Genomic DNA, 110,174 nt, shown 5'->3' with positions numbered 1-110,174 from the left:
GAGTTATAGTGCTCACTGTCTGCTGTTTCGCAGGAATATTCATTTAGTAAAAATATTCACACAAGTACCCAATAATCTTGCGAATAGTTATTCGGTTTTAGCTATTCGGCACTGAAGCTAAACTGTTCATATTTGTTTCGGTTTCGAAAAAGTACTGTTCGCACAACCCTGGTCCCAGTTTTTCTCGTAGTCACTTTGTCTCAGTATGCATTTGTCTGAATGGAGACATTCAACTGTAAAATTGCATCAGCTTTCACTTTCCTCCAACCCAGTTTACAAGCTAGGTGAAAAGGTTGATTAATTGGATTGCCTGGCAAATACAAATTTATCTATTCTTCGTAAAGATAGGCTTTTGCCAGTTAATTCTGAAATTGAATTAATTTCATCAACACACACTTATTTTCTTTATACAGCATTAGTACTGTACTTTTTTGTATGTTGGGAATCCAACACAGCTGTGCAGGTCTGTATTTCAAATGCCGAGAAAAATTGCGTGAAGCAGCAGGACATCATTCCTCTACTTTGTAGGTAACTATCAAAGCTAGGTCAGTATATGAGGATATTTTAAAGCACGTTTGAGAGTTCTGCGATTCGAAAAAATTTATCCTTTTCTCTTTCAGTTAGCTCTGAAATGTAGTGCAAAAAAATTAATAAGAAGCAGGCACTTTTAATTTATCTGACTGCACTATAATGCGGATAGCTAGTATAACTGGATTAAAAGGAATTTTGATGCAAAATAATGCAATTTCACAGCTAAGATAGTGTGTAGTTTTACACCGAAACTTGTGTAACGCACAAGTTTTGCATACCAGCGCTTGCATCCTGGTCATGCAGAATGCAAATCTTTGCTAAATTGTTTTGCCACAAAGCACTAAATATGCACCCAACACATAGGGTCATTCATACATTTTTGGAATCTCATGACAGCCTCCTTTCTTCTAGAGTGCTGGTGCTGGGCAATTGCCATGTTCTGTGGCTAAAAACAGCGCTAACATGAGACGAAGGAGAGAGGGGGGACACGACGCTAACTAACAACCAGATTTTTATTGCACGTTCATCAGTTATATACCTCTCGTTTGTACAAAAAAAGAAAAAGAAGGAAAAGGGAAGATAGACAAACACAAAAAGATGCAAATAAAAATGTGGCAAAAGATTATGCATTCATGCACAGATAATCAATTTCACTGTCGCGAAGTACAGAAGGTATGCTGATGCATACTTAGCCCTTTTGCCGAATGTTAATGGCTTCTTGAATTTCTCTGGCCCATTGATTTATGTAGGATGATAAGACTTTGGTGTTGCCGAGCTGGGGAACACAGTCATGCTCTTGACAGTGTTTTGCCAGTTAACCGCTGATGGCGCCTTTCAAGGATCGAGGGGCTTTAATCTTTCATACTCTTGGAGCCGTTCATTCAAACAGCACCCTGTTTGACCGATGTGAGTGCGCCCGCATGACAAGGGTATCTGATACACTACATTTTTTGTACATTTTACGCGCATGTTTTTGTGCTTCTTTTGGCATTGCTTTCTTCCCGTTCACTCACTGTTGACCTTGGCACACATGCTTTTTAACTTGTCAGGTGTTGACATCAGCACTTTTATGGCTACTTTTCCGCCTATGTTCATGAGGTTGTGAGAAAAACCATGCATGTACAGAATGACAGCAAATGCCTTCCTTTCTTCTGATGTGGTCTTCATCTTTTTTCTACCTCAGTTCTTGCCGTATTCCTTCTGCGACACTGGATGATAGCAGCGTCGCTAACCTGCTGCTTTCAGCCGACAATTCTGGGTGTCAAAACTAGCTTGTACATCATGGTAGCAGGACCTTGTCAATACGGCTCTCATTGCTGCTTTCATTATTTCCCGCTTGATGATCTTGGAGTGCGCTGAGGTGTACGAGAGCAGTCCTTTTTCACTTCGTGGTCCGTACCGCCAACATACATGACACTTTAAAAAGGTTAGCGTCAAGTCAAGGAATCGCAGAACATTGTTTTCTAAGAGTTCAATCATTATTTCTAGTCCTTTTAGTTTTTTTTTTTGAAAATGTCAATGATCTCGCTAATGTGCTGTTGCTGTCGTGCTGTCTCGTCTTCTTTGTAAAGAATTAGATAGTCGTCCACATAGCAGAACACCTTAATGATGCTTGCCACTTGAATTGCAGTCATAAGACGTCCGTCAATACGCACAAGAAACAAATCACTCAGAATGGGGACGAGCGAAGACTTGATGCATATCCCCTCCCGCTGAATGTGGAAACTCCCCTTATGACTGATGATGGCAGAATGCAAGTAGCTGGTTAGCAATTCTATAAAATTTTCTTTCGACAGGTCACACGAGTTTCGTAATTTCGCCGCGCCGTGTCTGTCAATGCAATCTTCGACTTCTCTGCACACCCCATGTTCTGCGAGAGCGAGTAGTATAGGTCTTTTACATCTGTCAAAAAGCCACTCACGTTGGGCAGACAGGCACTTTGAAGAAAGTCGTCCACACTTTGTGGCTTGCGTATCAGGAACGGGTCGTCCACCATGAGGTCGGTAAGGGCCCGCTGTAGAAAACCTCCCACAATTCCCTGCCAGGTTGTTTTTTCTCACACAATGGCTCTGAAAGGACACTCTTCTTTGCGAGTTTTTGTGTTTGTCTATATCTTCCATCTTCCTTTTTTCTCATTTTTTTTTTGTAAGAACGAGAAGTGTATATAACTGACTAACGTGCAATAAAAATCTGGTTGTTAGCGTCGCGTCTCCCCCCTCTCTCTTTCGGCTCATGTTAGCGCTGTTTTTAGCCGCAGATCATGCACCAACCAGCCCAAATTTCCACTCTGTTAAGTTGCCATGTAGTGGCCATTTACAACAAACATGCATCACTCAACTGCATGCGCATTAATTTGTTCTAAATGCTTCACCTTCACAACATGTCTACATGCACCAATGAGCTGACCATAATGTCAGAATTATTTATTGTGCAAACAAGTCTTTTTGTCCTGTACAATGCATCATGTAATGAGTCCAGCACAAAGGGATAGGGGGTAGCACAACTCCTGAAGAAAGAAAATAAGTATATGAGCAAAGCATTTTCTGTATAAAAATATGCAGTAATTTGGATTAAATAATGTGCCAAACTGCCATCACAATGTACACTCAAACTTTAATGCCAAATGCTCAGAATATGTTAATACCTAAAACAGCTCTAGCATCTCACAATTTTGGCCTTTAAACTGCCTGCTTGCGGCAAACGTGTTTTGATGAAATAGTAACCATAAAATACAAACTATACATACTACAGAAAGTTGCAATTTAAGCTCGTGGTGTATCATAGGAATAAAATTAACATCACGTTCTGTCATGTAAATGTTACTTTCAGTGAAAACTATGGCATGCATTCAGACTGAAATCTGAACTTGTATGGAGAGCAAAAAGCTCACGCTTGGTGAAACTCGCACTGATCCTTGTGGCTAGTGGTCCCTGTACATAAATACATGGGTTGGTAGGCAGATAAGATATTGTTCACAATGTCAGATGTACAGCGGGAATAACAAGTGCAAACTGAATGTTGCTGCACGGCTCACTGCTGGGCAACTCATTTTGCCATTTTCACCAAACAGGGGCACCACGTACTGAAAAATGTGTCTCCCAACTAAGTTACCCCGCACTTGATTCAACAGATAAGTGTGGCTAAGACATGGCACGGTGATCAAAGTCAATGCTCACATGTGTACACCACTCCTGCTCCCAGTGCAGACCACTTTTGCCCCTAGCTGTGCAAACATAACATTAAAGCATCTGTCACTTGGCTATAAACAGCAACTGAAACAGGCTGTCTTGCATTGCTTCTTTAATAACTATAAAACAACATATAGCATCAGCTGAATGGCGAGTGCTTCAACTTAAAACAAGAAGTTATCTGCATATTTAAAAGCAGTCATTACATTCTCTTATGAACATGAAATCTCTAAGGACTGTCATGACATGTAAATGCCATTGTGGCAGAAAAATAAAAAAAATAAAGACCACAAGGACATAAAATTGACACAAGATGCATGATAACTATCATCCTTAAAGCTAATTTATATTTATAGCAAAACAAAACCCTTCATGAATAGTCACATGAATAAAAAAAATAATGGCTTGACTTCTCATTAAGAAGCCTACTAATGCAATGCACAGTTAACCTTCATAATTAAATAGTTTTAAAGCACAAAAACAGACAAGACACATAGGTAGTTGACAGGAGGACCTATGTGTCTTGTCTATTTTTTGCGCCTTAAAACTATTTATTATGAACTGAAACCAACTAGCCCAGCAGCAAGTGCTTTTACACAGTTAACCTCTTGAACATTATGCAGCTGAACCTACACGAAAGCTCTGCCATATTTCTGTTACTGCTCCTGGCAAAAAAATGAAAAGCATGGTAGTCAAAAAGTGTCAAAATAAAGCACAACACTGGAAAACTGATTGAAGTTTATGGTGTTAACGTGCAGATGTAAAATAATATTCTTTCAGTGCTCTTAGACAGACCTGTTAGATTACAGACAAGTGAAGAATCCGGGTAGTAAAAGCTCTGAGCAAGATCTTGCTACAGTACACTTCGATCATGGCCAAATAGGTAGTTTTGCAATTTTACCACCTCTGTCAAAAGTTACAAGGCCAGTGAGCCTATAAATTGAGTAGTTGGTGGTTTTGTGGAAAGCAAGCATGTCAGTCTTCCTTGCTATACAGAGCAATGATATGCTACGAGAGCACTGCTGAGGGGCTGTTAGATAGCCCAATTGCAACTGCAGTCACGTCTATCAAGTGGTCCAGTAACTTATGTGAAAGGCAGTACAATGGAAACTATGATTTCAGTGTGCAGTAATAAAAGTTCTTTCCTATCCATATGTTAGCCACAGATAGCATGAAGGAAAAATGCATCTCGTACAACGCTGTACACTACTGCCCATCCACTTCTGTTCGAAGGCTATGTCCACATATAGCAGCACGCAGCCCACAATCTAGCAGCAGGCTCGCCTTGTCGAATCCACAACTAACTAGTGTCAACTAGCAAGAGAAGTCACCAACATGACATAAAGCTAAGTGTATAAACTTTTTTGTGGACAAGCTCAAATTTAATGCATAAAGTGTTTTTATAACATGCTCACATAATGAAGTGCACAGGTAACGTTACGCTGTTGCTTCTTAGGCAAGAGGGGTCTAAATAATAATAGTTTCTACTGACTCTAGGAAAGAATGAATGAAGGTGTAATAAAATGTTAGCTCTTAATTTTCTGCAAGCCACAAAACCAGAATTAATAATACATGCTAGAGCAAGAACACCTGTCAATGATTCTATGGCCAAAAACAGGAAGCACTTTTATGCAACCTTAAAAGCAAGGTGAGTCTGTAGGATTAGAAAATCTACCAGCATTTGGGTGTTAGAACCCTATAATCTAAAAGAACAAGCTTTGTTGATTCTGTAACTGGGAGCAACACGACTGCAACTAAAGCTATCACACTTGCAACCTGCTGCACGTGAAACACTATCAAAAAGACGTGCAAAGAACAAAAAAATAGACCCTTGCTTCCACACCTCCAATAGCTGTGCTTTTTGTTTTTTTAGTTTCCACACCAACCTTACTGAAGTGCGCCTGCAGACTGGTAGTCCAAATAGCACAATTCCGAGAGGCAGACCTGTCACATCGATAATCTTCTAAGTCTTTAGCTGTACGAATGCACGCAATCGTAACCCCTGCTTTCTTTCACTTCTCAAAAGAGTTTTGGCTTATAAGGTTTCAAGTCCCACAGCAACTTGGGCTATTAGCCTAGGGATGCCACACTGAAGAGCTGCGGATAAATTTGATCCCCTGGAGTTCCTTAATGTGCACAAACACTGCACAGTACATGAGCGCCTTACATTTCACCTCCATAGAAATGCAGCCACCGTGGCCGGGATCGAACCCAGGTTCCTTGGCTCAGTACCATAGCCAGGAAAGGCCAATAGTTAGATAGTAGGTGAGCTTTTAAGGGGAACAATTTAATGGCCTTCCATATAACACTGCTCCGCTTGGATCACTTTCGTGACAATAGCACCAGAGTTTTCAATAACACGCTTACTGATGTTCTCAATCCCCATCAGCTTGACTGATGCCCGCTGCAATCAGTCTTGTGCATATAAAAGGAGCCGTTCACCACCACTCAGAGCAGCTTCTGCAAAGGGTACACAGTGAAAGAGTATAAAAATTTTAATACACTGGCACTTTTGCATTCTGCCTGCATTAAAGGCTGCTGCCACACCTGGGGTCAAATGTGTAAAATCACGATCGGCTGTAGAATGGCATAGCCACTGCAGGAAGTTGCATATTCTTTGCGCCTTAAACACCGCTATTTCATCGCAAAAAGCCCAAAAGGAGAACAGAAATAGCTAAAAGACAACCAAGCCATGGCCACTGCTATAACCGGTAGGTGAAATGCATTCAACCCTCGTGGGGTAGGCAGATGGCTGCCTCTAATCTCGCACAAAAGCAGCGAGATACATGTACACACACCGATTTCCAATGTACAATTTTGCAACATTGTATTTTCAGCTCGACTCGTTACTCCTAGTGCCTGCATTTTACTGCACTAAGAAAATCGGGTGCTAAAGCACACGTAAGGAAAATGTGGTTGCTTTCAGACATTCAGAAAATTTACTATCAGAGTTCGTAGCCAGAACGGCCAATACTGCAATGCAACAGACTGCATTTGATCTGCAGACTATAGCTTCGACATCACATTACTTTCACATTACTTGCATCCAAGTGCAGGCAGTAGCAGCTAGCCATGATGTGCAACGGGGCTGCAGTAGCAGATTTTTAACTTATGGCGGTGAATTTTTATGGTGCAAGGACCACTTTGGCCAGAGCTTCACGACACAAACCATTTTTGTCTACACGAGGTAGGGTCACGAACAAATTTTGCGAGAAAAGCTGAACACTGGGCCAGCAGAAAGCAAATTCCCATTGGACTGGTGAGGCCCAGAGGTACTACGGATTCAAACATGTATTTTCAGACACTAAAGAAGCTTGCATGCACAGTAAAAGCTCATTAATATGAGGTTGTAAAAACAGGAAAACATTTAGAGATGAATGAGTTTCAAGATATGAAAGTATCCAAATTTTCAGTGTATCCTGATCATTATATGAAACAATTTAAATGCTCTGTTGAGCTCCACTTTTCAATGCAAACTCCATAATGCAAACCAAGCACAGAGTGTTGTGTAGTGGCACAGCAGCACACCAACCTCGGCCAGCAAAGAAGGTGAGCTTTGAGTGGGTGACTACGTTGATAATATGATGGTTGCTATGATGCGTAATGGCTCAGATAATGCTGCCAACAATTGTGAAAGGGAGGCTACATTGAGAGGTGCGCACTTTTTACCTGCCCCTTTCTTGGTCTGCCTGGTTTTTCTGCTCCAAATTTCGAGGCCAGCAGAGGAGGTAGCACATGCAGCGTCAGCTGCTGGTAGCAAAATTGCGCAAAGTACAAATTGGCACAGAGCACGAGCATGATGTTACTGGCAGGGTGCCAACTCCTGACTGAAGCCATTTCCACCTGCCAGGCTTCAAGGTAACTGTATTAAATTACAAAAACCTTTCGAGATAAGCAGTGAAAAAGACAGTGCTTACTGCATGACTTCGACAGTTTCAAGATATGAATGTTTGAGCGAATGAGAGTGCGCTATAGTTCTGCTCTATTTGTGCCCAATATTCAAATTCAAGTGCTGAACAACACATCATATGCTGATACCATCAAACTTCTAAAAAGAAAGCACTTCACCTTCCCTTTAATGAGCTTTCAGAGAATTTCTCACTAGATGATCCGAGAAACATATTGCAATGTAAACAGTCCTTGCAATTTTAACACTTCTTTTTCAGCAGTGATAAATATTATTGGTGTATCCAGTCTTGTATAGATCTGCATGTCTATGAAATTAATATAAACAAACACATAACAGTGGACAATAGCTCCAATTATGCTAACTTTAATGAGGACTTGTTATATTCACTTCAACACAGTTGGTTAAACTGACAATTTCACATTAATCCTTCTGTCCAACTTGCCTGCCCGTGGTCCTACAGTCAACCGCTCGAAAAAACCTAGCACTCTGTTCACACTTGCATCATTTACGAGTATGGCAAGGACACCATTCTTCACATGAAATCTGTTAAAACCATTATAGCACGCAGCAAACTAACATAAAAGCATAAGATTCTATAAACACAAATTGCAACACTGCTATTAAGATTTCATGCAGGAAACAAACATCCACCAAACAAGCTTGATGTGTTTGCACGACCAATACAAGATGATACAAACACAATGGTTCGCCACTAAAAACTGGTGTGGGAGAAGCTATTAACACAGGCAAGAAACTGAAAAGCAGTGGTGCATTTGAACATTCCGAAATGTGTTCACATGCCTAGACATAGCAATTTTCTGCAATGATAGCAGAGAGTGATGAAATTGTGTAATGAGAGAAATAAAGGTAAACGAGAAAGGGGCTTCTCTTTTAAGCAAGTTTCAGCTAATTTCACCTTGCTCGTAATATTGGCAAAATATTTAATTCCATTGACTCCCCTTCATGCATCCTTGAATATGGAGCCGAATTGCGTACGTGTGAATTGCAAAGTGCACCAATAAACCTCGATCATTACACTTTGATTTAAAGAGAGAGAAAATTTTATTTAGAGTGGGTGAGAACTCTTTGCCCTAAGTGGGCAGTCTCCTCAGTCCAGGAACCCACAAACCCAAGCCATCTCCAGAGAATTAAATTTTTTTGGCACGGTACCCTTCTACTTATTTCCGTTGGCATCTGTAATATTTTTTTCATTGCAAGAAAAATGGGCTGCAGCATGGCTAACTCGGTGCCACACAGAATGTAGTCTTGAGCAATATGAACACTGCTAGTAAAGCACAAAGCCAGAGCAATGACAAAAGATATAAAGATAAATATACAACAGCATGACTTTGGGAAACATGAAAAATAAGCACACTTAGACAACCTCATGCTCATGCAGTCCAATTACAGTAACCTGTTTTATCTGCGCCATGGAATATAAGTCAGGTTCAGGTCAGCAAAGAACCTTGTAAGAACGATCAAAGCGTTCCCAATCCAACAGTTAAAATAAATATAAATGCCACAACATATAAAAAGCTAAAAAAAAAATGCATAACCATGTATCAAATTGCAAAACTTTTTGTGTTCACCAGCATTACTTCTTTTCAACAAGTAACTTGCCACTTCAAAAATTGAATTGAAAATTGATAAAAATTGAAAGGCTCATGTTTTTCGTTGCAAGTCAATCAATATTATGCATGCACATGCATATACATTTTAGGCAATGGTTTGTCAATACTGGTCCTAATATCCACAATGCACATTGTTCAGCCAAGCAAACAAACAATGTACACTTTTGTTTTGCTCCACCTAGAGATACAAAATGCTTTGTTTGAAGGAAATTTAAGCCCGAGAAGGTGAAAATCATCCGGGATAACAAGCCCGCTCATGTGCCCAAAGGTCCATGTGGAGCTGCTTCAGAGAGTTTTCGGAGAAATGTTTGACTGGTGCTTTTGCACCTGAGGTATCCACTAATTACAGAGGTTACATCTAACAGACCATTCAGAATAGCTGCAACACACAACTTTACAGCCAATAGAAATTGGACATTCAATAGACCACAGAGAATAGCCACAACACAAACTCTACAGCTTATAAAAAACAGAAAGAAAGGAAAAAAAGAAAACTCCATACCACAAAGCAATGGCAATAACAGAAGTTTTTTCTCTGTCACAGTTTGATGCACACGCTGAACAACATGTGAAGCCACATTCATGCACATAAAAACACGCAATACCCATACACCCACACGCATGTGTGCACACTATGTGCTGCAGTGAATATTCTTTTACCACCCCAAAGATAAAGACACATCTGAAGATTCTGGTACAGTTCTTTGTTGCTGTGAACTTCAGAAGCCCAATCCACATGTCCGCAGCTTTTGCTGCTCTACTGGCCATTGTCACTGACACATGCACAGCACACTCGTAGGTTTGCATCACTAATCAGCGTGCTTGAAACTGGAGCAGATGGGAACGCAGACTGCAGCGTGAGGCTCCTCCAACTGTACTGGACACACGCGGGGGGTTTAGAATGTCATCAAAGGACTGCGAAGTTGTAGGCATATCCCGCAGAGGCAGCAGTGAATGGCTGGTCCTTTCTTGGCTACCGGGGAGGTTCTCTGATGAGCTGAACTGCTGCAAAGGACTGGTGGAGTTACGGTATGGCACAGATGCTACACCGGTAGGTGGAATCAGGCTCTGCACAGAGAAAAAGCGGCCAATATTGTCAGCAGAAATTCAACCTGCATTTCTATAACTTGAGCCCAATACTAGATAAGAGATGAGCACACTAGTTGGACACAACTAACAAATATTCTGCTGCCAAACACTACTATAACTCTAATTCTTAACTATTTTGAAAAAAAAAAAAAAAAAAAAGAAAAAAACCTGCATTTACACATACTAATTATAATAATGAATGCCTTAAAAAAGAAGTCTTTTCAGAAAGTAAGGAACACTGTACTGCGTAGTATCTTATTGTACTAAGGTGCTGCTGCAGTGACAGTGGTCTAAGGGGAGGACTGCAGAAATAACCTTTTGCCATAGCAAAATTCGTTACCATTTTGAAGGTGATACTGTGAAATCTTGTTAATTCAACCCCAGTTAATTTGAAAATTTGGATAATTTGAACTGGGTCCACGCAAGTCTATAGCATTGAAAGCTCCCTCCAGACATGGGCATGCTTCAGAACTGCATAGAACAGTGGTGCCCGCACACCTCAGGCGTGTGCGCCATGACAGGCGCGAAGGTGATCAGAAGTCTGACCATTCTAGAAATTATACCTCAGCGACATAGTTTCAGTTTTGCCTCTCTTTAAATTCATGCCACCCATGCCATTGGAGTTTCATTTTAGGATGACATCATGCCGTTCTAATGCCTATGCATATTTCTGTGCTTCCTGCCGAGTAAAGTGAACATCGTCAGGTTTTGAGGATGCTTCACAGCAGGGTTTGTGTGGTGAAGCATCCTCAAAATGTGGCGAGGCCATTTATGAAGAGACACCACTGCTACTGCGTAGCGCTGCGAAAAGGGCCACAAAAGCACCTTTTATTTTTTTAGCAATTCTTCAGCAGTGTGTGTGAAGCAAAGCGCTTGATGAATCCGTGAAATATGACCGCTGCAGCTTAGCTTTCACCTCAGATGAAGAGATAACCACACGTTCCAGGTGTTCGTTAAATAAAACTACTGCAATTCAAACAACTTTCGGTAGGTTTTTAGGGTCGTTCAATTATTCAAACATTATTCCTGGCCGAAGCAATGCGATTTTACTGTAGTTTTTTTAAACAGAACATATGTTCATCAAAAGAATTGCTTTTACAATACCCAAATAATGAGACAATGAGTGTTGCTAAATACAGCTGTTTCTCCGGCATATAACTACAGTCAAATCTCGAACACCATATTAACAATTGTTTTTTTTTTTTTAAATTAACGAGTTTTTAAAAGATCCCCACCACATTTCCTATGTTTTCAATGTAAAAATACTTAAGAATTACTAATTTCAATATAGCGTATATTCCAGAATAATGTGCGTATTTTTTTTCGATAATCTAGAAACATCAGTATTACGAATTCGGCTAAGATTAACAGTGCCGCAGCTCGCAACTCTAGCGTGAAACAGAAACCGCTGTTTCTGAGTGTATAGTCCATGGGCTGTAAATATAGTCATCAGCATATATAGTGCCGGCTCCTAGCGCCACCACAAAGCTATGGTTTAATATGCAGTAGCCAGCAGGCCTAGCCGCCTGCCTTTTTTTTCTGTGTTGTGCATCATTTGCCGGTCTTTCGTTCGTACTATTCGCGCATGCGGGAAGTATTTTTTCGTCGCAAATTATCTTATTGCGCAGCTTGTGCGAGATCTGACAATGACTGCAGCCAGCGAAGGTGTCAAGAAGATAAAAAAGCAGCTTATGCTGCAAGAAATCGACACAGCAAAAAAGCGAATCGGCCTCTGCACACAGCTAGCATTGCCCACATCAGAAACCACGATGATCTTGAAAGACCGAGACAAGATTTTCAAACTTCGGGGAATACCTAAGATGAGGTGATATCAAGTTTTTGCGCATGAACAAAGTCTGTACTTGTCATATCTTTGTGCAATCATGTACCCGATGAGGCGTTGTACAAAGCGGAAGGTGTATGTGTTTTAGCAGTAAACATGTAATGTGTGTGGTCGTGTGTGCTGCACACGGCAGAAGACTATAACTGATTTTTTTCCAATAAATCAATTCTATAGTTAGTGCAACATTTGAGATTTCGCTTATCTGCATACGTGCCTACAGCCAAGGTATATTATTTTCATATCCACTGCCGTATAACCGCAGATTTTTCCTTACAACAATATTTCAAAATAACGAACAATTTTTTGCGGTCCGCATGATTAAATATATCAAGATTGGCCTGTACAATGGCTCAAGAACTGAAAAAAGGAATAAAAACTTAAAATACGAAAATCAAGCAGGATAAAATTGCAGAAAGGTGATTAACAATTTTTGTTGTTGTCACAGGGTGCACCCAAGCAATATATGAAATCCAGACACTGACCACGACCGTTTTTTAAAAGCAAGCCATTCTATTCCAAGACAATCACAGTTCAACCCCGCAATAACGAAAACCGTAAGTACGAATTTCTCGACGGAACAAAATATTTTAGTGGCCCCGGCCAACATTCATAAGATTCAATGAATTTCATCTCTGTCAACAACGAAATGCTTTCTAACTTCAATCCCACAACAACGAAGGTTTCTGAAGTAGCAGTCCACACATTTTTTTCATGCGTAAGCCACAGCAGGAAATTAAATCACTGGAACGCGTTTTAGTACAACAGTTTTAAGATGTTTGGCGCTTCCACGCTACCAATAAGCACATTTACGGATGCGGCCATGTTTGTTTACAAGTTGCTGATGATGACGACTGCGCGCCTGTCGTTTGAAAAAAAAAAAAAAAAAAAAAAAAAAAAAAAAAAAAAAAAAAAAGAAAACTTTTTGGCGGGCTGTGATTTGTTGGCAACCAGTTCAAATGGGCACGGCCGTGATGAGTTCTTTTTTTTTTGACAAAATTTGCCTGGAGAGTGCAATGACGGGCAATGATTTATTTTATTTTTAATTTTTTTATTCTCTTATCTAACTTTTGGCTCCGCGGCGCCTGATGGCAGCGGCGACCCGATACAAAGGGCATGATCATCACTATCATTGTACTGGAAAAAAATAAATAAATAAATAAATAAATAAAAAAAAAGAAGCCTCAGCACCAATCCAATCCAATTTTGGTTGGGGCCCAGCAGGCCACAGGTTCATTGTTTTTTTTTTTTGTCCGGCGAGTCAACGTGCAGCGAAGATGCCTCCTCCGACCAAAAAGCGGAAGTTTTTGACGCTGCAGGAGAAGACGGAACTCATCGCACAAGCTGCAAAAGGAAGGAAGATGGATATTGCGGAAGAGTCTGAAATTCCGTGCAGTTCGCTGTCAACGATACTTAAGTGCAAAGACAGCATCTTGGCTGCCCTGAAGAACGGAGCACGTGCACAGCACAAGACTGTGACAACGGCGACTTTTCAGGATGTAGCTAAGGCTGTGTATGCCTGGTGTTTAGAAGAGAGAGCCAACAAGGTGCCACTGTCCAGGGCCTTAATGCAGCAAAAAGCCTTCGGCTTCGCGTGCCTACTAGGGCATGACAATTTTAAGGGAAGTGCCGGTTGGCTGAGCTGTTAAAAGGCAAGGCATAATATTGTTGCTAAAGTAGTTTCCCGTGAATCGGCAAGCGTCGATGCGAAATCGGCATTAACTTGGATGCGAAAAACTTATGAAGAAATCAAGCCGAATACAAGCCCTGCGACATCTACAACGCCGATGAAACTGGCTTGTTCTATGAGATGCTGCCATCAAAAATGCTGGAACTGAAAGAGAGATGAAGCGCTGGAGATGAAGCGCCCGTTACAAGTGGATTTGTTCATGGCCCTGGAAACGGTGGCCGCGACGTGGATAGCAACAAGACAAACTATTATTCAGAACTTGTTCCAGCATGCGGGGTTCGCTACTGAGCAGCTCGCAACGGCCGCATCGCCAGGGTCCCAGCTGCCAAAAGAAAGGGCCGCACTGGTTAGCGCATGGCAAGAGCTGCGCGCCGTCGACGATACTGTGCCGGAGGTGTTGAACCCTCTTTGTAGATGAAGACGTAATTGTCCATGAGGAATTGACAAATGACACCATCATCAAGAATGTGTGCAGCATAACTGAGGAGAGCGACGACGAAGGCAGCGACGACCAGCTAGGGGAAAAGGAGGCAAGTCTGCGAGATGTGCTCGATGCTCTCGACACCATACGTTCGTTCATTGGTGCTCACGATGACGGTATTGCAATGGAAAGCCTGCTCAGTTGCGAGAGCAGGATTTTGACGCTGCTGCAAAGCAAAAAGAGACAAACGTCTATTACAGACTTTTTCAAATAAAGTTGCGCTTCCGCAGGCTCAGGTTCGTACTTATTTATCTGTACAGTCCCGTTTCTCGTGATAACGAAATTCTCGCGAAAACGAAAAATTTTTTCGCCCCCGGCAATTTCGTTATTGCGGGGTTCAACTGTATTATCTTATCCAGTGCAGAATGCTGACACTGTCAACCTGGAATCTACACTTACACTGCCATATACAACAGGCAAGTTATTCTCCAATGACATACTCCGATGATTGTAGTGCAGACAACACTTACACTGCCATATACAACAGGCAAGTTATTCTCCAATGACATACTCCGATGATTGTAGTGCAGACAACTTATCACAGTTATCTTTCCAGGGTGTAAATTAAGGAGGGGTGAGTGGCTATTTTAACATTCAAAATTTCGAATATGAACTGAATATGAATTCACATTCGTATTTGGAAAACTGATATTCACAAATATCCGAAAATTACTGAACACAACGCAAATTTCCAAAATCACCAAATTTGCAGTGCAGTGAAGGACCTTCTCGACTGTGCATGCAAAGCAAAGCACTTGATGACACTGGGTAACATGGCAATATCTTATATGCCGCCTCAGTGCCACTTCCCAAGAAAAAAAGACATATATAAAAAAAAGGAACTGCATTTAATATATAACTTCTAGATATGGATACAATAAGAGATGCATTGCAGCATGCAGGAGCCGAGGGGAAAAAAAAAAATAAAAAAACCTGTGTTATACACACAATGTGTTTAAATACAGTACACAAAAGTAGCTCAAAAATTTAGGGGACACTTAATTACATTATGCGCTGGGATTGTGACAGAGTTAACGGCCGAAGTCCACTCAGCTTGTTTCTCCTCCTTAGTCATTGCTGCTCGCCGTGTAAGGCCGAGGCTGCGCAGCCGCCAATACTCCATCCTCAGTAACATAATTCCATGGCTGCGCTCCTTACATTTGTGGGGATATTGCACTACTTGAGACAAACGGAGGCATTGATTCTAGCTTCATTCCAACCTGACAAGCGGAGCTCACACAGCCAAATGCAGCTGTCAACTGCTGCCAAGGCAGCCATCGCACTCAGCAATGTCACGTGACCAGTACACCTGCCATCTCTACCATACTGCATAACCTCATAAGGTCACATACCCACCAACCAATAAGCGCTCAGACCCTTCACAAGCCAGGTGACATCATCCCCACTGAAACTAATCATGCCATGTTTTCTTTCTGCAATGAAGTTAATGCTATCACATTGGCACAAAAAGAATGTTACCTGGGGTGGGGCTGAAGGCACAGCTTGCAGTCGCCTGGAACGATGGTGCGCTTCAGCAATGGCCAGTGTTGCCTGGTGAACTTTGCAGTAGATCTTCTCTCCCTCAAGGGTATGGAACACAAACATGCCTTCTCCAGTGGCACAATGCCTACAAGATGACAGAGCACATCATGCCACAGGTAATTAATTACAAGTGCCTAGGTTCATAAATGAAGCAGCTATAAAACTTGATGTAGACTGACTAAAGGCCCTGATTTTGTTATTAAAAATTAAGCTGAAATATGACAACCACCTTTCTAGATTAAATAAAGAAGCAGGGGAAGGAGAGAAATGGCCACAAAAATGAGACAGAGAGAGAGAGACTTTTATTTAGAGCAGGCAAGAAATATTTGCCCAATGAGTAAAAGCAGAAACAATACAAAAGCACAGCATTTCAGTACAGATATGAGCGTTACTACACTGTGTAGCTGTATTTCTGATATGTGCTGATTCATCAAAGTCCTGCTTTGGAAAAGAGCTCTGGCAACTCATCTGCCCCTCCTATTGTCCATGCCCAATCTAAAACACCTGCAAGCTGAACAGCCTGACTTGAGTTGGGACAAGGCCGCCTTCATCCCAAAGACAACACCAATCTTGCTGCATCACGGAACACTGCAAATCCCTAAACAATGAGTGCCACAACCAATTTTGGTCAGGACAGCTGATGGCACAGACCAGACCTACAGTATGTTACCAGCACCATGCTTTCAGATGCCTAGAGGCCACTGGCACCCAGAGACTAGAGGCAGTGCCCCGTAATGCTGTGTTCGTGCAGTCTTTATATGAAAATGGTTAAGCACAGTTCACATATTTGAGGAACTATTTTTTAGCGAAAGCCATTATTAGTCCTGCATTTTATCTCACAATTTAATGCATTAATTGCAAGGCTTCAATTCCATTGTGAATTAAGCAATGTGAAATACAACTGCAATTTAATCAGATATGAACCACCTGCCAAGTGGAGAGGAGGGAAACGCCTAAAGATAGCTGCCACAGAAAAAACCCAGAAGGCAGCTACCATGGACAGATGAGGTTCTGAAGCAGGCGGAGGAATGCACAACACGAGTGAGGTTGTCTCAAGAATCACCTGGTCGGGTGGCTACTAAAGAAAGTTGACATGCTTCATGTTGACGATAAGGAAAAAGGTGTGGCGAGGAAGGAGCGATGAAGTGAGCAACGTGATTTTGACCCACTCTGGTGATCATAAAGGTCTCGAATAACCAGCCAAAGTTAATACGGGATGGGGCGCCACCGGCTGGTCTAATGTAAAACGAAACAACCATAATGATTGCCTTCATACATTTCAAAGCCCCTGAGACTACTTCTTGATATGATGTGCATAAATATTCGAGAGAAAGGTACACTTGAGGAAAGTGTGTATCAACATATACTGCCACCTTTCTCGGAGGAACAAACAGATTAACTTGAGATTATAATTATGTTAGTTCATCAATTTGGAGTGTCTTACGTTCTATTAGTGCACACTGGTGCGGCATATTAATAACATCATTGTAAGCAATGCGTAAGGTAAATGGCTAATCCAAAGCTAAACTTCTCTTGCTGATCAATACACTAAGCTGGCCACCTCCGCTCAAAAATTTTTTGTAACCCTGCAGCCCTGATTGAATGAGACGGCAGTAGATTCAACAGTGCTGCAGACAAGGTGTGAAGTAGAGTAGAGAGCTGCGATGCTAATTAGGCTATTTATAGCCAATATCTTGAGCCTAAAGAAAGGTAGTATTGGGACCCCATTCATAGCACGAGCATTAGGCATGGCACTTAATACTACCACAGCCATCTTAAACGACGCCAAGACGCACTGCACAACCTTCCAAGAAATGCACTACAAGCTCAACTATGCAGCTCTGACTGTTATGTTCACCAATCTATGACCCAACACAGTGACCCATATTTAAGATGCATGGGTGCCCATACTAAAGCTTGATACCACAGTGTAGTCCTTTTCTCAAGATTTGAGGAAGATAAGCCAGCAAGCAAACATGCACGGGCCTACCTGCCAGCCTCAAAGGTGAACTTCGCTGGGTCGCTGCCGTAGCGTCGCAGTGCAGTAAGCGGCCATGCGGCAAGCTTGGTTCTGGGGCTCAGCAGATCCCAAAGGTATATGTGCTCATGGGTTACCTGCAGCAGGCACTCTCCAAACACATCCAGCTTTGGGCTTGGCACTAAGTACACGTGAAATTGTTCTGCAAAAAAAAAAAATAAGCACGATGTAGGCTACACAACTGCCCCACTCAAATATGATTGACATATTTTCATTCTGCTGAAAATCAACACAAAAACAATAAGCCGACTATATATATACATAATCCACCTATGTATAAATTCAACACAAAAACAATGTGCAGACTATACACCGACATAACGCATCTACGTATAAATTCTTTCTCGACCTGCGGGCTAGCTGCGGCACGTTTTGCATATGCCGCAGTTTAACCTTCAGCCGTGTGACTAGCCAACTTCTTTTTCGCCTTCTGTCGCCGCTTCGCTTCTTCTTCTACATCGCACACCTGCTGCTGCTGCTTCACACACCTGGCAAACTTGACTCGTGCGGGTACGTATCTCCACAAGTATACAACACCACAAGTATACAACATAGCCTGACACAATGCCACACAGCCTTCCAGTCTCCTGGCTGCCCTTTCCCTCCACCACCACCGCCGCCCATCTGGCTAGCCTCCTAGAACCTCCCCCGTCAAAATGCTCTCGACACCTTCATGTCCCTCGCCGTGTCGTCAGCTGTGGTGTCCTTGAGGTCCGCAGACATCTATGAAGGAGTCTCCCGCTTCTGCTTTGTCTATTTAGGTTTAGCCGCGCTAAACGTTTCCTTAACATTTTTTTTGATAGACTTTAACCAATTTTTTTTCCTTGTTAGTAATGCTTCCAAGCTTAAGTGCAGAAAATTTCAAAATTATATCTGAAGAAAATTTTTTCTAGAGATTTCTTCTCTTCTACACTTCTTGGAAGAACTGGAGACTAGACAAAAATGTAGCAGAAAACTGGCTCTACCCTTCCTACACTTCTGAATGCATGCTAGTACTAAATGTCATGGCACAATTTTTTTTCCCTTCAAAACAAAAATCTTTCGTTGCCACTTTTCTGATGTAGTTGTCACAGACGTGTAAGCTGGAAACAAAATATCATACCAAGAACTCTCAACACAACAAGCTCGAAAAACAATTTCCATTGCATCTGATACGGTTTAAGGAGTCTAGCAAAGCGAATGGAGTCAAAATGGATTTAAAAGTACTGGAGGGATCAGCTCCACAATAACAGCCCAGATAAGCAGTTTTGCGAAAAAGAGTTCAAAGTTCAGCATATTTACTTCTCCACAATGTACCGCAGTTGTAACCTTGGGCAGTTTTGAATGCAGCACTAATTGGCTATCTGGCCTTTTACCCGGTACACTTATGATGGCCCTTTTCTTCACATGGCATACATTTCAGCTCCTCATAGTACATCACTGAATGGTAGCAACAATGCTCAGAGAGCTCGCTTGTGCTTACATGACATCCACAGCATCCTATGCAGATCAAGACACTTTTCTCAGATGCACTATCAAGCACCACCACAGCTGATAAAAGAAATTTGAGCATTCTTTTCAACAGACTTCAGCAAATTAACTTAGAACAGAAAATAAATCATATCAGCAGATACTTAGAACACAGAATATTTCAGTTTTTTGCTTTTGAAAGTCATCTCCCCTATTCCCTGCTGCACTAGTATGATCACCCAATGCTTCAAAAATACCTTTCTCCAAACCTACAAATGTTTGATTAGCACAATACCTTGATCTGACAATCTATATGCATTATATAAATTTCTTGCCTATAAAATGCTTCTCCCTGGTAAATCACAATGTTCTAGTGCAGGGACTATCAAATATCTTGGCCTCTGGGAATCCAATCCCACCAGCTTTTAGAAAGTACTACGGGAGCCAATGCATCTCTGCTCTTGCCCTTCCCTGCTGGACAAGCTTGCAAACAAGCTTGCAAAAAAAAGAAAGAAAGAAAGAATATATAGATGCACGAGTCCTCAAAAAGTGTGCACATTCTATCAATAATGACTGGCTCTAGCAATGAAACAATGTGCTGTGAAATGATATAGCATGGTCAGTTTCCAGAATAAATTCGTGAAAGAAACTCTGAGGAAGGGGCATGCTTGGCTTAAGGTGTTCAAGAATCTAGAAAATGCAATCCAAACAACCCCAGTATTCCTTCACTGTCTTTTCTCGGATTTCTTTGAACTGGGTTAGGGAATCCCAACTTCTAATGAACCAAAAGCTTAAATAATTAAATGAAAAAAGGAATATCGCTGGGCCAGTTGGTTCATAATTAGCATCGAAACGGCATGAAAAATGATACAGGGAAAAAAAAAAAAAAAAAAAAAACAAGCACAGCACTGACTTTTTTCTTTTTTTTTTTCAGTTGACAGAAGAATAAGGCAGAAAGCCCTTTCACGATCACGGAGAACAAGTGCAACCAAGGTCCTCCATGAAAAGCCGTATATCCAAGTGCTAAAATTTGTTCGTTCCATCAGGAGTTTTCTTGATGATGTCAATATCATCCAAGATGTCTGAAGAACAGGCTGTACAAGCAGTCAACATCACTAGAAAAGCCGCAGCCTGAATTCCTAAAAATTAAGCCATAATCTTTGAACCGAAGAACTCACTCAGAATTTTCTTGCAGAGCCTTGTTCAGAACTGTCAGCATGTGCTAGTATGAGGTCACTTAGCAAGGTTGCAATACAGGATCCAATGCACACTCCTTTATGTTGGAAGCACTAGTGCCCCAAAATGGAACGGAGCACACGAACGAAGGAGAGCACTCTTTCCAAAGACAAGTGCTCACTTTTATTTTGGGGGCACTAGAACGACAACCTCTCCCTTAATTCAATGAAGGTAGGGTGCAGATAGAAGGACAGCAACTCAAGAAAGCTTTCAGTGTCTGCGACAATTCTGAAGACAGACGGCTCCTTTTTCGCCAATGCATTCTCTGATGGCACCACACGGGGCATCGCATGGCAAAGAATAATACGTCCTTTGGGTCAATCAAAAAAGGACTCGCCCACCTCAGACACTTGCTTGTCTTCCTGTCCCATTTTTTTGTGCCGTTTCTTTGCTTAACAATAAACTGACTAAAACAATGAAAACCGTGCACAAAACTTCACTTCCTATTGTTGTATACAGCCTTTCCTGTTTGCCAATGAGAAATGATTAAAAAATCTGGGTATCATAGTAAAAGGTACATTGCAAGTGCATTTTGGCCAAAGAAACTTTCCATTATGAATAAGAAACAAAATATAGTGGTAGTGTACATATTTAGTTACAATGATAGACAATGACATTAATGTAATCCATGCAGTGTTCATTAATTCTACTATTAGAAATGCACTGTTTCACAAACAGCTGTGCACAACTATATCGAAAGTACTGCCATCAGTGGAAGAAACACTACTCCCAGCAGGTGGCCTAGAATCTCACATGATGTAGCAAACGGTCTGGCAGCAGGACCGAGCCAGAACAAAATGCAGGCAAGCAGATGGGATAAAAGGCGAGCATTAATTCAGCGGCTCTGCTTTCATAGCCAAATGAAAGGAAGAGGAGAAAAAGAAAGAAGGTTACCGCTAAGGCAGGCATGGCTTTCAGCGTTAATGAGTGAGACAGAGCACACAACAAATCTGAACAGTTCCGAAGTTCGTAACACATGGCAAATGTGCTAGCAGACTTCATTAAAAGTGGCACCTGGCTATGATGAGCATTGCCAGAGGCCATTTTTAAATAAATGCTGCAAACTACAACCGGCTGCTCACGGTGCTAAAAGCAAAGTCCTGGCATGTGTTATCAGAAGCACAATCGAAGCAGTGGACAAAGACCGTCTTGTTGAGGACATTCAGGTGGCTAACCACAGCACCCACAAAAGCAGCACTCAATTATGTTGGAAAGCGTCAAGTATGGATGAACTAGGCTCGTCAAAAACAATGAGGGGGTTATATTGCATACTGAGTGACTGGACCTACTTGCAATACAAAGTCATTCAACGTTACAAATCAGACACAAGATATTATTCAGACCATTCAAAGAAGCTGCTTTTCTGAAAAACAAAGAATGCACACCTTGAAGCTCCTTCTGGATCCCCGGACTCAAGATGTCGGGCTCCCCAGCAGAAAGCCCAGACTGTGGCTCAAGGCACTCCTGCACCATCAACTTCACCCACGTGTCTGCCTCCAGGTCTGCAACAAGACTCACTATGTCTCAAAAAGTACAAATGAAGAACAGCTGATGCAGCTGTCTTGTCCTTAAAAACCCATCTGGGCCCCTCTGAAAGCACTTCAAAATGTTAAATGATGAAGTACACATGTGCACAAAAGTGGAGAGACCACGCGAATCGCTACGATTGCATTTTTTTTTATGTGCCAGACGAAATTGTTTGGGCAAAATGGTAAGTATATTTAGGAGGGTGCCCTATGGACATCTCAGAAATAATCGCTTCGCTGTACCAAACGCGAGGTCTCTCCACTTTTGCTCATGAGGGTACATGCCAGCAGAGCCCAAAGCACTCCTACGATTACAGTAGTGCCGCAGCTTTTGTCATATCGGGTCGTGATTAAGCTGCCTCAGCAGCTTCTTATTTCTTTCCTTTTTCCAGAGAAAGTGCTGAAGTGTTTCCAAGGCAACGAAGCCACCTGTGTGACATTCAATCACAGCCAAACATGCATGGGCACCTCAAAATACACTCACTACTATGACATCAGTGACACTGTGACATAAAAAGTGCAAAGATAACCACAATGCTCTTTTAGGGGCTGGCTGCAAACAAAGCTGCAATCAGCATCCATGAGACACTTACCAGAATCGCAAGCCACCGACTTCACTGATCCATCCTGGAAGCAGATGGAGAAGGCATGCTTTCGGACACTAGACGGTAAACGAGTGATGCTAGTGGCTGGCGTCAGAAGAACCACCTTCTGGCCTGTGTGAGCACGGGCATGCTTTTCCTCAAGGTATTTTTCCAGACGACAAGCTGTTGTGCTGGTTGCCTTGCGGAGCACAAGCCAACGGCGTTGCCACACCTGCAGGCATAGACATGTGAAAAACCACCCAGTTTAGCATCTTTCACAACCTGCATGCTACCTATTAGTGCCACTTTGCAAGACCGGGAACACAGAAATAATTCTTTACCATTAAATACCAGCAGTATATAAAAAAAAGAAGGAAAAACTTTTCACAGCAGAAGAAAACAAGATGCCGTATTTGCTCGCATACTGGTCGTATGAATAAATACGAAAATCCTGCATGCGCGGAACAATGTGCATGTAATGTGTGTGCATTAGCAACTAAATGCTGTGAAGGAAATTTCGAACATGCCGATGTCTATAGGTACCATTCAATTTAAAGAAGACAAGTTATCCGAAATTCTAGCTAGCTTAAAAACAACACTCATATTACAAATATACAGGAACCTGAAACTGCACTACCATTACATTCGATGCACTGAGGTGCCACCTTGGCCAGCATGTCAAAATTAAGCTCGTTCTAAAAGGCAATACCAACCCAGCAATGATACTAATAGTATAAGATCTATGCTGCCCCTTATGAATGTCTGTCTGCCTGAACTAGCCACTGAAAAACAGTGCTTGGGTGTTTAAAAGCAAGTGACTGGCTAACACACATTCATGCCAAGCATCATGCTACATGAATGGTTGAAGTGTGAAGCATTATCCCATTTGCAGTGGTTCAGCTAGCTTCTAACATAATGTACTGTCTGGAGGACAGCACACTTTGAGGCATAGACAATGAAAAGAATAGCCAAAGAATGAGGGAATGACACAAAAGAAGAAATGAATGTGAATGTTGTTTCAGGCTGTAGCACAAATTCCACTTTTTCCATTTTTACAAATGCAAGTATCAGAATCAAGGACGCATTGAAACCAGGTAATTATGAGAAATTCTGAATCTCCTCGACACATTTCATATCTCTATATGATGCTTTTCTGATCATGCTCAGTTAGTAAACCCAAGCTGCTTTATGCAGAGTCCTAAAGATATGTGTTGGAGCCACTGTTTGACCTTCAAACCTAGAACCTAATTAGCTTGAAAACAACTTTTAATATTTATTTTTAGGCTAATTGCTCTGTTTGTACAAAAGCTATGATCAAGCAATCCAATCCACCACAGTGGCTCTGTGGGTAAGGCATTTGGTTACTAAGGCCAAAACTATAGCATGAAATCCTGACTGTAGCAGCCACATTTCAATGCAGGTGAAGTGCACAAGATGCCCGTGTGGTATGTGATTTCAGTCGAAGTTAAGCTCTCCAGGAGGTCGAAATTAATCTGGAGCCCTCCACTATGGCACTTCTCTCTCCTTTCATCCCTTCCCACCTGATGTCGGCTGAGGTATCCACTGCGAGTGGCACAGCTACTTTGCCTTTGTTGTCCTAATTACAAATTACTATTCAGACAAACTTGTTGTCTTCAGAAAGATGGTCTAATCATTAGACTAGTAATCAAATCTTTATGACAAAGCTCTGACAGTGACATCTCATACCATTTTAATGCATGAAAGGTTCCGCTCTAGCTTTAGCACTTGGGGACTTCTTAGACCAAAATGGATCACTGTATTTTCCTCTGCATTAACAAGGATCAAAGCAAAATGTGAAAACATGAATATTAACAAAAAGATTTCCCAAACATTTGGTTTGGTTTTGTGGGGTTTAACGTCCCAAAGCGACTAAGGCTATGAGAGACGCCGTAGTGGAGGATTCCAGAAATTTCGACCACCTGGGGTTCTTTAACGTGCACTGACATCGCACAGCACACGGACGCCACTCCGTTTCGCCTCCACTGAAACGCAACCGCCGAGGTCGGGTTCAAACCCAGGTACTCCGGCACAGTTGCCTGGCGTCTTACCACTGCACCACCCCGGCGGGGCCCATTGACTGGATGGCAATAATTTATGGAGAGTAATGAACCATATTCTGCCAGTATGGCTTCTAAACCATTAATCCTTATTTGGTTCAATTTTATAAAAATTCCTTAACTTGAATCTGAGGAACTAGGCTCTAGTTCAAGACCACAGCACAGAACAGTTTATGAAACATAACACAGTAGATATGCATTGACATTAGATTGCATTCAAATACTAACCACACATTTTTGACCATGTAACATCAAAACCACAATTTGCAACAAGTACAGGGAAATTTGAAACTCATACAGGATGCCAAACAGGAATCATGCACATAACTTTTGTGTCAGTTCCCATTTCACTTCCTTTACTAATACAACAAATATTTCAATCAACATCCCTCAACCTGCACAGATGAAACCACTCTAATGTAAAATGTGGTTTCAACACCAGTGAAAAACATGGCAAATTTTTGACAGGTGAATACGGCGTCAAAGAGAGGTAAAACATGCTCTTTCTTAGTGCGCAGCTACAGGAACTTGAAAACGGCACGGAAATTTTGTGCCAGGAGGAACACAAACAGTGAAGTGCGTATCATGCGCGTGTTCTCTACCTAGGATACTGACCATGAAGTTGGAAAGTGCATGACGCAGAAGTTCTTCAAATATGTAGAAACACACACATGCACGCACGCACGCACGTACCGACACTCACAACAAGCAGGTCAGTGCCTACTTACGCCGATGTTACGACTGCGAACACGAACGTAGCCTTGCTTGGCGATGTCACTGGTGTCTGTTGCCATGGCTGCACTGCCCGAGCCCTGCAGAAGTTTATACACAATGTTGCACGATACAACTTCGGACATTTAAATTATCAATGGTTCACGACATGCATAAAAGGCAGCTCATTTCAAATATATGTTACAAACACTCTCATTAGCAGTAGCTTACAGGTGCAGAGACAATCTAATGAGCATCACTTGTTGATCCAGACCTACAGGCAAGAGAAACTGCACACACACACACACACGCTTGCCGTAATCCATGTCAGCTTCAGCTCCAAATTTCAAGCGCTCGATTGCAAGGAGGAGACTCGCAGGTAGTTTACAGTTCACCGTAACGAAGTATACATCATGCTTCTCAAACTAGGCTGCACGAATTACGTATGCTGAGATTACGAGATGCTGAAAAAAAGAAAAAAAAGAAAAGGTGTTAGGCCTAGCAAGTCTGTCTGCTTACCTGAGACCGCGAAAAGGTTTGGCACTTATTCTCCTCGGCAGCCTAGGTCCGTGTGTCCGATTTCGCCTGCGAAGACGCGGGGCGCTTTAGTGCCAAGCTTCGTTCCATGCTTCCCTTATCTCCTGCGGTACAAGTGCTGCTCGGGTTACACTGAGATCTTCGATCACAGCCCGCGTCAAACCCACTCGGCATCCGCCTTCTTTTTCCGTGATCGTCATCAATCAGGTTGGGGCCACTTCCTTCCCAGCTCGCTCGGCGGCTCAGCTCAGCCGGCTCGCTCCTTACGTGGGGCACCGCTGCCCAGCCTCTCTCAGCTTCTCCTGCTCTCTCCACTAACATTGCTCTCCACCACACCTCCGCGTCTTTGCCCTTGCTCTCCCGCTAAACGGCCTTCTCGCTCTTTTACAAACGAAAGAGAGAAGGTGAAGAAGGGTGTATCGGTGTATTATGAAATAAGGTACATAGAACAAGCATATCTGCTAAACTGTTGCTTTATAAATTAAATTTATAATTTTATAAGCTCAACCTTTTGATTTAAAATTTTCTTTACAAACGAAAAATGTATTTCGGAAGGATCTGAAAACAATATTTTTCTACGAAAGTGCGCCCTTGTAATTGCTCATGTTGTTGCTAGCTGAGCCGTGCGATGGCGGTCTGAGGAGGCATTGACTTCTGATGTTTACATGAACGTTCCAGGTAAATGAGTATTGAATTACCTTTCCTGATGTTTCTGAGGGTGTTACACGTTGCATCGTAGAGTTATACTGCGCGCTTGCTGAGTGCGTTTGTGCGATGGTTTGCAAGGCATTGAGTACTGTTCATGTTCATGTCCGTTTGGATGACTCGAGGAAAAAATATTTGCAATTAATCTTTTTTTTTTATTATTTAATGATAAAGCTGAGCTATTTCGAAACACAGAAATTAGATTGGTTTCCTTTGAAGTATGACTGCCCAAATTTGTCGCACATTATCAGATGTCACGTTTAATGTCCACAACTATTGTGAGCGCGGAAGGTAACCCGTACCTGAAACTTGATTCGAGAACGCGGTATCAAGTAGCAAGGTAGCAAGATTGTAGTAGCTGACGCGAACAAAATGCTGATTAGACAAACATTTCTTCAGGTATTCCATCGCATCACATATGTCATCGACTGACAACGATGAAACAGCGTCTTACCACATCATTGGCGTGATTATTCATACCTGTCGTAGCTCTGCGTTAGCTACGACGATTTTGTCGCGGACGTCTCTCAGTATTCCTAGCTTTCACGTCAAGTGATCTGAAGAATCATAAAAGTTGATGTGTGTCTCTGCTGGTTCTTTGCCTTGGGGACGAATTGGGAAGCCTACCGTAAGATCAGCGAACGTAGATAATTTTTAACAGGGCGGCCAAAGCTGGCGTGCTCGGCCGCCAAGTGCTTTTGTTGACCTCCTGTAGGCAAGTTGTGTTTTACTTTCGAACACTTTCAAATGTGCATCATTTAGGAATACTATTTAAGTGGATTTTAGCATCGTCAATTATTTTATTTTTTTTTTGCTTGAAACCGACCGTTTTCATTTCGAACGAACACTGTAAATTTTACTGTACTGGGGGTGTAATTTACATTATTGAAGCTGACTTCTAGATGTCGTTGTGCTTGGCCTAACATGAGTCAAGCACTGTTACACATTTGACATGCAGCAGCACATGTGTTTATGTTGATGTTCATGTATATGTTGAAGATCCTACTACACTGCTCTAGAAGATTCTAGAGCACTGTACTCCTGCTCTGTTAGCTGGCTCGTTTTCATACTTTGCATGGACACTGTTATAAGGTCTGTTGCACAAAGTAATTCACTGACATGAACACTTATGTGGCTCATGAGATTGCCTGTCATTTGTAAGCCTTCCTTAACTGTGCCGATTTTTTATCGCCATTTGTCATGAAAGCAAACCACCCAGAAAGAATAGCAGATGACTCACTTATCTTAAAAAGTAAAATGTTGCTGCTATGTGCTTTCTTAACTTGCCATCTTGAGGGCTTGCCTTGCAGGTAGTGACAGCTTATCATTTTTCTGTATTAATCAGGCAAGGGCCGATGCCAAGTGCATTACTTTAGGAAGCAGACCTTGAAATGCAGTTTGCCAACATAAACATTATAGAAGAAAAAAATAATTGAAGGACATAAAAATGTATAAATACATGGGTTGCTTTTTACTTTTACATCTGCAAAAAGTAATTTGGTCACTTGCCATTTCTGGCAAATATCCAATTGCTGAGGAAGCTTTCCTAGTGAGTGAAGTACTAAAGTGATGTTAAATATTTTCATTTAATAAAGCCCTACATGTTAAACATTGTATGTGCCCCCTCTGTAAAGTTTGAGGGCCTCCGCGCACCCACTTACACCATGGCTGCAATCCTCTCTCGCAACTCTAGAAGGAGTGGCCTTCACGGTGCATGCCATATAAAGCTGTGAAGTTAATTGCTTTAGATGAAAGCTCTTGGCAGTCAAGATTTTAGCTGAGTTATAGCTTGATGAGGAACTAAAGGGCATTTGTTTTCATTCACATTTTTATGCAAACCACTCAACCTTAGAAATTGTGAAACAGTGTCATGAGCAACATAAGATGCTGCTGAACACACTTAGCAGCATTTTAAAGAACTTGTGTACAGTTACAGTATGCTGTTATCTTGCGGCTTTACGCAGAAATTTCTGATCAACTTTCAAATAAACCCTTTGTGCTGGTCCTTCAGTGGCATGGAAAGAGACCAGTGCCATAGGCTGGCATAAGTTCCAGCCTTGAGTATACATGCTGTTTTTGTATGGTAAACTCTACCAAAAATTGGAAGAATGCCACTCATTTGGAAGTTTCCATAGTTTTCCATGAAACTTCAGCTTTGTACCTTTATAAAAACATGCAGAAAAGTTGGGACAAAAGACTTATGGATGTTAAAACCCGAGAGGTGCTTGGAGACATGACATTTTTTTAAAGATCTAGATACTTCTGCATATACTCATTGCAGGTTCCGGGTGTTTATGCTCATTTATACTTCATTCAGTAATTTCCTTTGGTGCGGATGCAAAGGAAAATGGGGTTCTCTCTATGCTTTTACTATTGCTATACCATTAAGAGTCCCCACCTGTTTTAATTTTTTATTAAACTTCATATCAGTAGCTTGGCTCACTATGTACTCAGCATGTGAGCCAGTATAGTATTTTGCTACAATATGCTTCTCAAGCAACCCAAGTGCTTTGTCTATTGCCGCTTTTCTGCTTATTTGTGGCACTCCTTGGAGTTGTTTCATACGGGAACAGCTGGTCACATTGATTGTCCCTCTTTGTGGAAGCACATTCACCTGTCAGTCCTCATCTCCTCCCTCTCCATTTGTTCTGACCTTTTTGGCTTTGTTTAACCCCTCCAAGTTAGATACAGGAGTGTCATTTCGGTGCAAGTCACGAATAGGGAGTCGGCTTGGGAGAACTTCTGCTGAACTGAACAGCCCTGAAGTTCATAGTGTTTTCTTGTATAGACCCCTGGGTTATGGCAGGATGGTTTTCAGCTTTGTCACCCATTTGGGCATTTTGGCTATTGTCACCATGTGCATTTATACCTTGGCATATGTCATTGCTTGCAGGGCATATTGTTACTTGTGTTTGTGGATGTATATTCTGTGGAGTTTTGGAAGGACTGCTTGTGGTCACTTCTGTATCCTCACCAGTGATTGTTGCTGTAAATGAAATTGAAGGGGTGCTTAGGCTCCATCTTTAAGGGTATGATGTAGCAGCATCTGCAGCTTGCCTTGCAGAACCTCATTTCAATACTTGCACTTTGCAACTTGCTTAAACACTAATTCCTTAATTTATGCCTGTTACCTCACACATACTCACTAGCCTAGGAGTCGTAAGCTACCACACTATGTGAAGGACGACTACCTGACATGTGAGGCCCTACTCCAACCAAGCCGTATGAAGGTGCCTGCATAGCCGAGGGGTAGCGTGTCTGACCCATGGTGCAAAGGTCCCACGGGGTTCGATTTACCCTCCCATCTCAAAGGAGCTGCCAGAGTTGGCTACTGATGCTAAATTGACCACGTCACATGATGTCGCCTGCCGACCACCACCTTCCAGAGGAAATCCCGTGATTTTTGTTCGTAATGTTAATGCCAACAACGTCGGTGCAGGATTTCCTGAAGCATGCGGCCCTTAAACGCTGTCATGTCAAAGTTTTGGCACATAGCCTTTGTCTCAAGTATACGCTCTGCACATCCCCTGGCCCCACCTTCCTCATAATATTGCACAGCTAGGACCTGAGGTTGTTCCTAACTGAATGTGAGCACCCTTTATTTGTCCGACACTTGATGGAGTCTTTGCTTCGCATGTCTGGCTCCATTTTCTTGTTTCTGAGCACTGCCATGTTGCTATGGTGGAGTGGCAACCTGAAATGGGGGTACTTTTTGAAATGGGGGTACTGCATTAGCAGACACGGGCAACAGAAGAGGAGGTAGCTATGACATGCATGTCCCGTCTACTCCTTCTTCTGTTGTCCATTTCAGAGATGCAGCATTGCTCTTGGTTGTCCTGAAGTCTGGGGATTAGTGCTGTGTTTGTAGTGCAACTTTTGCTCTTAAGCGGATACTGTGGACAATGCCACCATGCTGTCTTTGTCAGCAAAAATAATTCTGTCACTCTTTCTTGCCACACTAACATTTCTGCAGCAGGAAAAGATGCCTTTATGACTGTGAAAATTAAGTTTAAGGATCTTTGATGTCTGTACCGAAAAAGACAGGTGTCTGTTTTGAAGTCGATGGTATATCGAGTTTATAAAAGCTCCGCTTTCAATGATAGTGATGTTTTTGTCATTACTGCTTGTTACCCTATTAACAGACCAACTTCTGTTTGTTTTCAGTGTCGCTTTAAGTGCATGCATTCCTTTGGCATGAAAGTGCGTGCTTGTTTGCTGTGAAGGCTGACTGAGCCTTTAGCTTTGCTTTGGCCTAGACCTGCATTGTGCGTAACATATGCTGTCATAATCGCTTGCTGGTGGGTGGGTATCTTGCAGTGTATGCAGTTCTCATTTCATTTAACCTGCTTATACTTTGGGACTGAAGACACTTGCCAGTTTTTATTATGACGTGGAGAGTGTAAATTAAAAGTTGGCCCCCATTATGACACTTCTGGAAAAATGTTTATATTTGTTGAACTACTTGTAGTTTAACATAAGTGGATGAGATCTTTTTTTTTCTGCTCTTAGAAGTAATGCATTGTATAAATGTTGGTTTGCTTGAGTTATGACTGCAGTGCCAAGCTCAATTATATAAGACTCATAATCTGGGCTATTGGTTACATATTTTTAAAGGTAGACCAATTAAAAGAAATACTGGCCATTGTTGTGTGCATCTTTTTCTTCTCGTCCTTCATATTTTTTGACTTCATTTATATAAGCTACCGAGTTTTCTTTTGCGTCAATGATAGTCTTGTTGGCTTCTGATAGTCTAACATCTGTGTTAATTCTCTGATGGACAAAATTTTGGAACTTTTATTGTGGCTGGGCTTGGTGTAGATAGAGTGAAATAGCGAGGACAGTAAGGAAGGAATTTAGAAGGCTCTAATGGATAACAGACAGCAGTTTGAGTATCCTTTAAGAGGAAAGCATAAAGCAGTGGTATATTACTGGTACTAATCTACGGGCTGGAATGTGAAGTCTGTCATAAAGTTGAACTTAAATTGAGGACAGTGCAACAAGCTATGGGAGGGAAAATGGTAGGTGTAACAGGAGGAGACGGGAAGGGAGCAGAGTAGGCCAGCGTAAAAGTGCTAGGTAATGAGATGCTACTCGAGATCAAGAAGAGATAGGCATTAATACCAAGACAATGATCGAGTGGGTTCCTAGAGCAGGCAATACACTTGCCTGCTCTAGGAACTCACCCAGGGGATGATAGGAAGTCAGATGGATAGATGAGATTGTGATTGGATTGCAAAAGATTCATTTCATCAGAAAAGACAGATGGTAATGGTCCCTGCTAGGTGGCTGACAGCAACCTGAGTAACCTACTCGATAAACTGAACTTGGGTGCCCAGGTCTGAGCTGGCCAATGCGACCTCCCCTCGCTCAAGGGATGGAACTTGTATTAGAATCGCTGAAGGTGGCTCTTCCCTATACTCCCAGTGGCTAGGTCTCCACAGAATGTGTATTTTGGTTCATAGCCGCTGGGTTGCATGCGTGCTATTAAGTAAGTGTTTATGAAAGAGCAGGTCTGGAGTCTCCAAGTTGTCTCTTATGCCTTATCAACAACTTGTCTGGTGGGGGAAAAGTCCACCTTTCCAATTTGAATTGCTTAGTTATATTATGAAAGGATACCATGCCGTCCTTCAAGAAACTCATGGCAACGGGCATGCTTCTAGCTCGGCTGACGAAAACTCATTTTATTTTGAGCGCCTTGTTTCCTGGGTTTCCCAAATGAGCCGGAACCTACCAGACCTCCTAATCAAAACTCTAAAACTAAAATGATAGGATACTTCGACGCTCCGCACCCTGTATGGGGCTGTATCAGAAGCAGCTCGGAGGCAGCAAAAGTGTACCAGGTGGCTAAAAATCGGGGCTTAATTTTCAGAAATGACCTTCAAGGTTAGGCAGCAGCATTTGCACAGACATCACCCCAGACCTAGCCATGGCTAGATGAGATTTAGTTGAGATAAAGTGGCCACAGCTGGCAAAGAACAGGGACATTGGACAGGCTTTTGTCCTGCAGTGAACTAAGTTAAGCTGATGGCAATAACGGAGACTAAAAAGCTATGGTGCTACCTATTCAAGAAAAACATTGAGATCTCTTGTCAGATCTTCTCGCACATGCAAATCAGAGTTAAGCAAGGAGTCACAGGATTCTTTATGAAACTCTCTTATTTTCTACATGTAGCTTCGGAAGATAATGTTTACCAACTTTCAGAAGGTTTTTATATTTCACCTTCGATAACCTGCCGCGGTGACTCACTCATTGTTTAGGGCACAATCTACTGCTGATATCAAGAAGTGGGCACTGGTTCGATTCCGGCTGTGGTGACCACGTTTCGATGGAAGTGAAATTCAAGGCGCCCATGTACTGTGTGATGTCAGTGTGTGTTAAAAGAACCCCTGGTGGCCAAAATTTCCGGAGGCCTCTGCTGTGGTGTCTTTCAAAGCTGATGTTGCCTTGGTGCATTAAAACCTTTTGTAAACCCAAAGTCAAACCACTTTTACCTTTTACATATTAAGGCTGCTATTGCTGTTATCTTCAGCCACCTTCGGCCCATGAGTGCTAAAAATGCCAGTACCTGGCACTTCATTATAGAGTTGTCATTTTTCCTTCATTATTAGCACCATTTTGTGTCTATGATTATACCTGGCATGGTGGCTTAGTTACTGTGGCGTTCAGCTGCTAAGCTCGAGAACGTGGGATTGAATTCTCACTAGTCTGCATTTTGATGGAGGCGAAATGTAAAGATGTCTGTGTGCTATGTGACGTCAGTGCATGCTAAAGAATCCCAAGTGGCCAAAATTAATCCAGAGTCCCTCATTAACGGCTTCACTTATAGCTGTTTGGCAGCTTTGGGATGCCTTGACACATCATAGCATATCTCATTGATTACATGCTGCACTTTGTCTTCACATACAGCCTTTGTCAAAGACAAATGGAAAATGATAAGTGTAGTGTTGAGAGACAAGAAGCGGGCAGAGTGGGTCAGAGAATAAACACAGAATACTGAAATGCTAGTCAAAGTCAGGTAGAAGAAACAGGCATAGACAGTGCGTGCAATTCGAAGGCAAGATAACTGATGGTAACTAAGGGAATGGATTCCAAGGTAAAGTAAGCATAGCAAAGGGTGGCAGAAAGTTGAGTGGGTGGATGAGAATAGGAAGTTTGTGGGGATTATGTCATCCCAACTGGCACAGGACAGGGTTAATTGGAAGGATATGGAAAAGGCTTTTGTCCATGAGTACGTGTAGCCAGGCTGGTGATGGTAACTACAAGAATCCTACTACGTTCCTGCAACTAGAGTCTGCTTTTAAGCCACGTAGTGGGACTCTAGTAGAAGCCATGGAAGAGACAGAGTTCAGCCCCATGGCAGTGGCTCAGCAGTTAGGCTCAACCCAAGAAAGCAGGTTTGATCCTGGCTGTGGCGGCTACTCTTTGATGTAGGCAAAAAGCAAAAAAACGTCAAAGTTTCTGGAGCGCTCCACTATTTTATTTATTTATTTATTCTGACACCTACAGCGCCCCTAGGGAATTATGCAGGGGGGGTACAGAGGGAGAGGTACGTTTTCTTGCAGCTGACGCACTATTTACGAAGGGAAGAAAAAGTGTAAAATAACAAAAATACAACACAACACGTCTTAGTCTGCAAACAAACGAGTACCAGAAGAGAGTAAAACACAGGAAGGCATGGTACAATAAGGCTGTCATACAGCCAGCTCACTGTAATAAAGCGCAAACATAGTACATGCTACAATGGGATCAAGTATAAAACAGAAATACACAATGTCGCTCGTAAATGCGAACTGAGTTTAGGAATTTGGTAGCAATTTTACAAAAAAAAAAATGCATAGTGGTCACAGAATTATGTCAAACAAAAGACATGCCAAAGCAATTTCAAAAGAAGGTGATGGGGCTGAAATAAATAGCGTCTTTCATAGGCTGACTCTCTTTGGCATGTTGAACCTCATAAACTAAATTAAACTCCTCACACTTAAGAGATTTGAAATGCTGCCGATGCATAACAGGCCACTTTGCATGGTCTAGAAGCAAAATTTTGTGTGTTGTACTTTTGACAAAAACTGGACATACAGCCACAAACATTCTTTGAACATGAGTGTTGTAAAAGAGCTCAATTCCCTCACAGGTAGGGTCTACAGGTTTGAATAGAGAAAGCTGCATTGATGTGGTCACTTATGTGCAGGGTTCACTCAGGCTGTTGAAATACATGAATGCAATTGAGTTTTGAAAAACTGGTTTAGAAGCCCTTGAAGCTCCTTAAATTTTTGATGCACTTCTTAAAGGCCTTTAAAAATTAAAATTGAGCTGGTTTACCTCTAAAAAGCAGAGCTACATGGCAACTAGATGTCCCCTGGTGGAACAATGGAAGACAAAGAGAGCTATAACCCATAGCAACGATGCATCACTTGGCTGGACCAGGATCATCGGTGCTCCACATTGACTCTTTAAAATGAACTGTAAATTCTTCAAGGTGCACTTGGTACTTTTACCCTATTTACCCATATTTCCTTTTTCTTCACTGTATGTTTCCTCGTATCCCTAAGCTGCTGTCCTCTTACGCAAGCAAGCTATTATGAATGAATTGATCAAGAAGTGAGAGCACATCTCATTCTTGAGAATCTTTTGGGAGTTTTTTTTTTTTTTTTTTTTTTTTATTCTCCTCCTGTCCTTCACTGTCCTATTTAAGGAGTGCTTTCTTATTTTCAACACCAACAACAACAAAAAAAAAATGCATGCTTCTTTCACTTCTTGATTGTATCACCTTTATTGCCTTGAAATCCAGGTAGTCTCTTTGAATATCTGGCTAAATAATAAGGGAGCAATTACTCATTTGCCTCCACCCAAGTGCAGCCATACGGCTACAGAGGAAAGGAAAGCTTTGTATGGCTGCACTTGGGTGGATGTTTGAGTAATTACTTCCTTATTAAAAATCCACTCCACCTTGGAGGATTCCCCTAAATATTCAAGCAACACCATTTGGCTAAATGTTCTATATAAGCCCTGCTCACATAGACGCGGGCAGCAGTTGATAATTCCTGTATATGTGCATTGGCTGCTAGTATTTTATAGGCCCTCACCTCCTGAAAACTTCCAGTGCTGCATGCTTGTGGTTACATATTGTCACGTGCTTTGGGGCGTCAGAAAGGAAGAAGCTGGGGAGAAGAAGAAGAAACAAAAGCCACAGTGGTGTGTGCTGGTGTTCCTTGCGGGACGCGCAGCACACACCACTGTGGCTTCTGTTTCTTCTGTTGCTGACCTCTTTTTATTGCCACAATGTGGTCCATCTTGAGCATTTAGTACTAAACGTCTTGCCCCACAGTCCATCTTGCAGTCAGTCCGGTTAAGTTACTTTACTGCATGTAATGTTTAATCAAAATGTCTGGTTTGCCTTCTTCCTATCATTTACAGTCCACTCGCTGTTCTACATTTGTCTGCATTTTACTCAGTTTAGGGTTGACTAAGGCTCGCTCTTGCAGCACAATTGACAATATGTTTGTTTGCATTGTGACTACTTTGCTTTGAAACTTGCGTGGATACACAGTTCTTTTGATGCTTAGGAGGAGAGCATTATTTTGGCTTTGTGTTCTGATTTTTCTGCACACCCTTCTTTTCAATCTGCAGCACTTCCACGAGTTGGCCATGTGATGCCGGGACCTTACTGGCTCACCAGATGGTTTACCTCGCCACCGTTGCTTCGAAACCGCAGCAGGGAGACTTGTCAGCCTCGTGCAGCCATCATCGTTCAAGTGCTCTCTCTATTGTCCTTGTGACATGCAGAGGCCCCACAGCAGCCCACAGTGTGTCTGAGAGAGCTGCTAAAGCAACGGGGGCAACAATGGGGAACCTGCTCTGCTGCGTCTGCAGGGACCACAAGTCAGGTGCAGATGACGGTGCCAGTGTGGGTGGAAGGTATGGCTTCCACCGAAGACAGAGCTCTCGTTCACTTCCTGTGGAGGCTCACGATGGCACCAGTGAGCGGCGCAGATCGAGCTCTGCCTTCAGCTGGCATGGAACGAGGGGCTCTCTGAGTGCCCCAGCAACGAGTTATGTGGAGCACCTCATTCTTGAAACCCTGTCCATCATACGGACCCTGGTCGACAAGTAAGCACCAAGGCATCTTTTAGTTCATGCTGCTAGCTGAATGACTAAAGAAGTATGTGATACAAGCTTTAATTTAAGAAGTTTGCTAAAATCATGCTGCAATTTCTTTTTTGTTTTCTTTTTTAACATTCCATTAACCTTTTCGGACCCTGTGTACACAATTGCTTACATGGAAGAAAATCTCGTGTTTGCGAAATGTGTTCGCTAGATTCCGCAAGATATGTCCGCAAGATGTTGCAATAGGCTCCAACTCTGACATAATTTCCCCTTTCGGGTAGTTAGGCCTGCACTCTCGAATGTCAAAGAGAGGAGTCCTGAGATGCTGGTGTCACCGACAATGAAGACAAAGAAAAGGAAAAGGGAAAGAAATGAAATTATAACGAGTACACAAACGTGCAATATAGAGGTAGAAGAGAAGAGGTAGTGGGAAGGGGCGGAAAAGAAGGAAGAAGACAGGCTTTCGTCATTAAGCTCTCAAGTGAAGCTAAGTAAAAATCCTATAATTTTCTTGTGAGAGAGTGCTGCCTTTAACACTGATTTAATTTTTTCATGGGAATTGAGCATGACTTATTTTACTTACATTAGGTAACTTGGCTAGTAAGTAATATTTTGCAGTATTGCCAGTTTGGCAGCAGTTGCATGACCGTAGCATAGGTGAGGCGCAGATTCTACATGATTCATGTTTGTTTTGTGCAGTTTATTTTCTAATAATTGGCAGGTCTTGCTTCCACGTGGACAGAAAAGCTGATCTTTATTGTTTTATATATGGGCTTCTGTCCTTGTGGCTTCAAAAAATATAAAGGATTGAACATTCATTGGAGCACCTATTATTTGGCAAATCCTGGTGATCAAAAGCAAGCGATGCTTTTTCAACAGCATAAGTTGGGTGTGTTCACAATTGTGTGTAAAGCATAATGGCAGAACTGAAATGTATGCTTAGTGCCAGGCAATAGGTGTATTTGGAAATAAGTAGCTGACATTTTTGTGCAGACAAGGTCATTATTTTGTGAGAAAAAAGTGTCAAGATGTCAAGGGTAATGAAATAATTATGTCCACAGGCCACTACAGATCATTTTGGAGAACATGCCTCATGTAGACTCTGGAGATAAAAGGGGCTTTTTGGAATGTGACTTATTTTGCTACCAACCTGAATGGAGAGTTGAAAAAAAAAAATATATATATATATATATCCTGCAAAGGACTTAGTTGTAGTGACCTGTTTTTTTTTTTTTTGTTCTTGTTTTTTTTCGTGGGAAAAGTTGTCTGTGTTTTTCTTGAGGCACATTACATTAAAAAAAAATGCCTGGCAGCCTTTTGGAGATCAGTGACTGTTACCAGCCGCCAACTAGTTTTTAAAGTGTGTCTCTGGCTATGCTAGGTGCAAAGCCAATATCTCTGACCTCCTTATAATGTATACGGAGTTACTTGTGAGCACGGGCGCATTTGTGACAGTGAATATGTACAAGAGGAATGCACATTTTCTGCTGTCTTTGTCACACGTAACTGTGCGATGTCCTGAAGGGATGCAGGGGCCGCACCAAAAAGGATGGCAATGTTGCATGACTAGGAGCCTCTGCCAGTATATACCTCATTGAGAAAGGAAGTCGTGCATTCTGCATCTTGATGCTGATGCATGTTATAAACACGTTCATGGTTTGAACAGCTTCTTGAAATCCTTGACTATCTTTGATTTTTGAAGAAGTGTTTCAAAGGCCTTCGAAACTCCTTCAGTTTTTATACACTACTGAGCTTCCTTGAAAAGTTAGGGTCAAGCAGGCTCATCTGTAAAAAACAAGGCTGCGTGGCAACTATAGGAGCACCCCTGAGACAGAACAATAGATGACAGGGAAAGGATGGGCAGAACGTGAAGCGACAGTGCATCTGACGGCAGGACAAATTCTTCAAGGTGTGCTTCCAGGTCCCATTCCCCCTTTTCTTCATTACTTTTTTCATAAGTGTATTTAGTTACCTAGACTCTCCTCTTCTTTGCAAACAACCTATTAGTGAATAAATCATCTGGAATGCATGCAAGTATTAGGGGTATGCAGCAGAAAGTCACCAGGCACAACTGAAATGAAGGCATTGGAGCTGGAGCGTGAGAACATTTATGAAAGAAAAAGAAAACTGCAAAGAAATTCTGTGGAAGGGAGGATGCTGATATCGAGAATAACATGACTCTCCTTGTCGGAGCTAAAAGTTTCCACCGAAAGGCCGGGGAAAAGGACGCGGAAATGGTGGCCTTTGAGAAGGTAATTGGAATTTATCAAGAGGAAAAAAACATTCATTGACCTCCTTGATTATTCTCCTTTGTATCCTTGAAATTCTTGAATCAGCCTTAAATTTTGGGCCAAATATTCTGTGTGAACCTTGATCGCAATAATCCTGATAGGACCTTAAAGGGCCACTGTCCAGGCAAGGCCCTTTTAAGCAAAGGAGCCCAGTGTTTCGATCAGGTACCGGAGATAGTCTGTGCAAAATGCTACAATGACCCGCGCGCCGCAAAGCATCAAAAATACAATTCAAAGCTATCTCATGCTCTCCTCCGGAAAGCCAGATTCCCTGTTTCCTGCGCTGGCTCGACGGGCCACGATAATGACGTACGTACCGGGAACGACGTCAATTGGTCCGTCTCGCTGACTGACGGGAGAAGGATGGGTGTCTACCGCTCGCAGCGCGCTTTTCCCTCGCCACGGCCAGGCTGAATCCAGCGGCGCGCGCTCCCTCGACCGTTTCTTTTTTTTTTTTTTTGCGCTCGCGGAGAGCCACGCCCCACCTCCCGCCAAACGCGGAGGAGGAAGGGGAATTTGTATTGCGGAGGCTAGACGACCTCGGGCAGGAGAGTGAAAAACCTTTGCGAGGGAATGGAAGGAGAGAGGCATGACAGAATCGGTGATTGCGGTGGCTGTAACTGCGTTATTAGTTACTCTTTTCAAAAACATTTTGCGGCCTTGCGTTCTAGGGGCGAAGTCTCACAGTCACCGGGGAAGAAAATATTTTCGACCGGAGGGTGGACAGTGGGCCTTTAAGATCAAATTGTAAGTGGCCCATATTGACGGATTGCCTTGGTCAAATGACATAGAGGCTACATTTGCTGAAAATGGAACTTTTATGAAGTAGAAAATGCTATAGGTATTGCCACCACATGGCATTTATCACAAGCAACTGATAATGACCAAGTAATTTTTTTATTTTTATTTTTCCGTATATCTCGGGGTCAACTACGACACCGTGCATTTTCACCCAGCTGTCACAAAGTTCCAGAAGCACTTGACGTCATTTTCATTGTAGGGGATTGAATTGAGTAGTAGGAAAAGAAATTAGGTTTTCAGCTTCAAGCTTCTAAGCAATAAATGCATCTTTTGCTTCCGAATGAGCGTCAACTTTCTGCAGCAACGTTTCACAGTTTGGTTTGGCAACTGCCAAACTTTGTACATAATTATCGATGTACCTGCGGAAAACGACAGTTTTCATTTCTAGTGAAAAGGATTAATTGGCTTTCTGTGTTTAGCCCATACAGTTTAGAATTTTCTTTTTTTTTTTTCTTTTTTTTTTCTTTTTTTTTCAGTAAATGGTGAAACAAACTGTATCTGAAAGCGCTAAGCGTTTCAGTATATCTGGTTTATCACTGTGATATAGACGAGACTGCTGCTGCATGCTGTTTGTAGTTTTGAGAATTGGTGTCATGATGATCTTGGTTTCATCTGACCATTTTGTTTATTGTTTTTCAGGTTTGGCTGTGAACTAGCCTTCTTTGCTACATCCTAAATATTTGTTGTTAAATGCTTTCAGTGAGCAGGAGCCTCCACCTTTCATGATCAAGCTGCACCTAATAGCTGACAAAGAGTATGGCTGGCTCCTAGTTGTCCGGTCTATGGTGAACGCTATCCCCATGGATGACCCCTTGGGCCCTGCTGTCATTACTCTCATCCTTGATGACTGCCCCTTGCCAACTAAGGTATGTAACAGCGGCATATATGGATGTACACCAGTGGCCATTGTTGACCTCAGTCACGGCAAATATTAAAAAAAAAAAAAAAAAAGGTGAATTTTTAAACGTGCCTTTGCTGCAATAGACTGCTTCACAGTCAGTTTGGAGTTCTTATGCTGTGTGTGAGGTGATTTAATTGCGGATAAATTTTCAACTTTATCTTAGAGTAACCGGAAATTTGTTTATGCATCCTGACAGAATTTACCAAAGCACACAGAACTATGTCTGTTGTGTGTTTTAACCTGACGTATCCAAGATGTGAAAGACATCATGGAGGTACACCCTTTGTCAATAGTTTAGAGCCCAGGGAGTCTACTTCTGAGCCATACTATGTGGCTCGTAATGCATTCCCAGGTTTCCAAACTTGCTGAAGGCAAGAAGATTTTTTATCCTACCCTCTCCAATAGCTAGGACTTCCACGATTGTTAACGAACATATAATATATGGCTTAAAAGCAAACCCCATGGACTCTAAACTTTTGACAAGGGCTGTACATTCCGATGTTCGAGATGACAGTGTGGTGCAGTGCCAAGTTTTATACATCTGAATAATGCTGCTCTGAGTACAAGCATGGTGTTTTGCTATTTTACTCTTTTGTCCTCTTTTGTAGACTTAACGGAACGAATTTGGCATTGTGGTCGTCTACTACTTAAGATAAAACAGACTGACTGCACTGACCAGTACTAAAATGGGTGGAAGTGATGCGAGGGGAAGTGTACTGGCAGTGCCAGTGAAATGGCTGGAAAATATTTGTTCACCTTAGCTGATGTTGTTTCTTGATACTAACATGTTATTGAAGTGCATCACATTTCTACTGGTTGCCATGGGCATCTTCCTTGTACCAGGTTGTCAAAATTTCCAGGGCCATCCACTACGGCATCCCTCGTAGGCAATGTCACTTTGGGGCATTAAACCTTTTAAAGCAAACCAAACCACAAAATCTCATTTAAAGTCACACTCATGATGTACTTCCTCTTGAGATGCTAGCTGTGGGGAGTGTGTCTATAAAGTGAGGATTCTGGTAGCATCAAGAGAGGGTATAACTATAAATGCTCCAAGAGATTACTTCTACTTGATTAGGAACTGCACAAACCAGGCACTGGATGCCAACTTTCTCATTTTCGGCCAGTTTGCTTCTTTTTTATTTCCTCAGACCGCTGCGGTGGCCTATTTGATGTCCTGTTGGTTTAAGCATCCGTCTCTCATGCGAGAGGGCAGGGTTCGATCCCCAGTGCCATGGGTACCCACCAGTAGTTACAATGAGTGCAAGCTTCCTCCTGGCCTGGCACTCAGCTTCTCTGATGTGAAATGCTTGGAAAAATGTCTGACGCCACCCTGTGTAGACAAAAAATACCTTGTGCCATTAAAATTCAGCATCGTCGTCATGATTTTCATTTCCTCAAACACCTCTTGGAATACGATGTAAAAGGTGGTGTCATAAAAACTGAAAATAACTGTGTTGTGCATCTGTAATTCCAGAGATAACTGATTATGTTTCCAACTAATAATGATGGGCAGGTGACAAAAGTTTCTTGTCCATGTTGGAAAAAGAAGGCTTCGGATATCACGCTTCAGGTGCATTGGCAAAAAACTTGGAGTGGGTGTTTGTTGTGTTTGAATATGATGGTGACATCATAGTATTAGGCACTCTATTGAGAATTTGAAAAATGTGTGTTATAGGGAGAGTGGTTATTCATTGCATTTTTAGCTGATTGCTATGTTGCACATTTAGTAGATTTAAGCATGTAGGGCCTCTGCTTTCAGGAAACAAAGTTTTTAGTGTTTCTCTAAATGTCTATAGTATGACACAACTAAAAAAAAAAAACGATAGCAACAACAGTCCATGTCCTGCAGTATTCTATATTGCTCTGCTCTGGAATGGTCAAGGCAGAATGGCTTATAGAATTTATTAAATGGGGATTTGAACAAGTTCATGCAGTAGCTTATAGATATGGTGTGGCAAGGTTTTTCTCGTGACATTTATATTTCTGCTATGTCTTTCAGCGTTATACGCACGTCAGCTCAATATACAAGTTCTGCAGCCCAGTTTTACTTGTAAGCTGCTGTTTTTTGTTTTGTTTTTCCTGATTTTAGGAGTCTGTGGGGAAACTGTCACAGATGTTTCAACTGTCAAGAGAGCTGTCCATAAGTGGCAGGAACAACCCAACATGGCACCGGAACATTTGTGTCGTCCTTGGGTGCATTGCAGAGAAACTTGCAGGTGAGAGCCAATGTGTTATCAAAAACCATTTTTGTGGCGATAAGTTTTAATGCATTTGCTTGTGTTTGTTGTCGAATGAATCAAAGAGTTTGTGTAGAGTATAATGAGGGCAGACCGATTCATGATCATGTACAAATGAGCTGTTGTCAGAGAGTTGTTGGATTCACAAATATGGTTAGCTTAAGCTCTCACCTGGCAGAGAGAATTGCTGGGGAATGTGGTACTTTTAACATGTGACAAGCACCGAGTAGCTATGTGAGGAACTGCTCCACGTAATGGTGAGTTCACTGCATGCAGAAATTGGTTTATGAGATGTATTCAAAAAGTTCGCTTTATTAGCATCATCATTTGCAGACATACTTTTGTTTGATTTATTTGCTGGTGATTAAAGGGTGCCGTTTATTGAATCAAGTTTTTCTGATGTTTCACTAAGGCCTTTTCATAAACAGGCCTTGGGGCACCACCATATTGGACACTAGGCTATACTTATAGTGCAGGAAAATACTGAGGATTAATCTCCCCCCACGCTTGCCCTACAGTTCATGAAACAGGTTGCTTGAAGGGTCGTAAAAAGGTCTACATAAATATTCTTAAGAATTGAAACCATATCGCACGTGTGGAATGCTACCTATTTCGCAATGCATGCTTAGGGGCCCCATCACATTGGTTCCCATAGAAATGTTGCTGATCTTAAGAGAACTGTAAAGTGCGGTCCACTGTTAAGGGGAATATGAGGCCGCGTTGCTGCCGCGCTTTGCAAAGCACTCCCAAGAGAGCCAGTGACAAACAATCGTGCAAAGTGCATGCGCAGTAAGCACTGCTGACTGCTCTTCCCGACCATGCACTTGATGCCGTTCATTCTTGCCTGTGGTCAGTGGCAGCGCTTTGCAAAGTGTTTAGGCCACACGATCTCATGTTCCCTTTAACAATGGACCGTACTGTACATCACATGGATCTACCATAGTAGCTTAGTAACAGTGGTGTTCAGCTCTTGTGAGATAGAGAGAGAAACATTTTGGTGAGAAAGGAGAGAATTTAGTCGGCGTTTGAAATCTGCTGACTTCCTACTTTTCGCAGGAGAGTGGAAGGAGGGGAGAAAGAAAGGAAGAGATATTTTGGGAATGGATTAAAAAAAAAATAAACGGAAATAAAAAATTTGAGCCAACGAATATGGAAAGAAGTGCACAAAGGAGTATGCTAGAAAAAATACTTAGATGTGATGTGCAGTGTCCTACAAATAGGCTTACAGTGTCCACTATGTAGAGATTGCTCAATGCTGAGAAATGTGGAGGGTTAAACGATTTTCCAGGAGTCCAATATCTTCTAGATGGGAAAATAAAAAAAGCTCATTGCACATCTGTGTTTCCTTTGGCAAGCTAAGGGATCTCATACACAATCCACTTTTGGAGGCATTTGAGAGAGCGTCTCCATTAGACACTCATAATATGCACATTCGTCAGCATATGCTATATATATGCTACAGGATATATGCTACAAGCAGATCAATTAAGGGGAAATGAGGGTGCTCGTTATAATACATGAAGGAAAGAAGCCAACAGTTGGCGAGGCCAAGGAAAGCATTGGGGATGGTACTTCGTCTTTTTTTTAAATGTTTACTTGGATAATCACAGAAATTAGTAATGTAATCTGTCTAGGGGAAAGATAATTAAACACAAAAAAACGTGCCGATGGTGGGAACCGAACCCACGACCTCCGAATATCGCATCCGGTGCTCTTCCAACTGAGCTACATCGGCCGCTGTCCCCCCTGCTACTTGCTTGGGTATTTATGTTGTCTGTATACGAACCTTGAGAGTGTTCACCAGCGCCACCCTCAACCATAGCGGCGGACGTGGAACGCCCTTTGTTACCGCCAGCGTCACATAGAACGTGATCAAGAGCGAGGGCGAAAGCTGTGCTAGAACCCTCTTACGCTACCTATGGCTTCAAGACTGCCAGAACCGAGACCCCCGTAAGCTACAAGCAGATCAATTAAGGGGAAATGAGGGTGCTCGTTATAATACATGAAGGAAAGAAGCCAACAGTCGGTGAGGCCAAGGAAAGCATTGGGGATGGTACTTCGTCTTTTTCTACGTGACGCTGGCGGTAACAAAGGGCGTTCCACGCCCGCCGCTATGGTTGAGGGTGGCGCTGGTGAACACTCTCAAGGTTATTATACAGACAACATAAATACCCAAGCAAGTAGCAAGGGGGACAGCGGCCGATGTAGCTCAGTTGGAAGAGCACCGGACGCGATATTCGGAGGTCGTGGGTTCGGTTCCCACCATCGGCACATTGTTTTTTCTTCTACTTTGTGTTTAATTATCTTTCCCCTAAACAGATTACATTACTAATTTCTGTGATTATCCAAGTAAACATTTAAAAAAAAAAAAGACTAAGTTTGGTTTGGTTTGGTTTGTGGGGTTTAACGTCCCAAAGCAACTCAGGCTATTAGAGACGCCGTAGTGGAGGACTCCGGAAATTTGGACTACCTGGGGTTCTTTAACGTGCACTGACATCGCACAGCACACGGGAGCCTTGCTTTTCGCCTCCATTGAAAAGCGGCCGCCGAGGCCGGGATTCGATCCCGCTTCCTTGGGAACAGTAGTCAAGCGCCCTAACCACTGCGCCACCCCGGCGGGGTACCATCCCCAATGCTTTCCTTGGCCTCGCCGACTGTTGGCTTCTTTCCTTCAGGATATATGCTACAAACACGAGTGCTGCCAATATTGCGATGTGACAGCTGAGTTTGTATGGCATGGATTTTCTATGGGAGCTACCATGATATTGGCCGGGGAAATGCACATGGGAACGTAACACTGGGGCTTTTATGTAATAATAAAAAAAAAGAAAACGCCCCAGATCTAGGATATTCGTGTTGCGCTGCAAAGGAGTAACATGAATAAATATCTTTTTTTCTTTTTTTTTTAGTTAACATTTATAATCACTGATTGAATTGTGTTTAGATGTTTTTATTTTATGAAACTTCTTGGTGTGTGGTTACAGTATAACGTAAAACCTTCTCCTCCTTAATTTCGACTAGAATGTCAGCAACTTGAGTTATTTCTCTTACCCACTCTGCACGCTTCCGATCTCTTAACGTTACCCCTACCATTTTTCGTTCCATAGCCCTCTGCGTTGTCCTCAACTTAAAGGGGTCATGCCATGGTCGCCCAATATATACTGCAGTCTGGTAGATAATACTGAACATTATTATTTTATTTCTGAAATTTGAGTGCCCTAGACACATTCCTTATTCCAAATAAGTGACTGAAGTTGAGACCACGAAGCTCCTCCTACCGACAGTGATCGCCATGTTGAGACGATTGGTGACGTCGCAGACTGACTCCGTGTCGTCGCTGCTGTGCCGGCGGTGATAAGCTGCCGATACACTACTGTGTTCGCACTTGCTCAAAACCAGCAAGACTCCCAGTGAATGTGCTCAGCATGTTTTTGAAAACAGAACAGAAACTAGTGAAGTGCGATTTAGTTTTTGCCCACACATCCACCTTCAGCGTGACCACCGCCATCGTCCGGGGCAGCACTGCCACCGCAAACACCGCCGTACCGGCCGTGCCCTTCAAGCCTTCCGCAAGCCGTCTGCACCAGCGATACGGCAGATCCCTTGCCCCTGTGTCAGAAAAGCATGCTAAAATTTGTTGTCCTCATAATAATTTTAGGCCCTGGAAAAGGGAATTTAAAAAATTTAATGCTTTTTGAGCAATGTTCACCCATACGATGGGAGCTTTTGCTAACAGCCGCATAGCAGCTTCCACTGATGCGGTGCCAGTGTTCTTGTACACTAGCTCCGCTGCTAAGGCGTCATCAAAAATAATAGTTTCCTTCACTACAAAACAATGGGGTTGATAGGAAGTTTCGTGATCGAGTGGCCCTTTTAATAAAATGCCTCGTTGATCACTTACAAAGTGCTGTCCGCTGTGGCTTCGATGCTAAACAATGTAAACCTAGCAACGATCAGGGACAAACAGACGGCCAGAGCGCCATCATCAACCGCGCTCGTGGGCGGCACCATTGCTGTAAGCTTGCGGCATTCTGTGCTGTAAGCCTCATGAGCTTATCTCCTACTTTCATGATGCGGCTGAGGCCAGACATAGGCCTGACAACGAGCAGTGTAAACGATGCTGCTAAGACGGGACGTGGTATTGGGCGCCTCGATGTAGTGCGCCACACCTTATATAGTATACGCTGCTGTGCTGTCGGATGCTACTCAAAGATTATACAAAAGCACCGTCGAACAACAGACACTCTGTGCACATTTTATGTGTTGCTTTTGAGACATGTTTCAGTGTACAGTGTGTATGTTGCTCAATTGGGCCAGCTCATGCGGCTTTCATACTCGGGCGCCGACGTACTCCTGAATCCCGCCCATAGGCACCGCAGTTAGTGGCTGCTGTTTGGTCAGCCACATTGACTTCACGTGACTATTGTGCCTAGAATAGCGCAACCGCAGTTGACACTGCTCGTGCACAGAACATGCAGCAGACGATGCGGCATCGGTTTATGTCGTCATTGGCAACGCGGTTGCCAGATCAGCAAGTGGTTCACGAAGAAACTAAAATACTAATTTTAAATAATATCTGCAGTTCTGATGGAGCTGAAACTTTGAGGTTTAGTTGCTTGGCACATTGGGAATGAGATGCAATAAACAGCTTATATTCCAAAGTTGGTATCATGGCCCCTTTAAGTAAAACCCTTCACGTTACTATGCTCAGCAAATAGCTTTTTCTTTTCTTTTAATAGCAGTAGCAACAAGTAGTTACTGCATAATGACAAAATATCTTTGGAATGAAAGTTTGTTGGTAAGATTTACTTTTTACTTGAATTATTTTCCATCGTGCAGTGCACCACTTGCAGGTGTACTCTAATTTATTTTCTGACATTTTTCTTGCTTTCTTATCTCTTTAAACAGGACCAAGCAGTGTTGCACTACTGACTGAAGATACACTTGAATACCTCATTGCTAATTTGGTAAGCCTATCAAGCGATATGTTCGTTTTTTTATTGCAGAACATTTTTGCAGAGTATGTGTTAAAAGGGCCAAATAATGCATGCATGGAGGCTTCAGAGTAAAGATATGCCATATGGGCACGCACCTATCTTGGTACAGAATGCTAAACCAACCGATGGTTACAAAGACCACAGCCTAATCATAAATTCTATCTACTCTTCACACCGTGCTTACTGTATCGCTTTCCCCACCAGTTGGTCAGCAGGTACCATCTTCTGTTTTTCTAGTCACTGTTTAAAAAACCTCTGCAAATACAGTAGATTCCTGTTTAGATGACCTAAGTTAAAATGCATTTTCGATGATTAACAGGAGGAAACCATTAGGGGCACTTCTGGTAAGACAAACATATTTCCTAGGTCCATCAATTCGCCATAAGAAGAGTCTACTTCAACTTGTTTTCCTTGCTTAACTGCACAATGGACGAGAATTTTTTTTTTGTCTGCGTCTTAGTCTGTGGCAGCTGCTCTGGGCACAGTATGAGTGTTGCTCGCAGCACAGCTGACCATTGCTCAAAAAGGATGCAGTACCAAGTTTTGCAGTTTCTGTTTATAACACCAGGGGAAAATTTCATCGGGCATTTTCAACTATCCTTTTTCATATATGCAGGCATCTTTAAAGGGCAACTCCGGTGGTTTTTCATCATTCTGTGTTTTTAGCTTAATTACATTCCTTGGCATGGTCCCGACTCCAACACAAAAATCAGTTTTTCAAAATTGCTATTAGAAGTATTTTTAAAAAAGAAAAACAGCAACTCGAAACCGAAACTGCTTTCACGGTCAGAAACGACGTCCCAGTTGACGAAATGGTGACGTCACACTCAGTATTAGAGAAACGCTCGTACGTGCGTTGGATGGTGAAAATAAAGTATGGAAATCATGACGTTCTGCATAAAATGTCTGAGGTAGTTCAATATAAGCCACACAATTTCATTATCATGCGGGAAGTGGACAGTAACGCCAGTATACTGTTTATGACATCAGAAACTCAGCGTTGCCCGCAGAAATACTCTCAACTTAAGCCATAAAAATGGCATATTTTAAAGCCGTGTTGCGCGTGAATGGATTATCGTACCGCGCCCAAATTTTGTAGAATGCGTCAAGACGAAGAGGAGAACCTATGGTAAAATTTTTACTAGAATATTCGAATGTCAAAAAACCTCCGGAGTTGCTCTTTAACCCATATTCTATTTCATATGAATCTAGACCTTCAGAAATACCGATGCTTATGACCAATAGTGATTGCATGCCACAAAAAGCAAAAAAAAAAAAAAAAAGAGCACAACAACTACAAGGACATTTGTTTACTATTAACCATTTCACTTCCTATTTTGGTGAACATTCTCAACACACTTGTATCAGGGGTGGCATTATCTTATGTGTGGGCATGTTCAGATGAAGGCAGCTATAGGAGTTTCACAGTTTTCTGTTTTGTAATTAAATTTTTGTATGTTATAAGGAAATCTGATCATACAAGGGAATGAACTTGAGATTTACAAAATTGTGGCAGGCTTGTGGGGAAAAAATATCTCTCAAGAAAGCACCGCTCCTGTGCTTGTACAAAGTTGTAATGTGCAGCCTTGCCGAACAAAATGGGGGAAAAAAAAGTAATAAATGTTTTCCAGAAAAATGAATCGCAAATATTGATTTAAAAGCTAAGCGTTCCGTAAAAAAAAAGTTCTTTTCAACGTGATTATGAAATGAGATGTGGTAAGACTTCAACACATACTTATTGTCTTTATTCTCCAGTCCTCTCTGTTGCCTTGAATCAAAATTTGTGGTTCAGAGTAGGTTTTTCAGGAGTGCCTTGCAACCTTTTTGCATTCAATTCTTTTTTTCTTCTTTTTAAGTTTGTTTGCATTCGCAAAAATAAGTCTGGAGATTTTCTAGCAGATACTTCCTGGGTGACAATTTCTGAACATACTTCCCTAGTGTTTCTTTCATTAGCTTTATTACATAATACGTCAGAATGTAAAGAAGTTTGCTAATTTGTGTAGTTTCTCCTGGCCAGGCTTACTGCTTTCAGTGTGAAGCTTGTTGAGTGAAAGAACGAAAAAAAAAAAAAAGAAGTAACCTGTAAAATTTCTATCTCTTGCCACTTGAAAGGAAGTTGCAGTTTTTCTTGGTGGAATTATTTGTTGCTTAATAGTTGTTTCACATTTGCCTTTGGAGAAGACAGGAGAGTTTCTTCTGTTCCTTTCACTTTACTTTCACTTGTTGCATGTTATACATTTGCTGAAATATATGCTCAAAGAAAATTGCTTGAATCAAAGGTTAGGTAGTTAGAAAAGCTAAGTAGAGCTGGTATATCATAGAAACAATAAAGTTGATTTTATGTGACAATATCGGAAGAATACAAAAGTTTTGGGCAACTCAAGTTCTTCTGTGGAAAACTACTACTTCATTTTTTTTTTTTCATATTAACTGTAGATGTTAGCCGCGGCCGAGTAAGTGTTGAGTTGCATGAATTTTAATGTGCCGCCTCCAGTGTTTGTTTTGAACGTAATACTGCTAGTCTGCAAGAATTATTTGGTACTGGCTCATTATATCACGTGTAATGGAAGTGTACAGTGCTTGTTTAATGCAAGTTCGGTTTTAAATGTAAAATTTTTGCATTGTAATATTTTTGTTTATCTTTGCGCAGGATCCTGTCACGTGCAACACCCTTGTGATCTTGTTCTCACTTATTGCCTTGGAAAAATTTGCTCAAACAAGTAAATATATCTACAATTGTTTCAAAATTTGTGCAATATTGTGGCATTAAAGTATTGATGAACACAGTTCTCATAAAATGTATCTGTGTGCTGTAGTTAGCTTGAGCGCATTTTGCAAGATACAGGCGTGAGTAGAAGTGGAGAGATCACATAAACTGGCAGGAACTGCATGCTAGCGGTGTGCGACAGCGCTGCACCTGTTGTCAGGATGTGCCAAAGGTGCTGTGCCTGATATGCTTGTCCATGCACTTTCTTCGGGCATTGCTTTTTTGGCAGAAAAACTTCAATTGCCACCATTCTCCTGTTCTCTCCACTTTTTTCCCACGCTTGCGCATTCCTAGTTCTGAAGTCTTATATATATATATATATATTTCCATAACTGAAGTAGATGGCATGTTGAAATTGTCTTGAAAGCTGCAGCCCTTCATTATGTGCACGCTGAGGACAAAAAGAACTTGACCTGTATTTGTATTACCACATTCTAATCACAAAATGTCTACTCATTCGTGAATAGGAGCTGTTATGATATATATATATATATATATATATATATATATATATATAGATATGGATATCAACCAGGTGTTAGAAAAATGCTCGGAATATAACCAGCCCTTATACATAGCATTCATTGATTACGAAAAAGCAATTGACTCAGTAGAAACCTCGGCGGTGATGCAGGCATTGCGAAATCAGGGTGTAGATGAGCCGTATGTGTTGGAAGATATATATAGTGGCTGCACAGCAACCATAGTTCTGCATAAAGAAAATAACGAAATTCCCATAAAGAAAGGCGTTAGGCAAGGAGACACGATCTCCCCAGTACTATTCACAGCTTGCTTAGAGGAAGTATTCAGAGACTTGGAATGAGAGCAGTTAGGGATAAGGGTAAATGAAGAATACCTCAATAATCTGTGATTTGCTGATGACATTGCCTTGCTAAGTAACTCAGGAGATGAACTGCAAAGAATGATTGGTGACCTAGACAGGAAAAGTAGAAAGATAGGCTTGAAAATCAATATGCAGAAGACTAAGGCAATGTTCAACAGCCTCGGAAAGGAACAGCAGTTTACGTTAGGTAGCGAAGCGCTGGAAGTAGTAGGCGAATATGTCTGCTTAGGACGGGTAGTAACCGCAGATCCGTACCATGAAAAGGAAATAACAAGAAGAATAAGATTGGAATTGGGATGGAGCGCATTTGGCAAGCACTCACAGATTATGACTAGCAGCTTACCGGTATTATTAAGAGGAAAGTATACAACAGTTGCATCTTATCTGTACTCACCTATGGGGCTGAAACGTGGAGGCTAACCTAGAGAGTTCTACTTAAGTTGAGGACAACCCAGAGGGCTATGGAACGAAAAATTGTAGGGGTAACATTAAGGGATAGGAAGCGTGCAGAGTGGGTCAGAGAAATAACTCAAGTTACCGACATTCTAGTGGAAATTAAGAAGAAATGGGCATGGGCAGGACATGTGGTGCGAAGAGAGGATAACCGATGGTCGCTTAGGGTAACAAACTGGATTCCAAGAAAAGGAAAGCGTAGCAGGGGGCGGCAGAAAGTTAGGTGGGCGGATGAGGTTAAGAAGTTCGCAGGGGCAAGGGGATGCAGCTAGCTCAGAACCGGGTTAATTGGAGAAATATGGGAGAGGCTTTCGCCCTGCAGTGGGTATAGTCAGGCTGATGGTGATGATGATCTAGATGCAGAGGAGGTCGCAAAAAAGGCCAGAGAAGCTACTCCGACGACCTCCGGCGCTGCATGGTTATACACAAAAACAATACACACACAAGAGAATTAAACCAAGACGTTAACACAGATGATGCGCTCGCTACCAACTACACGGGTGTCGTGTACAAGATCCCCCTGACATGTGGGAAGGCGTATGTAGGGCAAACAGGCCGATGCATCAATGAAAGGCTAAGGGAACACAGAAATTCGTGTGCCACATTGTCTGCTCCAGGAAACCTGGCGACCCATTGTTCCCGTTGTAAAATGGATGACGATCAACAGGACTTGAGGGGCACCCATAGTGTACCAAGGTTCACCAGAACCAAGGTGCTGGCAGGCGCAAAAGACAGTTTTAAAAGAGGGATTATTGAAGCATTCAAGATGATTTTGGGGGAAGAAGGTGAATGCGTGAGTGTTCTGTCGGTGGCGCTCAACAGCAAGGAGGTGATACTTCTCCGTTTGGACAATGTGACAAGAAGTTAGACCTAAATTGTCATTATTTTCGTTTTATTTTCATTTAATTTTTTCATTCTGAATTTCTTCGCATTTTTTCTGAATCTTTTGTTTACTTCTTCATATTGTAACCCCACGTTTTTTGTGAAGCTTTCTTCTTTTTCGTACCACAAAAACAGGCAGTTGGTAGCGAGCGCATCATCTGTGTTAACGTCTTGGTTTAATTCTCTTGTGTGTGTATTGTTTTTGTGTATAACCATGCAGCGCCGGAGGTCGTCTGAGTCGTCCAACTAGCCTGCTCTCAAGTACTACAGAGAAGCGAATTGACTGGCAAAGAAGTAAAAAAAGATTGTCTGGCACTGATGACGTGGCTTGTGATATACAGTTGTTTCAGTGCTTTTTCTTTCTGGCAAAAGAAATGAAGTCAACATTTTTTTGGTTGTTGGTCCTAAATATCCACAAGGGAGGTATTTTGTTTTTGTTACATTTGGCCCTTTGTTACACAAGTGTGAAAAGATAGAAGACTCATGTTTTATTCTTTTTCCCCTGCTTTACCTACACAGTGAATTGCAGATATACTTAACCGTAGAATAGTGCACGCCCACACAATATACCGTAGTCTTATCATACCCTAGGTTCTCTATTACTTAATTAATATTTAACCTTTAGTATACTAACTCATGCTCAGTATGCAGCTAGATATGCTTTTCATTCCAAGAAGGGTGAGCTTTTTCAGTTGGAACTGAATTTGGCGTACTTCTGTTATGCTTTTTGTTGTTTAAACAGGTGAATCCCAACTCCTAGTTGTCAGTGATTCAAAATATACAGGTTTTCTATATCCGGGCTCTGAGAAAATGAACTTCAATTATGCTTCAAAGTGTGTGCATAGAAATATAGCACCAACCCTGTGTCCTTAATTGATTTAATATTGAATAATATAGCACTGCCTTTTATTCTACATTGTTTCAAAATCTGCTTATTTTCACGTGTCTGGGAATTACACAAAGGAGGACAATCAAGTGTGCTCAGCAGGCTTTAATAATTTCATCAGCTGCCATCATCTGGGGCACTAAAAAGATTTGTGTACAATCCAGCTTTTAGCATTAGGCAGCTTTCGTACAAATGAGTAAAGATTCAAATTTATCTGGAAGGTCCTTTTGTAAATGTTTCCAGTTGAGAAAATGAGAACTGCAGCTGTGCGTGCAATGAAATGCAGGCGAGAACAAAGTGACGCTGGAAAAGCGCCTGGCTAGCTTACGGGAGAACCCGCTAGCCAAAATGGAGCCCTGGGTCAACAGTGAGGATTTTGTGGAGCGCCAGGTTGGCTTTTGTGCCCAGTGGTGCCTGGACAACCTCTGTGAGTATTGCACAGTACAAATCTAAGCAAGAGTCATGTTTGTCTGGGGAAAAAAATTTGCACATCTGACAAGACTGTAATGAAACAGCGGTTCGTAATAGTCATACGCGCATTTTAACCAGAAACCACAAAACTTGATAGTACTAGAAATAGGGTCTGAGGTTTTGTGCGAACCAATTATTAGCCTTGTCGAGCTCGTGTAGCACTTTGGATGAGTAGCCGTGTTGACATGAAAGCAACAGTAGCTCATCACATTACATTTTGTGGCGCATCATCTTTAGCTCGATGGTAGCGGCATGTGGTGTAGCATATTGAAAACAATTGTGGCGCTTTTGTCGGGACGGGCGTTTTTTTCTTTTTTTTTTTTTTCATGCTTTCTGGCTGGCTGTTGTCTGCTGTGTGGGAGAGAATAGCGAGGAGAAGTACAGAGGGGAGTAACAGCAAGAAAAGGGGAAGCGCAGTCAAGTGACGGTTTCTTCGTGCGTTGCTCGGCGAGAGCACCCCACTTATGCATGACCGGGTTTACATAACGCGGAGAAAGTCGACTTACTCCTCTCAATCCAACCCTGCCTGGCGCAATAATGTGAGGCACTTTCCTAATGCATTACTCCTGTTTACATAAATGCAATGCGCTAGAAACAGGATACAATGCGATGCACTAGTCGTCGCGTTCATGCAAACACTGCTAGTACGTTGTTCTTTAGTGTTGTGCTGGTCTGACTGAGACACGTACTAGCATGAAAAAAGGAAATGCGAGCAGTGTGGCGTCTATCTGCTCCACTGTTTAAATTTCTTGTCATCATGCTGTCATCATGTTTGTATGGGGGTTGTGACAAAGAGTTGTCCATTATTGTGACACGAATAACTAAAATATTTTTGGTACCACCCAGTTACAAGCATGGCAGCAAGAAATTCAAAGAGAAAACACGGGTGCCGATTTGTTTGCGTTTCTTTTTACCGGCCCATACGTGTTTCCCTCTTGCCAAAAATTAGGTCTGCAAAATCTCATCGCTTTCGCGGAGAATACCACATCAAGCACCTCACTAAAGAAGACAAATTCCAGCATGGGAATATGCGCTATGCTCATGCAAGCTATCTCCCTAAATGGGGCCATGCGGCAGTCAATAGCCACATATGTCCTCACTCTGGATGAAAGAGCACCCTCTGCTACTGTGGCTGAAACATTAGACATCATTAAGTCCATCATCACCTTTCCCACACACCATCGTAATCAAGCACTCATTCAGACATTTAGTCAAAGTGCTTGTCGCTAGTTTTAAGATAGTGATGAACTTCGTCTGCACATGCAGTCACACTTGTCTAGCGACATTTAACAGCTCAACCTGGTATGCACATAAAAATTCCATCGATACCATACCCGCTTTGATGCTCTAGCCATGTTTTAGTACGTCATAGAGAGTAGGAACAGCAGTAAAATCTGTCGTCGTTACTTTGTTGTGTGAGCCAGCTCTGCATGTGAAAAATGTGATATAAATTTTGAATATTAATTGTCATGTGTTTGGGCATGCCCACTATGCATGATATGTATTTGATAGGTAACTTCCCACACTGGGGTCAGGAAGGACGTGTGGGCAGTATGTGTGATCTCTTGTTACGCGTGAATATGTGGGACCGTCCACTACCTGGCCTGAACCTTACAATTCATGCGGGTTGCAAGCAGCTGCACTGCAAAAGAACCAACTAAACGGCTTCAACATTCCTTATTGCCTCCTCTTATTTGGCATATCCGTGGCATATTTGGGGGGAATGGTAGAATGGTAGAAATAGGCATGAACACTCTTTTTAACACTAAACATGTATTTTTAGTTTGTTTGTTTTTTACGTAGCTTGCCCTGTTGACTATAATTTCTATTTTACGTGTGCCAAAAGAAGCATGCTTTTACGTTATAGTGTTATGTGCTAAAATATTAAAATGAGCATAGTCGAAATATCTTACACTTGACACCATCATGTGGCAAAAGACATCGAGTCCAAGGATTCAAATGGCACAGCTGTAGAACTTTTTCAGGAGCTTTGTGCTGGAGGAAAAATTGCCCTTAATTTTTTTTTTTTTTTTTTTAGTTTCAGAGTTTATGAGAAACCTGCATAGCTCTCCTACGTAGTTTAAATGTGTGCATGGATAGAAGCTAGGGAGTAAATAAATTTACTGCCTTAACTCATATCCACTTTGTCTTGAGGGGTTCCTCTAGATGCACTGAACTAGCAGAGTATACATGCAGTTAACAGCAAATCTTTCGATAGTTCTCTACTGAGCAGTGTGTTATGTTGAATGGGAAATAAAGCTGATTGGCTGCTTTTAGCCAGTTCCATGTTGCATTAAGAGTATAAATTCAACAGAATTATTCCTTTTGGTGGATATATGCTTTCAAGTATACCCACTCAGTGAGCTTAGATCTAGCATCGTTGCAAATTTAGAAATAATGTTGCTAAAGATTGCCTGAGCCAAAGAAGGGTGCTGTGTGGATGTGTGTTGGTTGTTGTTATTGTTGTTTAGAGTTGCAGGAACCCTGTGTGCTCACACATCATGCTCAAAATATACTTGGTCGTTTTCATCCCGTGAACACAATACAGTGCACCATTCTGTTCCTCTGGTATTAAATAGCATGTGGAGGGCACAGTGCTTTACAGGGCATATTTAGAATATGTCCCAGTGTATTGGTTTTGCATCTGATTCTGTGAATTGCTTCTAATAATTCACTCATTCTTTCTTCACATGTGATTGATCATGCTGAAAGTCATCCTGGAGGTGAGCCGTCTCTTTCATACGCACTTAAAAATGTGATACACTGTGTGCTCATGTCTTTTTCTCTATTTTTGCCCTAGCATGATTAATTGCTCCAATTAGTCAAGTTATATTTCATATTATGTTTTCTTTTAGCTTGCTAATAGGTTTTGAGGTAATATTTCCAAGTTTTTTTCTTGGTGGGGGAGTGGGGCATAATAGTAGCCGCACTTATCAGGTAGTACTCATTTAAAGCTTAATTTGTGGCGTTTGCATCCTTTCTGAATAAAAACTAAGGAAAATTTTTTACATACTTTCTTCATGCTGTGGGGGATCAATGACTGAAAGTTTTGTTGTCTGCATTTGAAATAGCCTGAGCTTCAATTTGTGACCTGATGAGCCTGTCAATCTTACTCTGATGCCATCCCGTCTTTTGTCATTGGTGTCATTAATTTTACATAAGCCATGAATTCCACTAGAGCAACCGAGTTCTTTTTCTTTTCAATATTTATTTTAGCTCCATGATTGCGGTTTTAATTTTCAGATGGGTGCAGGTTATGAGTATAACTCTTTCGTTACCAGGGGTTTTCATAGGCTTCGACAAACTTTTTTGCTGTAATATATATGCCAGTGACATTCGAAAAACATTAATTTTAACGCAGATACACAGTTTGAATATTGAAAAGAACCTTGAGAAACACAAACTCAGGAAGAAAAAATTTTAAATTTACTAGTAATGACCGTTGAGAAAAATTAGTAAATAAATTCTATATGCGAAATAAGACATGCAAAATGTTTTAATATTTTCTAGAAACTTGCCAGAAAAATCTTAAATTATGACACAAATGTGTCTTGAGGTAGAAATTGTTTCCTCATACTGCCTGACAAAGGCTAATTTCAGCCTTCAATTTGAAATAAGTTTTACTATCTGAAAAAATAATAAAGATACAATTTTTTTACTTAAGTAAAGTTTCAAGTTCTTAACAAAACTTGAAATTGGGCTAGATGGTGCATTGCTTGACTAAAGATAAAGCGCACAGGAAACACACACAAGAGAAGCTGACACAGGACACGTGTGTCCTGTGTCTGCTTCTCTTGTGTGTGTTTTCTGTGCGCTTTATCTTTAGTCATTCAAGTTCTTATTTCTTAGTTTCAACTAAGCTCACTTTTGAGAATGTTGAAACAAATTACAGAAACTAAAAGCATAGCTGTCTTAACATTTGCGACAAACTCTTGATATGAAAATTAGTAACAAAATGTGATGAAACAAAATAAAATATGAAGTCATTATCATTTACCAAAAACCTATTCACAAAGAATTCAGTGGCTGTATTGCCGCCGTCGGCACGTCACAAGTAGGCGCATGTGCTTCGACAATGTGCAGGCATGAAAGCAAACCTGCCCCTGCGGGTTCGCTGAGAATATAAAAAAAAAAATCCTCCTAGTATGAGCCACTGCATAGTGTGTATACTTCACTTCACAGTTCATGAGGTGAAGCATCCTCAAATAGCGGCAGGGCTAATAGTGTCCGAAAAATCATGCAATCAGTCACAAGGCATCCGAAATTTCAGGTGCTCACATACAGTCACAATGCATCCGAAATTTCAGGTGCTCACATACCTAAGTTCTGTTGAGCATATCGCGGTGCCGCAAAAAATAGACTAATCGAACATGTCAGAAAAATCTGGAATCAAAATTTTCGGTTGATGACTGCAAATGATACTTGTTGATGTTCAGGCATATGGCATTTAGAACTACTGTGGTGAAAAACAGTTTGAAAAAGTGTGTGGCCAAAGCAAAATCCTTCTTTGCTATTGTGGAAGGATGTCTCCCTATCTTTTCCTGAGGCCCACTACAGGTAAAAAAATATAAGTCGTGACATATTTGCTTCGAGTTAGCGAGCTCCAGTGAAAAACAAACAAATGAAAGACAGAAACTGAAATCTACGTGCACGCAGCCGCCAACATTCCAGGCTGTTGTTGCTGAGTTTCATTATTGGAAACAAAATTTGAGATGCAACGTCATCTCCTGAGCTGCTGCTGCTGCTGCTGATAGCATCTAACGATTCTGCTCCAGAGGCAACAAATTCACCTGAAACAGCTTTTTTTGCCAGTGAGCCCTGTTGCTGAGGTTGATAGAATGTTGGGAGCATTCCATGCTGCAACCTGATCTTCAAAGGCATTTGAAAAATAACTGCCATGTGGAATAAAATACAAACCGTGCCGAAAACAAAAATATAGCGTCTGAAGTACAAACTAGATGGTGCAGCAAGTCTGTTACGGCGCTGGTGGCGTGAGACATTGTGTTTTTCAATCACTCTTGATCAAATTACAGTGATGTGGTAAGGAAAAAGATAAATATATAGCATCTCTTTTTTTTTTTTTTTATTCTGTAGTGCTGTAGTGCTCATACAAAAAAAAAAATATGAGATATTGGTACGTTGCATATACAGTAAAATCATGATGCAGTTATGGCTGATGCGAACTTTGCAGTATATCGATGGGCAGAATTTTAGATGTTGCAAACATCTTCCCGTGCCACTATAGATGATACTGTCGTCTCAGCTGTGGCTTCATTTGTCAGCACGAAGCACTGCTCTCACATTGCATATGTCACATCTGTCAGTCGTGCAGTTTGCACTGCAAGCAGTAGGTGGTGGAATTCAACCTATACAGTTGCGCACAATAGTTTGCGGGACACAGGTTTACGAAATAAAATTTTCTTCTGCACAGTTGGGCAAGCAGATCAGTGCAGTGCCTGGAAGCATTTTCGAGCATGAGTGCTCCATTCACTGGCGTGAATACCAGCTGTTTAGTTAGGCAACACAGAAATAAATTTTCCCTAGAAATTTGTATTCTGTAAACTTTTGTCCTTGACTTAACATCATTGATGCTGATCAGCAGGGTGCAGTTTATGCATTGAGTCATCATGATCACCAGTCATGCAGTATGTATTATGAACAATGAGTGGTTGTGTGCAGGCCTAAATAAATCCAGTCAGCTGTGAGTGAGTCTGCGTGAATGCATTCCCCATGCTTCTGCATGCAGATTTGCTCGTTTTTGGATGATACGAATATTTTTCATAACTCTTTGAGATGTGTATTGTAGCAATTGTAATACAATCCATTTTAATGCAGGCTGTAATGTGTGGCCTTTATTTTATTTACAGGGGCGTCGTTACACATATGAAGTCACCGATCGAACCAACATTAACGCCATGCTCAATAGCAACGATGTCAGCGAGTATCTTAAAATCTCTTCAAATGGTCTCGTGGTGAGGGAATGCCACTGTTACCCTTTCTTTGTCTTCGATATAAGACTGTTTGATTATTTATGGGAGAACATGATCGAATTCAGGCTTTTAACATATCGGAATTCTCTCTTGTGTTTATTTTATGATATAATAATTCCTTGCTATTGTTTTGTATGAAATTTTCAAATGCACACAATTGAGTTGAAACGACAGTCTTTGTTCATTTGTGTTTAGACCCTGTTATAGTCACAGAAATGTAGTATAAGATTAATATTCCTTATTAGAACTGAGAGCGTGGTCACATTTCATCCTGTAGCCTCTGTGTGCTTATTGAAAAATGTAGAGAACTGATTTGGGAGATAGCCATAAAACAATGTAAATCGTTGCTATAAAACAATTTTTCAGCAGTATAGTGGCGGTAGTATTAGTAGAAATAGTATAGTAGGGATCTTGTAGCACATAATTGCAGTTGGGGCTATTTTTACTGTGACAGCTGTTACTGGAACTGCACAGGATTTCACAGTGATAACCGACAAAGTGATGTAGCAACCTCCTTGAATCTCGCATCATACTGTCAGACCTAATGCATTGCACCTTCGCTCACTGTTCACTCTTCCATGCGTCCCAGTGATCTGATCTTCTTGGTGTATCACATTTAGGACACAAGGCATTTTTAAACACTCAGATAGGTGTCGGCACAAAGGACACCTGGTTTTTAATGCAGGTTATGGCAGCAACAATGCATGTCACATAATCAGTTGACACCGTTGGCTGCCAGGGAGGTCTTAACGGGGCAAAAGCCGCTTTCTTTTTTTTCTTTGAATTTATTGACTGTTTAGTTCTGGCCCGTTTGGGGCACTGGGATGGCGGATTCACATGTACACCCCACTACAACTTCGATGAAAGGGAGTCATGGCATTATTACATCAAAAGTGTTGGGGAAGCCTTTGTGGCTTACACCATTCATAAGAGAGTGAAGAGCTTAAGTGTATCAGCATGACACAATTCGTTCTCATCTGGAAAGAGTTGTTTTATCATGGCCCTTAAGCTCTAGAAAGTGCAGTAAGTGTCTTTACTGTCACTCTCACTTCTAAATGCCTACTGCGGTGTACCAGTACAAGATCACTAAGCGTATGTGTGAAGTAGAAGCCAGTGTACATATTTTCGTCAGTGGCCTTGGTTGACAAGACCTTTGGAGAGTTTCAAGGTGCTATATATAGTGGCTGCAAATAATCCTATTGAGTTTGCAGTCGGTGCTCATGTCGTCAGTTCCTTTGCCCTCAACTGTTGGGCTGCTTTTTCCTTGCCAGTGAACCAGTTGGCCCAGATTGCAACTCTTGCAACATTTGGCAACGATGTAGAGCCCATGTAAGGTAGTGGAGTGATACACTCAAAATGCACAAGAGCACTCTTTCCAAAGGTTCTTTGCCTCACCTTGCCTATGGGTTCCACAGTTTGTTAAATTTCTCCTTTGAGTAGCTACTACTCGATAGCCAGCTAGCTGTGGCATGCATATCAAAGATAGTGGCCATTTTTAGTTGAAACCAAATTTCAATTATTGAACTTTGCCTACTATTACATCGGCTCTTTTGGGTTTAGATTGAGAAGTCCCACCCGCAAGTTAGAGCAGGATCAATAGTAAGCTTGAAGAAAATAACTGTAGTCATGCCATTCTTACACCGGTTAGTTTATGCGAGCAGTCTTACAAAACTCATTGATGTCAAAAAAAATATTGGCTACACTTACGCTGTGCTGCTTAATTCACAAAATTCAATGACAGCTAGCGTAAACACCAAAATTTTTTGTCTTCTGTCGCTGCTTCCTTAATCCCTTCTTTCACGGCACAGCTCAGGTGTCCTCCTGCATGAGACAGCAATGCATCTTTCCTTCCTTGCGCCCACTTGGAATGAATGGATGGATGGAATATAGGAGCGTCCCCTTTGAAACGGGGTTGTAGTATTTGCTATCATGCTCGTGTTTTTTATTATATCTTATTTATTGTTTCAGATCTGTTAACCATATATACTATCATTCTATTCATTGAATTGTTTTTCTACATTAGTAACATTATGTTACTTTTCTAGCTCAGGTGTCGTCCTGCATGAGACAGCAATGCACTTTTCCTTCCTTACAACTACTACTAACTACTTATAACAGGAGTGTGCGTAGGCCCACAATGCATGTCTATGGTGTTCACCTCACTGCATATTTGTTGGATTCTGGCCTCCCGCAAGCATGTAGCATTAGAGAAGTGTTTGAAAGCATCTAACTGCTGCACTTTCCACCTGATGATGTTAGGCTGCGCAAAGTTGCATTCATAATGTGGTCACGTGATAGTGGGCTGAAGCCACACTATGCATGTATCAGTAACAGCACTTGCTGTAAAATATGCCTGTTGTTTGTAATCTGGTGCCTTGTCGAACAGTGATTTACTCATTTGCACCTTATTGGGAGTGGATTATTATCAGGCGCAAAGGTGGCATACGCAGTAATTTGCGATTATCGGGAGAAAAGCATACTTCCTTCAGACAAACTATTTTAGTTGAAATTCTGCTCTGAGCAGGAACCTTTGGGGACCATTGTTTAGCTTCCCACAGACACAGTTCTATAAAACATGCAGATAATGGGCCGCTCAACTTGTTCAAGTGAGCGATGTTGAATGTGAACGCTTGCAGTGCCACTAGGCCTAAATAACAACTGCTTTTTGCATGTAGAAATCCTTGCACGGAACATGCACCTAACTTCTGCTCTATGAACCTTGCTGTTCATACTACTTCATGCGAACGATGATAGATAAGCATGCTGCCTTTACTAGATGTAAATGAAAAAATGACAGGCAACAGTGTGCTTTTTTTAATTCACTTGTGCTTTCCAGCTGTTATGGTTTTTCTTCGTGCTCCCGTGGAAAACCTAACAGAAGGATTGTGCTGTGTTTTCTTTCCTTTTTATTTATTTATTTATTTATTTATTTATTTATTTATTTATTTATTTATATTTTATTTTTTTGAACCTGAGAACTCTATGCCATTTCAGCAAGAATGGGGCAGTCATCATTTCAATGAAAGCTAAAATTTCACTGCAGTTGAATGGTTGAATGGGTGCAATGTGTTGGGTCTCTGGGCTTTTTCTTTGGGATTTATTAATACTATATAGCGAGCTCCATATTTTTGTTTGTGTTATTCCTAGTTCACTAAATGTGCCTCTATGCCGAGGCATCACTGTTCAAGTTAAATTTCTGGTGAGCTGTATGAGTTGAAGCGGTCCCATTTTTCTTCACTGGTGCGTTTACTTGAAAGCATGACAATAACTGCAAAATTGTATGTAACTGTGACTCAACTGTGTTGTCACTAGAAGGGACACTGAGGACATATTGTGAAGTTGGCCGTTACCGATAGACAACAATGTTCTAGTGGCTAAGAGACTATTTGCACTGAAAACGGAGCTTTTCTAAGCTAGAAAAGGCCAAAAAATGAAGTGCAGATATCGCCACCATTGGTCTCTTTTGCAAGCAAGCTGCAGCGACACGAAGACAGTTTTTTTCGCAGATCCTCGAGCCCATGCTGCGGTCCCACTTACTTTGTTGGTAATCATGGATACTCCTTGTCTTGTGTCACTAATTGGCATCAAGTGGCAGGAGAAAAAAATAATTCATATTAATGTCTCATTTTTTTTTTTTTCATCAATGAAGGAGTCTTTTGCTGCTAATCAAACATCATTGCAGCCTGAAAAAGCCAAAGCATTGTTTTTTTTTTTTTTTTTTGTTTGTTTGTTTTCTTTACCAAAAGTGGGAATTAGATGGAGTTGTCCTCAGTGCTTCTCTAATTGTCACTCGGGGCCTGCCATTTAAATGCATGGGTTTCACGTGTCGTTTGGTGAGTCTCGTGTACTTTCATTTAAGCTTTGAATTTGACTCGTTTCTGTTTTCAGATTGGCACACTTGGCAGAATCTTGTTGTAGTCGAATACAGCTCAAGAAAACCCAGTGAATGCTCCATGAAGAGGTCTCTCGGCCAATGGCTTCGGCTGATTTTCATAACAGCTAGGATAATTAATTACCTTAGATACTCTAGCGGGATAGCGCAGGGTGTGTGTGGCAAGTGAAGGGTGGGGTCAGCGTGGCAGATGAACCATGGCATTATGAGAGTCGATCGGCACCACTGGCTGAAGGGCCTCTTTTGAGGGGCATCTGGTGGTTTTTTTCTTGAGTTGTATCCGACTGTGGAGGGTACATTTATGCGAGGCAGCAGTATTGCATTGTAATTCTTTATACTGCTGTCCTCGATTAAAGTTCAGCAGGAAGTCGTGCCTGACACCAAGAGGATAACCTTCATTCACTGTAGCACATGTTATGTCCAGCTAAATAAGCCCTCAAATGGATTGTGATGCCCTTAATCACATTACTGTTTTATTTCATCCCCTATCCCCCCACCTCAAGGCACGATGTGATGCATCGTCTTTCGAGAGTGTACGGTGCACCTTTCAAGTAGACTCTGGCGTGTGGTACTATGAGGCCTTAATTGTCACTTCAGGCGTAATGCAAATTGGCTGGGCCACCCGGGAGAGCAAGTTTCTCAATCATGTAAGCATAGCTTTGGTGTGCATACTTATTTTATCATGTGGAGCATGTGCTTTATATGTATTCTTTAAGACACTCTGTGTGAAACTGCTTCTCAGGAGATGATACCTGCTTTATATTTGTGCTTCCCACAGTAATAACTGATCTGGATTTCTTTAAAACTAAAGGGTCCCTACTGAAGTACTGCAGTGAGAGGAATTTTTTTCTTCTTCTTCAGTCAGCCCAAATTTCACAAAAATAAATGCAGAAAGTGTTGTAGCCTACCTACGGGAGTTGTTCAAGCAAAGCTATGTTGGTTTGTTGGGTTGTGCAGCTCATATACTACACATAACGTTGATCTCTTGCAAAGTTGTACTATTCTGTGGGGTTGTGTGGTGTGATTTTTTAAGGTTCAAAGTAAGAAATGAGCACTCTAAGTTGAAAAATTATTGTGTGAGCTCGTATAAGAGAGTAAGACCATGAACAAACATTTCTCAAAGCTGCAAGGCATTGAAATGCATTGTAGAAAGCATACTGTGAGTGGCATGAATGCATGTGGCAGTCAGTTTGATGGTGTATTTTTTACTCAGACAGCATCCATGCAATCGTTCCTTCCAGTGCCCATGAGCTGTTTAACATGAATGAAGTCCATTTAACTGAGGGATTGATTTAATCAGTTTAATGTGGTCTTAATGCAGGAACAGCATGATGACAAGTGTTGACAATGAGCTAGCTGCCGGTATTTCTCTCTGGTAAATTTGAACGCAAAATTTTCTGCCAGTAGTCACTGCTACCATGAAATTAGGCTGTAGCGTAAGCAAATGCTCGTGTGTAAGTTTCGGCCTCATCACATGGTGGCTATGCCTGCCTTGCTTATCTGAAAAGATTGGCTGTCCTGTGGCATATAGAATGTGCTGCCCTGGACATCACAAGTGTCCTATTTATTGTGAAAGTAGAAACTTAATGTCACAACTTTACTGAAGCATTGTGGTTGAGCTGTCAGCTTTTGTGGAAAGGTAGTCAGGTAAGGAGGTGAGGAACAGGGCTTAAAGCCTCCCTTTATAATGATGGGAGGTCTCTGCAGCCATATGTGAGAGACCAGCAACATGGAAAACGTGTACGGATGCACAGTCAGGAGCATTTATGGAATGCACCAATGTATGCGCATGTGTGCACGTGTTCAGAGCGTTGTGGTCAGAACAAGTTTCTCAGCTGGGGAAATGCAGCTTAAAAATGAGGCGGCGACCACTTGACAAAGAATTTTCTATAAGTGGAGCCGTGTCTTTGCCCTCAGTTTGTCCTTTTGTATATGGCCTGAGGTATTTAGATTCAACCTTTTGGTCACTGGATAGTCAGACTGAGGCATTTTTTTTTTCCAATTCAGTGACAGCAAGTTGGGCAACACGTCCGCTACTTTCTGTATGCAGTGCTCTCTTTAAAATTGATTTGTTCAAATTGCGCATAGTTTGAATTGTCTAGAGCCTGTTTAATACGCTTTGTTTCGTAGGGCTGAAAACGTCAGTTTGAATATGCTAATCGTTCTAGTCTGATGAGTTTCATTTAACGAGAGTCAACTAAATAATATTTAGCTTGCATATATAACCAGTGGAACTCAGGCAGGTTCATTGAGACTTAGGTTAGGGTCTTTGTAAAAGAAAATAAATAAAAACTTCAGAGCCCAGGGATTTTGCTTATGAGAAACACCGTGTGGCCTGTAGTTTATTCCCAATATATTCCAAATCTCTAGGAGGTAAGCAAATTTTCAGTTCTACCTTTTTCAGTGGGTAGGGGTTCCACAATTGCTAAGGGAGCCATACTATACACGGTTTAGAAGCAGACTTCGTGGGCTCTAAACATTTGACAAAGTCTGTACTTTGTTCTTTTTGACTCCTACATGCCAGAGAAATAAAAGGGCTAGCAAAAGTACGAATGAACTTGGTGAATGAGGCCAAGTTTTAGACGCCCAATAATGGTGTAGCTTTGCCCTTGTGCTCATCTACATGCAATAAACAGATACAGTCGAACCCGTATATATCGAACTCGAAGCGGATCGCGAAATAGTTCGATATATCGATAATTAGATATACAGAAATCGGCTTGTGATGGCACTTGCAATGCGAAAAAACGATACCGTATTTGTCACGTAATCAACCCACTCCCATAATGAACCCACTTTCCACTTTTGCACCCGACAATTTGAAAATAAAAAAGCTTTATAGCCAGCTCGCTCACATGCAAGCGATTGAGCGATCTCAGCGACAAGCGGCAGCGACAGAGAGAAAAATTTCCAACTTGTTGGAACTGCGTCCTTCTCGCCGCTCGAGCTACCGGGGCAGCTCAAAATAAGGTTTCTGTGTCGCCACGGCAGAAATTGCGAGCATTTTCGCTTTTATGTCATGGTGCGCGCCACTTCGTTTCGGTCGTCTCATCCACAGCTCATCTCTTGGCAGCGTGTCAAGATGCTGCGCAGCAATAACGTCACGGCGTGTTTATCTATTGATAGCTCCTGCGGTGGCGGGGAGCGAACTTGGTAGAGTGCCCGTGATGGCTAGTTAGATTTATCATGCCGCTCTTGGGGTAGGCGTAGACCACTGCCACAAAATCATTGGAAAGCGTGGTAGCTGAATGCTGTTTGAAGCGAAAAATTTTAAAAGCCAGTGTCACGATCGCAGTTGACCACGTGCTTTCGTTGATTCATACATGCAAGGATAAACGACTGCCGAAAAAAAAAAAAAAGATACTGCCGCTTCTTAACGTACGCAGCCACCATATCTTACACTACGCTGTGCGTACAACACAATGATAAGAATAAACAACTCTCGAAAAAAAAACGACAGAGAGAGAGATCTGCCGCTTCTTAACGTCCACAGGTGCCATAGCCACGTCAGCCGCCGCGCGCAGGGGGTTCGCAACACACGCTGGAGAAAGCGTCTGACGTTTTGTCTGAAAACGAGCTGAGCTGGCTTGGCGCATGCGTAGCGTGTGCTACTGCGAACGAAGGGCAGGAGAGAGGAAGGAGAGAGATAGCTCGGCAAAGAATGGGCACGCCCTTGCGCTTCGCTCTATCGCGTTTTTCCCCTCTCGTTCCCACCGGTTCTCTCTGGTTCGTTCATGCACATGGCTTGCAAACGACATGTGCTGGCGCGCGGGAAACGATAACAGCAGATGTGCGTGCCTTTAGGGAATGGGCACGGCGCTGCCCTAGACCAGCCGTCGCCGAACTGTCTCCTCTCATTCCTTCCGCGTGTGGCTTGAAAACGTCACGCGGCAAACGGCCGAGGGTGATGCGATCGTCTTTGGGGAAGGCATACTTTCCAGTATGTGGTGTGGAATTTGATATATCGAACGACGGGTGAAATTGAGTTCGATATATGACGCGGCTTTGATATACTTTTATATGGGATTTTCAAGGGGATATTCCGTGTGTTCGATATAACCAAAATTTGATGTATCCGGGTTCGACTATCAGAATTCATAATCATTCCACCGCCTACTGACACAGCAGTCCATCCACTGAAATTTGAGGTTGTTTTGCCTAAAGGAATAGTTTCCAAAGTGCAGTGGCAGCCGGCATTTCACTTGGCTTTGATAAGTATATTAAAAGATGCCTTAAGAGTAGAAATTAAACATTAAGGTGTGGCTCCTGAGAAGGTATCTTTTAAATTGTCTTTGCAGGAAGGCTATGGAATTGGGGATGATGAGTTCTCTATAGCCTATGATGGTTGCCGGCAGCTTATCTGGTATAACGCCTTGAGCCAAAGCCATAGCCACCCTTGCTGGAAACCAGGTGAGAACTTTTGTCTTTATTGATATTTTCCTCTTCCTGTCCCTCTTCAGGCATAGTGAGCTTCAGTATTCTCCATATATTACCACGAGAAAGGCTTCATGTGATGGATTTTTTCATGGATGCACTAGGATATTATGATAGCTGGAATAAGTACAATTATTTTTCTTGTGATTAAGTTAGCTTCAGTGGCATAGGCTTTAAATAAAGGTTAAATGTTTCTGTGTAAGCCAGAATTGTGTGTGTGTGTGTGTGTGTGTGTGTGTGTGTGTGTGTGTGTGTGTGCGCGCGCGTCCGTGTGTGTGTGTGTGCGTGCGTGCGTGCGTGTGTGTGTGTGTGTGTGTGTGTGTGTGTGTGTGTGTGTGTGTGTGTGTGTGGCACCACAATCGCAGCACACAAATGCGTTAATCATGTGATATTTCTTGTATTTCGCTGTCTTTATTTTGAGCTTAGAAAAACAATACACGTGAAGTTTGCTTTATTGAAAATAAATGGAATGGGTATTTCAGAAGGTGCTCTCCAACTTTGCAAATCACATTTATTGTCTAAAGGCAATACTTAATAAATTAGAAAAATTATCTTCATTACCAATTAGTTAATTGCAAGATAAAAAATTGCCTGTGGTGCTCCAGGTGGCTGGCAGCTGTATACAAGTGGTTTTTCTGGCCTATCTCAAATATTTCATTTTTTAACCCTTGACTAAAGTTAGCTTGGTCACCCAGTTATATATACACACGCACACCAGGTGTGTCAGGGAAGATGATCGCTTACTTTTTTAAATAGGGTTTTTGAGGTAAAGAGAAGCTTTTTTCTGCATAGTACTATCAGTGTTGGCAGATGTCAAAAAAACGGGTGAATCGTGTTAACTAGACAAGTTTTTAATTGAGTTATGATAGTTAACTTTTTAATGATTGCCGGTAGGCACCTGCTTGCAATTAGTGATTTGTAGCCGGCCGTCAGTAACAACCATATCAGCTTTTAGAACTTTGAAAACTCGATTACCCTCGCTGCTGTGGCTCAACCTTTTGGGGCCATTTCTCGCGGCATTCGAAACCTGCGCGCCAGCGGCAGGGCGAAAAGCGACGTCAATGAAACGCGTCACTCTTTCACATGGTCTGCACTGTTCCACTCAGGCTGAAACACCGTGAAAATGCACGTTTGCTGGCGCTGCACCGACAAAAAGTGATAAGGTGCTCCAACGGCACCTGCAGCGAGCATATGCTTTGTTGATGCATGGCGAAAGTGATAACCTAGAAACACTGACAGCGCATGCAACGTCGCATAAGGCGGCGCAAAGTATTCGAAAATAAAACAAGAATGACAGCAGGAAATGTCAGCTTAGGAAATGTCTTGGAGTGGTCACCTTGTAAGCAGACTGACTTCACGTCAGTTGAGCGCTGACGTGGCCGCATCTGTTGGAGGCCACTTTTTGATCACTGAAATGGTTGACGTTGTTACCGCGTATGTGTGCGCGCAGAGGAGTGCCACTTTAGTGGCGCAGTTGCACAAAGATGCGCATCCTGGTTGCCATGTACCCTCTCGCTGCACTTTCACAAGAGTTTTCAGTCTTTTTGAGAGATCAGGGTTAATGCACCCTCAACGTCAAAGACGTGGCCCAGTTTTGAGCGAAGAGTTTGAAATAGGTGCCTTTGCCTATGTGAAAGTCTACCCACAGGCCAGCACGAGAGAAATCGCCAATGCATTGGGATTCAGTTTTTACTTCTTTTTGGCGAGTTCTCAAAAAGCACTACATGTATCCGTACAAGGTGTGCCTGCATCAAGCAGTGGGAGGGTCTGATTTTCAGCACTGGCTCGATTTCTGTAACTGGTGCCTAATCAAATGCGAAACTTGAAGTTGGGCTAGATGGTGCATTGCAACTTGACTGAAGATAAAGCGCGCAGGAAGACACACACAAGAGAAGAAGACACAGGACACACAGGTTAGCGCATGTCCTGTGTCTTCTTCTCTTTGTGTGTCTTCCTGTGCGCTTTATCTTCAATCAAATGCGAGGAAAGCCGTGAATTTTTAGACGTAATCTGGACCAATGAAGCGCGCTTCAGAGATTCCACAGTAAATCTGCACAACGCCCATAGTATTGGTCGACCACCAACCCACATTGGGTAAAAGGACAAAGATGTCAGGTTCGGTGGTCTACAAATGTATGGTGCAGGATATTTCAAGGATGCATTGTGGGCCCCTTTTATTGACAGTAACCTCGCCGGCAAGAACTACACAGAGTGCATCCTAAATAATGTGGTCATGAACTTCACTTCAGAACTTCTGCTTTACGTGCTAAAGGTGATGTGGTTTCAGCATGACGCGGCTCCACCACACTCATTCTCTCGTGCTGTCGACGTTTTGGACACAAACTTTCCCAGGCAGTGAATTGGGCTCAGTGGGCCGACTGCTTGGCCTCCGAGGTCACCAGAATTCTCACTTAGACTTTTTGCTCTGAGGATACATCAAGAATAATGTTTACACGACTCAGTCCTCCAGCCTTGATGACCTGAAGCTTAGAATTTCTATGACCTTGACAAACATTCCTCAGGGTATGATTGAGTGCTCTGTTCGCGCGATAAAAGATCATTTTTTGCTGTGCATTGCCATGGAAGAACAGCTTTTCGAGCACGTGATGTAGTGCTCTTGTATTGTACAGGGGCGATGGAAAGAAATGGAAATGAAGCAGAGCCTAGGCGCTTTGTTATTCACATTTCTTTTCATCTCTCGTTCATTTTGGTGTTAGCAGAAATACGCTAGATTCATCCGTAATGCAGTCTAGGATGCCTCTAATGTAGTTTTCTTACCGCCCAGGTAAAACCGCGATGAAAAGAAATTTGAACTGCGGAGAGTGTAGGCAAATTTTTTTTCATCCACACACGCAAATTTTTTGCCGTCAGCGTGTCATTTGGTGACTCACGTTTTGTTGAATACAAACGAGTCTCTACCTTATTAATTATGATGCAAGACCAATTAACCCTATTCATGCCCTTACATACTCATGCTATTGTTGTAAATGCCATAGTCGCTATGCAATCGTGGCAGATGCTTTAATATTTTTCAAAGCCTGTGAAAAACTATTAAAGAATACAAAGAATAAACAGGAAAGAAGATCGAAGGCAACGAAGGGCAAGGGCGTGCAAGAAAGACCTTTTGAGCAAATGGTGTTATCAAACCAATTTTCGACCCGGGAGAAAAAGGAGCGTTGTGTGAAATGAAAAAAGTGCTCAGATAATTTCTGCAATTAAAATGGCAACGCAAGGAAAACAACTGTTGAGCATGCATTTCTTGCCTCAAAATTAGGTGCATGGCAAAAATGAAAAAAATAAGAATAGTACGAGCGTAACTTCTTTTTACATCTGCCGGAGCGACAACATTTGGTGACTCACGTTTTGTTGAATACAAACGAGTCTCTACCTTATTAATTATGATGCAAGACCAATTAACCCTATTCATGCCCTTACATACTCATGCTATTGTTGTAAATGCCATAGTCGCTATGCAATCGTGGCAGATGCTTTAATATTTTTCAAAGCCTGTGAAAAACTATTAAAGAATACAAAGAATAAACAGGAAAGAAGATCGAAGGCAACGAAGGGCAAGGGCGTGCAAGAAAGACCTTTTGAGCAAATGGTGTTATCAAACCAATTTTCGACCCGGGAGAAAAAGGAGCGTTGTGTGAAATGAAAAAAGTGCTCAGATAATTTCTGCAATTAAAATGGCAACGCAAGGAAAACAACTGTTGAGCATGCATTTCTTGCCTCAAAATTAGGTGCATGGCAAAAATGAAAAAAATAAGAATAGTACGAGCGTAACTTCTTTTTACATCTGCCGGAGCGACAAGAACTTGACCTGCTGGTGCTTTCCTAGCAAAAAGGTCGATGATGCCAGTTCATGCTCTTGGGATGTTGGAATGGGTAGGATAAAACTCATGCACAGATAAAAAAAAAAATCGCAAGGTGCAAACAGTTCAGCGCTGTAACCAGTGCAAGCCGCAAGCCGTGCATTCAGGCCCAGAAACTCGTTCGCCATGTGCGGCAGCCAGTGACTCAGCTTCGCTCAGATAGTGAGGCAGCAGAAGACGGCTGGGCAGCACGTTTATACCATGTTTATACCTTGAACTAGGGCGGGACACAGGAAACCATGTGGCTGCTTCCTTGAGTGACGCAAGCTTGTGGGTGTGGCTGTATGCCTGCACGGGCCTCGCGGTTTCGATTTCACATGCCGCAATGACCCAGAATTTGATTCCGCGTTGTGACAAGCAGATTCGCATTTTCAAAATTCTAAAAATGGATATGGCTATTACTAACTGCCGGCTAAAAATCGCCAATTGCAAGCGGGCACCTGTCGGGAATAGTTAAAAAGGTAACTATCAAAATTTAAAAACTTTACAGTTATCATGATTCACCTGTTTTTTGATGTCTGCCAGCACTGCTATCACTATGCCGCAAATAGCTTCTCTTTACATCAAAAACCCTATTTTTAAGCATTACTCATCACCTTCCCTGAAACACCCGGTATATATAGGTATATACGTACATCTCGTGTGTGTGTGTGTGTGTGTGTGTGTGTGTGCGTGCATGCGTGCGTGTGTGTGTGGCAAACATTGGCGATATTTATTTTTTTGTTGTTGTTGGTATTGACAAGAATTAGTCTTATGATGATTTTAGGGATAAAGAATATGAAATGCAAAGCGGAAGGAAAAACAACGCGCCGAAGTTTATATATATATATATATTGTAACGGGTATTGCGCCAACGTCCAGGCAATGCCTTGAGCCTAGAAGACTGTCGAAGTTCGAGAGCAATCCGAGCAGCGGTGTGAGCGCGGTTCCAGGCAACCAACTTCGTCGTCTACGCCAACCAGCAACCACTTCATCGTCTACGCCAACTAGCCACTGATTGTCTCTGCTTCGTCGTCGACTATAGCTTGTATCACTGCCCCCCTCCTCTGTAGCATCGACTCGATGCGACGCGGTGCTACTAGGAAGAAGTTAGCGAAAGGGTGCATAAAAGTGTTACAAGGACCCAGCGGCGTTGACGAAAAGTTCAGTCATGCACGATCATGATAGGGCTTCAGCCGAACCACGTGCACGACTTCAGGACGCTGTGGCCTTCGGGATGGAGCTGAAGCTGCGGGAACAACGGCGTAGGTGACGTCACTGATACGGTGAACAATCTCGTAAGGGCCGAAGTATCGGCGTAGTAACTTTTCAGATAGGCCCGCGATGACGAACGGGTGTCCACACCCAGACGAAGTCACCCGGCTCGTAAGTGACGATTCTTCGGCTGAGGTTATACCGAGCAGCGTCATTCGCCTGTTGTCGGTGGATTCTGAGGCGTGCTAGTTGCCGCGCTTCCTCAGCACGCTGAACAAATATGTCGGCGTCAAGTTCGGCGTCAGAGCCGCAAGAAGGACCAACTGGCATCATGGCATCCAACGGCGTGCTCACTTGGCGACCGAAGACAAGTTGGAACGAGGTCAGTCGCGTCGTCTCTTGAGCGGCGGTATTGTACGCGAAAGTTATATAGGGCAAAATCGCATCCCAGGTGCGATGTTCTGCGTCCACATACATAGAAATCATGTCGGTGAGGGTGCGATTGAGGCGCTCCACCAGCCCGTTGGTCTGAGGTTGATATGCCGTCGCGCGTCGATGGCTGGTGTGAGTCAGAGTCATGACCAACCGGATTAGGCGAGCCGTAAAAGCTGTTCCACGGTCAGTGATTACCACGGCGGGGGCGCCATGACGTAGGACAATATTATGGACGAAAAACTGAGCAACTTCGGCTGCAGTACCTTTAACAAGGGACGCGGTCTCTGCGTACCGTGTTAGGTAGTCTGTCGCGACGACCACCCAACGGTTGCCAGACGAGGACTTTGGAAAAGGACCGAGAAGATCCATGCCCACTTGATGGAAAGGGGTCTTCGGCGGAGCAATAGGCTGAAGAAATCCAGCGGATTTCAGTGGCAGAGACTTCCGACGTTGGCAGTCACGACATGAGCGTACATAGGCTCGCACTGATGGGAGTAACCTGGGCCAATAATACTTTTGACGAATTCGTGCAAGTGTGCGGCTCACCCCCAGGTGGCCGGCGGTGGGTTCATCATGACAGGCACTCAATATATCTCGGCGAAACTCGGAGGGCACAACAAGGAGAAACGTCTCTTCACTGTTAGCAAAATTTCGCTTGTAGAGCACGTTACCACGCAGAGTGAACGTTTGAAGCCCACGATGAAAAACACGGGGAATACGGGCGTCAACGCCCTGCAGATAGTCGACGAGTGACGCTAACTCTGGGTCCATTCTCTGCAGCTGCGCCATTTGAGTTGTACTAATAGCCCCCAAAAAGGGAAAATCATCGGCCGTTTCTTCTGGACATATGGCGATGGGCGAGCGCGACAGACAGTCAGCATCCTGATGCTTCCGTCCTGATTTGTATACGACTGTTACGTCATACTCTTGTAATCTAAGGCTCCATCTAGCCAATCGTCCTGAGGGGTCTCTGAGGCTCGCGAGCCAACATAATGAATGGTGGTCGCTTATAACGTGGAAAGGTCGGCCGTAGAGGTATGGTCGGAACTTGGTGAGGGCCACCGCCAGACATTCTTTCTCAGTTGTTAAATAGTTGGTTTCGGAGCGGGTAAGTGTTCGGCTCACGTAAGCGATGACCCGTTCTGCACCGTCTTGCCACTGAATTAGTACTGCACCAACCCCAACGTTGCTGGCATCAGTGTGAACGTCAGTTGCGGCGTTTTCGTCAAAATGGCCTAGTATAGGGGGATTCTGTAGGCGGCTGCGAAGCTCAAGGAAAGCAGCCTCTTGTTCAGTTCCCCACAGGAACGGCGTGTCATCTCGAGTCAGTGTGGTTAGCGGTTCCGCGATGTGCGAAAAGTCTCGTACAAAGCGTCTATAATAGGAGCACAAACCTAAGAACCGTCGAACAGCTTTCTTGTCAGTAGGGTGCGGAAAACCAGAAACGGCTGCTGTCTTTTCAGGGTCCAGGCGAACACCTTTTGCGCTGACCACGTGACCAAGGAAGCGAAGTTCCTCAAAGCCGAAGTGACATTTCTCCGGTTTGATTGTCAGGTTGGCGTCTCGGAGAGCTTTTAACACAAGGCATAACCTTTCTAGGTGTTGGTCGAAGGTGGTCGAAAATATGACGACATCGTCCAGGTAAACCAAACACGACTGCCACTTCAAACCGGACAGAACGGTGTCCATCATGCGTTGGAACGTGGCCGGTGCCGAACATAGGCCGAACGGTAGCACCTTAAACTCATACAAGCCATCGGGTGTCACGAAAGCCGTCTTCTCCCGGTCTCTGTCATCCACTTCTATTTGCCAGTACCCACTTTTTAGGTCTAGCGACGAGAAGTATAGGGCATCTCGCAGTCGATCGAGTGCGTCGTCTATGCGGGGAAGTAGTTAAACATCCTTTTTAGTGACGAGATTAAGCTTTCTGTAATCGACACAGAACTACAGAGTGTTGTCCTTCTTTCTGATGAGAACAACCGGCGAAGTCCACGGGCTTGTAGACGGCTGAATGACATCGTTGGAAAGCATTTCGGTGACCTGTCTCTGAATCGCTGCTCGTTCCTTTGGAGAAACGCGGTATGGGCGTTGGCATACGGGGCGCGTGGTCTCGTCTGTTATTATACAGTGCTTGGCGACTGGAGTTCGGCCCACTTTGGAAGACGTTGCGAAGCAGTCTGCAAAATCTGCCAAGACAGCCGAAAGCAGATCCTTTTGAGCCGGCAATAACTCAGTGTTTATTTCGACAGGTGGCAGAACGTGGCGAGGTCCAGTGTCGTCTTGAAGGGCTTCTTCCACGGTGCACAAATGTGGACACTCCACGACGTCTTGGAGGAAGGAGATCACCGTGCCTTTGACGAGGTGCTGAAATTCGTTCGAAAAGTTGGTGAGCAGAACGGTAGTGCAGCCATCCCGTAGGTGGACGAGACCTCGGGCAACAATGAGACCCCTCTCAAGCAGCAGCGGGATATGACCCTCCGCCATGCCTTCAAAGTCATGAAATAGGTCATTCTGCACGCGCATTACGACACTGCACAGTGGTGGCACCGTGACGTCATCCTCCACAATACGCAGAGCATGGCTATAGGGATCGCGGGTGGCGAAGCGTGCCACTGCCCGTTTAGTCGAGAATGTGACTCGTGCCTCGTGTAGGTCGATCACAGCACCATTTGCCTGCAGAAAGTCGAGCCCCAGTATCAAATCTCTCGAACATTCACGCAAGACAATGAATTCCCCGATGTAGACGAAGCCGCGGATGCCAATTCGGGCTGTGCACCTTCCGGCTGGGCTAATGAGGTGACCTCCAGCCGTGCGAATGCTAGGGCCCAACCATGGCGTCACAACTTCGCTCAATTCCTGGGCGAGGGCGTGGCTCATCACTGAATAGTCTGCACTGGTGTCAAGTAAAGCGATCGTGTCAGTTCCGTCAAGTGTCATGCACAAATCAGAAGTAGCACGTCGGATGCTGTCGCTACCCTGCCCCTGTGAGAAATCAGCGTGTCGGTGTATCGGCGGCGGAAGATCTTCAATTTTTCCGACAGCAGCGGCCCTGCCTCCGGAGACCGCTGGAATTAGATTTCCCGGTGTGGACTGGGAGAACGCCGCTCAGTATTGTTGGCATCTCTGCGAGGGCTTGGGGAACGGTACCGCAGCGGAGATGACGATCCTGGGTCATAGTGCCTGTATCTCCCAGGCCTCTGACGGGCCGACAGATGAGCTTCAATTTTGAGCGGCCGTTCACCGTTCCGTGGGCAGTGCGCATCGGGTTCGAAGCCGCGAAGTCCCACTCGGCGATACGGGCATGCACGGTAAAGGTGACCGGCCTCCCCGCAGTGGTAGCAGATTGGCCTGCGGTCCCGCGTACGCCACACGTCCGACTTGTGAGGGCGTGGAACAGGCACCACAGCTTGAGCCGATGCGTCATACGGACTGATGTGGCTCACCACCGGTGTCGGGTCAATAGGACCACAGGCAGCTGCTTGACGTGCAACGAACGCGTACGTTCGTTTGTCGTCAACCCGTGGAGGCATGGTAGCGACAGGATCGTAGGCAGCTGCCTGACGAGCAACGGATGTTTGCGTGGGCATTTCATCGACGCGCTGCAATACGTTGGTGACCGGGAATTCACGAGCAGCCTGGCGTACTTCATCTCTGACGACTTCGGTCAGTGATGTCACTGGCGCACTCTGAGGCAGACGGAAACGTTGGAGTTTCTCTCGAATAACCAACCGAATGAGGTCACGTAAGGCGACCGCATCGCCTTCATGGCACGACGAAAAAACATTTGGGGCCAGGCTGCTGACATCTCGGTTGTACTGCCGGGCCCGTTGTTGGAGCGTCGTTTCCATGGTCGTTGCCTCCTCGAGGAATTCAGCAACGGTACGCGGTGGACTGCGAACGAGGCCCGCAAACAGCTCCTGCTTAACTCCATGCATGAGGTGGCGAAGCTTCTTCTCCTCTTTCATATTGGGGTCTGCGCGCTGGAAAAGACGGGTCATGTCTTCACAGAACATGCGCACACTTTCATTTGGCCGCTGGTTTCTGGACTGAAGTGCAGCTTCAGCTTTCTCGCGGCGGTCGGCGTTGGGGAAGGTGGTTGGAAGTTCACGGCAAAATGCTTGCCAGGTGGTAAGGGCGCCCTCGTGGTTTTCGAACCACGTACGCGCAGACTCTTCTAGGGCGAAGTAAACATTATTGAGCTTTCGCTCGTCACTCCAGCCGTTGTACCGAGCCACTCGCTCGAAGGTCGCCAGCCAATCCTCAGCGTCTTCGAAGACGTCGTCGTGGAAAGATGGTGGTGTTCGCGGCGGGTGGCAAAGGATCGGGTCTGAGAGCCTGGGATCAGTGGCCATGTCGAGGTGGCTCGAGAGTTGCGGCTGCGTGATCCTCGTAGGGGTGGAAAGGGGCCCAACCTCAGGCGACTGTCCGCGGAGGCGGCGACTGAGTCACTGGTGGACCGGAGTGAGATCCGTCGTGAAGCGTGTAAACGTGGGAAAGCATACCCAGCGCACTCCACCAGACTGTAACGGGTATTGCGCCAACGTCCAGGCAATGCCTTGAGCCTAGAAGACTGTCGAAGTCCGAGAGCGGTCCGAGCAGCGGTGTGAGCGCGGTTCCAGGCAACCAACTTCGTCTACGCCAACCAGCAACCACTTCATCGTCTACACCAACTAGCCACTGATTGTCTCCGCTTCGTCGTCGACTATAGCTTGTATCAATATACATATAAAAACTAGAGGCATGTTGAAACATTCATATCATTAGATGAAGTACTACTTTTTCACATTTTGAGATGCTGCTCCTCAACCTCAGACACACTGTTAGAGACTGGGAGGCTTCACCAAGCATTATCTGCTAGTGTAGGGGTGTATGCTCACATACTGTCATCGTCCTTCTATTTCTGTTGCTTGATAAGTCGGTTCTTTAATGCGAAAGCCTTTCTTGTCCCATGAGTGGCGTCAAACCGAGCGTTTCGGCAGAGCCTTTCATCAGGGCTTATCCGCACAAACTGACTCTTGTGTCCATGCCAGGAATCAAACCACGATTTTTCCATGTCTCAATGAAGCACGCTAACCACTACTCTACGCTGACTTCCTGCGAACGTGTCCGTAATTCTGCTTGTCTAGTGTGAGGACGCTGGGGATTTTTGAGGGAACTAAACAGATAAAAACATATAAAAAAGAACAAATAATAAAAATTAAGAGTGAGATTAAAAATAATTTTAAGAAATAAAATAAAATATGTTTCATTTTTTTTTTTCTTAAATGACGTCACGTAAAGGCTTTCACATTTCTACACCTAAACAGACTGAAGTGCCCCCTGCAATTTTGTATCGCTTGTATTGGCACCGGCAAAGTTTGTAACCATGCTATGTCATTGTCAGTGCACAATTGTGTATGAGCGACGTGAAAGAGTGTCACGTCCTGGCTTTTGTTGCAGTTCAGTAGCAGTTCTGCTGCTATCAGCTCATGAGTGGTGTCGTTCACAGCCCTCTTGCTTTACTTAGAGTGCAAGCAGAACATGGCAACCAAGTTTTAAGATTAAATTCCCTCTTACGATTTTGTCTCATGGTTAGATTGCTTGAAAACTCTGTGCTACTGTGTGGCAGTCATTGAACAGCCATGAAAGCTGAGAGGATTGTCCTTTATTTTTTGGTGTAGAGGTTACAGTGATTGTGTGCACAATGGTAATGCTGCTGAAGTTCTCGGTGCTTTGATGACTTTTTTTTCGCTGTCTTCGCATACTTTTTTATACTGAATCATTGATTTCTTTGATTTGTGTTGTTTTTGTAAGAATTCAGTGCACTTCCCAAAAAGATTGGCTATTGACGGTGACGCTGTGATCGCAGGTGACATTCTAGGCACCTTGCTTGACATGAAGGCATTCCAAATTACCTTTTACCTCAATGGGGAGCCCCTGCCGCCAAACACTCAAGTCTTTCAAAATGCCAAGTAAGCCTTTGTGAATTCAAGTGCTGGTCTCTTCTGCTTTTAACTGGCTTCTGTATTACTGCATTAAAAAAAGCCTAGGTTTACAGATTTCTTTTCTTTTTAATTTTGTTTGCTTCTCTTGTGCATGCACCTTGCCCGTAGCAATTCGAGTTGTCTAGGAGATTTTTCTTTTGGCCGTTCAACTCTGCATTTTGAAACCGGTAAATTGAAACAGAAATTTATTTCTTTATTTATATTACTTTTCTGTGCAAAGTAGTTCTTAGAAAATAATGCTTGCAACTGAGTGTAATCATAGGTGATCAAGTTTGATAAATGTTCGCTCTCTCTCCTCACCTGAATTTGCCAAACTGCCATCATTGGGATATCTTGACTGGCTGCTAGGCGCTGTTCGTCTTTGGTCATGTTTTCATGAGCCAGCACACACTATTCGCTGCCAGGGGTAAAGTTTTCTTAAAAGGAAGCAGCCTAGCCCATTCTTTGATCTTTCATCCCTGTTATTTTCATACTGCATTTCCCTCCTCTTCATCGGGCAAGTTATCTGGTAAACTGAAAGCCATATCCGCTGCCCAGTGTATTGTAGTTGAGGAGACCTGCCAAATTCAGTCATTAGAGAGACCAAACGAAGGTTTTCAGAAATCTTTGCATTTCACATTAGATTGGGGAAAGAAACTATAGTGATCCTTTGAATAGAGCTGACAAAGCTGCCATATATTCAAAATCCTCCTGAATGGTCAGTGCTGTTGCAAATGTTTGTGCTGAGCAAGTACTTTTTTTTTTTTTTTTTTAAGATGGGGTTTCTGGGCTACTTTCACTGTTTACTTTCTCTAGATGTTTTGTGATGCAAATTATGCCAGCACTTGGGCATGTTGATGTTAACATATTTAAAAATTAAGCACAGTATAAATGTTATGTGGGGTGGAGCATACTGAAGCAGCTCAGGCTATGAGGGATGCCATATTGGAGGGCTCTGGAATATTTTTGACCACCTGTAACATATACAGACACTGTACAGTACACGGGTACCTTTTGCATTTTAGCTGCATCAAAATGTGACCACCACGGCTGGATTTCAAATCCAGGTACGCTGGCTCAGTAGCGATGCACTTAGTCACTGCGGCATCCTAGTGGGTTGTATTAAAAACAGTTGAGATGTGCTGTACATTTTTTCTTGCTTTATGACACATTAAGACACTTATATGAACACTCATTTCTGTTAGGTAAGAGAGATTTACATTACCTTGGTTCACACATAACTAGCTTCTTTTTCCCTTCAGTTTATTTCAGCCCTATTTGGTGGTGCAGTGGTTAGGGCACTCGAATACTGTGCCCAAAGATGCAGGATCGAATCCCGGCCATAGTGGCCGCTTTTCGATGGAGGCGAAAAGCCAGGTGCCCGTGTGCTGTGCAATGTCAGTGCACGGTAAAGTTCCCCTGGCAGTCGAAATTTCCGGAGCACTCCACTATGATGTCTCTCATAGCCTAAGTCGCTTTGGGACGTTAAAAACCAAAACAAACCTTCAGTTTATATACATTCATTTTAAAATGTTGGAACATGATGACCATGATTTCTAGTTGTCCCAGCATATTTTATACCACCTGGCATTCCTTTACTTATCTGCCAGATTGACTCAAGTCGACAAGCAATTTCATGTCCATTTTTTGGGAAGAGAAAAGAATTAGTGCTTTGACTGTAATGATGTCATGCTAGATGTCTAGGTTAACGCTGCTGTGGACGAAGTGGCAGCAGTTTCTAGTAAACATTGTGCAAGGGCAATAAAAATAAGTGCACAGTGCCTACGCATTCCACTACTTGAATTTCTTTTAATGAGGCTTGTACCTGGCTGGTAAGAAATAGAGAGTCATCCACGATTGTATCTTGGATGAATTTAGCATTGTTTTTGTTACCACCCAGGTAAACATTTGGCGAAAATAATTTCGAACGGCACAGTGCATAGGCATCATGTAGTTCACATCAATTTTTATCAAAACAGTGCACAGGAGCAATTACTGTATTGCAAAATTAATTGCAGACTGCATTTACAAGTGCAGTGAATACTTTCTCGCTTGGAAAATAGCATTAGGAACCAGACAAGTTTGTAACAGACATTATTCATGACTTCGTCACTTCGGTACATGAAACTGAGATTTAGTGTACCTGACATGCTGTTGTGAAGGATAAGCCTTGTCAGAATACAAATAAATTATTGCTCCTTGCGTCTCTTTGATGGAGACAAAAAACAAGATGCCCACGTACCTTACAATGTCGGTGCACGTAAACCCTTAGGTGGCCGAAAATCTTAGAGCCCTCCACTGCGTCATACCTCATTGCTTGAGTTGCTTTGGGACGTTAAACCCAGTAAGCCAAACCAAACCAATTTCTAATGTGCATTATATTGTCTTGATAGACCACCTGCAGCAGCATAAAATGAAATACTTTACATGGTAGCCAGCTTTCAAGGCTGTCAGCGTCTTTTTGAGTCCAAGAATGGTCAGTTTTCAAGAGTAATCAAATTATGGTCACATTGACAGTTCAGGACCACCAGCTGGTGATCAATTTAAATCTTTGGAATAATTGCCACAGGGAATGTTTAAATTGCAGAATACACTTTATTTGTTTCATACTGAAAACAGTCATAGTGATAAGTCCTTGTGTTTTGTTTATTTGTATGTGTGTGCACATGTATGCACACCTTCAGAATTGCCTGCACACTTGGCATCCCCCACTCCTTAGTGACGGACTAAGTTTTAAGGTGTGCATTTAATAATAGGTTTTATTTTTGTTTCCTGTGTCTTTTATAAGGGACATGCACCCCTTTATGAGGAACATGCACTGGAAGGTAGTTTTTGTCTCTTATATGAGGGTCCCTTATAAGCAGGGTACCGTGTTCACATTTTCTAACCAGATGTTATTTTGGCGTAGGCATCCTACGGCTAAAATATTCAAAAAAGAAGGTTATGTTCTGTTGCAAAATCGTATTATAGCTTTCATTTACATATTGCACTTTCTTGGTGGACCATCTCACACTGACCGCACCTCGCAACTTTCTGACATTTATTTACTGCTGAAATAGTTGTAAATCTCTGTCTGTTTTATGGCTGTATTGATGCTGTTTAACACAGCCTCTTCCAGCTTGAAAATCAGACCAAGAGCTTCATGACCACCGGGCTAAAACTGTATATGCTGGCGAACTGCTTTTGCAGCGATTGCAAAGTGCGATCGCGATGTGGCGTGGTGCCGCAACTAGCAGTTCGCAACTAAGTTATGTGTCTGGTAATGCTACAAGAACTCAAGTCAAAAAAGTGCCAAGAAAGCATAAAAGTAGCGAAGACTATAAACATCACCAGCAGATATCACTCAGAAATTTATGCTTGTTTCACAAAGAATAGCAGCAGCTGTGAGTAACAAGTCTATGAACATCGCTACTCAGGCAAAAAATTAATGAAAAGCAAACGAGGCATTTCTGAGTGGAGTTGAAACTGGTTGAATAGGAAACAGGGCAGTTTATTTGTCCTCGCCAGAGCAGAACCACTTCTGTTCTTATGTCATTTGTTTTGGTCTTGGCTTGGCTATGTCTCTCTTTCCAGGCACAATGGCTTGTTTTGTGTCAGCAGCTCTAGCTAAGTGCTTTCATTGCATTTGCCAGATAGATTTGTCGCTCATACTGAAATGCAACGTAATAGACAATTTCGGCTGTATTCTTCAGACTAGTGGACACCACACCTATGGTGATTCTCAATAGGAAGCTCCACTAATTGGAGAACCCAACGCTCACTCCCGGTAGGCTCATGCAGATGCTCACATGTGCAGTCGTGCCTGTGCTGTTCGTGGCAAGCCTGAAGAACTTTTCTATGTTGCATTCCCACTGCAGGTGCTTCTTTTAGTCACTTCATAGCTGATTGACCTGCTCTTTGTTTGCTGAAGTTATAATTAATAATGACTGCTCTGGGTGTATTTCTTCTTTTGTTTTCACTGTAGCTGCAACTGAACCTGGCGATGGATGGTGCCGCATCTAATTTTGAAATGTCTGTTACAAGCAAGACTGAGTGCCAAACTTTAAGGCTGATTTGTCCTTTATAGCGAACTGTCTTCTATATCCAGTGTCTGTTAAAAAAGAGGTCCAATGAATAGAAGTGATAGGGCAGCCAACCATTTGGGTGAATAATATTTCTTATACCTGATTGTCTGTTACATCCTTGTAACGGGGTTCAGCTGTATATCTAGGTAGTCCCTGATTATGCATTTGTACACTTCACTCTATTATTTATGCATCTATTCTATAGAGTTTGTGAGTTTGAACGTTAATTTGAATTGCAGTATTGTATAGAAGGCAAGTATTTGTTTAGATAATAGAAGTGCTTTTTTTTTTTTCTTCTTTTTTGCAGGTCTGGCTTCTTTGCTGCTGCCAGTTTCATGACATTTCAGCAGTGTGAATTCAACTTTGGCCGTTCACCATTCAAATTCCCACCCAGTGGGGTTCAGTTCTCTTGCTTTAATTCTTTTGCTCACCTTAGTGAGGAGGACAAAGTCATTCTGCCTAGGTGAGGACAATGATTAAATTGTTCATGCATGCAAGCTAGACCAAGGAAATAGCGGTACTTGTCATTAAAAACAGTTTATAGAGAAATTTAGCTTACCGTGATCCGCGATCCGCCACCGTGACCCTATGCCGTGCGTAGGCGGGGCGCACAAGCTAATTGGTCCCGACGCGGCAGGTCTATGTGCCGACATCCAGTATGTGGCGCCATCTATCTGCGTCAAGGGGATCTGGGCATGCGCAGTGGAGCGCGCGGTGGCGGATCACAGTAGCGGATCGCGGATCATGGTAAGCTAAATTTCTCTTGTGACTAAGGATTGAATTTTGTGTTGTGTTGAGGCTGCACCTGTGTGTAGTACCATGAATGAGAGTAGATTGAAGTTGGGTAGAGGTTCATCCTTTTGTCTTGCAGTTCCTTTACTTGAAAAATCTTGGAAAGGAAAGAGGATAGGAGTGGGAAGGAAGTGCGTAGTGTGGGGTATGGAAGAGGTGAAAGAGCGCATTAGGCCAAATTTTCCTTGGGTGGGTCAGCTTTTGCAAACTCATTGATGAAATATGTCAAGTGAGGATACAGCTTTCAGGAAGAATTTTTTTTTTTATTTCTGTTGAATTTGCATGCACCGTTTTGCACAGGTTAGAAATAATTAAAACTACTCTCAGCAAAATTCGTCTTATATCGAGCTTTTTTTTTTTTTTCTGTGTTTGCTTTATTTCCCTCATGTTCCTTGTTAAAAGTCCACAGAGTTTACAAAATGTTGCAAAAGGCTAGTTCAACGTTCATGCTGGGCAGGGCAGTCTTAGAAGGCGAATGCAAATCTTCGGTTCCGAATTTTTGCGATGTAGTTCCTGAAGACGTTTACTTTTTAAGATAATTTTATGCAAGAAAATTATTAATCACAGAAATGAAAAACGATTTTGTTTACCTACTGTATGGTAATGTGAAAGGTAGTCAAAACAGAGAGAACAGTCGCAAAGAAATCAGTCGCACAGTGTGAGCAATGAGCGGGAAAAAAAAAAATTAAAAAAAAAAGAATTTGAAGTTAATCATCACATTCACCTGTGAAGACACAACGGTGCTAGTCCTTCGCGCCCCTTCACATGCAGCCATATATACAAATAGATACTTTGAATTTTAAAAAAACAAATTTTGGTCACTTATTGCGATTTGAAAGCCACACTCCCCTTAAGCTGCTCAAGGCTAAGGTCGTCACTGAGTCCTGTCCAAATGAGCTTGGTCTCTTTGGTACCACAACACTGAAAACACCTGTAGACTGCCCCTGCTATAGCTGGGGCACATTCGTGGACTTGTATTTCAGAACACGTTACTGGTATACTGCGCATTTCGATGAAAAAATTTTGCTGTGAAGGAAATTGATTGGCAGAAGTGTGTAGTAGTAATATTTCATGTGATGCCTGCCCCAGTAGCTGATGTGCACCTGTATTATGAAAAGGAGCAGAACATGTCACTCTCCCCCCCCCCCCAAAAAAAAAAACCTGCATTGCATCTCCTCTCTTGTTTTTAGTATTTTTTTTTATCGCCGGTGTAACCCCCCTCCCCCCCCCCCCCCTCCACACACACACACACACAAAAAAAATATATATATAAGTAGCGCCTTTATGTAAGTTCCACACTTGCGGTTTCATCTTTTCTGCATGGTGAGTGCAAATATTGGCATTAGTTAACTTGCTTGTATAGCTGAACAAATTCAACTAAAGAAGAAAAAAAAAGCTATTTGAACTTCTGAAGTGTGATGCACCTGAAAGAAACATTAGTTGATTTCCTGCATGTTCTGAATGTTCAGTGTAGCCAGATTTCCCCGTATATTGGTCATTATCACGCCATCATTGTATTCACACAACAGCTAGGCAACTATACCTTCATGTGCCCAATTTTCTATGCCAGCACCACTGTGCTGTCGTTGACATGTGCACATGATGGTGCGAGTCCATCTGAGAAAACAGACACGTCATGCCAAGAAGTGCATCACATACCCTGTTCAGAGCACCTAAAGTGAGGAGGGAATGATTGCAAAAAGAAAAGCAGAAATGCCAACATGTCCACAGCAAAAGCACAGTGTGGTGTTGAGCATATGAGCCTAGAAGAAATGTCATTGATTACAAGCATGGTGTCAGCTATCGCAAGTGTCTGCAATGAAGGTGTCAGGACAGAAATTTTTGTTGGTTCCCCCCCCCCCCCAAGTGTTTTTTCCCCACATGTATTTTCAGCAGAGTGAAGTGTTGTTGTTTCTTTACTAGGCACATTCGTATGGAAAAGCTGAGGCACAGTAGTGTTCGTGAAGATTCTTGCACCCTGTGTTTTGACCGCAGTGCTGCTGTCCGATTGGAGCCTTGCCAACACAAGTCAGTGTATTTCACCTGCTCTGCATGTGGCTGTAGCTTAGCACTAAGCCTTGTGACGGAAAAGCTATGCCCGTGTGGTGGCTAAGTTTTTGCATTTACATTGCAGGTTGTTTTGTCAGGGTAGGCAAGCACCGAAGGCAGAGTGTGCGATTATTTCTATGATGCACGTAACGTCCTTGATGCACCTGCTGCTTTTCATATTCCTTTACATGCTACTATCAAATTTTCATTCTTTTCGGCACACGTGTTGGTTGCAGCTGATTCTGGCATTTTTCAATGTATGGTCAAACCTCTTGTTAAGCTTAGTCAGATGCGCTCTTGATCATCCACCTGTTGAAAAAAATCTGTTGCCAGATCGTTCAAAGAGAACTTTTGGGTGTAGCTCCCAGATGCCCCTGTCAGCTGAAAAGTGCTAGGCATCAAGAAGTGTTATGAAAGTAGCCACGAATCAAAGTGTTTAATCTCTACAACAGTGGGCAGAGTGCAACAGGGAAGCCTCAACAGTTGGCCTGCAAGTAGAGTAAAACCTCTATAATTTTTACTGACTTTATTAGAAATTCCGGACAACTCAAAGGATTTCTGCAGTCCAGTAATCTCTAATGACGATTCAAAGTGGCAGCCTACACCAGCCTGGTTAATTCTGAGATCTGAGGTGTTGTGCCGGAACGCCCGATCCAAATTTTACCGCAAACCAACGAAGTGATGGCCCTTTGGAGCCACGAGGTGATGCTGCAGTGCAGTGCCGATGCTTGCTGTGCCGTGGCACCGCAAACCGAAGAACTCCCAGCACGGGTAATTGCGGCAGGTAATATGCGCCCTTTGCCGGTGCCTTTTCTCAGTAGGACACACAGAGCTCCGTGCATGAGAAAGAGGGATTAATTTGTGCGCAAATCGCCTCTGCTACAGGAAATTTGAATTGCGTGCTGTTTGCCCAGCTTGTTTGCACTGGTGGGTGCTTCTTCCACCGAGCAGTAGATAGCATGAGAACAACTTCTGATAATATTATCGGGCGTGTGCGCGTCGCTTAATCTTAAACTACATGCCAAGCAAATTTACCGCAAGCCATCAGGGCCACTCTGGAGTGTGAAAGGCAGGGTTTAACGATGTTTGCTTTTGATATCTGCTGGTACTATCTTACATGTTTTGTAATCTACCACTTTAACTTGAAAATGCACGGTGATGCTATCTCGTGGGAAACAGCAGAAATTAAGGGGACTCTCAAGCTTCTGCTCAAGAGTAGACTCCTTTGCATTCCACCATTCTTTATATATATATATATATATATTATTATTATTATTATTATTTTTTTTTTTTTTTAATCTGGTTTTTGGGGAAATAAAGGTCTCACTTTTCGGTAGATGCCGACACTCACAATTAACGCATACGGTCGGAGGTACATATGTCGTCGGTTTTACTTCCTATTGCAGACTAGCATCCAAATTGACTAGAAGAGGAGTGCTAAATGGGGAGCGAAACGATATGACACCACCCTGAATGGTGCAAAATGAGCAGCTGTGTTACAATTTTTATGCGAAATTAGTTGCATGTAACTGAGTTAATTTTCACATTATACAACCGCGCAAGTGTTAGCGCCTGCTTTTCTTTGACACTGAGCCCTTACGCTATCGCATGAAATGAAGCATTATGGCAGGACAGGGTATGCGGAGCGCATTCTTAGAATAAAAGCTTTTTTCTGGGCCTGACTGTATTGACGCACTCAGTTAATTTGAAAACCCGGGTAATCTGAACATTTGTTGCGGTTCTAGTGACTTTGAATCAACAACTTTTTGCTGTACTGAGGCCCTTGGAGTTACCAAGGTTCACAGTAAAAAAAAAAAAAAAAAAGAGGGGTGGGGGGGGAACGTGTGTTGTTGCTGACGTGAGGCACAAAGCTAGAGCTTCTGACCGCATTATTCACGGGCAGAAATGGCTTCTCCTTGAAGCATTATTTGAACACACAAAGCTCTGGCGTTTGTGTATGCAAGCTTGCCGTATTTGCAGTTCATACAGTTTGCAGTATCACCCAGCTAGCCTTTGTCATCTGGATTGCGCCATATGGAGCCAAAAATAAAAAGACAGTATGTATAACATTAAAACATTGTTACCCATCTTACCAAACAGAACCACTGCAGACTGCCCTAAGAAGTTGCTGCCACTTCAACATTCCTGTGTTGTTCCTCTACAGGAATGGCACCAACTGCACCACACTAGTTCACCTCTGTTTGAATTCAGTGCACATCTGAGCATAGGCAGTTTCGAGCAGATGTAAAGGCTCCTGTCTTAGTGAACCCATGTCTCAAACATCTTGAAGCTCTAGTTGGGGAAAAAAAAAAAAAAAAAAGCATAGACTCAATAAACTTAAATCATTTTGTTACTTTTTCGGAACCATGAATAATCAGTGAAAGGTTCATGCTGGGTCCTTTGTCAGTAGAAATATGTGTGCAAAATATGGCATCACTGCATTTGTCGCATTTATAGCTAGAACTTGGGGCCAACAAGTGCATGAGTGGGGCTAAACATTGTATACCTTTAGGAATTAATGGTAATCGAGTTAATGGTAATCTGTTTCATGAAAAGCAATGATATTTTCCAAGTGCAAAAGTGCACCGTAGGCTTGCACATTGGGTTTTTGTAAACATAGTTTTTCATCTGCACTTAGCATGCACTTACAGAACTTACTTCAATAACAACAAACACCCCCGCTCTGTATATAAGTGTGCACTTAAACATGGCCACATATGTAGGAGGCCTGGCTAGCTTGTTATCCTGATGATCCTGGAAGATGATCGTAATTTCAATAGAATATAGTAATCATTGTGACTGCTGCTGCAGCTGCGTCCAGTGTTTTGTGTGTAAATCAGCAAAATTTTGTTTGTTTCGTTTCATTTCATTTATTAATGCTGTCAGAGTCAACTGGGGATTTTACAGGAGTGGAAAATAAAGCTGTAAGTAATTATTTATGGAGTTCAGAGCGCAAGATAGGTAAGCATTGAATAAGTACAGGTATACAGCAGCTAATAGCGCTTAGCCTCTATTACACACTTCATCCAAATTCCCACATCAAAAACCGTGACAAGCAAAGAACACATTAATACAGTGTCTAAATGTAACACATCAAAAACAAGACTACAGTAACCACGAAATTTCTCACCACTCTTAGTTAGCCTGCCATACACAATTCAAAGGTGCATAATTTGAGCTAGAAATGCAAACTTTTCTGCCATCCACTCAGGCCACATGTATGATTTTAGAAGTGCTCTGTTCACTTGTATGCTTAAGTTGCCACTTATATGGCTCTTTTTTGGTGGAGGGGCTCTGAATGAAATTGTTGGACGACAAAGTATACATATCACGCGTGACACTTGTCTGTGTGCAGGGGATTCTGCAGCGAATGTGCCATGCAGCTAGAAGTGTGTCCTATGTGCCGAAGTGAGATTCGAGAACGGATAGAAGCATCGCTGTAAACAGTTGCACTGGGCCTGGAGATGTCAAGCCTGGAGATGAGTCATCCCACATTCACTTGACAACTGAAACCAGTGTGGTATAGGGGAGATAAACGGTGTGGTCTACAGCATGGAGTGAAAATGTGAGCTGCTGATGTTTGTGAGGCTATCCTGACTTTGTTTTATTTGCTGTTGCTTTGTGCACACTTAGGGCTTGCTGTGTATTCAGTGGTAGGAGTGTATCCTTGCTTCCTTAATTTGTGTTGCGAGCAGTTGCAGGCACTGCATCAAAAAGAGGGCTGCTACCAGAGCTGCTGCTTGAGTGCACTTATGCAGCATGCAATGCAATATGCTTTTGGCAAGGCACTGTTAGAGGTTATTGAATGTTTATTGGCTGCATGGGGGGTGGTCAGTAGTGAAATAATGTTTAACTTATTTGTGATGACAGCCCAGCAGGTTGCTTGACGCTAACAACTGCTGGCAGCCGTGGTGGCACATGGGGGTGTAATGTTTTAGTTGTCATATAACAGTATAAATTAAAGGGCAAGTAGTTATTAGAATGTGTTTCATTGTGATTAGCGGTTAAGGTTTCTTCGACAATTTTTCGATTTGGCTTGAGTTATACCTGTTTGCAGGTGTATCAGTACAGGAAAAATGTTTTCCATTGAATGGCATGCTTATATCAAAACAGTTCTTAGAGGAAATCTGGAAAAGTCTGCATTTTATTTATATAGTTAGGCGGTATTTGAGGCATATTCAGTAACACTAAGGTACCAGCAGTGTGTAGCTGCCAAAGAATGAGGAGCTACTGTTTTTCACTCGATAATTTTATTCAATTAGAAACTCAACTTGGTAGGCTTCCTTGTATATATTGGCAAATTAGAGTCATTACCAGACTGGACAGCAGTGTTGTAACAATGACTTGTGCTCTTGGCAAGGAAAATCTGATGTGCAACCTTTGGAAGCCCTGATCTGCATTTTCTCGGTCATAGGTTTTATTAGCAGGTGCAGTCTTTCTCAAAAGTATGCAACCCAAGGGGGTTTCTTCAGAGTTGTGTAGTGGGGTACTTTAGCGCCCTGGTAAATCCTAACCTTTGGAGGTTCCTTTGGATGAAGTTCACACCTTCAAGAAATTTAGAATGCTGATGATGAAAAATGGGCTACATTGCGGGCTCCAGCAGCAAACTCTGTGGACTGCATATTTTTTACAAGGGCTGTACGTGAATTGAATGTGCTGAAGCAGTAATGCGTGTGTAGCAATGCACTGTGACAGTAGATGTTTTCTTGCAGTTCATTTTGTAAAATGTGCAGAAAACTAGGGAACCAATTCTCGTCTGTTCATGGTACCCTTGAACCACTTCTAATCGTGAATTTGTCCCATACTGGCAGTTCTGAGGCACCCAGCAGGACTGTCACAATTTTGAGCGAGGCAAAGAAATGTTACGAGCGCAGCATGCACTTGGGGAGATTGGCTCACTCGTGCCCTTGCTTTCAACATTTGCCTTCGCTTTTCGCAATTGGCTGCTTCCGGCTCTTGGAGAGATGTGCGCATATAGGAGCCCCACATCACAGTATTGCCCAACCTCCTCCTTCCTTCTTTTCTCTGTCCCTACGTCACTGTTATTGGCAACAGCTGCAGTTATTGTATGCATACATTCATCTTTGCGTTCAAGTTCCTTGTGACCCTGGAGCAGTACCGTTCGGCCTTGATAACCATGACCATGTTCTCTGTACACTCTCTATGCGTTATTCAGAATGTCCAGGCTTGTTTTGGGGGATCTTTAATAATCACATTGCTAGTGTGTAAACCGTGATCAAGTGCAAGTCAAGAGCAGCGCCAGATTACATTGCATCATTCTGTAGACATATTTATTGCCCATGTCAACATGCAATTATTATGGCCAATGGTTTCAGTCATTACGGGGTCAGGTTCGATTACCCTGATGTCAGAGCTTCTTCATTCGAGTAGTGTAGCCAACCTACTCTGTCCATCACATTTCATTACAGTGCTTGCTTGCCAATATTTCTCATATACTTTGCGAAATGACTGCCACACACACTTTTTTTCTTAGCATTTAAGTATGCATTTCACATAAGAGTTCACTGTAGTCTCTTTGGAGGTCATTTTTGACATTGGTTGCATTGCCTGAATAAGGGACTGTGTCCAGCCTTGAGTGATAACGTCAGTCTTTGACTGGTAAGATTTGAGGTGAGTTCATAGGTGTTGTCTTAATCAGGTGCTATTAGCATATCTGAAAGTCACCTTGGCAAGTAGCGGCTGTCACAGAACACAAGCTTTTGAGTTTAGAGCAAAGTAATTTCGTTTATGTGCTCCTTTTGTTGCATTTGTGACAATGAATGGAATGGCACTGAATTCTGTGCTGTTCTGAGTAGAATTTTCATTCATATTAATGAATACCGTAACATGCCATTCATGCTTATAAAATGTGACAGTCACCCTACTCAAAGCCATGGTGCTGCACACAGCATATGTGTGCTGGCAGTTATGGGCCTTCTCAGTCTTGTAGATAAAATCATAAGGCTTGACATACCTGCAAGTTCCTGCATGATCTGGATTTGTTCTTGTTTTTTTAACTGTTTCCCTTAGTACTATGGAAAGCAGCCTTGGTAGCTTTTCATATTGGACTCAGTCCAACGGAGCAGACATTTGCTAACTATCTGGCATTGTTCTTGTCTTGTGCCTATCTGGTAGAAAAGTTTGTCGCATCTCTGCTTTCTTTGCTTCACATGCTTTATAATTTGGCTGGTCCATGACTTTTTACAACTAACTGCAAAGTGCCAATCTGGGCCCCTTCTCAGAGTCAGAACTTTTTCATCACCCAAAAGCAAAATTGAAAGGTGTTGGGAGTTACAGTATATTCAATAAATTTTTGTACGGAAGTAGGCACATTTCCTGCTCCCTTTTTATTCTTTAGCACGTATTGGTAACAGGTACCAATAGATTTTATGCAAAAGTACTGCCATCTACCAGAGGAAAACTGAAATGTGCAAGTGGCACCATGTTGGGGATTGCGGTCACAGGATTGCCTGATGCAGAACACGTGAGCGCTTTTCTTGGTTTGGTGATCCTTTTATTGTAAGATTTAAATTGCACACTTGATTACGAGTACATCTTGGTGAAACTTGCTTCATCCTGGCCGCGGCGATTTTTCTGAAGGAGGTGAAGAACAAATACAGCTGAGTGTCAAGATTTTGGTGCACGTTAAAGAACCTCAAATGGTCAAATTTTATCCATAGCCGTCCACTACTGCGCTCTTCATAGCCGTGGTGTAGCTTCAGCACGTTAAAGAAGGACCCGATAATTTGTGTTACTGCTTGCATTTCTCGCTGCCCGATACCGGGTTGTCAGATGGATGAAAGAACCTCACATGGTCAAATTTTATCCATAGCCATCCACTACTGCACTCTTCATAGCCGTGGTGTAGCTTCGGCGCGTTAAAAAAGGGCCCGATAATTTGCGTTGCCGCTTGCATTTCTGCGCCGCCCGATACTGGGTTCTCCGCGGAGTGACATCCATACCATGGCTGTTGATGCTGCTCTGTGGGTGCACACCATTGCTTGGACAATTCAGCTTGGAAAATTTGCTTTTTGCTGAGTAGGCAAAAACCGAACGGTAGACCACGAGTGGTAAATGACCGATTTATGCAGCCTACCGTGTACAGTAGTACTTACTGACAGTGGGGCTACGTGAAGACCCATTGCGGATCCTTCACCTGTGAAACTTCACAAACGGAAGATTGCATATGACTCTTAATTTTTCATCTAAATCTAATATGTCAGCCATGGAGTGCAGTTATCTCAAATTCACAATTTGGAAATTGGCAAGGCTGTGTTTTACGTATTGAAGAATGTGGTTTTTATTTTTATTTTTATTTTTTTGCATAATGACAGTGTTATCCATAAAATTAAAATTAGGATCTGATCATGGCTTATTTGAGTGACCAAGGAATGTTCTCCTTTCTGAGTTCAGCCGCAATTTCTACTTATATTGTGATGTCTGGGTACCATGATCTTTAGGGCAGACATGCATCTAGGACATGATTTGACACTGTTATTAAACGGAGAATGCCACTGATTGGTGCCACCTCTTTTTATTGGTATAATGAGAAAAATCATACCCAGTATCGCTAACTGGTCATTGCAGTCATTTCCAGCCCTGTACGTAACACACAGCAAAATGCCAGTATTGTGTGTGCACGATTGAAAAAAGGGAAGAGCTGTAATTAGAGGAGCATTTGTTTCCACCTTGCTGATGTGCACTTCTTTTGGGATTTACGGATGCCTGCCAGTTTTTTTTTTTTTTTTTCGAAACAGAAGGAGACTCTGCTAAAGAGTGTTCAGTTGACAGTCAAGCATCTGGTGTTTTTGTAACACAAGTTAGGTAGTCGGATAGCTGCATTGAGGCTAACATCGTAATGCTTAGCTCTGTCTTTGAGCAGCGCAGAAAGAGCGTGCACAGTTAAAAGTGTCATTTTGCAGGCTGTGCCTGCAGTGGGGCAAAAGTGCTTTCAGGCAAGAGGTTACTTCTTTATATTGTTAATAGAGGTGTGCGAATATTTGAAATTTTGAATATGAATAGAGTATGTTTGTTATTCAACCTGTATTCGTATTCGAAAAACTAATATTTGGAATTTCCGAATATTTGAAAATTTCCGGGTGCACCGAAAATTTTCAAATTTGCCGCAGCTTTCCGCACTACATGGGCTGTACAATAAAGTACAGCCTTTGTCAAAAGTGCAGAGCCCAGGGGGTCCGCTTCTGAGTCATGTAGTGGCTTTGATTTAACATCAGTGGAGGTCCTTCCCAATGGAGAGGGGAGGACAAACAATCTTCTTACCATCAAGAGAATTGGGACTCTGGAAGTGCATTGCAAGCCGCACGAAATGGCTCAGAAGGAGACCCCCTGGGCCCTACACTTTTGACAAAGACTGTACCTTCAAAACGTGACGGGGCCGTTTGTTAAGACTGAAGAGGCACCTTCCCTTTTGTGAAGAAGGCCTTCCAGACAGTGTATAAAAAACGCGAAGCGCTTCACGAAATGGGGCGAAAAAACGTCGTTCTTATTTTGGTTTCATCTAAAATTCCGATTTTCAGCAGTTCTTTCAGGCCCATTCGATTATTTAAGCTTTCAGTTAACTTGGACGTTTTTTTTTTCCCCTTGAAAGACGAATTAACGAGAATTGACTGTATTCAGCAGTGACATGACAGCTCCACCTCTTTTTCATGCAGGTCCTTTCTGTATAAAAAACTGGCATACAAAATCCTCTGTAAAATTTGGACTGAATTTTTCAGTAGGGTATACACTTCTGTGCAATTTTAGTTTTATTTTATTTGCAAATTCCATATGAAGTCTGAAATAAAACAAGTGTGACAGATACTGTGCATTTCCCTTCCTGTGAACTAATTTAAAAAAAGAAAAAAGGGCTAACAACGGTTTCTATATATTTTTTTTTATTATTATTTTATTGATCAGATATTCGATTTGATAGCATTTTTCTCTCATACTCGTATTCGAAAATTTCAGTATTCGCACACCCCTAATTGTTAAGTATACTTTTATTCCGTATTTCATAATGGCGTTCCTCCAGACCGCAACTGCTTTGCTCAGCTAATGTGTAACTATGTAAAAAGAGCCTTTGCAGATTTCACCTTCCTCTCTGTCTTACTTTTATTACTGAACCTTGGAGCAAAGATGTCATCATGGTGCTATGATCATATTGATTTGTTTATGCAAATCATTAACTGAAATTTAAATGTTAGAAGCTAGTTTGAATTTGAAACTGTAGTCTGTGTACGTTTGTGCGTGGTAATTTATTGTTGCTACGTTTGTCAGCACTTACTGTTAGCCAGGTGTATGCAGTTCAGGTTCATGTGGTGCAGCCAAAATTTTCAAGGGTTAATGACCTAAGAAAACCATGGTATTCAAATAAAAGCCTGTAGCTCAGTCCTCTGTTTCAAACTTTATATCCCACACCATAATAGCGATGCCTCCAAATATAGGTAATTTGTTTTAGCAAGTCGAGACAGCTTTCACTGATTGTTACTGCTCAGATCTTTGCTTGGGTTAGTCATAATTGCTGGGATCAGCTTTCCTTGCAGCAGCAAGTGAAGTGTGGCTTGGCTCAGAGAAAGTCTCTCCTGTTGCTTGCTTGGTTGTAATTGAGCGCTACTTCCTTTAAGTGGTGAACATAGATCTCCAAATGGTTATCATTCTTAACAGAAGTAAAAAGGCATATTAGACATTACTGTTCACTTGCTGAAATAGCAGCAATGTGCTTTCTGTCAGTGAGGGTTGGATTCAAAGTTCAAGGTGCTCCATCTAAGCAAAGCTTTGAAGGAGTATGAAGGTTCAGTGCCAATGTGACTATTTTAAATGAAGGCCAGGTTGCCTTTTGTATATCGCAGGTCAGGGCACACCTATGTTTCTTTGACTCGTGCAAGCATGTCACTCGTGCAAGTAGCAGTTGTATGATTGACTCAAATTTATTCAAGGTTGATTTGTTTTTATCAGTGTTTGCAGAGAATTATGAGCACTTAGTGCTCACTGAGAAATGGAGTGGCCAGAAATAACAGTGCTAGCAAATGTTGTTTGCATTTGCAAACAGTATTCAGTTTTATCTAAAACTGTTATGGCTAGGTTTAAAACCATCACTGTTCCAAATAGAATGAACAAACATAGGACTTAATATCGACCATTGAGAGATAAAATGTGACATTGTTATGTCACGTTGAATACACATTTTTCCCTTTAATAGAAACCAGCTTTAAAAAAATAGGACTTGATAACAATGGGCCAGGTTCTGCAGCATCCTGTATTACTCTGCTCGTCAGTCACGACAGTCGTTTAACATTTGTCTGCGTCAAACAAGCCAGAGGCGTCAAAATTGTTGAGCTTATAATTTCGTCTTGTGATTAGCTGTTTGTTTGGCGTACCGGAAAAGCAACAAACTATTTTCTTATTGTGGAAGAATCCTTGAATGTGGGCAGAAATTCACTGTAGACTTAAGTTATGTCCAACCACAGCTGTGCTTTTGTTGTCACATTAAAATGACATGACAAGTAGACCTATTGGCATAAGGTTCAAAGCATCAGTTACTGCTCAAGAATATCTTCCTATCACTATAGGTCTTGAGGGTATTCACAATTTTTTTTTTTTTTTGCCACTGATCTCAAATTGGGATGTAGTATATATGCAGCTTTTTAAGAATTTTGTTTCTACTCCCAAGTTGTCTTAATTATGAACATTACATTGGTAAAAAAGTTTCTGCACTGCTAAGGAGTTCACAGGACAACCAACAGAAAGGAGTTGTAAACTTTTTAGCAAACTTGTTTACCATTGTGTTGTTCCACCAACTAACCCTCTTCCACCTTTGTTTAATTGCGAACGACCATTTTCTTTGTGGAAACGTATATGGTTATCTTAAGGCCCTGGTTTTACTGGCTGAGAGAATAAGGGGCATACCGTGTGTAATGCAGTAGCTGCTGTTTCCTAAAAACTAGAATTTTGCTTTGTAAGCATCACCTAAATGAGTGGGCTTGATAATTCATGTTCAGCTCTTTGATTTGGAAAGAGTTACATTCTGCAGGTGAAAGTTGTGCATGCACGATGTCGAGGGTAGTGTTGCTGGCATGTTTTAATCAGGAAATTTTTATTTCAGCCTCACTACAGAGCAGCATGCTTTCTTAACGATGCAGTTTGCTGCACTAGCTGTGTATCGACCTGTGGTATCTCATTTTGCTTCTGCACTGCGCAGATAATCACTTCATGGAGCCAAGCAACAGTTGTAAGCCTGGACATTCGCCTAGTGACCACTAATCAGAGTTCCTGGAGATAAATCATAATAGGGCCTGCAGGTTTGCTAGTGACAAGCAAAAAGCTCTTTTTGGTGTAGCACTGCATAAAAAAAAATCACTCCTTTATGCATACTTCTACTGCACGGTGCATTTCATAGATGTTTTGTGCCCCATGTGCAAGCAAGCCTGAAGCCTTCCTTTCCCAAAGTTGGCTCTGAGCACTTCTATTTCTAAATTGCGTGGTGTTTCTGTCTTTGCAACTTATAAAAGATCTGGCGCAGTTGTAGTTGCTTGAATGTTTTTATTCTTTGGTAAGCACGAATAATCTTCACGGTGAAGCTGTGCTTGCCTGCAGTGTTCTGTGAAATGCTGTTTTGTCACTGTTGCCTCGTTTCTTGCCGGGAATTGTTATGGAAGGTTTATATAAATGCCTTGCCACTATTTGAACTCTCACTACTGCTTGTCCATGTTTACTGCAATGACTATTGCACAGGGTTTCCACTGATGTATTTCTGTGTTTTATCCAAGTGGCATGTAGGTCACCTGTACAGGATCTAGTCACCTTTTTTTTTTTTTTTTTTTTTTTTTTTTTTTTTTTTTTTTTTTTTTTTTTCCTGCTGAAGAAACATACTTTTAAATAATATTTTTCATTCTCTGGACCTTGCATGCGAGGTCACTTGAGCGTCATGTAAATATGAAGCTTCTCGTATATTGTACATCATACATACCAAGCTATTAAAAGTGCTAATTCACCAAATGGAGTTGTTTTGTTTATATTTGGGATGACTGTGTTGACTCTCTACACATACATCATCATCATCAGCCTGACTATACCTACTGCTGGGCAAAGGCCTCTCTCATATTCCTCCAATTAACCCGGTCCTGGGCTAGCTGCATCCACTTAACCCCTGCGAACTTCTTAACCTCCTCCGCCCACCTAACTTTCTGCCAACCCCTGCTACGCTTTCCTTCCCTCGGGATCCAGTTTGTTACCCTAAGGGACCATCGGTTATCCTCTCTTCACACCACATGTCCTGCCCATGCCCATTTCTTCTTCTTGATTTCCACTAGAATGTCAGTAACTTGAGTTATTTCTCTGATGCACTCTACACGCTTATCTCTTAACATTACAATAAAGCAATACAATAGCATACAATAAAGCTGAAATATTAGAGCAGTTGATTGCTTAAGGTCATAGTTATACTGCACATGTAAAGTAACTGCTTAAACCTTCACCCTTTGAAGCCATCAGTTGGCTTCCATGCAGCATCAAAGAAGAACAGGACTTTTACGTCAGATTGTAACCAACAGGCTTTGAATGAATGTTATTGCAGTGTACAAGACAAAAAGGCCTTGTGCAGATACTTTCTGGAAGATTGCTAATCTATACAACAAAACTGAGATGAGAAAAAATCTGAATGACTTGGGTAAAGATATTTACTGCAGTTTTCATGAAATAATGAGTAAAGAAGGAATAAGCGCTTGTGTTGTCTGCTACAAAAGAGAGACCCGAAAAAATATTTTGTGGAACTTTTCCCTTAATAACCTGAGAGTTGTTCTAATTGCAACTGAAAAAATATTCTTGATTTTTACCTCCCAAATTCCAAAACATATAACACCCAAAGACAAGGGTCCTTGCAAGAATAGCACTACGTTCTGACTGCTCTTTCATTTTGGAGTTTTCTTTTTTCCCAGCGCCAGAAAAAAGTGCAAATATGGTTTCTAAGCTTTTCTTTATAGCCTTCAAGAGACATTGCTGGAATCAAGTACGGTCTGATCACAGTGATTTGGCCACCTTGGTGCAATACATGACCCCCAACTCATGTACGAACGCACAAAATCCCAGCCCTTAACTTCTGGCGACTGCGAGAGGGTACTAAAGATCTCTGGCTCGCAGTTCGCCATTTGAAACTGAACCTGGCAGCATTTAACACTAAAACCTTATCTAATGAGCCTAGCCTAGCAGTGCTGTCCGAAGAACTAGCAAGCATTAAATTAAATGCCACAGGCCTTGGCGACATTAAGAGGACAAGTGAAATATATGTAGTGATAAAGGTCAAACATGTGCTCTTAACATGGTTTGGCTGACTGGTGAGAGCTAGGTGTAGCTTCGCGATGAATATGAATACAGATGGCACATGGAGGAATTCTACAGCATTAGTGATCGTGTGGCATTTATTGTGATGAAGCTTAATAAGAGGTACAAACTGAAGGTTGTACAGGCCTACATAACTACATCCAGTCTTGATAAAGGATACTAGTCACAATGTTCTATGAAGATGTAAAATCAGGACTGAGTAGAATATGAATGCAGTAAACTGTCCTGACAGGCGACTTCGGTGCCAAGGTAAGCAAGTAGGTGACTACAGTATAGGTTTCAGGTATAGTAGGGGGTTGCTTATTTGGATCAGGGAACAAATGCGAGCTAATGATATTTTAGTATAAATTAAGAATGAATGGGCATAGGAAAATCATGTAATGCGAAGGCAAGATAACATATGGTCGTTAGGGGTGACTGAAAGGATTCCAAGGGAAGGAAAGCGTAACGGAGGGCAGCGGATATTAGGAAGTTTGCAGGAATCAAATGGATGCAGTTGGCGCAGAACTGGATCGGTTGGAGGTACATGGGAGAGGCCTTTGCCCTGCAGTGGGTATAGTTAGGCTGGTGTTGATTATTTGTTTGTAGAGCTCGCAGAACAGTAGAGTTTATGAGTCGTATACTTTCTTTGGCAAGTGGAACTTATGCAAATTTACTTGGAAATGCCCAAATAGCAAGACTAAAAATTAAATGGACCATATTTGCACACATCCTGGTATCGTGCAGAATGTTGAGTTGCTCGGCAAAGTGAGATGATGTGACCACAAGATAGTAATGTTTCAGACTAGCCTGTAATTGGATGCAGAACATGGGAAACTAGTAACGAAGAAGCCAATCAACAAATTAGCACTAAGAAGGAAAGTAGAAATCAGGACCTTGCTGCAGGACAGCTATTCCACTTTAACCAAGGATGATGACCTTGGTATTTAAGCAATTAACTCTAATTGCACAGATATCATTAGGATGATTACAGAGTCAGTAAGAGAAGTAGGTTGCTGGACCTAATACTGGTAAGTTCTTTCAGGAGAGGAAAGTGATTTAAGGAACGCTGAAGTGTCAAAATTTCAAACCCTGTAGATAGAACTGGCAGAGCTGACAAAGTAATAATAATAAGGCCATCTTTATTCCCATTCTAATACAAGGTAAAGGAACCCCGGGCAAAAAGCTGCTGAGCAGCAGCTTGAGAGGGGTAATGTAACAGACGTAAGGTATATTATGCAGAGAATCTAGCAAGGTCTAAAGAAGGGAGGTAGCAGTCAAGAGGAAACTAAACGTAGGTGAAAATCAGATGCACATGCTACAAGACAAGGGGGACAGTGTCAGTACCACTTTGGATGCAATGGCTAAGGTAGCTGTGGAGTTCTACACAGATTTATGCACTAGCCAAAGTAGTCATGATAATTAGGGAGGAAGCATTGCAGAGGGTCATCATGCCAGTAATGAAAGCAGTACAGCCTTAGAAGCGATGCAAGCAGGAAAGCAGGTGGTGAGGATCTGGGAACAGCAGACCTATTGAAGAACGAAGGCGAAACAGAGGTAAGAAAACTGCACAGCCTGTATATGCAATGTCTCGTGACTTCGAGTGTACCAGAATCTTGGGAAAAATGCTAACGTCTGAATTGACAGGAGAATGAATGTCAAGAACATGAAAAGCTACTGACATCAATAAGCACACTGACCATTGCCTGCATGATATATACTTACTAAGGCAGTGGCAAATAGAATTAGGGCCACCTCAGAATACAGCCAACCAAAGGACCAGGCCGGCTTTCATAAAGGCTACTTGTCAATAGACCATACTCGCACTACCATTTAGGCAATGTAAAAGTCTGCAGAATATAACCAACCCTTGCGTATTGCTTGCATAGATTATGAGCAAGCATTTGACTTATAACCTCAGCAGTCGTGCATGAATTATGTATGAAACCAGGATGCAGAAGAGTCATATGTATGTACTGCAAAATATCTATAGCAGCTGCACAGCCACGTCCTCCATAGAGAGAGCAATAAAAACGAAATAAGGGTTTCTTGCAGGGAGGAAGGCTTTCTTCAGCACTATTCACAGAGTGATTACAGGCGGTATTGAGATGTCTGGATTGGGAAGGGCAAGAAGTAAGAGCTAATGGAGAATACCGCAGTAATCTGCGATTTTCTGAGGATGTTGCCTTGCAAAAAACTTTAGGAAATATTGCAAAGCATGGCCTAGACAAGCAAAGCAGAGGGGTAGGTTTAAATATTGATATTCAGCAAACTAAGTAATGTTCAGCAGTCTCGGAAGGGAGCAACAGTTTATATCAGCAGCAAAGTGTTGGAAGTTGCGAGGGAATACATCTCGGTAAAGTAGAAAGTTGGGCTAGTTGGTAACGATCCGTCTAAAAACGTCGCACAAAGAACACAAACACAGAGATAACAGGACAGACAAGAGTGCTCTTATCTTGTCCGTCCTGTTCTCTCAGTGCTTTCATGTTTTATGTGTGCTGTTTTTAGATGGGAATACATCTACTTAGGGCAAGTAGTGACCACAGATCTAGACCACCAGGTTAAAATACAAGAATAATAATGAAATGGAGTGCATTTGGCAGGCACTCTCAGATCATGAATGGTAGTTTGCCAGTACCGTTCAAAAGAAAAGTAGACAACAGCTGTATCTTAGCCATCTATGACTTAGAAAAGTGGAGGCTAGCAAAAAGTGTACTTAAACTGAGGTCAATGCAGCAAGCTGTGGAAAGGAAAATGATAGACGTAACACTGGCAGGAAGAGAGTAGTGTGCATCAGAGAACAAACAAGAGCTAATGACACAGCCGAAATTAAGGAGAACAGACGGGCATGGGCAGGGCATGTAATTTAAAGGCAAGATAGCCGATTGCCGCTAAGGGTAACAGACTGATTTCAAAAGAAAGGAAGAGTAACGTGGGGCAGCAAAAAGTAAGGTGAGCAGATGAAGTGGGGAAGTTTGTGGAGAAAGATGGCCACAGTTAGCACAGGAGATGTTAATTGGAGAGGTATGTGGGAGGCCTTCAGCCTGTAGTGGGCATAGTTCGGCTGATGATGTCAGGAACGATGATCAATTTTACTGTGGAAGACAGGTACTTTCTTTTGTCGAAAGATGCTAGCATCTTATCTCTAGGCCTGAATGAAGCTAAATCTGGCAGAAAAAAGAATGTAGTAAACGTATGTCTACCAAGAGGATGTTTTGAATGAATCTATACAAATGCAGAAGCATCAGACAAATACATCTTGCTAAGCACTTGCATAAAATTGTATTACTTGCAATATGTGGAGTTTGCTGGAAAAAAAATGTTCCCGATTGCAACCATCATAATACAAGCAAAGCTTTCCAACATGCAGAGGTCACAACTTGGCTATGTTTTGAAGGAGGTGGAATGGAACGTCTACATACTGATTTTATTTTTGTGCATGTTAAAGAAGCCCAGATGGCCATAATGACATCATGCCTCATATTTCAGTATTGCTTTTGCATATAAACTCCAAATGCTTAAAAAATAAGACCATACCTTGTGTCGTGGCCAAGCTTGCCCCCTTGCTTCATTAAAATATATCACCACCACAACCGCGGTGATCACCCTTAAAAGTCACAATGTAATAAAATTCTGTTGGTGCATTCAGCACTTGATGTAGGCAAGTCGTACTGGTAAAGTGAAAAAACTGAGCACGCTTCATTAATTTCTTCATTGAATGTGCAGGTGCATATACACTAAGCATGTAAAAGATTTTAAACAGAAAAAAACTAAAGTCAGGAGGCAAAAAGCTGCAAAACTGTCCTCCACAATAATGCAGTGGGCCAATAACTGGGCATGCAGAATCATTTCATGGTATTTTTACGACATTATGATAGTCATCTAGGTTGTCCGAATACCACTAAGCTAGCAAGAGCTACAAACGGTATTTCCACCAACAGTTCTTTCACAAATAAAATTCAGTGCATTTTTTTTTTCCTCAATGGCACTGGCTTTCAAACACATCTGTGGAACAAAGGCTCTGCCTTGTGCATAGAAACCTTTCCAGGCAGACTTGAGAAAACCAATGCATTCTAACCATGCGCAAAGGTTAAGCCTCTGTGACAAGGCAGGCCGAAGTAGGAATTTGATTTAATTTCTTGATGCGGTTTAACGTCCCAAAGCAACTAAGGTTATGAAAGACATCAGAGTGAAAAACAACGTAATTTCAACCAACTGGGGTGCACTGACATCACACAGTACACGTGCATCTAGCGTTTTACCTCCAACAAAACGCAGGCTTAGAATGAGAAGACAGACACATATGTAAATATGCCTTTATGAGCCTTAGCACAGTTTATTTGAGACCTCATTCAAAACTTCAAAACAGTCTTAAACTTGTGAAAGTCCCCATAAGGCATGCATGCTTGGCAGCAACACGAACCTGCTAACGAAGGGCCAACTTCCTTGGCAGTCAGCAGACACTGTTACTTTTTCTTGGCTTGCAACCCTGCACCAGCATTAAACTTGAAAAAGATGATGTCACCATCTTCCACAACGTAGTTTCGGCCTTGTTGCCGGTACTTGCCAGAGGCCTTTACAGCTGCTTCTGAGCCTTCCTCTTTGAAGTCATCAAACTTCATCACCTCAGCCATGATAAAGCCTTTCTCGAAGTCTGTGTGGATCTTTCCAGCAGCCTGGGGCGCTTTGGTGTGCTTCTGAATTGTCCATGCCTTGACTTCATCTTTTCCAGCCGTGAAGAAGTACATCAGCTGCAGTGCTTTGTATCCAGTCACAATTATTTTGTCCAGCACAGAAGTCACCTGAGTAAAAGAACAAAATGTGGCAGTTAATGTTTTTAACGCTGCTAGCATGCCGCAAGCACCACCTCCCACGATCCCAAGATTAATCATTTTAATACCCAACATTAGTTTTGAATGCTGCCTCGATGCTGATACTTTCAATATTATTCATCGTGTGCATGTGATAACCACAACACAGCTCACAGCATACAATGAGATGAGCTATATGTTAAGAAAGAGGCCAATATAGTGTGCTCACGCTTGTGCCTGTCAAACAGTGCCAAAAGAAAGCTTCATTGAAACTAAACTGACCATCATTTGAAGTGGTACTAAAGTCAATTTGCTAGATGTACCACAACGAAGTTTATAAGGCATCTACTAGCATTTATATGCGTTCTAGAGCTTTCATTTCCTGAGGCACTATAGGAACTGCTGCCAGCTTTATCAATGCTCTCACAAAAACTGCACATAATGTGGTTGGATACATCATTTGGTGACATTTTTTTGTAGGTTGACTACCCGGCTTATCCAGCACCTTATGATGTTGCTGAATTTAAATGTCAAACTCAAGGTGAGTCTTCCATCACAATAAGCACTGCCTGAAGAAGCTCGCCCATCATCAAAATTTTACAACAGCTTCATTAGTAAACACTACCTTTCATATTCAGTGTGCTGGAAAAATGTTCTAGAAAAAGAATATTGTTTAGAAACTTTACACTCCAGCTTCATGAAAAAAATGGCAGGTGTTTAGAACTGTCTTCAGACTAAAAATCTCCCAGCAGCAGTCAAATGGCTTAAGCACTGGAGAAATGAGAGGTTGCTAGGTGCTTGGCACCTAGCATCCAATGTCTACTCAACCAGACCTCCCACCTTATGAACTATACAGAAGACACGCTCTTAAGGGCTTGGGTAATTGACCTTGAATCTAATCGTTGCATTCGTTTACTAAATGCAACAGTAGTCGTGTGTGCCTAAAGATATGCATGTAGTAAAACTTAAGATTGCTAGCAGTACCATAATTTTGTGTGTTCTCAGCCTGTCCTCTGTGCAAATTTCATTCAGCTTAATGACAATGCTACACCAACTGGCCCACAAACTTATTTTTCTACATTACAAGCATATTTAAGTGCTGAATTTTTCATGCCAAAAAAAGCAACCCTAGTGAATGCACAATCAGTATTGCAGTGGTGATAAATGAAGGCAGACAATAAGCTTTCACCACAGTTCGCAACGAAACATGTGCAAAGCTTACAAAACCACTTAGTACCCATGTAATGGTTACACAATGTCAGTAATAAATCAGATTAGGACATTTCGTAATAAGACACAGATGGTATGCCAGTGAATATTAGGAAATTAACGCAGGATCAGGAAGCCTCCAAGCATTGTTTCATCAGACTAGACATTAACATTTTGGTAGCACTTTCCAAGCAACTCTTAAGTATGAATATTTAACACAGCTGTCATGTTCAACCTAAATAATTATTAAACGCCATCAACAGGTAATCATTAGTGTTCTTTTCTTTCTCCTAGCCTAATATAGACTGCTAAAGTAGGCCTATAAAGATGCAAAGAAAGTTAGCAGTACTTCACCTGCAAGAATGCAATAGAAATGTTACGTAGCATATACACACCTGAACAATAAGCAGAAGTTTGTGCAGCATGCACACGCACACACAGAAAAATTTTTAGCAAATATTTTTAAGAAACCATACAATGCTCACACTTTATCATCATAGTCAGACTACCCAGTGCAGGGCAAAGGCCTTTCCCATATTCCTCCAATTAACCCAGTCCTGTGCTTCTTAACCTCATCTGCCCACCTAACTTTCCACCAGCCCCTGGTATGCTTTCCTTCCCTCTGAATCCAAATTGTTACCCTAAATGACCATCGGTTGCCTTTTCTTCGCACTATATGCCCTGTCCATGGCCATTTCTTCTTCTCAATTTCCACTAGAACGTCAGTAACTCGAGTTATTATTCTGACCTCTGACGCTTCCTTTCTCTTCATGTTACACCTACCATTTTTTGTTCCATACCCCTCTGTGTTGTCCACAACTTAAGTAGAACCCTCTTTGTAAGCCTCCACGTTTCAACCCCATAGGTCAATACAGGTAAGATGCACCTGCTGAATACTTTTCCTTGAGCGATACCAGTAAGCTGCTAGTCATAACCTGCTAGAAATTCGCTCCATCCCAATCTTATTCTCCTAGTTATTTAATTTCCCTTTCATGGTCCGAATCTGCGGTTACTACCTGTCCTAAGTAGAAATATTCGCCTACCATTTCCAGTGCTTTGCTACCTATCGTAACCTGCTGTGTTCCTTCCCAAGGGTGTTGAATGTTACGTTAGTCTTCTGCATATTGATTTTCAAGCCTACCTGTCTGATTTTCCTGTCTAGGTCATCAATCGTTCTTTGCAGTTAATTCACCGAGTTACTTAGCAAGGCAATGTCATCAGCAAATCGCAGATTACTGAGGTATTCTCCATCAACCTTTATCCCTAACTGCTATCATTCCAAGTCTCTAAATACTTCCTCTAAACAAGCTAGGAATAGTACTGGGGAGGTCGTGTCTCATTGCCAAACACTTTTATTTATGGGCATTTTGTTACTTTCTTTACGCAGAACTAAGTTGCTGTGCAGCCACTACAGATATCTTCAAGTACTTTCACATACGACTCGTCTACACCCTGATTTCGCAATGCCTGCATGACTGGCGAGGCTTCTATCAAGACTTGACATCGATACTACAGAACATGCAGAAAAAATACTATTAATTAAGGCTGCGATCTGGGCAAGTTAGCACTTATTCATGGTTTAAGAGTGCAGGAAGACAGGGTAAAATGAAGAATACACACAACACAAGAGCTTGTGAGCGTTTTATATTTTGTCCCGTCTTCCTCTGCTGCTAAACTAAGAACAAATACCGTACTTATTTACGAGTTGATTTAGCAGTGCAGCCAATGAAATTTTAGGTTTTCTCATGGTGGATTCAGTAAAGCGGATAATTGGGCTAGTTGGTATGCCATGATTATGAGGCAGCGCACCATGAAACACACAGACAGGACAGCGCTTGTCCCTCTTCCTGTCTGTGTGTTTCATGGTGCGCTGCCTCATAACTCACGGTGGATGTTTTGGAGTAAGTTGCCTGCATGTACAAGTACTTTCTGAGGCTGTTACTATGCTCCAAATGTGGGAAACGCAATATGCAAAGAAAGTGATATTTTATTTGCACAATGAAAAACTATAGACAAAAAATAAGCAGCCTGTATTATGTTACACAACATAAAAGGCATGAATAATATTTCTGATCAAAACACGAGTTGTCCCTTACGTTACTATTGCCCAAGCCATGCTGGCGTATCTATGTTTGCTGTCTAGAGCTTTGTAAACGTGCTACGGTACGCATGCGGTTCGCTGGTGAACTCCTTTGTTCTGAATCTTCAAAATTCAGAACCCAAGAGCCTTTCCATTACTTTACACGTCTGGTTTTTGAGCTAATGATATGCAAAAAAAGAAGAGCCTGCAGGAGCCCTGCCGACCGCGAGCCGCATGTGCAAAGTCCTCACCTTGTGCTCCTCCTCGTAGGCTTTTTTTTGCTCAGCGTCCATTTCGATTAGCTTATGCTCGAAAGCACCGCTAAATGGAATCACAGCAGCGCCTGGATCATTCTTGTCGACCCACTCCTTGATTTTCGGCAGCCACTTGTTCTTTTTACGAATAAAGTCCTTTTCAGCAAGATTTACCAGATAGATCATGGGTTTGGCAGTGATGAAGAGGTGCTTGTTGAGCACTTCAATCTCGTTCGCGTTCCAGTCGCAGAAGCGCAAATGCTTTTTTTCATCGCAAAGCACTCCCCGGATCTTCACCAAAATGTCGTACTCTGGCTTCATCTTCTTGTCAGCACCTCGAAGCACAGTGCGTTCCATTTTGTCGATGGCTGCCAACAGGTATTCCTCATCCTTCTTGCGAAGTTCCTCGTTAATAATGTCTATGTCGCGGACAGGGTTGACGTCGCCTTCAATGTGAGTCACGTCTTCGTCTTCGAAAGTGCGACACAAGTGGAAAAGCGCATCACAGGCTCGAATGTGCGACAGAAATGCATTTCCCAGACCCTGGCCATCGCTGGCACCTTTTACAAGGCCGGCGATGTCGACCACGTTGAGAAATGCCGGAACCTTACTCGCCGGCTTGAAGTATTCGCAAAGATACTCGAAACGAGCATCGGGAACAGCGACCCTGCTCTCGTTTGGGTCGATCGTGCAAAATGGAAAATTTTCAGCCGGCACTTGGTTGGCTGTCAACACATTGAAGAAGGTGGATTTACCCACGTTAGGTAGGCCGACGATCCCGACTTTGAGGTTGGTGCCAACGCGACCGATCAGAACAGGTCGCTCTGTCTCGTCTTCCTTTTTCTTGGGCGGCATGTTCAAATTAACGGACCGGCGGGAGGAGACGTTCGTCCGACAACGTGCTTGGTTTCAGGTAGCAGGCTACGGTGAGGATCAGTGACAACGTTTTGGGACTGGCTCGTTCGGCGCCGCCACGTTTGGCAACTTCGCTCTTCGAAAAAGCGCGAGGACGTAGGCGAGGCATGTGCGAGAGCAATGTTACTAGAAAATGTGGTTTCACTTCTTTCTCGCTCAAAAAAGACGAAAAATGTAGCTGGAAAAAGTTACAAGCCAACAAAATTATTTACTTTTTTTAGTGGCGGAGCGAAAAATGCTGAAAGGCTGAAAGCATGGCTGAAAGGCTGCTGAAATCGCTGAAATGCTGAAGCCAGCTAAAGCTGATGTAGCTTACCTCTGGAAAATTATTTGGCATAATAGGTGAAGATAAATGGCAAAGAGTTATTGTTTGAAAAAATACACTAGTGTGTAAGATATAAACCATACCATGTAAACGTAAAATGATATTTTACAAAAATAAAATAACTGCAGTTATTTCAACGACGTCTAGATGGCGCTAATAATCTACGAAAAGTGA

At 42.4% G+C, this 110,174-nt stretch overlaps 3 protein-coding genes and 1 pseudogene across 4 annotated transcripts; 1 reads left to right on the top strand and 3 right to left on the bottom strand.

Annotated features, from left to right (window-relative positions):
- Positions 1-7,976: 7,976 nt before the first annotated feature.
- LOC146204048 (docking protein 5-like) lies at positions 7,977-26,432 on the bottom strand. Of its 2 annotated transcripts, XM_084589070.1 has the most exons (8): positions 26,229-26,432; positions 26,044-26,109; positions 25,542-25,625; positions 22,745-22,967; positions 22,011-22,127; positions 17,893-18,082; positions 15,840-15,987; positions 7,977-10,328 (listed from the first exon to the last, which is right to left on the bottom strand). In XM_084589070.1, the coding sequence occupies exons 3-8, from the start codon at positions 25,605-25,607 to the stop codon at positions 10,074-10,076; spliced, it is 999 nt and encodes a 332-aa protein (XP_084445196.1). In that variant the 5' UTR covers positions 25,608-25,625; positions 26,044-26,109; positions 26,229-26,432; the 3' UTR covers positions 7,977-10,073. The 2 variants fall into 2 exon arrangements, with proteins under 2 accessions (XP_084445196.1, XP_084445195.1); XM_084589069.1 differs by having other exon boundaries at positions 26,044-26,432.
- A 215-nt stretch (positions 26,433-26,647) lies between these two features.
- LOC146204046 (RING finger and SPRY domain-containing protein 1-like) lies at positions 26,648-98,909 on the top strand. The gene is made up of 15 exons (XM_084589068.1): positions 26,648-26,739; positions 36,395-36,874; positions 40,664-40,829; positions 42,957-43,083; positions 48,013-48,071; positions 50,752-50,821; positions 54,220-54,360; positions 57,117-57,127; positions 60,272-60,376; positions 64,790-64,933; positions 68,585-68,696; positions 80,073-80,175; positions 84,559-84,714; positions 86,967-87,071; positions 90,448-98,909. The coding sequence occupies exons 2-15, from the start codon at positions 36,444-36,446 to the stop codon at positions 90,533-90,535; spliced, it is 1,818 nt and encodes a 605-aa protein (XP_084445194.1). The 5' UTR covers positions 26,648-26,739; positions 36,395-36,443; the 3' UTR covers positions 90,536-98,909.
- On the bottom strand, positions 77,135-79,249 carry LOC146204047 (uncharacterized; annotated as a pseudogene).
- A 5,803-nt stretch (positions 98,910-104,712) lies between the features above and the next one.
- Positions 104,713-109,939, bottom strand: LOC146204045 (obg-like ATPase 1). Its single transcript, XM_084589066.1, has 2 exons — positions 108,758-109,939; positions 104,713-105,208 (listed from the first exon to the last, which is right to left on the bottom strand). The coding sequence occupies exons 1-2, from the start codon at positions 109,613-109,615 to the stop codon at positions 104,873-104,875; spliced, it is 1,194 nt and encodes a 397-aa protein (XP_084445192.1). The 5' UTR covers positions 109,616-109,939; the 3' UTR covers positions 104,713-104,872.
- Between the last annotated feature and the right edge of the window lie 235 nt (positions 109,940-110,174).

This window comes from Amblyomma maculatum, chromosome 1 (genome assembly GCF_055883805.1).
Source record: "Amblyomma maculatum isolate TAMU_Amacu chromosome 1, ASM5588380v1, whole genome shotgun sequence".
In the NCBI taxonomy this organism is placed as follows: domain Eukaryota; kingdom Metazoa; phylum Arthropoda; class Arachnida; order Ixodida; family Ixodidae; genus Amblyomma; species Amblyomma maculatum.
Note: the sequence above shows the minus strand (reverse complement) of the source record. Positions and strands in the feature narration are given on the sequence as shown.

Coding starts and splice junctions, on each gene's coding strand:
- LOC146204048 (XM_084589069.1), bottom strand. CDS start 25,607: ATGGCAACAGACACCAGTGACATCGCCAAGCAAGGCTACGTTCGTGTT. Junction 22,968..25,541: donor TTCGCAGTCGTAACATCGGC/GTAAGTAGGCAC, acceptor CTATGCCTGCAG/GTGTGGCAACGCCGTTGGCT. Junction 15,988..17,892: donor TTCACCTTTGAGGCTGGCAG/GTAGGCCCGTGC, acceptor GTCATCTTGTAG/GCATTGTGCCACTGGAGAAG.
- LOC146204046 (XM_084589068.1), top strand. CDS start 36,444: ATGGTTTACCTCGCCACCGTTGCTTCGAAACCGCAGCAGGGAGACTTG. Junction 36,875..40,663: donor ATACGGACCCTGGTCGACAA/GTAAGCACCAAG, acceptor AAATGCTTTCAG/TGAGCAGGAGCCTCCACCTT. Junction 43,084..48,012: donor CATTGCAGAGAAACTTGCAG/GTGAGAGCCAAT, acceptor CTCTTTAAACAG/GACCAAGCAGTGTTGCACTA.
- LOC146204045 (XM_084589066.1), bottom strand. CDS start 109,615: ATGCCGCCCAAGAAAAAGGAAGACGAGACAGAGCGACCTGTTCTGATC. Junction 105,209..108,757: donor CCTACGAGGAGGAGCACAAG/GTGAGGACTTTG, acceptor TCTTTTACTCAG/GTGACTTCTGTGCTGGACAA.